Below are 144,179 nucleotides of genomic sequence, written 5' to 3' on the forward strand. Positions count from 1 at the left end.
TAATACAAGGCTCTTGATATATTGTTACAGCAGCAGTTTAAAAATATAAAAATACATAGACACAATATTTTTTATAAGCATTAAAAGTTTGAATTTTGACAAAATTTATCAAATTTAAAATTTAAAAATGTATAAAAAGTTCAACTTTTATAGCTTAGGTTTGAAAATTTAAAACAAGATTCCACGTAAGTAAAGGTTAATGTGAAACCAAAAAATTTAGAAAATATAAAAACACAGTTTTTTTATAGTTATTTTATTCTCAAATTTAGAAAAAATTAGATATTTAAACGAAGGAGAATGATTTTATTTTTGCGTTATACTTTAAAATAATTATTTGTGGGTACTTAAGTATATTATTGTACACGTATATGATAATAATCAAATAATAATAATTCAACTTAACCTGAATAATTAACAATAATTAATAACAATATAAAATACCCTAGGCCTGGCTGCGCATATAAACCGTCTTCGCTCAGAATCGTTTTTCGTATACAATGATATTATATCATTGAATTCAAATTTAACACCATCCAATCACTTGTAACTTGCAACCTACTGTACAGCAGAGTAATATCCGCACTTACTCGATTTTTTTAAATATTATATTACAGTACGCAGTGCCTGATTTACCAATTTATGGGCCCAGAACAATTTACAATTTTGGGCCCCAAATTGTCCATCCCTATTTTCTTCAATGCTAAAATAAAATATATGCATAATTTATATTTAAATTATTGCTGTAGCCTGTAGGTATGTAAGAAGTTGACTATATATATGAATAGTTGGATCATAGAATAAAATTGTATTGTTAAAAATTTGATTATTTAATATACAAGAACACTTAACACTTTCAATGATTAGTCTGATTTTCAAAATTTTAATTGTAGAAGTTAAAATATACATTTGAAGTCTTTCAGATAACAAAAAAATAGAGTATGAATACAATTTAGAGAGCGACCCACACTGGTGTGCGCTACTACGTAGTTACTTTTCTCGGACGGTTAGGTTAAGGTAAAATATACCAATCTTAAATGAGCAATTATAGTTATTACTTATTAGTTATTAGTAATAACTTATTGAATTAGGCGCGTTTGGTTGAATATTTAATCACCTGGTTGTCACCACACAGTTCTTTGACAATTGACAGTACAAAACTCCAAAACAATTATAGGTACTAATTTGGATTTTCCTCTTGTAGTACCTAGGTATGGAGTATGGACGTATGGTTTACAACTTACAAGTACATATATCGTTTTAGTTATAAAGAAATAATTAATAAATATATATATTATATATAAATAAATACTAATTATTTTAAGAAATAATTTCATGCATCCGCCTGGCATGTCCCAATAGTTCGGGTGACCGGGAGCATATCCCGATATCCCGGTGTGCCAGCTGCCAGGCCATCCCTATAGCCTATCTATTGTAGCTATTGTATCTATTGTGGACGGTACCTATAATATTAATGATATTATACCTGTCTAAATAAATGTTAAAATTCTAAATCTTAACTCGTAACTTGAGAGGCATTACTCATCTAGTCATCTCGCATTTCTAATAATAATTGGTAAATTATTTTATCTACGTTTAAGTTTTTTTCTTAAGAAACTTAAAACTATTTTGAATTTGTATTCTATTACCTATACCTGCAGCTGGCTGGATCTAATCGCTATTTTTTGGGCAATGACTGTTATAGTCATTTTATAATAGGTAGGTATAGTTCATATTAATAAATAAAATATAATTTATAATAAAGCATCCATAGCCGCAAATAGCGTTCGGGATTTGGGGGGCTAAAACTTTACTTTGATAATATCGAATAAGTTTAAAACAAAATGTAGGAAATGTTTGGGGGGTTTAGCCTCTCAAGCCCCCCCCCCCTATTTGCGCTTATGAAGCATTCGCTAAACAGCCCACTTAACATTTTCTTAAAATGGGACCAGAACAGTAATAAATGTAATATATGTACCGATTACAATTATATTACATTATAGAGTAATTATATTACCATGTGGCATAAGGTAATCAAATTATATGCATAATTTAATAGTTAATAATTAAGCATCAAATTAGGAAATTCATTAACGCTATTAATCTGTTTTAATTTAGTAAATACATTATTTTTGTTTATCATTATACTCCTGTCTAATTAGACACAATTTATTTTCAATTTCGAAGTCAATAAAATTAAAACTATAATTTAAGCAATTAAATAATTAAATTATGCTATCTTTATGGGGACATTTGTGTTAATAATTATATTAAATAGGTATATAGGTCGTTGGTACTTGGTAGTTGGTAGATACTAGATTTAGTAGATACCTATACAACAAACAACATACATTATTATAATATACTCTATTAAATATTTAAATGAATTAAACAATAATACAACAGGGAGACAAGTAGGAAAACAAAAATTGGAAATAAAATAACTACATAGGTATCTAACTTTCCAGAATACCAGCTATTAACGAACGTTGGATACCTTTAATACCGTGTCTGGATATTCAGCCACGGCTGCAGTCAGTGTACAAACTACATAAAGTACAAACCGGCTCGGCCCACACATCCGAATCGGTGCGCGCGCCGGTCACACTGTGCCCGGCTACGTTGTCGTCGGGGAATTTTTTTCTTTCACCGCCGTAACGTAATACACCATTATAATACACATATACTATGTTGTTATTTATTTATTATTATTTTTTCATTATCACCTTATCATGACCTGTTGATCGGGGTACCATACGCAAAACTTCGGGCCGTTTTATCGTTGTTATTATTGTTTATTATTGCCATTGTAAATTGTAATGTTATTGTCGGCGACCGTCTCGAATACAAATTCCGGCGGTTGTCGGTTATATTTAAAAACGAAAAAAAAAGAAATCGTAGGTAGGCAAATATCATTTTTTTCGGTATAAAAATCTTACGTCGCGATATCGTTTTGCGATCCGTCCCGTTTTCCGTTCAATCCGTTTACCAGCAAGAACAAAATACAACTGTGACGTGTTTTCGCGTCGGCTGTACACGTCCCATAGACATATTCATGTGAACTCTATGGTCAAAGTATGGTGAGTGCATATTTGTCGTACGATTCGAATGCAATACTCTTCTTTTGCGTCTCGTACATCCTATTATTGTCATTTATCACAATGGTATGGTATATTGATGGCTTATTCGGTATTTAGCTCGCGGATGATAATATGGCCGATGACTGTGCGGATAATGAAGAACAGAGACCGGTTGCCGCAGCCGGCTCATCTTATATGCTGGTGAGTACCTACTTGCAATTATTTTTCATTGTGTAAACAGCAAAATCCACTATTAGAAATGTGTTGTTACTCGTTATGTTTATGGTTTAGATGATTTATATTAGTCTATTTTACATATTTATCATATAAAATATAATATTTGAAATTTGTGTTACAATGATAATATGTTTTCCGTAGTTTAAATTTATTTCTTTCACGTACCTAAATCTAAAAAAAACCCATCAATATAATTGTAATTGATATTGATAGTAATTGTATTACTTGTGCTCTGGTTTTACCTTGCTATTTTCATATTATACTATACATATTCCACAGCAACATAAAACTACACTTACACATATTATGTATTATTTGTTAGGTAGCTATTACTTTGTTGGTAAGTAATTAACTATTTTGATAAACTTGAATTTAATGATAGAGTTATTACTTAGTATACTTCTGAAGACTTGCTACATACAAAATTATAACTATTATTGATAAAGAAATGATTATTGATTTGTTTGTCCAATGTATAATGAGTAATGACATATTATTATTCATATGTAATAACTATAATGTTAATGAAATAAAGTTTAGTAGTACAATTTAAATGTTAATGAATAATGATTTATGTCATATAATATTTTGTTTAATTAGGTACCTATATTATCTTTAACAGCCACCTTTAGGTACCTACTTATTTTATTTAATACATTTCTGAAGTATTTAAAATTGAAATTTTTATTTGTACACTTAATTTTTTCTATTTTGTTAATTATATTGCTTCTTTGTCAATGTAAATTGATTTTTTAATGAAAAAAAAAATAATCATACTTATATAAATACTTACATTGAGTGCAAGGAGCGCAAAGCTTATCGTAGGGAAAAGCAAAAAAGCACTGAATAGTTACATATTTACAACTGTTGGTTAATAATATAGGTATTTAAATTCTTAGATTACATTTTTATTATAATTTTTTTTTATGTACAGTATTGTTAAAGAAAAGGACATACAATCTAAATATTGTGAAAGTATGTTCTAATAAGCATACAACTTAAATATTAAAAATATACTAAATAAAATTTGGGATTCTTTTTTTGAATTCTTATATCTATTTATTTAGGCAGGGGTTCCCATAGGGCACAGGATATATTACATAATACACACCGCATACTCTCAAGATATTTTTACAAAATTATGGCTGTATATACGATACTATACGGTAGTATTTTGGTACTTAACGGCTGTGTAATTTAGTATACTCTTAAAAAAAAATAATGGGATTACATCTGTATATAGGTGTTGTTTATTTTACTTTGCTATTTATTTAACTATCTAAGAAAAACATACTAATTCTAAAATTCCCTAACCTGAATAATGAACAATATTCAAGTATATTATGTAGATTATGTCATTAGGTACTTCCATTTTTTCAATAATAATTAAATTTAGGTTTTAAAATTATTATTTTCATTTTGTTATTTGAACACTTATTTTAAAACAAATCTTCACCATTTTTGGATAATTAAATGCAGTAACTACCTATGTCAAAAAGAAATAAGTGCTAAACATTTGTATTCTGTTGTATTTATTTTTAAATTTATAAGTGTACAATAAAAATACATTTTATTACTCAACAATGATATAGGTATTGTTTTATAATTCTTATTAAATTACCTATTTGTTATAAAAATGGTCTAAAAGTCTAAAAAAGCATGTTTTAATTTAAAAGATTAATTAAGTAGGTGGATACTTACAAGTTACAACCTAAGTAAATAAAAAAGTTGCGAGTTGAATAATATCATATAAAGCTAAAATGGTGTAAGTATAGTATTTACATTTTATCAAAGAAAATATGTTAAAACGATTGAATAAATTCATTTTTCCTATAGTTGAATCATAACATGTTAGGTATATTTAATATTTATGTTAATAGTTTAGTTAAAATTAAAACATTTGTTGAGATTTATTAGAGGTATATTATACAATTTGTAAAATTGCAGATAGTATAAAATATAGCATGTATTAGGTAGGCATAATATTATTATTTCAACTCACGTTATCATTAATATTTATATTAGTTTTTAACATTAATTAAAACATTAAATATTATTCATGATCACAATTCAGAATTCTCAGATAAATTCAAGATTAATTTCAAGAACTATGATTCAATTTTGTTAAAATTAAAAAGATGACGAATTCCGTTTATAACTCATGACGTTTTCATTTTAGTTAGTACGTGTTGATACTTTGGTCTTTGATAGTATGCCAGTATTTCTAGAAGTATATTTCTAAAACTATATAAATCCAGTTACGTTTATAGCAGTTGTACTTGTCCCCCCTTATTTAATTAATTCGAAATTGAGGTTTTTAAATCATTTTAATGATAAGTTTTTCATCGTAAATTTGGACGAAATTCAAGAATTTATTTAACACGTGACATACTGTAAACTTCCTTGATATTTATATAGCTACATAAGTTATGTAAAATATAAATGTTTTCGTACAAAATATTTTTAAAGTATAGTTGTTTTTAAGAAACCCGAATCGCTAATCAAGGCGTTTTTGTTTTGAGTACCAATGTAAACAAAACTAATATTTAAATAAAAACAATATTTTTTTTGATATAGGTAACTTGAGTAAAATTTAACATTAAATACACAATTATATTATACTGTATGCACATCTTAATTTTTTTCATTTGTCCTTCACAAAATTATAAATAATTTAGTATTGTATTTTATGACTTGACAATACATTATATTTTCCACGTACGATTTTTATGCAATTATATACATTTGATAAAAGCCAAAAGGCAAAATGTATAATATGGAAAAAAATGTATATTTATCAATTTATATATTATCAGCTGTTTGATTACTGTACGACGCACGTGAGTAATTTGTTTGATTGCATGGTAAATGTTAACCACAGTCCACAACGGTTATTAATATTCCAAAAAGGGTAGGCTTTTTTTCTCATTTACTTACAATTCATTTAAGGTTGACCGGACAGCTTGCCGTAATCGATGTTTAAACGCCATTTCTATGTAAATTAACATCTGTGTATAATCCGACATCTGATCCAGGCCGTTACGCATATTTATTTTTTATTATCAATTTAGGTACTTAGCCTTTACTCGAATACTAAAATAATTAATATGCTACTGATGTATAATAATTATGTTTTACTAATTTTGTTTTTAAAACATTTTAACCGAAAAAATTGATGAAAAGAATTGAATCCAGTTTTTGTAATACCTATTACCTACCTAAATATTATACTCGAGTTGTTTAGTAAGTAAGAATTGTTGTTGTTCTTTGAGGTTGTTTAAACTCGATAAATTTTTAATTGTTCCGGTCGTTCAATACCAATAATGATTCTAGAATAGATTTTTTTAATAACGTTGCCTATTGCACACACTATTCGTCTATGTATATAATATGTCTAATGTCTATACGTCACTATAAATATATCATGTAGTGTGGTACAGGCGTTATAAGTACTTATAACTAAGACTGTGTATAAATCGTGCGACGTACGTACATCGGCTGCTGGTAAGAATGTAAGATAAGTAATTCTGTTTAATAAGTAATTTTGTACCCATAATATTATTGGTCTTTAGGTTGTTTTTATCTACAAAGAAAAATTGTTTAGTTCGCTCACATGATAATTTTATTTATATTTTTAGATAAAATTAAAAATGTATTGTTGGTTTTTGAATTTAAGTTTTATGAAAAATTATTTTTTAAATGATAAAAGAAGAGTTCACAATTTTTAATTAACTATGGTAAGGCCAAGTGTGAGAGTACTTAGTTGTAAAACAAGTAAGGGACTGAAGAGTTCTTTTATTCTTTTAAAAACAATTTTTAAATTGTATCCATTGTTCGATGAATTAAAATTAAAACATGATTCATATAATTATTTAAAGAACAGTTATCAGGTTCAGTAATATTATATTATACTTTGAAGTTCGAAAAAAAATTAAATCCAAGAATATTATTTTACTATCAATTAGGCAATGAAGTACAATATATAATTTATTTAGTGAAAAACAATAATTTGTTATTTTTTTTAAATTTACGTGTAGCTTTACATTTTCTAAAAAAGGATATAATTCGAATTTCTATTGTAAGCTATAATATAAAAATACCTATAATGGTTTTAAATAAAACTGTGTTACTTTCGTAGAGAAAATCATTGTTTAATATTATACTAATATTTAAATACATTAGGTATACCTACCACAAAGTTTTTAATAATTATGTTTAATTAATTTTCGGGGTTATAAAGTAACTGTTTTTATTTAATATTATAGTTAGGTAATTCAATTATATTCTTTAATTACTTTAAGTAGGGTTCGGAAGTTATATCACTAAAAAGTATACTTTTTCGTGCTTTAATTTGCACTTAAAAACGTCAAAATATGCGCTATAAATAGCATTAAAAATTGGGACATGGAAAATTACATTTTAAAAACCACATTAAATTTTTTTTCATTTTTATTCTTTAAAATACTTTTTATATCATACCATTTATGTAAGTATAGTAATATAGTAGTATAATGGTATAATATATTATGTACCAATGGTACATATAAGATGACCAGGAATTAGGTACTGGTTGTTATTAAAAAAAATGATTCACTTCAATATACAAGCGTTTTCGATAAATTTCCAATAATTTGAATTCCCATTTTAGACTTAATCTATGAGCAGATATCAAAATAATTCAACAAAATGTGTATGATTCCATTAATTTATAAGAATATACCTAAAAGTAGCAAAAATTGGAAATTTGCAAAAATTAGCAAATTGAAATTTCTTTTCAGAAAAGCGTGTAACAATTAATGTTATCTTACTTTGGATGTTCTAAGATTTATGTATGTATTTGCTAGACATTTTGAGCCCTGCTTAAAAACATTAATTTCAAATACAATTATCTTGTACAACTTTTATATCCATGTATCAATATTCGTTGAAGAACTAGTTATGCTTAAATAATAGTTGCATATACGATATACAAATCTAAAAATGTTTGTTTTTATACTTAAAGCGAATAAGTTACGAGATAAATGCCTCATTACGCCGCATTAAGGCGCACATATTTTCATCTATACATTCTTCGAAAGTTTCTTGTATAGGTATATATAGTTAGAAAATAATCTAGAATTATAATAAGATTTATAATACAAATTTGATTATACAATATAATTATAATTGTTATAATGCAGTTAGGTGTGTTCATATAAAAGACGACCATCCTACAAAAGTGACGTCTGGGGCGATAGCTCAAGATTGCTTACTCTCATAACCCCCTAAATTTTCCTATGCGTTTAATTTTAGTCTCCGGACACAGTTATAAGTATTTTTAAAAATTTAAAAAAAATTTGTTTAAATATTGTTAAAATGTATAGGCTTTTTTTTCAAAATGTCTTTGTAGAAATTATGTACCTATAATGTTATATTATCTTCAAACGTTGGATAACGTATTATAACGTCATATAGGTAAATACATTTTTCAAAATCATCTACTGTACATTTGAATAATCTTAATTATAGACTTATATTGCATTTATAAAACCTGGTATACATTTTTAAATTTATACGTCTCTATAGGTAGGTAAAAAATTATTGTATAAACTAAAATTAGTTACACACATCGGTTAAACCTATAGTATACCTAGGTATTATAGGCATCAGGTTGTATTGCTTTATTGTTAGATCATTTGATATAGAGGTAATGTACTAATAATGTATAAAGTTATACATCTAAAACTTATACATCTAAAACTTATGTTCACCGAAAATAATATGTTTTGATTTTGAGACTTTTAAGACCCTAATAATTAATTATATTTTCTTGGAATTTTTTTTAATTGTTTAAGTAATTTAAAAATAAGTATGAAGTATGAATACTTAATATCTACATTCTATTTTCTACATGAAAATAATTTGTCTATAGCATTTATAGTCGTTTGCGCTTAGTGAAAAAAATAATACAATTATAATTATTGAATTGAGCATGTATATATACAATTTACACGACTCGACATTTATAGGGTCATGAAGTGGTGCTCATATATTTGTAACACAATATGTTAGAAACATTTTGCAGCGTCTGAAGATAAATCCATCGGTTTTTTGAATTTGATTTACCCCTTTGGGAAGACTGAAAGTGTGGGCAATTTCGATGTGAAATATTGTTGAATTTCTTCATATAAAAGGGGAAACGGTGTGTGAAGACAAATTGGGCTTACCTTCGAACTGGAAAGGAGCAATACGTTTTGTCCAGGTTTCGCTAATATTGCCTCTTTCCACTCTGATCACTCCCTTCGTCGTCAGTTGGTTCATAATATACAAAACGACCTGCGTTTGCTAATAGCGATTTATAAAGTTCCAGTTGTACGAATTTATCCCTTGAATTCAGACGGAATCCATTTCGAGTGCATACCGTTAGGTCATCGGTCTTTTGCTACGTGTTTTTCCCCCTTTTTTCGTCTGTGAAAATATACAGTCACCAAGCGAGTGGTACTCGAGAATAACGACCTTTTTGAGAGCACACAAAAGCATCTTATGGTGGTTTAGTTTATAGAGTGTTGACTGAAGAGTCATAATTAAATTAAACATTTAGTTTAAAATAATGTTAAATAGGTACAACAATTTTATAAAGAAAAATATGTACAAGAATATTTTAATAATATAGTAACTATACATATAGTAGGCCATCGTAGAAAACATTATATTTGTGATAAATAGCGATGTCAATGTATTAATTAGTTTATACAATTTAGAATGTTTTATTTTTGAATTATACTAAAATACTTAATAAGTCTATGTACACATAATAGTTTACAGTCTATATAGTTATGTATACGATCACATGTAAGTACTACAAAATGCACGCGCATTTATGGCAATTTTTTAAATTATGATAATTTAAATACTATCAATCAACGTAAATATATATTTAAAATGTGCCGATATAATATTTTGTATTCTATATAATAAATTAAATATGGAATATGTTTTCTTTAATTCTATAATACTAAAATCATATTTTAAGTTCATTTGTACAAATTTTACAACATTATTACATTAAAATGTCTGGTATTGTTTTCTGTAGTTTTTTTTCATTTAAATAAGTATATTTCAATTTATACACAATTACCTTGTTTCATTTTTCATTAATCTAGCAAATGTGGTTATTATAATACATTAAATGTATTGTTATTTTAAATATATAGTTTAAAGCTTATGTAATTGTTAAATAATACCTATACTTATGTATTAATTAATTAATAATACAAATAAAAATAATTAATTTTAATTGACAATCCATCAATTTTAAGACCGCATATATTGCGCACATTTTAGACTATTAGGGGTAAAAATATTAATACAATAAATAAAATACAATTGTATGACATGTATCAGGCGCATACTGTTTATTATTTCATACACTGTAATCACATTATGTATTATAGTACTTACAAAGCTTAATAATTATTATTACAGGCTTAATGTTTTATTCTTTTAATAATGGAGGAGAGAGGGATGAACTATTGTTGTAATATTTCTATAATGATGAGTCGACTTACGAGGGGAAAAACCAAATCATTATTTGTATCTTATTTAAAAAGGGAGGCGAAGGACTATCGTTTTCAAAATATTCGTACAAACATTATACTCTACCGTCTACATAGCCTGAAGGTCCAAATACATCGACCTACCCTCGAAGACATTAAAAAAAATAAATACTAAAATATATTTTCCCATTTTGTAGAAGTATTTTCAAGTAATGTTTGATGTATTGTTATTATTTGTCATTTATTCTTCTAGATTGGAGTCAGAATCTCCGTTAAAGTACATTGTTTATTCTTTTGTCAGATGTTCGTTCAAACAATATCCAGGTTCATTTATAGAAAAAAATCCTAGTATAATAATGCTTTGTTTAATTTTGATAACTAACACCTATTCACTATTGATTATTGTTATTTAAAGAAAGTGACATACTTATTTATTAATCAAAGAAACAAAATAATGTATATGTATTTAGTAATAAAGTTCAAATTGTTCTTAAACAGCAATTAATATAGGTGAAACTTTCATATAACGAACAGCAATATACCAAAATTTTCTGTATAACGAAATATTTTCGAGAACCAAACTAAATTTGAATCAAATATATTTAATTATATTTAACGAATCTTTTGTAGTTGCGCACGAGACTTTGTAGTATGAAAGTTTTTCTGTAAGTTTTTAGAAAATATAATATGGTCATAATTTTTTTTTATAAGCGTTTGAAGATCAATTTTTGACAAAATATTCCAAAACGACCACAATTTTTCCAAGTTAAAAATTCGTAAAATTTGAATTTTAATACTTATAGGCTTGTAAATTAATAACAAGATTCCACAAAAGTGGTTCTTACTGGAATTAAAACAAAAACTTTGCGTCAAGCCACATCTAAAAAAACATTAAAATCTCTCTAATCATTAAAATAACATAAATTATATTTCATAATAGATTTTTTTTACTCGGGTGTTATGCAATATATATGATTTTCACGTATTTAATATTAATATAAAAATAAATCTTGGTCGTGATGTATGATTTATGTGCTGTGGCTGTTATGCCGTTATATTGTATATATGTATATATATAATGTTTATGTATGTATAAATATATATAAGTGTGTGTGTCAGTTTTTTTGCAGGTGCAATATCACGTAGTATATGCGAAAGTATTCCGTTTATTCAATTCTCTTTTGGTCCGCCTTAAGATAACTTCCGTGATCTTAGCATATTTTTCGCGTTTAACCCCGAAACGAGGTATCATAACCGTCGCCCTTGCTTCTCTCCGATATTTACATATTTTCCTACCCCCTATGTACTTATACATATATATAAAATAATGTGTAGGTAACTGCAGTGGTGGTGGTATTCTTTATGATTTCTCTCACACCAAAACAAATCTCTTCCGCACATCCACGGTTATTGTAATATTCCATCAACAACAGCCCGGGTTAGGTACTGCCGAGAAAGGATTTCGTTGATTTTGTTTCGCATTTACATAAACGACTCTCCGCTCCGTATCCCTCGTTAAAACAAAAATTCTGAAAATAATTTTGCTAACAAACTTTGTTTATGGAAATAAAATTATTTTCCCCGTTAACGGACGAGTATTTTTTTAGTTTTTTTTTACTACACTGTTAATAATAAACAAACAATTTATTCAACTGTGAATGTATTGATCAAACTTATAAAATAATAAAATAGGACAAGATAAAAAGGTATTGGTCACTTATCTCTCTTCGCTTGCCGCACATGCTAGATTGTATATTATACATTTGAAAGAAAATGATAATTTATCATAATGCAAAAAAAATTCCTAGTGGAGCTCTGTAAAAACCGTACTTAGGTATTGATATTTATTTATTATTTTTCACAATGTAATTAAAGTCTTTCTTACAGTACAAAAAAAAACAATGATCCTAAAAATAGATAAAATTTCAATCCAATGGATAGAGATAATTTAAACTTTTAGAACTTTTTATTAAAAATGGGACCAACAAAAAAACCCGAAGGTTATAAATAATTTAATAAGGCTTAATTACAAATGAGGTATATAATGGTATATATATCTATATGAATTGTTGCGAAATGAAACTAAATGTTATTGGCTTTATAATGATTATAATTTTTTTGCGTTGTAAATAATATACATTTGTTCATAGTAGCTTAATATAGCTATATTATTATATTTTCTTCCTTAAAAGTTTCGATTATTGTCTTGTTCAGTTTTCAGTGAAGTTAATTTTTTTTTATTAAATTACCTATTTTATTATAATCGTGTCTTAGGTTTAGATATATGAAATTCACAACATTAATCATAATATTATATTATTTTATTTATTATTATATTCATACATTTTTTTCAAAAAATTAGTAAAATGTTTACCTATTAAAAGAACTATTTTTAATATCTGGATAGGTGTAATGGACGAATGTATTGTTAAACTGAATTCCAAAGTTTATAGAAAAACCACTATTTGGACAAATTGTATTTACAATGTCGTCAATTAAACTGTCTAGTTCATTTCAAAACTGCAGCAGAAAACTACTGACATTAATGAAAACTGCAATCTTGACAATGCACATGGAACACGTAATTGAATCGTATATTGTGTACCTATATTCTTTCCCCCAATAATAGTGTTTTTTTTGCACATCACGTGAATTACGTTTTTGTGACGTACTGTAGCAAAAGCCTTTTTCTCCCTGTCTCTCCCAAGAGTCGGTCATGTGTAGCTTTCACATTCTGTTTTTTATTTTTATATTCAGGACTCGTGTAAAGTTACACCGGGGGCTTGAAAGCCGAATGACACGCGATCCGGTTTGAACGTTTTTTTTTCTTAGACAAGCAGCTTAAACCGTCGGTGACAATTTCTCTTTGCGTGACACCCGGCATTTCCAAGAAAAATCGATCGAGTAGTCTTGTCCTACATGTAAATAAATAATTGTATTCCACTGATTGGATTATCTGACATTTTTACTGTCATACACATCTGTACAGCAAAATATGAAATCAACGAAGTTTTAAAATTTTTGATTTATGTGTTTTTTGTATTTTGTATTAATAGTGATAATGGTTTATTGATGCACAAAAAGAGCACTGAAAATAAATATTTATATAATGCTTATTTAAGATAAACAATCTGAAATTTAAATATAGTTAATTATTGATATATTATTTTTATTTTATCCTTACCTATTCTATAAAAAAAAACTGCTTGATTTCTAATAATTAGAAACCAATTATTGGTGGTTAGTAAACTTTATTTGACCAACCAATTTATTATAAAATATTCTTAAGTTAGGAAAATTGCAAATATTTCTTGTTGGTTTTAATTATACAATTATTATTGCAAATTAATCTGACCTAATAATCATATATAGCGCCGTTTAATATTAAGACTTAAATTATCAATATTCAATAGTCCTGTTTTATATTATGAATGCAAAAGAAAATAACGTTATCCTATTAGGAGAAGTTATAAAAAGATAAAATCGTTTAGAATTGTTTTATATATCGAAAAACTAATATTATTCCTTAATAAATAACTTTTCCAATTTAGTAAAGTTGCTATATGAATAATTTTTTTTATATATATATATCATTATTAGGTATATATATATATATATTATATGGTATTAAAGTATTCTCTGTAGATAGTACGAATAACAATAATATATGTGTATAATTAAAGTTCAAATAAGTATTAGTTATATGTATGAAGATACAATCAGTAAATAGTTGATATTTAGTTTAGAAAACTATAATTAATTTAATTAAACAAAAATGTGAAAATACCATTATCTATGTACTATAACACACAAAAAAAAAATTAAATTCTAATTATTAAGAAAGTTCATTTTATAATTTAAACAATGTAGGTATAATATAGTGGATATACGTCATACGTCATAAATGATAAATTATAGAAATATCATTTTTAATTTATAATATTTATGTATTATATGAATCTGAGGAATTCATTCAATATTTTAATGTAAGTTATTTTGTAATTTAGTTACCATTGTGTCATATATTAGCTAAAAAATAAATTATTGCGGATAAATTTTGATTAGAAATTTTAAAATATTTACATTAGTTAATATTGAAATATCTGAGAAGCATGTTATAAAAGTTTCTAATTCTAAAGTTATAAATGATTAAATTACGAAGTGTCAGAATAATTAGAAAATAAATATATCTATATTCTATGATCTATCAATGTATATTTTTATTCTATGAATAGTTTTATTAGTATTTTTACTTCCATTTTTTGTTTGATATTTTAAATAATATTTTTGTCATGTTTTTTGATAGTCGGAAAACACCACTGCATAAAATGTTATTAGTTATTACAAATTATTGTTACGGTGTATTTTGATGTGTTTAATTAATTCAACAAACATAAATCGTTGATCATGTGTTTTTACAGTTATAGACTATAGTTTAGATTTAAGAGTATTTAATTTTTATGTAACTCACAAAGTCTGTACTGTTAAGTTTCAAGTGGAATATTCGAAGAATATATTATTTAGTAAGTTCAGTGAAATTTAAGTATTGTGTTTAGTTTTATTATTATAATCACCGTGGTTATAATCAATAGTCGTTGGAATTTTATAATTGAAAACCATGAAACGTTTCATTAGAATTGAATAGAATCAACATTAGTTGTACATAATAATGATGACAAACAAAATGTATGTTTAGGACCATATTATATTTGTTTGTAAAAGCTGTAATTTTTTTTTACAATATAGAAAAAACAAAAGGGTACTTATATAAAAAGTAATTCATACACAATATCATCAGTATTATATTATACCGTATGCAGTATTTTCCCAGTTACCATGACTACTCTTTGCTGTAAACATTAGAGCACTTAATTCTTGATGTTTTTCTTATACGTTTTCGCTTTACATTTATGTTACAGTTGTTGAGTGCCGTTGCCAATGACCTGGACTACATGCTTACGGACCTTTACGATTCGCCACCCACCACGTTAAACAGGTAAGATAATATTATATTTGAGGGATAGAAGGTATCTATAAATAAATTATTTTGCTTATCAAAAAATAAATCATCTCTGTGGTAAATTGTTTAATCTCTAATACTCGACGAAGTATGAAAATATGAATATATTGCGTTCGGTTCGATCCGTGTTATTGAAATAATATTGTATACATGTACGTACTGTGTATTTAACTCACGTTCGATAGATATTAAATTGTGTTAGCTGTCGTCGTTGTCATTGTGGCCGCAGATGAAACATGTTTGTCGCTGCCGACGGTTGCTATTCCGTTCGTCGTGCACGTACGCTTCTGTGAGTGGTATACTTATCCGAAATAATAATAATTTATCGATAGGTAGGTACGACGACGACAGTGTTAAACTGAGTTTAAGGGTATGGCGGTGGTTTGACGTGTGTAAACAATGTATAAGTGATGGCATTCGTTACGCCTATTTTCTTTGCAAAAATTAAAGTGACGAGAAGCGTGTTTGAAGTTACCATTTTCCCAGACTGGTCTTATTTGATTAAAAAAAATCAACACATTTTTGCTCTATTTGAGTTACTTGTCCAAATTGTATCACTTGTTGCAAGTCATATCGCGTACAGTTACGTACATAATATTATTTTACCTACCTACTGTAGCAATGATTTTATTTTACAAACAATTGATGTACCTATATGTTTCGACTTTTTATTTATGTGTACATATCAATGGCATTCGATAAATTGTTAACCTATAGGTTTTAAACATTATTCCTACCGACTTCGCTGAAGGGACATTCCAAATGTTTTCTTTATTCATGCTCATTTATACAGTTTGTTTGTTCCGGAAAACCGATTTATCGTTTTATTCTGATTCAAATATACCTCCCTAACATCTAGCGCCTTAGTACCAGAAACGAATTATTCCCAGCACACGGGATATAGTGTCCGTCCGGTTCGAATGCTGTTATTTAGGGTGTATAAGATCTATATTTTTCGGACCCTCCATAAATATTGTTGAGCTTTCAACAAAAGCTTTTTTCCGTTTTATTTTCCGGAGTAGATTTATGTAATAAATAAAATAAACACATTTACATTTAGATCTAAATATTTAAATTATTTTTTTTAAGGTTTACCATTATATTGCTAATATTTTTTTATAAAAATGTTATTGTACCTAATGTGGTAGTTACATCAAAATGTTCAAAATTCAATATTTTCCAATCTAATCTTCAAACTTAGCTTCACTTTGTTAAAACTATTATAACGGAAAGTTACTTATTTTATTTTCAAAATACATTAGAGATAAATTTAGTTCTTGGATTTTACATCTACATTTATAAGATTTTAATGTCTTTTATATGCCAACAAATTTAATTGGATTAACAATTGTTCATCCTTAAATCGTACTTAACAAGAAAAATTTAATTTATATACTATATAGTATATACTTTAATACTTAACATACATTCTATGCGTGTATACTATATTGAACATTCTATAGTATAAACATAAATATAATTAAAACAGTTAATCGAAGCAGACTCATTTATGATATGACAATATGTTTGGAGCAGTTAAATTATTTATTTGGCAAAAGTTGTTTGCATTTATTTAATTGTAAGATACCGTCCATTTTTATTTATTTTGATATGGGTTACATTTTACATTTAATTCTCAATTGGAGCTTTAAAAACTGTGCAAATAATGGCAACATTTTTGTTGGAAAACTATATATATAGAGGGGAGCTTGTGTGCTTTTTAGGCCGTTTGTATTCTGAGAACACCACCCTCCAGATGGTGCTTGACCCATGTTATGGAAAAATTATTATTTTGTTCGTGTAATCGTATCATAACTAAAATATCTCAATGCCAACAATATCGACAGCGTATATAGCTGTTTTGCGTTGAAATCTAACAGAAATAGGTATCGACATGATTAAAGATTTTTTTTAAAGTTATATAGTTTGTAGATTTTGATGCTATTTCTAATATTATGACTAAAGCCAAAAATATTATATATTTATTACTATTATACTATAAGTAATTTTAGGATGTTATATTAACGCATACTTCTATTGGTATTCTTTAATAGAGAAAACTTGGCTATTTGTAAAAATGTGTGGTATACTGATATATGTCTTATGTGCATATTATAACGTATTAAACGTATTATAATACAATCATCCAATGTCCAATATTATCATAGAAGTAAAGTTTTGAGTGATGTTTGTGTTCTGTTATTTTAATATTAGCTTTTAGAAGTTCTTTACTAGTTGTATTATTTTACACATAGTGTACAATTTATTATTTCGGTCTTAATGTTTATTCATGTGATGTTTAATTTTAAAATTGTTAAAAAACAAACAGTTTAACACATTATTTGTGGGCACCAAAGTTGTACTTACGCGTATACTGTAAAATGCAGTATATAGAAAAAATACTCGTTTTAAATTATTTTTCCCATATGCACGTTAATGGTCCATATTTTTGAAAATTCAACTTCCCCTCTAGTTCAAAACCTAAACCCTTGTTTTATGTACCGTAAGAGATAAGCATTCCGTTGTTGTATGTCCTCCTCAGTGATTTATGCTGTTAAAATAATTGTTGTTTTTGGTTATGATTCCGCCGTGGTCTGCATTCCGTGATCACATTCCTGGGGCATCCCTTTTGTTAATCCGAAACTAATAACGACAGTGGCCAGCCGAGGGCGGTTACAACTAAAGCTTTTAGGTTGGCCACAACACTATCATTGCGAAATGTAAAAGGGAGAGAGTGAAACAGGATGATTTTTCCCCTTTTCACTGCAGAAAGTATGAAAAAAACTCGCACCGTTCCTTGAGTGTCTGGACCATAATATACCCTTGAAGCCGCAAATTCATGTTACTCTTCGGTTTATGTCACACGTACCTACTGTTTTGAAATGAGATACCATAACTATAAGGTTATTTCTACAATTGGATTTCCGTCTTTAGTCTCCCAATTTGCCGTTAAACAATGATTACATTGTAAAAATTGTCCAACACGAACTCGTCGAAGTCTTTTACAAATATAACGGTTATTATTTTAGTATAGTGTTAGTACATGGTATAACCTTCTGATAAAGCTTTTGTAAAATCCAACCAACCACATTTGACAATAATAATAATTTACAATACAATATGCTGTTGCGTGTATGTTTTCTGAGGGTTTGATTTTTCATTTGTTATTTAATTTGAGTATGATATAATCATGTGATATAAGATACAGTTAGTTTTTTTTGGTATATACTACATATATTTTTAAAAAGTTATCTAACAATACTAAAAATACGAATTCTATAAAACAAATGTAGACTGTAAGTATATTATATGTTTTTTTTAAATAAAAGTCAAATTGCCTTACGTTATTAATATAAGCTTAGTAGTAGAGTATACCTATACCTAAGGTTTTATTTTTAAATTCAATATATGTATATTTATTTGTATTATTATAATACATACATATTATATTGTTTTGACGTTAATTTGTATTGTATTTTATAAAAGTTTTAACATAATGAATTAATATAGATTTACGACCAATGAAATAACTTTGCGATACATAAAAGCGTTATCTATCTTCAATATTATAAATTATTTTATTAATTTTATTTATGCGCATCCTTGATATTTTTGTTTCTTGCTAACCTACATAATATCCTACTCTGTTCATAAGTGAAGTGTTATTGCCTACCTAAAACGCCGTCTTTATATATCATATTCTATAGTCCAATCTGATTTGTAGAATTTTCTAAATGTCCAAAACTATTAAAGAAACCCGTTTTTCTTATAAGTTAAAAATAAATTACTGGACAAAAAGTTCCAACTTTCCTTGCAGTCAAGTATAATTTCAGATTTCATAAAAGCCGATCTGTCCAATAACTCTGACAACTTTATATTTTATTACATTTGTTCAGGTCATTTATCATTGCACAGGATATAAGAAGTATTCCATCACAAGTGACATATTACCCAGAACCATTAGTTAGTATTAATTTTGATTCCACGTCACTACTTTGATAAGTTAGGGTTTCTGAAGAAATATATATACTTAAAAATAGCAGATCGATGTAAGAGAAAAATCTTTTTTGAGGTATATTTACGATTTTGAAATGGAGAGTTTTTATTTTTTTACCTAAAGCCAAAGAGGGTTGTTCTCAAAGATTTTCATTCAGACGCACAGCTGTCACATTCCCATATTAACGTTTCATCTGTTTGCCGCAAGCGACTGAAATCAAAAGGCGGAAACGGAAGTAAATAGAAATGGAAAATGCAAAGAAATAGCCGTTTTACATACTCAAATATTCATTTTTTTATGTAAACAAATAGAAAAATTATATCTCAGTGAATATTTCTTAGTTGTCTTATCAATCTGTATATATATATATAGGCTATATAAAAACAATGTTCAGCATAATTACTATACATACCTTGAGTAATATTTCATTAATTTTGTTGTTAAAATGAAAATTTTATACTCATTAATTATATTGTTTTCATTAGTTGCTTATTTTGCTATGAAAATAATAAAAATTGAAAGTATTTTCATTTTTCGTTTTCAGATCACTTTATATTTAATAAACATGTTAGGTTTGTATACACATTTTAAAGTTCATAGTAGGTATTAATTGATTGTAAATACTTGTCCTTTATTTTTTTGTTTTATATCAAAGAAAAAAAATATTAAAATTACAAAGTAGTTTTTTTTGCATACAGCTACAATTGTTTAAAATTGCATAGGTACCTATAAAATAATAAAAATGACTATTTAAATTGTGAACGAGGTCCTCCATTGTTTTTACTATACAGGAAGGTGCTACGCGTCGGGTAGCGCTTCGCGAGTTTTTTTATGTTAGCACGATTTACTGTCCCGAGTGCTTTCGTACATTTTTGCCTAGGCCTTAGACCTTTCCAGCTCCCTAAGGACTGCAGGGATAGTTCCGTGTAAATAACAACCTAGCTGGTCATTCTTATTTGTTTCTATTACGGGGCTTAAACGCGTCCATACGACATTCTTGCGGCTACAATAAAACGCATACCGGACTTGATCATAAATCGCTTTTATGGGAATTCCCATGGCGAATTTGCAGGGGAGAAGACCTATATACTTTTTCACTATTTGGAGCTTCAGAAAACTGAAAAGTTGAACAATTGTTATTGAAAGCACATAAAGTCGAACGTTAAACTAAGAAGAGTAACACTCAAAGAAAGCCTATGCAGTCGTTTCAATGTTATTTTATTTCAAGTTTTTTTTATCATAATTTATGTTTGGACAAATATTATTCATTTTAAAATTAGAACTTATATTATGGATAAATGGTTGAATATAAAATAATGTTTACTATTGTATTGGATGATTTTTTTTTTTTGGTTATTTTTGACCAACAAACTATTATTTGTACACGTTTAGCCTGTAGTGTACTTATCTGTATTTAAATTAATTTAATATATTTTTGGATAAAATATTTTTATTTCTAATAAAGTTGTTCGTGTAAAGTGTATTATATCCTCAAAGATTAAATTAATTCAAAGTTCAAAACTCGTATGGTTCTCATGAATTAAATATATGTTAAAAGAAATATATTCTTTGTTACCTAGTTTAAAATGGTTGTACAAGTTTTAATTTTGAAAGTACTGCAGTATATCTACGCATGTATCCATTAGCTGATTTACCGAGACATAAAATAAAATAAAATAAAAGTTAATCTAATTCAGTGTAATAACTTAAATATTTTTTTTTTAAATAATACAATGTATATTAAAAGCAATTGTTGTGTATCGTCCAAATAAATTCTATTATTATAAATATTTGTAGTTATAAAAATATTAAAAAAAAATCAATTTGAATTCTTCTAGTTTTTCATAATTTTATTTATATTATGGATTAGTGATTACTCATACCAATAGACATTACCGACGTTTAACGAACAGTCATAGGTAAGATATGTATGATATGTATGTGATGAGTTGGTTTAAATTGGTCATAGATGGGCCTAACCGTCACACAGGTACCTATATTTTATAATGTCGATAATTATAAAATAGTATATATATGTAGTAGTATAAGTTGGATAATTATTAAATGTTTATATTTTTAAGTTTGCATAGCTAAGTCTTAAGTAGTTTAAAATAATACTTTTTTAAAATTATATTTTAACATACAATTTTTGAACAACATTTACATTTTTTATATTAGTGTTTTAATACCATCAATAGTTATCAAATATTGAAATAGTTGTTTATATTAATTTAAAATGGATAGGATTATTTTGTTAAGTTTGTGGTCTCCAATCATATTAAACTTAAAAATTTGGTTTATTACATGTTAATATTTTGTTAACTATACACCAACGGTATTTGGAAAATTTTCCAGTTTTCATAATAAAACTCAAAATCTAAGTTTTCATTTAAATATTATAATATATTATGAAATAGTAAAATTTATATTTTTTTTCAAAGATATTATGTTTTGAGTTTTAAAATTATGTAAAATCAAACTTTTTCTGTCTAGTCTCTATAATAGATAACTGAATTTTATTGCATACGCTTTACACAGTAAAATAGAGTTACTGCCGTCTTCGGTGGACGTCCAGAAAAACAGTGATACCCTATAAAAAATAAAAATAAAAATTTGGAAAATTGAGTTACTGCCTTATTCGTTGCGCATGTCGTATTGATTAAATTACTCTGTATATCTCGTTCTTTTAATATTTAATAATATATTATTAAAAAAGATTAAACTTGGACTAGTATGAGTGGATATTATGATTTGAGCTCTAAGTTTGTAGATCTTCAGTATGAAGTATTTATAGAAATTCATACACCCTCACTTTGAACTCATAGTTTGGATATTGGATTTTTTTAAGCCATAAATTATCTTGATAGGTTTTTGTCATGTATGTATGGTATATTTTTTTTATAAAAATGGCAAAAACATAAATAAAAATTATAATACCTATTAATATGTCAAATAATAATTTCTCTTTTTATATATTTATATCCTATATTATATCCTCTAGCACGTCGGAGGAAGTCGATGTATTTTATGTTCGGGTCCAGTTGCAACCGACGTGTTCTCTAAATCTTTATCACTATATACACATGCAAACAATAATGAATTGTTATTGTAATTGCGGTTCATACCTATGCTTTGACGTTGTGAGGGTGGCAGTGGAGGTGCCCCTGTCATCAAGATGTTAATTTATGGCTTCATTACGAACATCCCGTGCCTTCCCCTCTTGTATGTACGATAAATTTTACAATGCGTGTAATATAACATTTTTGAACCATAATCCGACAGACGAGTATGTGGTGGTGGTATAGAGGGGTGACCATTATTATATTTCATTCGAATATTGGAGGGGAGCAACAAAATATCGATGGGATTATTGCCTTAGAATGTTGTTTTAACGGGCGCTCAGTTGGATCATAAAACCGTGCCTGTGGACAATTAGCTACCGCAGCAGCCCCGATTATGACCGGTCATTTCGCATAAATCTACTAATAATTATTATATATTCTATGCCTATTTTACTTCACCCTGATTCCTTGCAGAAGGTCCAACGCTGGGGTTATGTGTCTAGACTCGTAATTGGCTTATTATATCAGTTTAACAGATTTTCCTAAACTACGTCAAAGCCCATTAAGAACAACAACCATAGGATTCCGCAAAAGCTTTTATAGGCAAAATTATACGTCGTTGAGTCGTTCTTTATTTTTCCCAGTTGAACTTTGATAATTAAATGGGTGAAATGAGTGCAGTTCAAACTTGAAAATAGTTTCTCTCAAAATTGAAACTGTTTTTGAATTTACAAATTTATGTTTTCAATTATTTAAAGTTCAAACTGTGTATAGAATATACGCAAATACAATATATATATATATATTACCTGTATTGGCTGTAGGTATTCGTCTTATTAAACATACATCTATTATAACATTATCTATTTGTTTATATGACTATTAATCAAACTATGTAGTTCTGCTACAGTTTGTGTTATCGACAAGAACAATTGAATGATAAAATGGCTGTAAATCTAACAATCTACCGATTAAGTACTGTTGTACTTGACACTTGTAGACGTTTTGAATGTCTTCATACCATTCAACTGTCACTAGGTATGCTAAGTATCAACGGGATACAAGGAAAAGTAATAACATGTTACCACAATTATATCTTAATTTAATGAATTCAATAAGTTATTTCAATGAGCAAGACTTTTAATACTAGACTTAGTGTTTTTCTTAAAATAGCCCATTTACTTTTTTATAATTATTGGCTATTACAATAGTATATAATTTTCCTTTTTACGCATTGTTCCATAATTGTAAAAACAGTGGCAGTGTGTATACTGTATAGTATAAAATATATTATTATGTTTTTGTTTTAAATATCTACATTAAAAGCCTTCCCAGAATGAAATTAAATGTGATGTAAAGAGATTTGTATGTGTATGTGTATTTATAAATATGTGCGTGCGATTTAATTCAAATTAATCGTGAATAATAATGATATAAATTATGTGAATAATATTGTTCGTAATAACTGAGAATTATTTACTTATTTTGTGTAAGTTTCATTTATGATTATTTTTTATCGCGGAAGTTTGATATATTTATGCTATTTAAAGAAACAGTTAGTTGGCAACATAGTTCCAAATTAATCAGTAAATCTGCAAAAATCTCACTTACTCTGAAATATACTTACATTAAAATCCTAGAGAAAGAACGGAAACGGACACAAACTTCATTAACACTTTATTACTAGTGACGAAACCTCAGTTGGACATTTACCAAATAAAAAAAAAAAACTTGATTTATGTGTGCACGACGATTAAACTACAGAAAACGAATGCTTATAGATTTTGGTTCAGTTAATATTGGATCAATGTATGTACCGGAGAGTTTTTTTTATTTATTTATTAGTAGATAAAGTTTACAGCATTATCGTTGGTATACCTGCAGGTGTGGGTATTAATATTTTCATGTTTTTATCAAATGGATGGAGGCACTTAATACTTATATAGGTGTATAAATTAAAACGAATATTATGGATGTAGCTATAAATAATAATAATAAAAAAAGATATTATAATAAAACAAATTAATGTATTAAGGGTACATTTCCACGTGCTATATTTATTATAGCTACTGCATAAGGTAACACGTAAACAACATCTAGTCAAGTGCTTTTGGCTATCATACGTTTAAGTAAACATCGTTATCAATGTCTAGCGGCGCATCTCTCGTACTTACCTTTCGACCATCTTGGACACTTTTTCTGCCGTTATGTCGGCACTTAAATAAATTGAGGTTTCCGAAAAGGTTTCTAACTGAAAACACAGCCATAAAACCTTTTGAATATTTCCGACATCATTTTTTACAGTCACTTAGTATAGCAATTCAAATATAGACATCAAACTACCAGTACATTTTAAACTGTAATAAAAGTGATCGTATACCTATACTCCGTACACACCTGATCCCCGCGATGCTAAAAAAAACTCTTACCCGCTCGTATTTCATTATGCTAAAGTGCGAAGAAATTACCCCCCAACCAGCGTAAATCATACAATATACTACCATTGTTTATTATTACGACAAAGACTTTTTCGGGGTTAGAACTGGTGGCTTATAGGACTTAGCGTTGTAAGATGTGTTTCTTTAAACTTTTGACAACACATAAATAACTAGGTTTTCAATCCAACTTTTATCAACACGCTCGTATACCGCTGGGGCGGTGGAAAGGAGCGTGAGCCGTGAACTTCTCGCATACTGCGGTGTATTACCAGCGCGATGAATTTGATTAATGTACAATCGTGAGTGTGGCGTGTGCGTGAGTATGTCTTAAAAATAGAGATAAAATATAATATATAATAATAACAACAACAAGATCGTGTGATTTTCCCTTTGCACGTTTAACTAGTCATTGGATAGGCTTAACTAAAAGTGTTATTCACTCATATTGAAAATTTCAATTCCTTAACTCCTCGCGTGTATATGTGTCGTTTTGGTATCTACACTATACTTTTATATTTCGTTATTATATTCCAATATAATTTTTTACCAACACAGTATTTAACATTTTTTTTTTCTGTCAAATAAAATGTTTTTACGGTTGTACGCAAACGCATAGTTTGCTTTTTCGTTTAAGTAATTAAAATTAATTATAATAATTACATTTAAAGGTTTAGTTTCCTTAGCGTAAAATTTGCTAAGTGGTTTTATTAATTATATAATTAGATACTGCCAAATAATAAATATACCTCAAATAATATTCCTGTAGGTACCTTAGTTATAAGTCTTAGTTAATACATGAATTCATTTGTTATCCGATTAACTCATGTAAATTAATTTTAAAAAATGTACAAAATAATATATGTAATTCATATTATTAAAATAATGAAATTTCTTTACAATTTGTGTAAAGAATTTTAGAAGTGATTGAATTTCATATTTAAATTTTTTTGAAAAGCTTTTTACAGTATTCCAGAATCATTAAATTACTCACCTTGTGTTCATTTATTTGATACGAATAACTATTATCTGTTAAATTTCATTAGTATTAAACTATTAACAACATTAATTATATTATACTTTCCTAAATTATAAATAATTTAATAACAGATATTAGTTTTTAATCAAGTATTCTGCGAGTATTACAAAAACAAAGGATACACATAACTTCGGGTGAAATCCATTTTTGAATTTTAATCTATCAGAATTAAATTAAACATAATACTGATTGTGATAAAATATTCTACTGTTAAAATAGCTTCTAAATAAAATAATTAATTCGTTGTAATCAAAATGAATACCGTGTGTGGCCCTATTTTATTTATAGTATGAGTGTATGACATTTGAAAGTGTACAAAACATAAAAGCTCAATAAATATATATAAATAAAAATAAATATTTTATTAAAGTTTGAATAAAGTCTTGGGGTTCGTATTTTATATATCATATTAAATTTATTTACTATTTATTTTTGGATGAATTGAAAATAAAATGTTCAACATACATTCTGTACTAAAAATACAGTAAATACCTACTTAAAATATTGTTGAATAAAAAATGAAAAGTTCTTAGTATAGGAGGGATATGGCGTTGAATGAATAAAAACAACGGATATGATTTACGCTTCTATTTAATTCTTATATTTGAATAACGTTTAGGAGAGCGCACAAAGGGCTTTTGGCCAAACTTTGGTTATAAGTTATAACATTGTGTTCTATTAACCACACTGCACATTTTCTCATAAATCTAAAGCCCATTATCACCCAGTGCCATTATGCGGCTAGTTCGTAATTAAAATTTCCTATACGTTCCTAACACAATGTTGTAAATCGCGTTTTATCGGCCTCAGCCCTTTCCGTCGAAATATTCAAAACAAGGAAGATATTCGTGTTACTCGCTCCCCTGCATGCCAGTTTCCTGAAAATTATACACAACACACACACACACACGAGGCGTAATGCAATACCCGCGGTGGGCCATATTATACAAAACCCGTGTATATTCTCCCTTACTCCCACTCGGTTTCTACTTAAGAGTCTATATACCCTGCATGTTAATGGAAATCGCACTATCGAAAGCTTTTTCAACCCACTCACCCACCCCGTTCGGCTGTACATATAAGTGTTAGGTGTTTAAGTATCGAAATCCCTCGAACATTGTACGGTGTTCCCGTTGTGTTTAAACACCCGAGACAGTTTTATGTCGCGACACATATATAGGCCGCAGCCATCCGTTCGCGACGAATACCATATACGACCGTCGTCTTCAATGGTGTTATGATATCTTGATATTAATTTAGTATCAGTATTTAATAGTATCATATACCTACTTGATATTAATTTAGTATCAGTATTTAATAGTATCATATATTAGCATATTATAATATCTACACGTCTTGCTCACGATGACGGCTTAACTCATATATTATAGGTCTGATTTAAAATAGTCACACATTAAACGTCAGTGTGTCGGTTATTTTATGATAGGTTTACTCGTACAATTACTTATCGTTTAAGTGTACGTCACTATATTCCATTCAATTTATAGCTAGCTGAATGGTTATAATATAATATTATACATGCGCACACTTATACTTTTCTTTCAAATTTATAGTTTTAAGATATAATGATAATGCGTAAGTGCGATCGTAAGTTCATGTGAAATAAGTTTAAAGTAGTGCATGTAAATTCAATATTAATATTCGTATATTTTTATCTTAGCATTGCATTGCAAGCATTATACTTTCAATGATTTTATTAAGTAATAATATATACGTATGTTCCGTTTTTATTTTTTGATGATTTTTTACTAGTTAATTTTTAAATAAAAACACTATTTTAATCATTTTATAGCGAGTCTGATTCATTTTTGAGTATAGTTTTAAATGTACGATATCTGCCGCATAAAATATCAACACGATATAACTCTTTATCTTTACTTAAATTATTAATATACAAAACGAATTTTACAAATGTATTTTTTAGGGATGCTAAAAACCACACTTATCTTCTAAAGTACTTTTTGCAAAGTAATTTTATATTTATAGGCGTGGAAAGTTAAAGGGATCCGTATGTGCGTAAATTTTTTTTGGGCAATATTATAGGTAGGTACATTACGTATAGGAAGTGAACGTCTATAACATTGCGCGCCTGCTGTTTTTGAGTTGTAACTACCATTAATCGCGACGGGGGGGGGGGGGGGTAGGGGATGTTGAAAAAGTTGCCAGGGATGCACCTACACCTCTGCCCTCACCTGGATACGACCCAATATCGTTTGAAGTTTTCTCATTTCGCAAAGAGTCCCCTGAAATACCCTAGACCCCACGCAGAGAATCGTTTTATTTATAGGCTTCTACAGTATGGTTTTTAATTTCTTCTGTAGCCCCTTATAGTAGGCAGTGTAATAAAGACCTTGGTGTATTTTATTTAACAATGGCATTTTCGTTTTAATAAAAATAATTATATTTTTCATTTTTTTTTTTTTTTTTACAATAAAAGTATAAAAATAATTGAAAATATTGTATGTTTAACATGTACCTATAATAACATTTTTCATTTATTGAATATTACATAAACGTTTATTAGAAAGTAATTTAATTCGGCCATTTACAAAAATAAAATATAAGTCAACCATGAACGTAAATGATAATAGTTTCAAAATAATTTGCATTTTATCATATTTATATATCTACAATATTCGGTATAGTTAGTGTATGAGTTATAATTTTTAATTGCTATAACATTTTTATGTTATTCTGTTATTGTTGTATAATTGTTTTAAATACAATTTTGTTGTTAGGTACTCTATTATTATAGTTACAAGTATAAGATTTGGAAAAACATATAAAATGGTATCATAGAAAAATTAATTTAAAATTTAAAAGTGCTATTTAGTTTTAAATGAGGAATTTAGTTAGCAATTTAATTCTCACATTATGTGCCATAAATGTTATTTGTAAGTCGTTATAGCTTTTTGAATTACTGCAGCTAACCCATCGTTTTATAAATTCTCTGGAGACGGGAATTTAAGAGTCTTCTTTCCTGTTCGTATATAAAGCCGTTATCGGAAGTAAATAACACACTTTTTTGCTTTCGGAAACCGAGTGGATGGCTAAGTGTCGGATGTCTCGCACATAATGAAACCCCAGAGAGTAATACTCTAAGGATTCAGTCCATTATTATATATTTATGACTATAGCGTGGGCGACTGTCCGAATATATCTGATCAGACACGGTGGAAGGCATTTTGAGATTGCATTTTATTCGTATTTTATATGCTCTACGCCCAGCAGACGTGATGGGCCAGAAACCACCATGCCACATTTTGAAAATAAGTAATTTCCTTCTTGCCAGTACACTATACCCGACTACATGTCCATACATGATAAAGATGTATTTTCAAAATTTAATTCAGTGTTTGATTCTGACTTGTTCAAAATATCGAAGGATTGTAAATCAAAGTTATGACACTGTTTGTTACTATAGTCGTTCAAATGTTCAATAAAACTACTATGGCTTTGATTGCTTTGAAGCCCACGTATTATTCAAAACTTGATATCCTTAATATATTTTTATTATGTTTTAAATTATGCGGTGGACTCATTGACGATAGCAGTTTAATTTATTATTCATGGTTTTTTTTATTCAAGATAATATTTTGATTTAGGCTCGATTTGCAAATATTTTCACATTTTTATCCTACACATTATGCATTTTAAATTCAAACTTAACGTGGATGTGTGTGTGAACACAGAACAGTATTATGATTTCGGTTTGAGTGTCCCCCCAATAGTAAAGCAGTACACGTGTCAGACCGCAGCAACCACACGCGTCGTCAAACGCACATGACACTCCTTAAAAAAAAAAAAAAATAATGAAATACGCTAAACTGTAAATTATAATTCGGTTTTACGACTGCTGTACATTCATTAATGGGAAAAAAATAACTGCCAAGTATCATGACGTGTATTAGGCTCATCTACAATGCTGTAAATATAATTACACAAGTATTGTTGATAAACATATGTCTGCAGGCACACAAATTGCATTCCGAATTATTTACATCAAAACCCCGTTAAAACGTCGTATACCGTTACCACGAATTGATTATCGCTCTCGTAAATTCGATTGATTCAATTGAAATCGTATTTAAAATTGAGAAATTGAACAAAATCAAATGGAATTTTTACGATTATAAAAAAACGCAACTACATACACTGCACGGTGAACATATTTTAACGATAAAAAGAGGGTGTCGGAGAATAGTAGGATCGTAATCGCAAACAAACCGGTTTATTTGGTCTGTTATTACTTCTAACGCAAATCGTTTCTTGTTGTTTAAAAAAATAAAAACACAAATGGTAAACGTATCGACGTTATTACGCATTGCGTGCTAGTAACAGGAGGGCACACGAACGAACTTACATAAATCTGAATTTCAAAAAGGGTGACTCCACCCCATAAGTCGATCCCGATGACCCTTTTGCATACACAATAAGTACGCAGTAAGTACACACTACACATCTAACGCCATGGATTTAGAAGGTTAGATTTTGTATGAATACGTTAAAGTTGGGAGCATATATATTTTATTATTAATTCATTCTTTGCATATATTAAAATAATATATAAATTATTTTATAATAACATTTGCTTTAAAGAACACGCTGGTGTATTTATATTATATTTTTGACTATCGGTTTAAAATAATTATTGTTCAACTGTTGACGGCGTTTTATATCATTATGCACTATGAATTATAGTGTATGATAATTATATATGGATGCATAACATAATATTATTATGTTTATTGTTCACTATAATCCGAATTAAACATCTATTTAACTGAATTAAATAGTACAAGCTTATATATAATGACAGATTAATAATTTAAATTCGTATTTAAATAATTGTCAGGTAAAAATTATTTTGAGATTGGCATTTGGCAATAGATTTACTCATATAGCTGGTTAAACATACCTAAACTTAAACCCACCCAATTTCTCATAATATTTGTATTCATGCCTATATTCTCATTTTTAGGTCATATCCTTATTGAAATAAAAATGTTTGTACCTTCTAAATATCTAAATACGTAAATTAACTACCTGTAGCAGTACATATTATTGTATATTATTGAATTGATATTGCAAAAATGTTGATAATAAGTCTATAAGTACCTAGCAATAAGTGAAATAGGAAAACTCCGTAATTTGTCCATTATAGGTACATATTTGATTAAATTCTCATTTATCTGATGACAGTAAAACGTTTAGATAAATTAAAATTAAAACACGGTCTTTAGTTATGAATTAAAACTATGTATAGCTAGTCATAACTCATAAGCTATGATATTTAAAAAAAATGGTGTAATAACATTTAGTGCATTTGATTATTTAAATAGATATATTTCCATTAATTTGAATGTTGCCCATTTTTCACAATTGTAATAGTTAAATTATACACACATTTAGTTTTTGATTTATTGTCTTAAAACAACCAAATCGTGATAAAGGTTATAACTTAATAAGTTTTACGATTTTTTACAAACCAGCAAACATTTTATTACGGTGTATGGTTGAGACTTAATTAATGCGAAAAAGTTATTTTAGTATGACTAATTTAAATATTTCTGAAATTAATCTGCGAATGTAGTGAATGGTTTTAAATATAGTACCGGGTGGTGTTATAATCCATGATATTAACAATGTCAATATATTATGTAAAACGTTTCGTTTCATCATATATATTAAAATAAATGATTCACTGTGGCCTGAAATTACCAATAAAAGTTACTTACCATATACATAATATACAGGGTGTCCCGTGAGGATATACTCGCCGTTCTGACAAAAACTGTTTTTTTTGCTGTTTTACCTAGAAACTATAAAAAAAATATTAAAAATCATGAGATTTATGAAAATAAAATGTTGAAAAGTCAAAATGTTTCTCAAAAATAAACTCTATACCTAAAATGGTTCTTCAATTGTTTCAAAAATAAAAAATAACTTTTTTAATTTTTTTATAAACAGATGTAATTAAATTAAAAAATAAATTATGTCCAATTTAAATATAAATAGTCCTTTTCTTCGTGAGTCTAATAAAAAAAAACAGATTTATGATATATTTATTATCTCAAGAGATATCACAATGGGTAAATCCTCGCGGGACACTGTATGTATATTGCCTACTTTTAGTACTTGACTGCTGGCAAAACCACCCATCATTATTATAGAAAGTTTTCACTATTTTAGCTACAATCAACAATAAGGTATATAATATTAGAGTTAATTTGTTTCTATGACTTTCTCACTTTTATAGTTTTTGAATTTATTATGCAATAATAATTATTAATTTACGTATAACTAGCGTTAAGAACTATTCACTACTGATTAATTATTAATTGTTCTTCTAATGTTCCAACGACTTGATAGAAGTGCGTTCATATTGCGTTCGTGATCTTCACCAAGTATATCCTCTTCAACTAGCATATTAGTTTCACTGTAATGAACCAGCTCATAAGTTCATAATCAGTTCATATTTATTATTGAATATATTGTTGAAATAATTTATAATCACTGTTAAAATTTTTTAACCCCAGCTAATACCTAATATATAAAACATCAATTATTTATTTTCAATTTAAAATACAGTATATCGCACTGCAAACATCACCATAATAATATACCTATTGTACTACGAAACAGCAGAATGTGTAAAAAGTAGTCGATATTCCCATTCAATGCAAGATATTATTATTATCTTTTTTACCAACAGCATTTTACTATAATAACCTCTATTGTTATTACAATTTCGACGACGGATGTATATATTATACACATTATATAAACACACCAACGTATATAATATAAAACTACAGTAAGTGCTCGGAGCCTTAAACTTTAAGTTCGTCGTATTCCCAACCGTCCCCATCCTCTCCATTGTGGTTCTACAAAACATCCGACTCACGGATGCATTTATTCCCGGTATATATTATTATGTACAGGTGCGTGTGTCGCATTGTTATTAAAATCGTCATTCATTATACCTGCATAGGGCACACGCCTTATTGTCGAGTTCGTTGCGGACATTTCAACGGCAGTGAAAAAAAAAAATAAAAATTATAAACAAAACCAACTAAAAAACCCGCATAACACTGCAGGACCTCTGGGTCGCCGCCGTCGTGCTATAAACGCCGCGATCGCGCGACAGCAACCGCCGCGGCACGACGCACGTGTACACATACTTACAAGACTATATGACACACAGGTGTACATACTTGTATACTTACGGTATTATTATTATTATTATTATTATTCGGGTGATTATCCGGTTATTGTGCCACCTATACGCGAGTGTCGGTCTAACCGCTCGCGGTGTGTTCATCGTCAGCTCCCCCGGGTGATATCGCCATAATATATCGGTATAAGGTATCTGGTATACACCTCTTCGGCTGCAACTGTGGTAGTTATATACACCTATAATATTATTATTATTGTAATAGATTATACGCCGATCTTCGTCATCCGACGTCGAGCACGCATAATGAATATGGTACGCACGGTGGTTATTTATATTAATACTCTTTTGGAAGGGGGTGCGTGCGTTCGAGTTGTCGTGTGTGTACATGTGTGTGTTTGGGGGGGACGGGTGGGCGGGCGGCGCGCGCCTACGTATGCATTATACACTACTAGAAGGGCCTCGCGTGTATCGATCGGTCGGTCAACCGGTTAGTCGGTGCGTGCGTGTGTTCCGCGGCGTATTATATACTTTAATATTATACGCACTCTTGTGTGCCGTGGTGTATAATATACATATTGTTATTATTATTATTATAGTTGGTATTATTATATATTATAAATACGCAGTGTACAGTGTCCGTGTGTCGCGTGTGTGCCCGTCGTATATAGACGCCTCGAAGTGCTCGAGCGCGCGCGGTGTGTGTGTGTTGTTGTCGTGTACCCGTTGTTCGTTTAGTGGTGTTTTGGTCGAATAATTTTTGGTGATTTTTTTTGGTTTTTTTTTGTGTCGTGAGTTTTTGCGGTCCGTCGTCGATCTCGGATAAAAATGGTAATCGATGTCAATTATAGCACATACGGTCGAGTACGAAACGGGTAATACGCAATGAATAAAAAAAAAAAAAAACGTTAAACTTTAAACGCTTCTGGTCGCTATTACTTTCTCTCAATTTTTTTTTTTCATTCTTTTACAGTGGACACTCGATGATTGCGATTTTCCGTATATTGTATATCGATATTGCCAAGATATAAATCATTTTTTTTTTTTAATAATAATTTTTCTCATTACCGGTTTTAATTTTAAGTTCATCATTTATTGCAGCTTTATCAAAATTATAAAGCTCCAATAACTGACAATTATTATTATTATTATCGATGAACATAATTGCCGTTTTCTTTTTCGTCCAATACACATCATTAGATCGGATTTTTTCAAAAAGTTATTGCAACTGGTTTTAAAATTACATTCACTGTATACTGCGTGGTACGTGATTAGAACATTTTACTTGAATCCGCTTTATTCCTACTTAATTTAATGACTATACAAAACACAATGCTATTCGAAATTATTTACACACGTCACTGGTTCATCGCAGGTCGACTAACAACATTTAAAATGCATGTAGGTACTCGGTAAAACGTCGAAGTAAAACGAAGTAAAAACATCGTCGTCGGTATATTTGTATTATCATTTTTCTTCACCAAGTTACTTAGTACAAACTACAAACCAATATTTATCTGTTCTAGTGTTCTAAGTCAAATATGACCGTTCGCTTAGGGTCCGGCGTCGAGACGTGTTAGGTCTTTGTTTTCACGAAAAAATATATGATGTTTATTGTTTATACTGATAAGCCATTATCTCACGTATTGTGTCCCTTCAACCCGCCATAAACTTTAAACCGTTTCGATACCGACCGCAATGCATTAAAACCGTATACACCACCCGTCGTTTGTTGTGTACAAAATCGACGTTTATATTTTATATATATATATATATGCCTTATCTGTGTGTATACTAAATGTGTGTTTGTGTATCCTACGCAGCACCCATGAAGGCGATACTACCATGCTGATAACCCGTTACACTTCTGTGTTAATAAAGAGCGCAGGAAATACTATGGTATCTCCCACGTACGTGCCTCCTCATAGGTGAGTCAACTTTTCGATTTCCATTCGTAGGTATATATTATGACGCCTGATATCTGATATAACTTATATAAGCCTAACAACACCGTACCGAACCGTGTTTCCGTGCAGTTACAAAGAAACTGATTATAATATAGTGGTATCATCCACTCCAATCGAAATAATAACAATTCGACGATTATTGATATATGCACGCCGTTTGAATAATAATTGTTGAAATGTAACATCTGTACAAACAATTATTTTGTAACGAAATGTATAATATTTAAAATGCAGATTTGATTCTCTTTCATATTGAAAAGCGTATATATTTTAATATTGCACTTGTACGGTTTGCAAGGAACTTGCTATATATCACGAACTAAAATCGAGAAAGTTATTATGTATAAAAAGTATAGTATATTTAGAGCTCGTCGTTAATCGTTATAATTTCGAACCAATTATGTATAAAACCATCGGTTTAAACGCGGGTTAGGTATATTACATCCGAAAACAAGACGGTAATCAGGTAATTGTGTTTATTCTGGAGGTAATTGAAAATTAAATTTCAATTTTGACATAATATAAACATATTCTCATCGAAATGCAGCACAGCCCGTGCGGTTTTTTCATTGGCTACTTTTCACGCACCGGTGGCTGTTTGCGGCGGCGCCTCGCTCGGATGAAAAGGCCCACATGTGCATGTATATTATATTATTGTATAATATTTTATACATACATATATATATATATATATATATATATATATATATATATATATATATATATATATAGTAATAATTTATACAGTCTCGTGTCCGTAACAGATGTTCCGTCGCCGTCGTCGGTCAGCGACAGGGCTGGGCAAAATGCGGGAGATTAAGCTGCGCGCCCTATTGTTCGCGTGCTCGCCCTGCACAACACCGAACACCTAATTAATCAACTACACCTCGTACAGGCGGTTCATACATATATGTATACATAGGATATTATTTAATATCGCGTTTGTGGGGAACAGTGTGCTCGGCCAAAATTAATTTTCCAAACTCCCGCGCCCCCTCGCCCTGCACTTGACCACTATATTATACGGATAGTGGATACACTATATACGGTATACGGTGTTGGCGTGTCGAAATTCAACAAAAATAATAATAAATAAGCCGTCGTGTTCGTAAACCACGGACTGCTGCGATGATTGCGTATGTAGGAATTCGGGCTATGCAAGAGACACATTCGAAATTAAACCCAGACATCATCGTTCATCGAGTGTAGAGACCTGCCATGGAATCCCACGAAATCGTTATGGCGATGGTCACGTGCAGTAACGAAGTCGCACATGTTATATTGTGGCAGACTCCTAGCTAGGCCTTGCTGCAGGTTTTGCCTTTTGCGTTCAACGAGAATATCGTCATCTTTGTTTCGGTTATAATGGTGACAAAATCAGCTGTTGAATGCAAACATTTTAATATTATTATTATTATTATTATTTTCTATTATCATAGTTTGCATAATTCCAGTGCAAGAAATCAACATACATCAACATGGGTACATTATTCTGCATGTATAACATTAATGCCCTTTTCAAGGACAATAATCTATTAATATTCATATTTGCATTAAAACATTATTTGGTCACCAAGTTTTGTCGGGAGAATATTGATGGCATTTAAAATGAACTGTTGTTCGTAATGTGAAATTTGATTATTCATTTAAAATTTTACTTCATACGTACTTGACATATATGTATTACAATTTACAACACTTTAAAGACACTAAATATAATAAAGTACATTAATCTACTTGCGTCATTGTTGCTATTGTTAGAACCAAATATAAACTAGTCTATATAGTAACAATAATTAGGCTTCTGTAATCAATGTTTTGAAAGGCGCTGTAGTATAGCAAGGTCGACTCAAGTTGTATACAGAATAATATGCCGTAGGCGAGTTAAGTGTCGACGTAGACGTTTATTTTTCTCTTACCTCTTTATACATCTATTTGCTAAAGTCTGTTAGCCATGTAATTGTTTTGTGTGCTTTGGGATCCAAGCTTCCGGTTTTGTCTCGTAGTTTTTAAAAACAAATTTATTGTACGATTAGAAATAAAAATACGATTTCACTATATTATTATAATGTGCAAAGAGTACAAACGGGGTTTTATTGTTAAAGTGGAAAGTGGATACAACATAATATTATAATATCATTCTGTATTATTATGATATGATGGTTATCATTTCATACCTCCAAACAGTCGAAACCTATATATATATATATATAGGTACTCGCAATCTAATAATTACTATATGTAAATCCCGTAACAATGAATGGGATTATGAACTGTACAGGGTAACAGTTGTAGGAGGAACTTTAGAATAGTTTGACTCTTAGAGATTTTTTTTTTATTTAAGTGCCTCGGTCATTGTCGTCGTGTAAACCGTATGCCGATATGGTGCAACCATCTCGACAATAAACTGCAGCTAGCGTTCTCGCGTTGCTGCCGATCTTGATTGTACGCATTCATTGTTGTGGTGTATAAGCTTCGACGTGCGTAAACCTCATGCATGCAGCGTTCAGGAAATTAGGTCGTTGACAAAGACGTTCTCCCGTGTTGACAATCTCCAGAATTGGCTATTGTTTTTTTTTTCTCCAAGTTACGAATATTATATACTTACTTACTTACGTTACATTGTGTTCTTGAACGGTATCCGGTCCGACGGTGCAGGTTAGGTTATTTTTTTATGTGATGTTATTGGTTGTTCCGACAAAATTCGATATTTGACAGGTACATATTTGTGGTTTAGTGCATGAATCACACTATACCACTAATCGAGGTCGGCTAGTTACATAAATTTGTCATTTCCCACGATATACATATTATTCTCGGCTTATTATTGTAGTTAAGATGCAGCAGACGTATGTGCACATAGATACATACTTATAGGTACCTATTATTTACGTGATGAAAAAAATGAGTTTTTTCCCAAAAGAGAATCATCACTTACGACAGTTAAACTATTTCAGAACGGGCTGACTACAATAGTGTATGGCAATAACATACGTAACAATAAGCAATAACCATGTTCTGTTTTCAACTAACGTTTTTTCGAAAATTTAATACAAATACGCTGCAGTATAAAAATTAAATATTCAGCTATTTGCTATGTCCCATGTGAAACTCCGTTAAATTTATAATGTTGGCTGACATATTATTTTAACTGTGCATATAATATATTATACAATGTGTCGATTTTATTTAAATATTATTTTTATATTTTAACCAGGACGAATGTTTAGTTAAGCAAAATTAATTAGGCGGCGGTGTTCGAGATTTATATTTTCTAAGTCTAATCAAATTAGTTATTTGGTTGTTAAATATATATAATCACACGCCTTATAAATCACTTTAAACCTTAGGTTAAGCCTTAAGGTTATAACCTTAAGATTAATATTAACTTATTTGACTTTTTCTAGACTATCGCTTCTAAATAAAACTATGTAATTATTGCCTTGTAATGAAAATCAAATGAAAATATTGATATGAATATTTACGCGATAACAATTGATTATATTTGTCTATTTAAATTGTATTAATATTACATAAATTATCGATGTAATTGTCCATATTTAATGAACTCTAGTTATTGTGTGTTGTTAATTATTGTATAATGGGTATGCACTGGAACACTGGCCTGTAACAGGTCATTTTATTTAATATTGGATGGGCTATTATCAATAAACTCGATTAATTGTTGTTCTATATTATATTTTAATTTACTAGTGATTTTATAAACAATCCGTTACCTACCTAAACGTATGTAATTTTTTCCTTTGATTATCCATTATATCTATGCATACACAGTACACACATCTAAAATAAAAACAAAAATTAGGATACTGCGTTTTTATCATGTGCACGGTACATGAATTACAAAGCTGCAGGACAATAGCGTTATCAAAAATAATAAACGGCTGTGGCTGTGGTTTCTTAGTCCTTGAAAACGGCGGAAGCAGACGCGCGAAGTCGGTTTTTGCCATCGTGCGATGTCTTATAATAATATGCGTCTATACTGATGATCTCATATTTAATAGGATAGGACGTAATATAATTTATTTTCTCACTCTCTCTCCATCTCCGTCTCTGTCCACACAATGACAATCTCTCAATCACGTTCGTTGGTCTTTTGACTTAGTCATTATCTCAATGTAATAAGATGTATACGATTTTTTATTTTGTTGTGTTCATTTTTTTTTTTTTTATTTGTAACACGAGTTTGCATAATATTCCATCAGTTCGACTCATAGGTAATGTTACGTTACGCACGCGGTTCGTGAGCTGATTTTATAATAATCGAAGCGCATTTCCCAGTAGTAGTGGTAGTATAGTCATTATATCCGATCGCCGTCGAGTATGTAAATCATCATCGTATAGGTACCTCTCCTCCAGACATCCTCTCGACACAGAAAACCTGTTTTGTATGGTTTTGTATTTTTTTGTGCGATTCGAAAGTAATGTAATACAAAATTGAACCATTTAAAACAATACTTGCAGACTTCGACGATTCGGCAACTCACTGTTATATAAATGTATTATCATATCATGATGCATTGTGCTGCAGAACTATACGAATTGAGCCCTATTTGAAATCTAACACATTTTTAGAGAAATAATTCTTGATTGTACTTGTAAAATAAAACTACACGTATAAACTTTATTTCACATGTCTACTTAAGTTGTTAAGTAATACTTAATGCTTGGAGTAGCCAGCCGTAGCCATCAACGGCGTTAACTATCGTCCGGTTCGAAATAATTGCTTATTATTGTAATATTGTGTCACTATTTAGTGTCATCGTAACGAAATACCAATTAAATGACTGAAACCTAAACGACTAAAAGCTCAGTTCACTGTTGAATAAATATGTTTGTAGCTATATAAACAATAACAAAATCTCGTCCTGCATGTAATATTTATACTTTATTAATTGATGATGCACAGTTTCTATTAGTCCAAAAATATAGAATTATTAGGCAGATGCATCTTCCTATACATATGTATCGAATAGACTCATCAGTTGTCATGTTATGATTCAATACGTTCTATCCAATATAAATTCGGGATAGTACAGGTAAAACAGATTTCCTAAACAAAAACTTTGTTACCCAAAGTTTTACAGACCATTACCTTTTTTTAATTGCTTCTATTTTATTAGATTTATGTCTGAATACGTCTATATATAAACTTTACCTTACAAGTTTTCCATATTGTTATTATCGTGGAACTATCAGATAAATTAAAATTATAACGTACAATTATTGAATTAATATTGTAATGTTATAAAAAATTATTAAACTTGTTTAATAAATAATTTTTAAAATACAAGTCCATAATTTATGAGTTGGTAGTTATTATTATTAAGTCCGCGGTGAATTGGACAGTAACACGTATGTACGTGATCACAGGTCACGTAATTTGTTATTTTAATTAATGCGCAATAAAACTTTAAATAATTTAAATAATTTATTATATTCAGTATTCACTATTCATTGACCCGTTGAACTTGGTCCGTTAAATTTCGATTCCTCAAACAATTTTCGTATACTTGGTTCGTTTAACGTTTGTTTTTTCGACAAAAGAAATTACTACTAACCAAACGAATTGTAACACATTTCCGTTTTTTTAGTTAGATGTTGTATTTTTACACTCTGCCACCACTAACCGACGTGCGTGGGTCGTTGCGAGTATTTTTTTTCTCTCCTTATTTGTTGGTCCCCTAAGAGACCATCTGTAACCGAGATGGGCCCGTGCCCGGAGTACTCAAATATTCAGGCGATTTTTTCCCCGTTTAAAAGCAATCACTAGCAACCGGCAGGTCAACCGAACCAGACTTGAATACCTAAACAGACGCATCAACATGTGCCCAGGGGGAATAAATGGTATTGGATGTGTTATTCGTGCGCCCCGTGTAAACGACGGATGATTTAAAATGTCACTGTGCCGATTGGTTCTGTCAATGTGTGTGCTTGCAGCCTCACCTTTCACGGTTGGATTTTTTTATTTATTTATTATTATTTTTTATTTTACTCACTACGTTGAATATTTCATCAATCAAAAGTCGAGATTAAAAGGTCAGGTAAACCGCCTGACGCCGGTAACCCGTAGGTCGCGTGTGTGATTGAAAAGTGTGTCTAAGAATATTCAAATCGTAAACGAAGAAAAAAAGTAACTGTAGTTCCAGTTATTTATTCTTCAACAACGTCACGCACTGCAGCAGTGATTAATATTTGACTTGAAACGATTTTAAAGCTTTAAATGTGTTTAACGTTTTCATCGAATATGTATTTATTTATTTTTTTTAACTTTTGCTCTGATTTCGTAACGTTTGCTAATTGTCTATAATTAGCACCTTTGCGTGTACGTATATTATTCATCAATATGCAGTAGCGTCAATTACTGGTTAATGATAATAATAATCCTACGAGGATTTATCAAAACGTGATATTTCATCTCTGATTGTACATTCTACGTAAACCGGTGACGTGTAATGTATTAAATTTGTAATTCAAACATTTACATACCCGTAAATCAAGATGCGTACATAATATATATATATATGCATATATGTTATGAAATAACAAATGTATAAATTATAATACAATGGTTCTCGCTTTAAAATGCATTATTTCGTTTATATGAGTGTTACGATATTGAGAACATAATTAGTTACGCGTTCGTCTTATTCAAAATAATGTTAAGTCGACATGAGTGATGGACTATAGCTACATATGAATAAATCGGTTTTTGCCGTAAAATTGCAGAACTTTATATATAGTATAATTTATGAGTACCTACAATCTACATGTATATGCATGTGCATACGCTGTTGACGGTTAGTAATTTTTCATTAACGACTTACAATTTTTTTTTATTATTACCGTTATCATTTTATATTTTTTATTACACCGAACCGAAGACCGAATTTTACCGAAACTTTTTTTATTTCACTCTGTTTGGACTCGGAATTTTGAAATCTGTTCCAGTCTCGGCGTTGATCTATATAGGTACGTTTCAAATACGGAAAATAAAAAACGATTTATTCCTACCGTATTATAATTTCATATATTACTCTGTTACACATATGGTTGTCATATTTGTGCATATGCCATTAACCGATCACATCATATTGTGTTGTGGACACATAAATAACCTTGGTTACGGCACAAAAATATTGCGGACGAGAATGTGATATTGTTGTCTATATTAATAACGGGCACCTGTACTTTGCAATCCTAATCGGCGTCGATTAATATTATTTTACTGCAGCACCGACGACCTTTACAGCCATATCGTTCACGCGCGCATAATATCGCCGTACAACACAACATTATATTATATAGTGCACGACGCGTTCGCTGAGTTTGGCGTAATATATTTTTGTGGTCGAGGGACTTAGTGCGTTTTGATGTCGGCGAAAGTTTGTTCCGACCACTATTTTGGCGTATCCGCCGCCCTTTGGCTTCAGTTCCAATTCGTATAATGTCTTCGAGCGTATATATCTTCGTCCGATCTCGAATACCATCCTCCTTTCCCGGACTCGGGAAACGGAGCTGCGGGCGGCCATAATTAATATTATAAACTACGATACGTACGATTCCTTTGTTATAATTTGTATATTATCATTCTGAATTGAATTATACGTACGATAAATTACGGTTGGAAACTTTACAAGACATATTACGAGTGCAAAACGTTAATCATGTCATTAAATATGTGTTTTGCAGTTTTACTAAAGAAGAAGTTACACCTTTATATTATATTGTTAAGAGTTCGTTGGTCTTATACACAAACGCGTGCGCGCGCGCACACACACACACACACACACACACGGCGTATACCACAAAAAAGTGTTATTATCCCATTAGATTTGATTATCATAATAGTCTGTTACCTATATATATATAGATTAGGACATTAGGTACATAAAGATTTCGGTTTGTTAAACATTAAATATGGAATTATTGACCTGTAAACAGATTGATGTAATAATATTAGGCTTTGAAATTCAAATAATAGGTACGCTTTTTTTTTTATGTTATGTGTATGTATATGTTGTAGTAGCGATCCATTTAATGTAATCGAAGACGAATATTTGTGTTATACTTTCGAGCATATTTTGTGGTTAAAACGTCTAAAATATTTGTGGTTTTTGCATTGAGGAAAATAAAAAAACTAAAACGTATTTTCTCATACGTTCCTATCTCATTTGACTTCGATTTGAATTTATTAAAAGAAATATAATATATTATACCTACGCATAACGTGTAGATATTCATAATTTAACTATTTTCAAGCGTTCCACACAACACCAATATAATTTCGTCTGCTCTATAATAGTGGTTCCGTGTCTTTTTTTATTTTTGTTATTATACAGGTACGTTGGAATTTCATTGTAATGAGATGAAAAAATGTATTTGACATTTTTTTTTTACCTATAATATAGGTACACTAATTTCCGTAACAACTATAACATTCTCGAATGACCTTACACCGATAATAATAATCCGTGAAAATATTTTGTTTTCTACATGCCATAAAGCTTGGCATCCGTGGTATATTCTATAAAACTATATGTATTGTTGTTCAAAAGCAAAATTATATATATATAAACCTAGATTTGAATAAAATAATATTTTTAAATAAAAAAGTCTATATAATAATATGTTTGTTCAAATGATTTCTAGGGCGTTTTTTTTCTCTCTGTATTAGGTACACCTTACGGTTTATATCCTATAAAACGTACATTTTAAAACGATTTTCATTATATAACTTATGAGTTATGATAATTTCAAGGTTTCAAAGTTGGAGAAATATGTATGGTATGTGTTATTGCGAGAATCAATTTATTCGTAATACGTTGGGAGAAAATGGTGAATGAATCAAACACTTGGACAAACTAAATTTGTTGAATTATTTTAAATACGATATTTGAAATAGTTTTGATGGTTTCTCTCAAATCTTTGTATACTTCTTGTATGCCTGCCTATTCACCTATTAATAGCATTGTACTAATTTTACACAGATTATTAATAGCTGTTGTTCAAAAAAAATTATATTAAATTACCATTTTCAAGTGGTTTGTAAATAAATTCTATTATACTGCTGTGAATTGTCAAAATATGATTTAGCTAAATATATTTTTAATATTTTTGATAAACCTTGAACGTTTTTTCAATTTTACAAAACTGATTGTCGCATAGAAAGTTTTGAATGTACCTTCGGTTTATCCTGTTTTTTTTGTAAAAATGTAAAATAAAAGATTCTCTGCCCCGGGAACAGCATCACTGCTACCTACTGTACATTTCTAATTCAGCTGTCACTAATTACTCAGTTTCACCGTAACTATTACGTCTTTTGTGAACAGTAGGTACGACGTTGAAATGTATTTCGTTTGAAACAAAAACTCATATTATATATGTATATAATATATATAATATATATATATTATATTATGTATCATAATGCCCTATGGAAATGGAAAACAATGTAGGTACCTCTATTCCGTTTCACCATCATTTCCTGTCGTCGTACTCGAGGCAGTTTCGGGAAAACTGTGTTTATATGCACTATGGTGATTTTGTCCTTGGGAAAATATATAGCAAACAATGTAATTCGAATAGAATGTCAACGGTTTTTTTTTTTACGGTATCGAATCTTCATCATAGTTTATAACAATAGTAATTCACTAATGTTCTTAAAATATAAATGCGTGTTTAGAAGAATAAATACATTTGTATGTATTTTGCTTTGGAATAAGGGTTACAAATGTATATTGTCATAAAAAAAATTAGAAAAATGATAACGATAACAAAAATAGTAAAATGATATATATTTTTGTTTGAAAAACGTTGATTTAACGACTTAAAATACGTCAATAGTTGTTCTTTAAATAATGTGTGTCTTACGAATCACCCGGTATATTAGTAGCTGCCTATTTAAAATGGAATTACGTACCTACAATCTACATAGTTTTAAATCATAAAATTGTTTATGACTTTATGTTCTCAAAATGTTTGTAGGTACTACCACGTTAATTATTATACGTGGTCTGATTTTGTCAAAAGAAATCTGAATGTTTACGTTAAGTGCAAACGCCGTAAAATTATTCTTTAACGATTGCGGGGCCTCTGGAACTGGAAATGCTATTCAAGACAAATGTGCATATAATTTAGTAATTTCACGGAGTACGGTTTCCGTCAAAGCCCACCCACAATAATGACTGTGTATTATGTTCAAATATCACTGTTGGAACGCAACTATAGCAAATATGAGTTGACAATATCGCGTGTATTTGTTTGGCCATTTGGGCGTCAGTTTTCGATCCGGTTCCAGTTTTGGGTATACCGTCTGTATAGCGTTTTCAGAGTAATTTTAAAAAAGCAATTCCTCTATTTTCTGCTAAATTAGGGTATTTGTGGAAATGGTTTCATCGTCTGCGTTACTACCTTGTTCGTCTATTATTTGTGTGTAATACATTTTACTTGCTATATTATTATACTACTAAAATAATTGTTTCCGTTTTTCGTTTATGAAGTTTGACAAACTTACTTGATTTGTTCCGTGTGCAAACACTATACTATAATAGTCTTACACGTATAATACATATTTTATCGATCGCTACCTACATTGAAACTATATTCTTATTTCGTGCACACATAAATATTTAACCAAAAAATTGAAAATACATACTATAATATTATTTAAATGAACCATTATTATTTATTTGTATTATTATTTATTACTATTGAACAAAATAAACTAATATACTCATAATATAATATTATAATCTATATTGGCTGGGGCTTGATTCGTTGATCCATAAACTGTATTTATTTTTATAGCTAGTATCAACTATGTTCCGCATTTCACATCTATACTACATTTTTATATTAGATGTATAACAGTTTTGAAGAAAAAAAAATATGTAAATTTATTAAGTCTATAAACTATATATTATAGTGCAGTAATTTTAAAAACGAACCAGTGAGAAAATATGAAAACGACCTACGTGTGTGCATAATGTATGTTCGTATTCGTAGATTTAGCCTGTCGGGCAACGAGTAATATCGCACGTGTAACGTATAAAGGCTTCTACAAAACAAAATTAAAAGTAAATATTTACGGTACAAACAGAAATTCATTATTTAAGTAAACGGCGGGAGAATGGGTTGTGCCTGCTCGACGAGCGCGACAAGCACGTACAGGTGGAAACTGCAGCGGGCTATAATAATATGCCCCCTTATTTGCCCATAATAAAATAAAACAAAAATCCACGGATATTTTAAAATCGAATTGAATCTCTCTTATGGTATAGCTTATACCTACCGCGGGTATGCATTAACGGATTGTAAATGACAAAACCGTGTCTCGTTCGAATTGAATAATATTAATAAACGTCCTGTGAAGTGTGTCGATAACAAAATATACATAATATTATAATAATATGTCCGTGGTGATGTTTTCATTTCGATACACGTGATATATTATTATCGCCGTATCGGTTTAAATGTAAAACAGAACGACGTGGCTTTGGCGAAACCCTTTCGGCCCGTTGAACGTTTAGCGGGTGTGTACTTGTCACGGTGCGGATGATTTGTGCGTATTTCGAAAATCATTAACGGCCCCGCTACCGGAAATTCGATTTCGGATTGGAAATCCAAAACCACCGACTCGGGGCGGGCTGGAGAGGAGGAGGATCGCACGCGCGGGCGATTTCAATTTTCACACTCACAAATAACACACACACACTCGCGCAGTGATAGAACATGGTCTACGGATTTAAACAAGTCTTAATGGTTTTCCGACGTGTATATACATAAGGCGTCGGCGATAAATCTCGCGTTTTCAATCATATTTTTTCAGTGTCGAGAAGACGAGACGCGCATAACTCTCGACTGGCGGCGGGTGGCGGCGGATATCACAATGGGACGCGCTCTTATAATATATTATAATGTTTCTTAATCTCGTTACGATGACGCGGCGGCGGCGGCGGTGGTGCCGGCCGTTCCAAGCACAATCGCGCTTCGGTTGCCCGGAGACGCCCGGTATATAAATGGATTTCGATGTCGTTGAATTAATAATCGGATTCCATAAATCACCGTTTTTTTTTCTTCTCAACGCCGACGGTGGGATGTCGGTGTCTTGTATTGTTGTTGCGACGCGATGTTCGGCTTCTTACGCGCACCGAATACATATGACCGTTCAGCGCGTCCGTCCGAAACGTTAACTTTATATTTATGTTTCTTTCTGGTTGGTGCGGGAGGGAAGGGGTAGGGTCGAACTGCACACGCTCACCTATAGCGGACACTATTGTCACTGTACAAGTGCATGATAATAAACACCGAATTTTAACAATACAAAAAATAAAATCCCATATGTATCGTATACGGAGACTGAGCGAAAACAATATTGTTGAAACGTCGTCTCCCTGATCACACTCGTCTCCTCGGACAAGCCATGTATATAATATTATGTAGCTTATATTATATCCGCTGTCGGCGTTTGAATCGAAAAGTTTCGTCCTACCCTTCTCCGTATTGTCGTTAAGTTCTTATTTGCCCTGCGGCTATTTTCAATACGACTCAATACGATAATAATGCGTATTTATCTTATATCTATACCATGTTGCAGCAGTGGACCGTTAAATCTCCCCCTGATATCTTCAACAAAATATTATATCTTTTATTTCGACCGTATTTACCTACAAACTCTAATGCCACATTTCATCATAAATTATTGTTTGATGCAAATAATGATCCAATGATCTTTAATAATTTAACATTGGATTCGTGAAACTTAAATTAATACATTGAATTCGAAATTTATATAGTTCAGTACCTATACCAGCTATACTGTCCATCACATAATATTATATTCTGCCGGATAGGCACTGAAAGATAATGGGTTTCATAATTCAACAAAATATGTCTGAAAATTAGCCTAACAACAGGATTATAAAATCAATCCATCAAATAATTAGTATAAAGTAATTAAATATATTTTTAGTTAACATTTTTAACTAATATAATTTATTATAATAAACATGTATTATACAACTGTAATTATTTCATTCCTTTGTTTTTTGATTTAGCTAGTACTATCATAGATTGTATAAAATAATAATAATCTATAATATTATATTACATATTATATAATCTGTGGTACTATGTCACGAACATTAGGTACCTAGGTATATTGTTTCTAATGCTTATTCAATGGTACATTATATACATATACACATAATACATTATTTATATACATTATATACAACACGATTGTTTTACATTTATTTTCATATTTGATCTATATTAAGAATTTTCTTATATTTACTATTGTGTTTTTATTAACATTTTTTTACATACTATTATACAGAGATTTTTAGATTTATATTGTACCCATTAGTTGTGATCGAATGCTGTTTAGTAATTGGCATATTTAAAAATGCATTAATAATTATAATAAAAGATTTAATGAGATGGTTATTGGTATTGGTATTCCCAACGGGGAAATCTTTTAAAACAATTTGTAAGTTTATAAGTTAACTCCCCAAAACTTTAAATAAGACATCATTAAAATTAAAATACAAATTACTTTTAGCATTAGGTTTTTACACAGATTTAAATAATCTAAAAAAAAACTTATATAAATAATTCTATTAGTGTAAATGTGTAATACTATAATACTATGGCTATGTTTTCCTTTGTCTTAAATTAATTTTATCATATTATTTTTTTTTTTACATTAAGTGAAACTTTTTCATACAATCAGATATAGAAACAATAAATAATGATTATCGACTACCTATTCCACGAAAAAAATATTATTGGGTATATTTCACAAGAACATTTTTGTCAAATGTACCTATTTAGTGAATACCGCATTATGATATTTTTCGTAACGTAATGTCGTTATAAGGTGACACATCGTGTCAAAAATAATTACATTTGCTGGTTTCGGTTGTAATAATAAACCAACAAACTGGTGACGAAAGTTTAATATTACCATCATTTCGTGGAAACTAACGAGATCCTAATGTTTGCGAGCTTTCATAAAACAATAGATTTCTCAAAGGACCTGCAGAAGATTTAAGACGGAGACTCATTTTCACGGTCGGGATTTATGGGAGCGGGGATCACGTGAGCCCACTTAAGTCGTCTTTTTTTAATTGTCGGCTGTTCCTTACAATATACGTTCTGCGTTTCCCCCGGGATCAGCTATGTAAACGGTCTTTATTTTAATTCTGCGTAAAATATTTCATTTTTGCCGTATTGCAGTTGCAAACAAAAACTCCGATCCCCTCTATCGTATCCATAGCAGCAGGGACAATAACAAATTTGACCCGGCTTTTTGTGTGTGTTGCACGTAAAACTAATGAAATTATATTTTAAGCAAAAGGTATTATTAATATTTTTTTATTGTTATAATTTTTTAAACAATGTAAATATTCGGTTATTTTGGTGTTTTATATGTCAACAATATGTTACTATATTAATATATTGCTATTAGTTATGATGACCTACCTACGATACGGATACGCTGTCGCTGTCGTCACTGTGTACTATATGTTATAAATTATAATCCATTGATTCGTTTTCATACAAACTATACAATGTATTATACAGTTCTAATTTTTTTTTGTGATCATGACAAGTGTTGTTTATCTACAAATAATGTTTTAATGTTAGTGAAAATATTATTTTTTTGTTGCTATACCTACATAACTTTTCAATATTATTACTGTTTTTTTTCTTTTGGAAAAATATTTAATATCCGTACAATTTATTTGACCTCACCTAAATGTTACATTAAGCTTTGTGAGTTATTGGTATCATACTCTCCCTAAAACATTTCTTTATGGTTTTCTCGTAGATATTGTATTACACTAACTATGGCGATCTCCTAGGAGTTTCTTTAGAGAGTCCAATAAGTATTATTGGCCTATGGCCAGGTCTCGATAGTCATTCAAAGATTACGCGTGTGGACTTGTATCGCATCACGCACACTTAACTTTTCCCGTATTATTATTCTCGACAACCACTTTAGAGAACGGATATTATTCTCTCAATTTTCAATTTTTACTATAGTTTTTTTTTCCACAAGAAAATCAAATCACGGGTCCGACAAATCGTTTTTAAACATATATAACTTTTTTGTCCCATGATGAAGGAAAAATAAATCAAACAGTATTCAATAGATTTTTTATGGACAATTTATTCTATTGTGTAACTAACATTAAAATCGACCTTTTTTCTTGCTATATGAACGTATTTTGGGCCGCAAATTGATTTCACAGGAACAATAAAACCTCTTGAACGTTGCTCGCCGACTAAAATTGCCTTACCGTCCAATCATTTCCCTAGTGACCGGCAAGCAATTATATGGCATTCCCAGATGATTATTTAGCAGCTCGCCTCTATAAAAATCTAGTGTGGTTATATCATATATACCGCCCAGATTTTTATCTGAAATAATAATTTTCCACGTGGAAAGTTTGTTCGCGAGGGTTTTATTTTTATGTATGTTTCCCTGCCACCACACAGTACACGCGTTCCCCCAACCGTATTCACTACCACAGCATCGCTTTGTTCAGAACATTGTCTGCTTTTGTTAAGTTTTCCGTGTATGTGCCTTATTTATTCGCACTGCTGTCTATATCGATGCAACGTAAAACTTTGTAAACTCTGCTTATAACATATTACTAACATATTATCATGGTTTTTATATGTAACTTATTTGTCTCGATCCACGGTGGCTTGTAAAAATTGTTTGAGCGCGCATTTTCAACCATAAATCGTATGAAAAATAATATAAAACGTACACCTTTGTGTATCACGATTTATGATTACAGTGAACGTTTTTAATATCATATCAGCGCGTTTTATTAAATTGTCGAATCGTTTCAAATATATTATACTACTATAATAAATGTTTCAGAATGTTTACGCCACATGTTGTGAAAAATCAAGTCACATATTAATTTCGCGTTTATGAATAATATTAGCTGACACAGCACAGTAATCAATGTATACAATACAGTTGTTGTGTACATGATAATACCTATAATTGTTTCATCGCGCTAAGAAATAAATTAAAATATGAAATATGTGATTAATAGTTATAATATTATAACAATAGAGAAATTATTTTTTATTTTTTTCCTTTAACTTTAAATCTACTACGTATCTGCGTCGTAGATACAATATTATTAATTTAAACTCGCCGGGTTCTTATAGTTCACAATTTTCATATTTAACCGAAGTTATATTTTAATGCGGTCCGGAATTTTTTTTTGTCAAAACTCATTCTCGCCTCTGTCGAAGACAGTAAAACAAATTAGAATTCAAGTCGATTAATCTATATATTATATACTTATATATAATAAATTGAATAGCGTTCATACTGTATTGATGTTTATTAATTTGCATATAGTCGATGATAACAAAAATAGCACTCATAGATTAAACGCCAACGAGGCGTATACCAGCATTGAGAGAAAAGCACGTAGGCCGTCGTCAATTATTATGATTAATTTTGGTATTTTTTTTTTTTTTTTAATCTTTACCGTCATTCGGTATATTACTGTACCATAAAATATCTATACCATACCATACATTATGACCTTAATCCACGGTCGCTTATTGCGCGCGTGTTTCGCACGGTCAAATGGATAATATGATTTCGAACAAAACTGTTTTAAGCCGTCGGACATTTTTCGTCGGATTAAAAGCTTCGGCACGGGCTCGGGATCATATTGTGGCGCGCGCGATGCCGTTGAATCGTTGAAAGGCTTGGACGGGGGCGGGAAAAAAAAATATATTAATGACTCGCGTGTTTCAACACATCGTGTGTGCGTTGGTACACGCGGGTTGTCCGTATGTATATATAGAGAGAGATTATTTACCGTGGACCGAGTGAGCAGGGAGTGATAGGGATAGTGCCGTATTTATATGTGCAACGTAATCCGACAAACAGAGGGCTTTCGACCGTCTGTGTATAGTTGTAGCCGGCTGTTTAGTTGTAGTGTACACGTTATAATACACACGCTCCTCAGTTATTGTTGTAGACAAAACGCTCGTCCGATAGTGAATAATCGCGCAAAATGTTCGTTTCGGCTGCGGCGCCCCCGTTTCGCGATGGCCGCGATGGCGCTGCCAAAAGGCGATACGCGCGTTTTCCGAGATAAAACGACGTTTTGCTAATCATTTTCGCTTTGATAAAGTTTCTCTTTGATATATTATATGGCATTCAGAACGATGGAGTACGCACGCATATAAAGGCATATTATATACGTCGGCGAGACGGTGTTGTGCATCTGTTGTGCGTTCGTGCACCCACAGATAACTATTTTCCCCGAAAGCCTTAAAAGCTTTTCGTCCCCGGCTTTTGCGTCCCGTCTTGTTGTCGTTGGCGGCGTGGAAGTCCGACGATGGGCGAAGTGACGGCCGGTAAGAAATAGAATATAGCGTCGCAGGGAGCGAATGTTATTTTAATAGACCCCACGTTTGACTAATGCCACTTGACTTTAATTGCGTTTATATATAAAAGTACAACGACCGACGTTGTCGTGTACGGTTTTAGTGTTTGTTAGGAAAACAAAAAAAAAAAAACAAGAATAGTCGTTGCCCATCGACCTGCCGTATGGTATAATATATTATAATTTATTGTATATCTTACACGATGGGGGGAGAGGGGATATAGGTATATAAAGATATCGATTGACCGCGAGTGTGAAATCGAAGACCCGACACCTGCAAATTGTAAACAAAACGGTTGCAATAATTACAATATCATAAGACAGTGCACAATTTACACGAACAACAAACAGCATAATATTGATAACAATATCGCGTACCAACGCGTACGATTATATGTGCGATTCATTGTATTACACGTTATAGCTGTTGTATATATACGTTATTACGGACTTGTGGTGCGTACATTATTATGCATTATGCGAAATTATTATTAACACACATTTCGTTAATGGTTCAGTGGTTTTCGGCGTGGTTATATACTTCACCCCTCGCGTTTTGCCGGTGACATGCATTACTTTTATCTGATGAAATTCAATATATATATATATATGTGTGTATGCATTATACAGCGCGGTGCATACGTATATTATACACGTATGTAGGTATAATACTTTCCCCCAAGTCGTCGTCCGGAAATGTTTATCAATAGCTGCCGTCTGCGTGACCACAGTCGATTTAGATGGTGCGACGACGATATAATAATACGAGCACATAAAGACGTGTCGTCGTCGTCGTCGGCACACCCCTTCACCGTCATCACCGATGCATCAAGGGTGTATGTTCATCGGACTACCGACTACAACTGCTGCACGCGGGGAAAAGCTCCGACTGCAGTTTAATAGCGCCGTTGATAGACGACTCGGCTTCCGCGGTGTAAATCAATTGCTATATATATATATATTATGTACACATCACCCGCGTCGTCCTCGTTTATTGTTTCGTAGTGCGATTTTCGGCAGACTATTATTGTCGGGTATTTTACTATAATTGTAGTGTTTTACGCGCGCTAACCGATTCCTACTGCGGGAGGGCGTAAAACATAATAATAATAATAATATATAATTTAATCGCGAGATTAGCGATGATGGCGGTATTCAACGATTGTGTGTCGGTCGGTCGCGGGGTTGACATTGGGTCTCCTGAAACACACTACGATATTATTATGTCGATAGATTAATCGACTTGCGTGCGTGCAGGAATGTACTCCAGACGACAACAACAATAATAATAATTAAACATCACCGAAGTCCGTGTGTATATAGCAGACCGTATTTCACAAAACCTACACGCACTGCATCGAGCAAATGTTTTGTTTTTATCCAATTGGTCTTGAGCCAATACGTCGGATATTATAATATTATCAAAATAATTCGTGTGACACATGACGAATATCGAATAATGTATATTACAACCGAAGTGAATGTGTCACTGTCCCCTATATGTGGGTCCAATTGTGGTTAATTAGACGACCGTTCTGGGACTTAATATCGTGTCCCCTCCGAGAAGACGTCCAAAACCCGATGACGATGGTTTTATCGTCTAAGTGCCTTTTTATGTATTTTTCGTCACGAAGTTAGTACGGTCAAGTTTTCGATGTGTCGATGAAACTTGTTCCCAATTGACCAACTTTGAATTTTGTTCAGTGTTTTATTCATGCATGATATAAAATTCTCGAAAAACCTAATAAAAAGTTTAAAGAGGTCTAATTAATTTACAAACATAATAATAGTTATAAACTAATAACTTATAAGTAAAAATAATAATATTTATATTTAAATAATAGACGGATGTATCATCAAACTTCTTGGATAAATTATTAATTTATTCAACCTGTAGACTGTAGTTACTAATTATACTGTATACTGTTTACTATTATATCTATTTAGTACCTATCATTAATGGTGTAACTTGAATAATTAGCTCTTCATTGAATTTCGTAATTTATTAATTAAACATAATATGTGCTTATTTAATAATTTATCTAATATCAAAATAAATACAAGTACCTAGGTAAATAATAAATTATGTTCTTCTATTATTTTAGTCCAAACATGCAATAAATGTGTGTTTAATATTTTTTGTACATTTATTTGAAAATCTTTTGGTTCGTTAAACTAATTTCGTATAGTGAAAAATCGTAACAATCATATGGAACCGGAACCAGAGTTACTTTGTTGATTCGTTTCCTCCTGTCCGGCTGATATGTTCTATTTGCACGATTTTGTTAAATCCCACGTGGGACGTGTCTGCCCTAGCGTTTCGTACCGATCTCTTTGGCAATAAAAGTCAATTTAGAACGAACCCTTAGAAATTATCGAAAAATCCCCTACAATTTGATAAAATTCGAACTGAGGGATCCTTAATGACTCCACAAGGCCTCGACTGGCTCACGAAATATGACATTAACCCCGCCATGTTTAAAATAGTTATAACTACGATGTTACGAGAGTCGTGTGTTCAAATACTACTATAAACTATATTACGATAGTTATTTGCTCATAAAAAAATAAAATAACGTCATGATTTATTCGTATTATTTCCCTCTCATTGCCGAAGTTTTTCGGAAAGTGGTTTTTATATCATTGCTATAGGTACCAAGATCCACCCATATTTTTTGATATCTTATCTAATCAAATATCATTGAAATTAATTTTATAGTGTTCATTATATATTATATATATATATTATCATTTATCAATATAAAATATAATGTATGATTTAGTAATATGCTGTGTTTCGTATTCATATTTTATATGTATTATATAATATACCAATAATAATTTATTTATAATCGGATGATAGTAAATATAAATGATTTGTGTTAAATGTTAAAGCACCGAAACTAATTTTGTTCAAGCATAGTTGAGATTTTACTCAACTTTATTGAATTCCAGCTTGATAAATTAATGAATTAGTTCACATGTGCATTGTGCGTGTAGGTACAATAATTTTGTAAAGTGGCATTTATATCAAGCTTAAAAACATTTCTTTAAAACGCAACGATGCGGTGTCTTTCTATGTACCCATATTTATGCGATAATAATAATATAATAATTTGCTGAATAATATTATATAATCATAATAATGAGCCAACGGGGTTATTTTATTTATATATTATAATATATCAATGCCATTACTGCAGTCGTTTGGACGATAACAAGGTAATTAACCGATTCGTTTACCCGGGTCATCGAGGACTAAGGACCTAACATAACATAAGCTAAGGAGAGTATAATATTATAGTAAAATTGATACTATAAATATCGGCGGCATAATTTGTGGAGGCGGCGCTACAGTGAAATATATTATATACGTCTACGTATGTGTTTAGCATCATCTATGTCTGCAATTCGAAATTTTGCATAATTTGTATACAGCGTGACGTACTTACAGATGAAGAAGCTCTCTGGTATACCTATACAATACAGCTCTCAGCTGCTACTTACTCAAGTTTGTTCGATAAACAGTTCGGTGTTAAGGATGAAAAAGGTCAGACGAAATGCACCGGTTATCGTCGTTCAGTGAAACGATTGATTCGGTGCACTTTGGAGCGTAGGAAAAAAAAAAGGGTTGTAGGCGGAAGAGAGGCGGCGCTGCTGCCGTTCTCGCTGATTTTTCTCGCACGACGACGGCGGTCCGTTCGACGCGCGTCAGTCGCGCTCGTACGTCTCTGGTCGACGGTCGTGCTCCTCGCACACTCTCGTAGCTCTCGCGTCGTCCCGCTATCGTGTGTGTTTCTGTGAGAGTGTTTACGTCATCTGTCTGTCTGTGTGTGTGTGTGTGTGATTCCGCTGTAATTGGGATTTCAAATTATGGTAAATAAATGTATTTACGATTATTATAATTCGTATCCCGTAATGCCTATCGAAATTTCCTAAACTACCATCGTCACCGCGACACATTGACCACTGAATAAAAAAAATTCACTCATTAAACATCGGTTTTATTCCATCACTTCCAAAAAAAGTCATCTGTATCGTTGTTGTACAAGCCATTAACTCAGCCCACACACGGGGCACACTTAAACACACGCTCACGTGTATATTATAATATATAATATTATGTGTGTGCTGCAATAATGCCCGCCGACGGCGACTACTCGATTTAGCATTCCTTGACCCTAATGTGGTATTTCTGCCGTTCGCCTCGTGTGTCACGTCTTTCGGAATTATTTGCCCGTATCCTTTTTCCACGCAGGATCCACGGTTCACCGGATCCGACGATGGTAAAAACTGTAACACAAAAAAAAAAAAAAAACACGAAACAATCGATTTGTTCTGTGCCCGGTCAGTGTTGTCGTGGTCGTTTTTTCGTCATTATTTTAATATTCTATTCTTGTGTTTTGTCCCCGTCACAATATAAATTTCGGACTCCTGATCAATCTGTTTTTAAACACCGCGGTTTTCCAGCTTGCTCTGTAGACCATCGGTATGCCGTCGCCAAGCATCGAACACCTGTGCAACGGCGCGTCCACGTTTCTGTCGCCGACGTCCGACCGCGGTCTATTGACATCTCTGAATCACAGTTTGAGTTTTGTGAAACTCAATCGCCGGTCCGTGTCGCCGACTTCGCTTAAGCCGTTAAACTGCAGCCGTCGATATGCAGAAATCGGCAAGAAAAGATTGTTTTTTAGGTGAGGAAAAATTGTTTTGTATTTTTCAAAAAAAAAAAACATTTAGTCGATTGAAACATATTATATATTATGAATAAAAACAACGTGTAGGTTTATATTGAGGATTTAAACAACAATTACCTCACATAGGAATTGTTTAATCACACGCATTTATACGTTTTGAAGACGTACTAGCTGTTTGGTGTAATGTTTGGTATGTTATATAATTGTTTGTTGGTATAAATGTATAATGTTCTCCACTATACGGTTGCCATCAGGTATACTTTAAAATGTAACGTTTTATTATAAGTGCGCCTAGAGAATGTTAAACCATTTCTAAAAAAAAATATACACTTTCATATTCCACAAGTCACAACACCCATTAAAAGTATATACATAAAAAAATAACAAATACACATGGTTTGTAGTGGTTATATTATATGTTGAAGTTTGTATATAATATTATGACATATTATATTTATTTTATATAATGCATATTACATTTTCATGGAGTAGCTAAACATTTTTAAAAAAATACAACATAATATAGAATCCGAAAAGCTATATATATATATATATTTATATATTTAAGTATACTTATATATATTTTTCTTTTAAATTGGTTGTCAAATTTATCAATTACATTTTTCTCTTATAATCCCGATTTCCAAACATTTTACTTAACTATGCTGTATGAAGTTTTCCCAATTCGAGATGTATAAAATATTTTTAATCTCCTTGGAACTCTATCATAATATTGAATACAAGTATAGATACAACTTATACAATTTTCTGGAAAGTTTATTGAAAAATTACTCTTTATTTATAAGAAAAAGTGAATCGAAAAATTGCTCTTTCTTTAAAAGAAAAAGTTTTCTCAAATATAGAACGTTTTATAAACTTTTATTAAACTTTAATTACCATTCAATTTATCTTATAAAATAAAAGTATTTTATAAGATAACCGAACAAAAACAATTTGCTATTATATATTTAAATAAATTTAAATTGCATCAAATATATAGTTACATCTATGTATATACAATATACATTATACCTACCTATAGTTTATATTATACAGTATACATGTATATATTTTATAAATTGACTACGAGTAACCATGAAATTGAATGATATGCCGATAGTAATAACTATCACTGAATACTTTTAAATTGGTGACAAAATTATTAAAATAACTTTATAAGTACTGATTTATGAAAAACCGGGGATTTTGAAGAAAAATAGTATCAATAAATTGCAGTTATAAACTTCATTAATAATTTTCCAGGAAAGTTATTCACAGTATAATTGAACACAATTATTGGACATTTTTTAATAGATTTCAAACTTTCACATAATTGGATTTTAAGTCTGAATCGACAGACCGTCGCCTTATCAACATACAATATATATTTTTTGTTGTTAAGTACTCTGCATTGTTCATTCAAAAGTTTCCGTTCGTTTCAGTCGATTAATCCGATTACCAGATTCTCTGTCCTTTCATTTTTACGCCAACATAAAGGGCATTTTCATATTCTTTAAAGAAAAAATATTATATTTTCTTTTTTGTTCTCCCTCTTTTGATGAACACACAAATGTTTAGTCCTTTCGATGTAGATTTGAAGCTGAAACACTCAGTCGAGATTTGAATCGAAAAAAAAAATAAGGGACCGACAAATCGGTTATCGTTAAAAGCATGCTGAAACAATGGTGCCCTAACGATTGAAATTATTTCCTCCCCTTTTCGGGAAGAAGTTTTATCACGAAACGAACTGTCCCACATACCGTTATGCTTAATTAAATCCAATTCCCGCTCGTCTTTGAAAGGATGTCCGCCTGTCCATTAAAACCCGCTTGTAAGACACTTATAAAGTCAAATTTGAGTGTTCACTGTACGCAGCCTGTTAGACAGAGGTTTCTCTGCCGAATTTTTAGTTTAATCTACAAAAGAAGGACCCTTGATTTAAATTATTCTCTTAAATCGACCAAAAAAATTTTCTTTTTTTATAAATCCTACGATTTATTATTATTATTGTTATTAATAAAAGTACTTACTTTAATCGGGATTAATAAAAAAAATAATGCGATTTGGTCGAATAAGGAAATGTTTAGTTATCAGTAAACAACAAAATAAAATTTATAATTAAATATTATTATCATATAATAATATAACATGATTATTTTACTTTCATTGAGGAAATAATTTATAATAATGGTTAGGTAGTTTATAATAATACACTGCGTGGAATTCTAATTAAATATAAATATCTGTAGGTATTTGTGTATTGTTTATTATGTAGATATTTTAAAACAATTGTTATGATAATAAATATTTAGAAGAATTTTAGAAAAGTCTATATGTTACCACTAAATTATACGTATACGTACTTGGCATTATAAAGGAAAATATAAACCAAACTTTTCAATGAAATCAACTAGGTAATAAAATGTAATATAGCGTTTATCCGAATCATAAAGTTTATTTTATATTTAATGAATGTGAAAAACATTTTTTAAAGTACCTAATAGTTAAAGATTATTATTAGATAAATTAAATAAATACATTCACATTGTATTGACAACTGTTTTGTGTGAACTGTGAATTATGGTAACTGTCCACATTATTCACTGCTACTATTTACAGGTCTTGCCGTCTTGGATTAAAACTTAATTTGTTTTTGATATATTTAGGTTTAGAATTATTTTTGTTTAATGTCTAAACGATGAAAATTTGTTTTTTCCGATCAGTTTCTTATAAATATATTTCTATGCGAGTATGTTTTAATGGGCTAACGCGAATATCTTGATGCGTTTCCTCGTATTTGCGTCTAGATGCTCCCTTTGGGTCTGTGAATATTTCATGAATTTCCTCTCCGGTTGATTAGACCGCGTACTCGGCTTCCTCGACATGCATAATACATGTCCAGACCTGCTCGTGTTTGGCCCAGTTGATCGTCAAAAAAAAAAAATAATAATAATAAATAAAATAAAATACACAGTAAGCCGCAAAGGTCTCGGACGTCAATTGTGTAGTAGGGTCTGTATGTACACGAGGGTTACACAAAATGTCACCTGATCCCAGGGGCTGAGGTAAATTTGTGTAGAAACCAACCGATATATTATTATAATATATACTCACGTGGTACGGCTATAGAACTCGCTTGTATTCCCATCTTACATGTTATAATAATATTATTGTGATATTGGTCAAATTTATGGATCGACAACCTGTTTTTGCGTAATATATAATCTATATGCACTATGCTGTGTATAAAACTTGTTTAAATATTTGTTTGGCTGACCGTGAATTCGTTTTGTGAAGGATGATGAAAATGATTACAAGACGTTGACCCACACATTGTAATATTCTATTAATTTTGATCAATATAAAATTATACATTTGTACCAGTTATATTTTATAATCAAAACACCCTATTTTTTTTTGTTCTACCCATTCATCATAATATTATCTTAAAGTTTAAAAATGATGAATGCGTTCGTACATTATATTGACGGATTATACGTCTTAACGTCCACGAAGTTAGATTTGATTCTACTCAGTTCTATATACCTATATACTCTAGCTAACAACTGTTTGAATTGGTTTTGATTAAAGTTCTAAGCAGATTTAAAATGTTGTGAATTTACGTATTATTTTGGAAAATATATTAGTGAAGTACCATAATATTATAATGTATTCGCTAACAAAGTAAAGCATTCATGCTTTTAATTAAAGTATTCATTTTGAATCAAATTTTGACAGTTTATAGATTTTAACCGACAATCTGTTCAGAATCATTTTTTTAGATTCACAACTTGTTTGTCACTTTAAAAATTAAAATGATGTATTTGCCATTGCGTATTTATTAATTGAACATAGCCATTAATAATGATAATATTATTGAGCAACTTAAATTATGCTCATTCCGTGATTAGTTTATTATACCTTACATTATATTATTTGGTGTCTACATGAATTATTATAGTTTAAAAGTGTTTTTTTATAGGCATTTGATTTTTTTTTCTGTTGGTATAATCCTCTAATGTTCCTTTGTTTTATCATTTGTAAATTTGTTTCATATTACCTATAGCAGACTATTATAGTATATATACAAAAACTATTTTTTTGATTTTTAGTGGATTTTAATATTTTTATTTACCAAATGTTTACCATATAGGTAGTATATAATATATATATGATATTTTATACTCATGTCTTTTTTATGATTTCTTATATATATATTTTTTAATTTTCACGTGTAAGTTACGTGAACATTTTATAATTAAGAATTTTTAATTAACAACTATGACCTATAATAGACAATAGTTATTTATGTTCGGTAGATGTTAGTATTATATATTAATCTAAAGAATAAAACAAAATAAGTAGGTACGTCAATAATTTGTTTTTAAAAATTATTTTTAGGGTTTTTTTTAGAGCTTAAATATCAGAAGTCTTATTATCTGCAGGTTTTCTATCAAAAGCTTTTATATACTGAAAATATTTATTATTACACAAAATCCTACTTAGTTCAAGTGGCTTTATTTTGGTTAGTATAATTAGATAAGGCATGTCTCCTTTGATAGTCTTACCCGATGTTTTACCTCAAAAGAACGAACGAATGAAATGAATAAAATTAATTTATACGGTATATACTTGGCGATGAAATTCTATGTTATGCAATCATAAGGTTTTTCTGAACGCATATAAAAATCATCGTATTCAAATTGGAGAGATTCTAAAAAGGGTGTTACGAACTCGTGGTGTAACTGAAATGACTCATTCGGTACAAAGGGTGATTGCAAGAAGTGTAATTTTTTTTTTGTCCACGTACATACAGTGTGTATAAACTAAAACACATACTAGGGTAGTAGGGATTCGCAGACAGTTTCCATGGCGACCACGCGTCTGTCTGTGACATTCTAGTATTAAAACTGCAAGGGAACCGACAATGGGGCCACCCGGCTGTCCTTTTATCAGATATAATAATCCTTTATTACCTTATGACTTCATAATACTGGGCAAGCAACAACCAATAAATTGGCTTCCGTTCGGTAGAACACACTGTAAAAATATAACGTATACCCTTTTCTCGGGTATACGTGTTTTTTTTGAAAGAGGATTCCTTGGCAAATTCAGTGGCCCGGATTATTGGATTTGACATGGAAACATGCCCCGCAGGGATTTCATCTTTACCTCTGCTGAATTTAAAAAGTAATAACAGTTTAAAACTTTAGACACGTTTATTTTTTTTTTTTAAAAAAACAATGAAAATTCTCTCGGGAAGAGTAGGCAATTAACACAATTATTTGTTTTCAGACGTATTTGTTTCTTTTATTAAAAAATAAATGATAACTCTGTAAGCTGTCTTAATGAAAATAAATGTTTTTGTTTATCATGTATAAATTACCCATAAACAATGTCATATTGCTGCAAAATTAAAATTTTTTATGAAAAAAACCTATATAAATAAACAAAATTGTATATAAATGTATGTACCAATGCCTGTATCCATATATTTATATTATACGCAACGTTTACTCTAAAATTTGAAACAAACTAGCTATTGCGAAAATATCAGTTGAAACAATATTGTGTCTAAAAATGTGTCTGGTTTTAATCAATGTCTAACTCAGTTATAATTAATATTTATTTTTTTGTTTCTTATAACCCTATAGCTATATACATTCCTGTCAATGAATTTCCCTTTAAAACGGACAGTTCAGAGAGGGGTTACAAAACTAATTATTTGCCTTTCGGGATGAAATTAATTGATATCTCTCTGAACCAGGTTTAATGCGCATCGGGTGCCGTTGGAATGATGATAATGTTAATATACTGACGCCCTCCATGAAAATAGCATTTCCGTCAATTATACGTGATGGTGATGCTTTTCACGCCGTAGGTGTACTGGTTTACGTATATATATGTATGATTATTATTTTAACCGTCGCCCTTTAGCCGATCATTTTGGTATTATGTCTATTCATTTCTATAGGCGTTTAAAATACCATTACATTATTCATAAAATCTAAAATAGTCGATTTTATGATAATATATTAATGTGTTTACAATATTTGAAACATATGATTTATTGACTATTGTACGTAAACTGTAGATGCTGCAGTAGAGCGTTGAATACATATCTGAAATACCACTCTGAATTTGTAACATAAATCATTGAACACTGTTTTCGAATATTACATCTAAATTACAGACCATTGTTTATGGTGAAAATTGTCGTATACACAATTATTATAATTTAAGTTGTTGACACACATAGATAGAATTGATCGAAACTAAATTAGAATACACATTTTGAGTTCCGAAGAAGTATTACGATAGTTATATACTTACACCTATTGATTCTTTGTGATTTCTTCATTTGCTATAGATTTTTATTTGTTCTATAAAATATACATTATTGGAAATTCTTATTCTTTTTTTTTTTTTATTGTGACAAATGCCTCGGCAACTATGGGCCATTGGCTAAATTCTTATTCTTATTTTGAATCCGAATGATGTATTTGTTACTATTATCGGAAATCGGACGTGCGTAAGTAATAACAATAAAATGTAAGTAACGTTAATGGCCAAGTCGTCGAACCGAAATAAAGATCGATTAAACATAATAATAACACAATATATATTTTGGCTATACACCGATGTCACATTAACAATAATAATATAAGTGAAAATTCACTACTGAAGTAAACGCACTCTTATATCGGTGAAACTGGAGTACTATTATGAATTATTTTTTATTTTTTTTAAATGGTAATTATGTTAAATTTACTTAATACTATAGCTGCATACTTCAACTAATTAATGAACTTGGATATATAACAAAATTAAAGGACCACTAGATATAAATATTGTTTTGTATATTTTTATAATATAAATTATTATTAAAATTGAAAATATTTTATTTTTTGTCATCTTTTGTGAGTCAATAAATAATTACTTTCTTAAGTACATCGGTTTGTTTCGTCCTAAAGGCATCTGTGTAACGTGTAATCCGATTATTTTGTCTCTGCTATAACATCTGAAGTCTAAATCACCATTGTTGGCTAAATATCATCCTCTATACCTACCCTCTTTGAAAGCCACCGAACGCCCATGTCGGTCGATAAGAAGCTTTTTAAAGGGCTCTAATCCATTCCATAATGCGAATCCAGTCGTTTATCTTCAGTGTATAAGCCCCATCAGCCTTCGGATAGTCCCGGAATATTCAAAATATATTTCCTACTTCGTTCGGACTAAATATATTTTATAACCGTAGGTCCATAGGTACCTATACAAGAGACACTTTTTTTTTTTTTCACACACATCACTTAACTCGTTTAATAATAAATACGTGAACACACTGTTTTCTTTTGGTCCGCAGAGTTTTTCATTCTGCGTATATAGATAATTGAAAAGTTGTTTGGTTTGATGTGGCTTCCCACCATTCCCACTCGTGTTGTCGCTCAAGTGCCATTATTACAAAACATAGGAGACCCGAAGCGACTTGTGAGCGGCGATAAACAAAGAACGTTGTTTCTATCCGGGTTACCATTTCGTCCGTTGTCATACACACAGTTACGCACACACGCACACGCTAATTGTGCCTTCAGTTGAAAGGGTTGTCTGGTAATAAACCCCCGCCAAAAAGGGCGGTCGAGGTTGCTTAATCCCTGCTTATCAAAACAGCACACTGCAACGTTATTAATTGTGTCTTGCTCCATTATGATCGCGGCTCTTATTTATTATAATAATTCATTAAATTTTCTTAGTTTAATGATCAAAGCGCATACAAAATCTCTATATTTGTTTAATAACAGAGATTTAGTAAAAAAAAAAAAATCATATTTTATATGAGTTCTGATTTTAATGTTATACATGAGATAACCAACCATAAAAAGTCAGGCGTCTAATAATGTTGACGCCTGGCCTATGTAAAACGATAAAATCTAAATGGTTATTTGAGCAATTATATCCAGATACAAGTCCCCTCCCTTGGGATATAATAATATATATAAATTATATGTGTCTGTGTTTGATATTTTTATATTTTAGGGGAATAATATTGCCCTATGCCGAAATTGGGTAAACTTGTCAAAACTTTATTATATTATATTTTGTTAGCGAAACAATAACTAGAACTTTGATAAAATTAGATTACTATGTCACTATATATTGTTGTTTTTATAGTTTTTATATTTATTACACATGCAATTAATGTAAATCAATCCGCAGTTTGGTAGGAGTTATGACTTGAAAGATTTATGTAAAACTATATAAATAGTCTGTATTCCTCAAGGTGAAAATGTATAACAAACGTAGGTATATTAATATAAGATATTCATTTTCATTCCCAATGTATAGTGAAAGGAAGTTGGACCACAATTTTGAAATAAATAAATTGTATTATAGACACATACCTACTTCTATTTTAAATGTACACGTTTGTAGCATAACCTTACGTCATATTATACAATATTATATACATAATACTTATTTCAATTCTTCAAACTGTTTTATTAATCTTGATATTTTGTTCATTTTTTTTTTTTTGCAGAGGTGATGCGTTTCTCGAGTCTTACATCGACGGCCTGGCAAGATCTCAGGGCCCCGTGGTCAGCGGGACCGAGGACGAGGATCAAGATGGCAACCTGATCCGCGCTGAAGACAAGCAGTTTCAGGGCGGCGAAGAATTTCCGGACGGTCGAGAATTCAAGTTCAACAATTTGTCACAAGTGAGTTTTTTTATATACGTGCGAAATAAACATTATATCTACATAACCGGGATCAAACCGATAATAATGAATATTCGTATGTACAAATATGACGGCGGGAAACCGTTAGTGTCGAGGAGTGAATGATAAGAGGGTTATTTTATGTGTGGTTGTAAATCGTATGATGTGCCCGCGCCAAAACAATTCGAAGACCGTAAAGTAATTTCGTGTCCGTTTTTGCTTATCCGTGAAAGCTATTAATGAAAAAGCTCGAGTCATAAATCGTTGGTCGTTTGTTATTAAGCTCTATAACCAAATGTATTGCCCGACGGTCGCAAACGTTGAACAGGATAAATACTAAAAGCCAATTGAACGCGTCATTAACCGTACAGCAATAAAATGACGGCAATATAATATAAAATACTATAAGGGTTGTTAACTGTCGTCAACTCACACATTTTGTTTGCTTTGAGTAATCTCGCACTGGTTTTAATAAACCTAATTGTTTTAATAGCTATTAAAACAAAATATTACATAAACAATATATAATAATGTATCATACATATCATGTATATTGTATACATTGTACGTGGTATATCAAATTATACTGTCGACGATGAACACATTTACTTGTTTTTCGAATTGTTACAATAAAAATATAAAATATTATACATAGCGCTACGCTTTTCCAATCATAAAATTACTCAAAAATATAAACTGTATTATCTTTCTAGTCTACCGCCTGTAAGAATGGATTTTTTATTTTTTATGTAATTTTTATTTTGCTATACATTATGCAATATATAATTGAAACGGCGAGTTTACGAAACGTCGAAACCTGCGCATAAATTACCTCCGTATAATATAAAACATAATATGTTTCAATAAATTTAAGTATAATGTCGTAATCATACCGACAGTTTTAGCTATTATAATAATAGACACTTTTATATACCCACTTAAATTATATTGAGTATATTTTCATTATTGTATATTTCTGAAAGCGCGCATTTGTTATTATGCGAATCATTATAGTGGAGCTTTTTAAGGAAATATATTATTACGATTACAATAATCGGAATAACTTACCATAGTACACATAATAGTACAGCATGTAGGCACTACCTATAGTGACTTCTACGAGGGTGTTGTCTTGAAAAATTAGGCGGGTACCGTATTTTGTCGTTTACCCAAAACCAGCATAGTGCAATTAAACTTTCTCCGAAGTTCTCCTCGGCCCTGCCGTACATAACCGCACGGGCAAAGCGGCACAGAAATGGATTTAATAATTTCATTATCTCTCGTTGTGTATAATAATATATACGAATTGGAGGGACCGCGCTCGCCCACCAGCATTTCATTTTCAAAAGCAATGCCTGCAGTGTTTAAAACGAACCCTCGAGGTTTAATATATTTTTTTTTTTTGTTTTGGTTTCGATAGATGAGAATTTCTTCGGGCCCAAAAAACTTGGGTGGCTCATTCGAAAAAAAAAACAAACCAAAACCCACGAACGAATTAATGCATTATTATTGTCTTGTCTCCTCCCCCCCCCCCCACCGCCGTTTGCGGTCCTATTGTTCTACACACGTCATTATATAGTATTATGCGTGTTCGTATATTATATAAATGTTCGTCGCTCTATCGTGCTCGACAAACGCATAGTGACTGAACAACACCTGCTGAATACCAATGAGACGCCGTGTTCGCGTTACTTGGTAATTTATCGATTTTGGTGGATATTTGATTCGCTCTCGGCTTATATATATATATTATCACGCATATATTCTTCTTTTTCCTCCTCGTCTTCTTCTCATTTTTTTTCTTTTCTTTTGAACGCCGCTCCTTTTCTTTCTCCCCCTGCACGTCCCGCGACGATATATAATTCGGAATTCCTATTATTATTATTCGGATTCCCGGCAGTCAGTCGCGCGCGGTGTCATGATATTATACCAGCTATTATATATTATAATATTATTAGTTATTACGTATAATATCCTGTAAATCGAAATATAAATGAAACGGTTTCTAAAACGCGGGTCGTCGATTACAGCCGCCGCTCGCTCGTTTACTGCATAGCGGCCGTGCAATGGCCTAACCTATAATACCCGCGTAATGGTCGATAATAATAATATAATATTATTATTTTAGCCACATCGGTGTTTTTATGCCCAGCGGGTGGTCCGATGACGATTGTTGGTGTATATTAAACCGCATCCATATGTCGTTGACGGCGAATGTGTCGTCCGTATCCGAAGGTTACCATATTTGATTTTCACCGCACTATTCGCCCGTCGCTTATCATATTATTGTTTCAAACGTCCGTAAACACCAGCTGATGTGACGCCGTAACGATATAATATGATGGTATAGTTTTGTAAAGCTGTTAAGACTTCCGGTTGATTTATTCAAATGAGTTAATATTAAGATAAATTACCTACTTGCTCTGCACGCTGTAGGTAATATGTATATGGCAAATACGAATAACTTTGGACTTTTATATTTAACATTTTTTTGACTCGTCGGGTAAATCGATAGGTACCGAAACTAATTATATAAAAAAGAAATGTTTGCATCTAGTTTTAATCTAAATTTATCAAAATACCTACTATCGCATAATACGAATACATGTTTCATCCATACGTTATAATGATTTGATTTATTTCATTTCATCATAAAAGTACAAGTTTACGTGGTCTGGACATTAATTATCGATTATGTTGCGATGCATAAAATATGCATGTTATGTTAAACAAGTTAATAATATATAAATATTGTATTGTTGACCTTGATTTATAATTAGATAAACCACTCGCGCCTGCCTTCCAGGTTTAGTAAATATTATTATTTTTAAATGAGGTGAAAAAGTTTAAAAGCTTATATTTTAAAGAGGTGTGTTTCGAAAAGTTTCTCTAATAAATAAATTAAATAGATTTAGTATTTCGAATTCCACTTTAATTTGATTTCATTTACTTTGACGAACAACAATAAAAATCAACGTAGCGGAATTTCACACAAAATGTCCCTCATAGGTATAAGGCAAAATGTGTATAATTAAATCATATCTTCACCGAATCGAAAATGGATAGGTAGGGAGCCTGGGGGCTATTACAGAAGGGGCATGTTGAGCAACAAATGTTTACCGAGTTCAGCGCTTTAATGCGGAGAAGGAAATTATTGACTCGTCTTACGCGCACTGTCGCTTCTATCCAAGATTTAATAAATCAGCATTTTTTTTTTCTGATATTCTCTATATAAATAAGATAATACCTTTTATAAAACGATTTTAATTGTTAAATATTTTTATCATTCATCTGTTCATTTGTTTATTCGATAACAACACAATTTTATAACAATCGATTTATTATTTCCTAGTTATGGTTCATTCTATTTGAATTATACTATAATATTATATTATACTATATGCGGCGATAATGTAATCATCGCAGAGACCCGATGAAGATTTGATACTTCGATTTTTGTTGTTTAGTCGACTATTATAGACGAAACACGTCAACAAAACTGATAATTGATTTTGTATTTTGATTGATATTGGACGCAACGTCTTTTCGTGTCCCGTTCGGTTGTTTGTCTCGAGGGGACATTATCGAACTATAAGCGCCAGCACGAGACTCTTCGTCGGGGATGAAAATGTACGATTCGTCGTTATCTTTATTGCACCAGACTTCGTGTCACGGCGTCAGTTATGATTGCGAAAATAAATGTTAAAAACTCATCACGTCGTAAAAAAATACCTAGTATTTACTTTTCTATGTATTTATTATTTAAAAATAATATTTTTATGATTTCGCCGTCGTCAGCAATTTCACTCTCAGAATTCACTCCAACCGTAAACTGCAACTATATATAATATTATAGTATATTATACTATTCGTATACCGTCGGAACGACGACGACGTCGTTGACTTCACTTCCCGCGCGGTTTTTTCTTTTTTTTGCCTCCTTGTTCTTGTTCTTGTTTATCTCATTCATTTGGTTGCAATAACACACTGTATTACCTATGGAAAAAATCACTTTGGACCAGAACTCCGTGGACGATGAATTCTCATCAATTCTCGCTTTAGTCTTATACGGTCAAAATATTATATGCGAACACGACGTGTGCCGTTAAATATGCGATGGCCAATAATATATAATATTTTATTTTTTCAAAGAACAAAACAGTCGGCCCCCGCTGAACGTGTTCGTGTAATATATGTGTTTATGTGTTATATATTTATACTGACGATGGTTGCACGACGGCCCGCGGTCTCCGACACAGCCATCCGGCCCTCTGCTGCCCCAGAGTCGGACAATGATCGATATAACTACGCTGTATACATATTTTTTAAAAATATCAAATATGTATATTATAATATTTGGCGAGCGACCGAACTCTATTCGTCAAAATTATAGTGCCGAACACTGTGCGGTTCGACGATTTTTCTGACATTTGTGCATTAAAAAAACGCGCGTTTTGTGTCACTAAAACAACGGTGACTATATAGTATTTTATCAGGTATGTTTCAGCCATTTGTCGAGCTCCTCACAATAAGTGGCGTGGCGTGTAGTCAGTACCGAAAAACCACTATGAAAACTGTGACATTCTCTGTCCGGGGAAAAAAATTGTGGTTTTTAGACGTACCTAACTAGTTTTTTTTTCGATTTTATTTTGTTATTTGTTTTTAATAACAATTAAGTAGGTATAAACATTATTGTTTTATTTTTTTTTCGTTACAAACGTGTTTCTTATTTTAAGAAAATATGCATCAAAGTACGAACTTCATAGTTATTACATAGATTTTTGAGAAAATATTTTTTATTTGTATGAAAACTATAGCACTTTGCTTTTATTGTGTTGTATATATTTAGAAGAAAATATGATTACGATTTACGTGGAAAGGTTGGCCGGAACGTTAATAACAAATTATTATTTAAAACACTGGCACTCGCGTCCAGGTAATAATAAGGTTATAATTATTAATTGGACTAGGTCAACTGTAAATAATGTTATTTTACGTTGAGATGCTTAAGATGAATAATACATAATAATGTAATACACTGCATCTACCTTGAAAGTTGAAAGCATAACAATATTGTTATCTATATAGTGGTGTTATTATATTATATACGTATATGTTTTATTATGTGGACTAAGAATATTTAAATTTGAACAAGTGATAACATAGTATAATTTATTAGTAGATAATTACCTGCGTCGACGACATTATCATTTTTATTCGAAAAACAATATCTACATTATACATAACACACAAAATGAGTAGGTAACTATCATAATATGATGTACTATATTATTATAGTACATTAGTGCCCTAATCATTTATTGTGTTTGGAAATTAATATGATAAAAAAAATCATACTTTTTACTCATTAACCGAATAATATTTATTATCATTATATGTGTGATAAAATTACACACATTAACTTATATTTTTAATTGCGAAACTGTTTTAAAATAATTTTACACGTACCTATCGCGTTTTCACAATTTTCCACCAGATGAATTGAAGAAGTATAAGCTCGTTAACCGCATAATATATATATAGCTATATAATATAATACAATATAATAATAGTAACGTAGTTGCCCGGATAACGTTTGTTGGTCTGTCAATAACTATTGTAATGCCTCGTTCGTATAAAATAATTAATACGCATCACTTCCTCGTGTCGTTTCTCAATATTTTAACTGTGCAGTGTTTTTAGCAGAATCGAATACGTTTTTTCCCCTTTAAATTTTTGAGTGGCCATTCAAAATTAAATTAAGTATTAATTCATTAACCGCTGCAGGGTACGATAATGATTAATGCGTCGTTCTAATTTTACGGATTCGGTACATTTTAGATTATTCGACGAAACTATATTGTTGAGATTGTTTTAATCCGGACAAGCAGTAACAAACTTTATAGGTATAGGCACTGTACATCAGCTCGGCCGTATAAATCGATCAGTATACGTACAGCTCTTAATCCGTAAACGGTAAAGAAGTGAGCGTGCACGTCCACTGACCCTCTTACGTCTGTTCTCTGATTATATGATTTAATGTGCTACTTTACCGACACGCACACAGTCTCGACTTAAAAGTTTATACTCATTAATTATTAGTATTTATATATTATTTCAACTGCAGTACCGTTGTAACATTCTTATCGTCTTCCGACAAAATTGTCTACTATCATTACATATTATTTTACTACATACCTATATCGGGTTATTATTTTCGTAACTATAATGTTATATTGTGTTATTGAGTCGATGTCCGACGGTAGCTGGTAACGTAAATCATCATGACTAAGGTTTTGGTTATTTATTAAAAATGTATTAACTATAAAACTTTGATAAACCTAAACATAGTATTGTTTTCCTACCAACGAGTATTGTTGCGTCGTATATTTCAAAAGTTTTTAAAAAATGATTAAAGTAATAATAATTTATAGGCTAAAAAAAGCATAATAATATTTTATATTATTGTTTTTAAGTCCACTCACAATAGCTATATACTATTGTAAATTGAACAGCAAAATTGTCAACCTACATATAGCTTCTTTTTATAATATTATAATCTTAATTTTGTTCAGTTTTATTTTATAATTTTGAAATGTATGACCGAAAGTTTTTCAATTCCGCGTTTTTGGATTGATAAACTTTTCAGTAGCAACGCTTATAAAATGTGTTTTAGAAACAGAAAATATATAAAGTGTATATATAAAAAAAATAGAAAGTCGTTAAAAAAAAAACCAATAGCTTGCAGCTCGCCACTCTCAGAATCTCGAACATCGGTATAAATCGACTACAGCCGTGAAACGTATATTATATTATATCGTGTTTCAGAGTCTACGGAAAATCTGGTCGGATTTTTTTTTCTCTCTTGTCCATTAACAATAATTACACTTTACGCCGCCGTCCGTTCGTTTAACTTGGATGTACCCGCGCACCAGTACATCATATTATGCTTCTGCGCATATTATACACGCAGGTGTATAATAATATAATATACCGCATTATATTATTCTTCTTCTGTGCAGTTATTATACGCATTCCGGCAACAATATGTCTAACGAGCCGGTACGCAAGTCAGTCGGGATTTACTCGTTTATTTTTTATCCGCTTCTCTTACTTTGGCAAAGATTTCAATTAGAAAAAAAAACCTCGGCCCACGGTCGGGTACTCCGGGTGAATGGACTCGGTAGGGTTACACACACACACACACACACATAAATAATGTGCCTCCGTGGCGTGCAGTGCAATACTGCAGCCGTTGTACGACTGTGCGTGGACGATATTCGCTTTTGGTGTATATAGGTAGCACCGCACAAAAGCCAAATACTGGATGCGTGCATTAAAATAATAATACCCGCGTGCGTATAAAATATTTTAGCCCGAGGAAAGTTTGCCGACGTCCGCCGCGTCTTTGGGGAAGGGCCCCCACATAACACAGTGTATTGCGTACTTAGCCTTCCCCGCGTGGTGTGTACCTATTGTCGGACGGATGCTGCTGCTGCCGGGTCGGCTGCAAATAAAAGCCACCGCGGTCTCTCCCCTAGCAGCGATGTGTAAGAGCACGGGAAACCTTGAATTATCCCGCGATTGTGCTGTAGACCGTGTGTACGACACATCGCCGGCGGTCGGGTTACTCTGTACACATATATAATAGTACGATATTATGACGTAAAGGTACCCCCCCAAACGTTAGCGAATATTGTCGCGTTCGGCAGAATTTATCGGACGATAACGAATCGATTTCGAGAATGTATGAAACGGCCGAGCGTCTAATTAAACGACGACCACTGCAACGATCATCAATATATTATAATATTATGTACGCTTCATCGCGTGATGCAATAGTCTTAAATCATATTATAGTCATCGTCTCCGCCCTGCCGAAATCGAAAACGCTGCAGTTTTATTCGCGCATGTTATATTATACGTTATATAATATATTGCTCGCACAGTAGTATATATTATAATATATCGCATAGCAAATCTCGGTTTTCTCAACTTTTCGCGGGAGGAATAGAGAACGTGTTTTGTCGCCAGAAATTTTGAAAGTTTGTATCGTTCTGAACAATTACTGAACTCCGAGAACGTGTGCCTACTGCATGTTTCTGAAAAGTTTTTTTACCAAAAATTTGATTAGCCTCGATAGTGTAATATTTGAACTTTAGATTGCCCGTGATATTTTTACCAAAGGTTCATATTGACCTCGATGGTGCGTAATACTTAAACTGTAGATAGGCAGCAATGACATTTTGATTTTTCACAGTGAGAATGTCGTGCTAACCTCAAAACCAATTACACGGCCCCACGCTTGTCTCAAAAACACGAATCAGTAGATATACGCGAATTCAAATTTGATTAAATTGGCCATGATGGTTCTCAAGCGAAGAGAGATTATATTATTATGTACCGACGATTTATGGTTTGAAACCGTATCGAAGTCGCAACGCAATAATGTCACACGTTACGTTATGAATATTGTAATTATTTCATTCGGTCAACCGTCGAATATAAACGTTTTGTTGCCATTCGTCAGTATAATTGTCGGTACCTGTAATAATAATAATTGTTGTAACGAAAACGAATTACGCCGATTTATCTTTGAAGTATTATAGGTGGTATATACACAATAAGTGCGTTTTTTTCTCTCACTTAAACTTTTGTATTCGACGTTATTAATGTCATTGTACTTTCCCTCCAAAGTACTCGCTAACTACACTCAAAGTCGTGAAAATGTAATAATTATTTCCCTGAATGTTGTATTTAATTGTATGCCATTGAAATATTATTATTTTATTTTTATTGTGCACATTTTTTTCTTTGTATATTTAATCACCCTTTTAAAAAGAAACTTGGACTTTTTACACTCTTATTATCAAAACTCATAATATTTCATGTTTTTATTTATTTATTTCTATGGCTTTCTTCATATTGTTGTATTAATTTTAATTAAAATGACGCATGGATAATACCATTTTTTATTAAACTTATATAATAATATACCTATCATGTACATATACCTTCTCCAAGCGTATGTAATATCTATCAAAGTTCTTGTCCGTTTACGGCTTGACAAACAATATCTCGAGGACTTATTACAAAATCATAGAATAGTATGTCCATTGTGATTGATACGTGAATCCGGATCGAAATCGAAATATTTTTTATTTTTTATTTTGTCTCTGCTCCATCGATCTCGAGTTTTCATTTATTAAAGTTCGTGTCTAGTAGAATTCTTATTAAATTTTTTTCCACAAATACGAGCGAATTTAAGGCGCAGTGCCAATGTTGCAGCAGCAGCAGCCAGCAGTTGTTTACGTGTGTTGAAAAATCAATTTTTTCTCAGTCGGTTGTGTGCGTGCTAAGACAATAATTGGAACGTGCTGTCTTAAACGCCGCCGTTCACTTTTTTATTCACTATACACTATAATTCCCAATTTTAAAAATATATTTATTTTGTCCATTTATGCGGCCATACATATTAATTTATTGATGTCTACGAGGGATCTCACGTACAGCACATAATTATTTTCATAATATTATATAATAAACAATACAATATAATATGGCGTGGTAAATATAACAATAATACTATTTATTATGATATAGAGATAATATTGGTTATCCACAACAAATTACGAATACTGCAAATAAAACAAGACCCACTTATAAACACTAATTAAAAACGTAAGTTATGAATTTGAAAAACATACACTCGAGAGATACAAAACTTTTGTATCAAATAAATCAAAATTATTTAGCGAATTGCATTCTCAGGAGATACGATCAATGGAATTATTATAATTTACAGCCGTAAGAAATACAGTGGATTGAAATTGAGAATGCAGGACAAGAGACCGCGTAATATAGGTATTGAGGGATATGAAAATTTAATGATTACAGAAAACAGTAACTTTGAAAGTTACAAGTTTAGACATACACCAATATATAAACCTGCGTCTGGAGGCAAGGGATTTTAAATTATAAGTGCGGCCCGGGTGGTTGTTAGAGGCGTACTCAAGCAAGGGTCGTTAGCTTCAACATTTTGCTGTCTTTTATAGCCAATGAGGCGTACAAATCGTCTCTGGACACGCGTTCGAGTGATTCAATGAGACCAATCTGTGAAGGATTCCATAGAACTGAACATAACTCTAAAATGCGTCCAATTAGTGAGACGTACAACATTTTGAGACACAACAAGTTTTTGAATTCCTTAGAATTTCTGATTAAAAAACAATATGGCTTCTTGGAGCTTTTAAGCAACTTTGTTAAGTATGAGTGAAAAACAAAAAGGCTTAATTGGAATACAACTTCGCGAGATCACGAACAATATATATTAACTTCTTCGAGGCGATCATTAATGACACATTTTGTTTTAATTAAGTCGGTAAATCGCCAAAAACACGATTTAACGTTTTGTCAATAATCCTCTCTGAAAACAAAAAACCCAAAAAAATTAATACGCATTTGCAGGTTCTTACGAAAAAAAACAAAATATACACCAACCAACCTTCTCTATATCGCCCGTCTGTAAACCGCTGGAAGTTATATACTACTGTATAATATTATATACCAATGTATATAGGGCCCGCCGCCACTGCCGCTACAGACCAAGTATTTTTACTGTATCGCCAATAAAAGGCACCAAACACCTAAAAACACGATTTCACGTTTTGTCAACGATTATCCTCTCTGAAACCGAAAAAAAAAACCCAAAAAAATTAATACGCATTTGCGGGTTCTTACGAAAAAAAACAAAATATACACCAACCAACATTCTCTATATCGCCTGTCTGTAAACCGCTGGAAGTTATATACTACTGTATAATATTATATACCAATGTAGTGTCGCCACCGCCGCTACAGACCAAGTATTTTTACTGTATCGCCAATAAAAGGCATCAAACACCTAAAAACACGATTTCACGTTTTGTCAACGATAGTCCTCTCTGAAAACGAAAACAAAAGCAAAAAAACATTAATACGCATTTGCGGGTTCTTACGAAAAAAAACAAAATATACACCAACCAACATTCTCTATATCGCCCGTCTGTAAACCGCTGGAAGTTATATACTACTGTATAATATTATATACCAATGTATATAGGGCCCGCCGCCACTGCCGCTACAGACCAAGCATTTTTACTGTATCGCCAATAAAAGGCACCAAAAACATGATTTCACGTTTTGTCAACGATTATCCTCTCTGAAACCGAAAAAAAAACCCCAAAAAAATTAATACGCATTTGCGGGTTCACGAAAAAACAAAATATACACCAACCAACCTTCTCTATATCGCCTGTCTGTAAACCGCTGGAAGTTATATACTACTGTATAATATTATATACCAATGTAGTGTCGCCACCGCCGCTACAGACCAAGTATTTTTACTGTATCGCCAATAAAAGGCATCAAACACCTAAAAACACGATTTCACGTTTTGTCAACGATAGTCCTCTCTGAAAACGAAAACAAAAGCAAAAAAACATTAATACGCATTTGCGGGTTCTTACGAAAAAAAACAAAATATACACCAACCAACATTCTCTATATCGCCCGTCTGTAAACCGCTGGAAGTTATATACTACTGTATAATATTATATACCAATGTATATAGGGCCCGCCGCCACTGCCGCTACAGACCAAGCATTTTTACTGTATCGCCAATAAAAGGCACCAAAAACATGATTTCACGTTTTGTCAACGATTATCCTCTCTGAAACCGAAAAAAAAACCCCAAAAAAATTAATACGCATTTGCGGGTTCACGAAAAAACAAAATATACACCAACCAACCTTCTCTATATCGCCTGTCTGTAAACCGCTGGAAGTTATATACTACTGTATAATATTATATACCAATGTAGTGTCGCCACCGCCGCTACAGACCAAGTATTTTTACTGTATCGCCAATAAAAGGCATCAAACACCTAAAAACACGTTTTCACGTTTTGTCAACGATAGTCCTCTCTGAAAACGAAAACAAAAGCAAAAAAACATTAATACGCATTTGCCGGTTCTTACGAAAAAAAACAAAATATACACCAACCAACCTTCTCTATATCGCCCGTCTGTAAACCGCTGGAAGTTATATACTACTGTATAATATTATATACCAATGTATATAGGGCCCGCCGCCACTGCCGCTACAGACCAAGTATTTTTACTGTATCGCCAATAAAAGGCATCAAAAACATTATTTCACGTTTTGTCAACGATTATCCTCTCTGAAACCGAAAAAAAAAACCCCAAAAAAATTAATACGCATTTGCGGGTTCACGAAAAAACAAAATATACACCAACCAACCTTCTCTATATCGCCCGTCTGTAAACCGCTGGAAGTTATATACTACTGTATAATATTATATACCAATGTATATAGGGCCCGCCGCCACTGCCGCTACAGACCAAGCATTTTTACTGTATCGCCAATAAAAGGCATCAAAAACATTATTTCACGTTTTGTCAACGATTATCCTCTCTGAAACCGAAAAAAAAACCCCAAAAAAATTAATACGCATTTGCGGGTTCACGAAAAAACAAAATATACACCAACCAACCTTCTCTATATCGCCCGTCTGTAAACCGCTGGAAGTTATATACTACTGTATAATATTATATACCAATGTATATAGGGCCCGCCGCCACCGCCGCTACAGACCAAGTATTTTTACTGTATCGCCAATAAAAGGCATCAAACACCTAAAAACACGTTTTCACGTTTTGTCAACGATAGTCCTCTCTGAAAACGAAAACAAAAGCAAAAAAACATTAATACGCATTTGCCGGTTCTTACGAAAAAAAACAAAATATACACCAACCAACCTTCTCTATATCGCCCGTCTGTAAACCGCTGGAAGTTATATACTACTGTATAATATTATATACCAATGTATATAGGGCCCGCCGCCACTGCCGCTACAGACCAAGTATTTTTACTGTATCGCCAATAAAAGGCATCAAAAACATTATTTCACGTTTTGTCAACGATTATCCTCTCTGAAACCGAAAAAAAAAACCCCAAAAAAATTAATACGCATTTGCGGGTTCACGGAAAAACAAAATATACACCAACCAACCTTCTCTATATCGCCCGTCTGTAAACCGCTGGAAGTTATATACTACTGTATAATATTATATACCAATGTATATAGGGCCCGCCGCCACTGCCGCTACAGACCAAGTATTTTTACTGTATCGCGTTTCACTATCGCTGTACATCGTTCCGTTTGTGTCGTGCGTAATACGCGGCTACCACTGACGCCGCGCCTCGCATTTCGTTATACGAGACGATTTTGTTATTCAGACATCTATATACATAATTATTACAAACAAAGTGCAATTAGAATTAATGTATTTGAACTCGACTCGAACGATGTCCCGGTCGCGGACGCGGAGTGGCGGCTAATAATAATTGCTCTGTGCGTGCAGTGCGGTATAGAGCTATAAAGTCTCTATATATATTATGGAAATCGATATGGGCCGTCAGCAGTGTCACCTAATACGCGTGCAGTGTACCATTTTGCGTGTATATAACCTACCTATTTAATATTGTTATTATAGCCCATCACACTATATATCCGTATCGAATGCCTACGTCGTCCTTATATAGTTTGCAGACCCCACCCACTTACTATACGCTTGATTCCGAGCTTTGGGACCGTAAACAAATTCGGACCCTCGTCTCGTAAAAATTGGTTGGTCGCATCGTGTTTGAAATAGAATATTCATTATTCATAAACGGATCGCCGAGCAATTTGTGTTTATAGTACTTCACACATTCGAAGTATGTTTTATAAATAATATACTGTTGTATGCTTGTGCACAGAAAATCATTTTATTGGTTGGGTTAAAAATTAACGTTCAATAAGTATAATAATTATTACGAAACGTTTACGAACAACTGTATAATATATATGTTAAAACGCTACAGAGTGGCGATTCTCATAAAGGCGTTATTCATTTTCTCGAAAGTATTAACCATTAGCGGTTTTGGAAATATGTTTGTAGCACCTGATTTGATGCAGGTAATTAAAAAAACATTTAAAAGATGATTTAATTTTTAAGTAATTATATTTTCAAGTTTTTATTTATTGAATGAAATGAATTGTTATTGAATGCAAACAGCATTTTTATTTTCATATTCAGGTTTTCTGAGAATTTCAATGTATAAAAATGAAATTTCATACGATGGGAGTTAATGAGTCATAAAATATTATATTCAATGTTAGAATTTTAGATAAGCAGGGTTGTAGACCAACATATTGCGGAGAACCCATGTACCACTCAACTCCGGTTACCTATCTAAAATTTAAGTACTATTACTTATCGCTGATTAACTACTTGTTCGAAATTTGATTTTTATGTACCTATGTATTTGAATTCTCAGAAAAACCTGCTTTGGAATATGAAGTTAAAATGTATCCTGTCATAAAAAAAAAGTAAAACAATAAAATTATTAAAAGTGTAATATTTGTTTGTAATGACTTAAAATGAATTATGTAAAAAAAATATTTGTAAAAAACCTCTATACTTTTAAATATAATTAAGTTCATTGTTAAAAGAATCACCTTTTATACCTAATATATATAGGTATAATATATTATTATATTGTTAATACAAAAATATATTACTTGATTTCAACTCAAAAATTTCGGGACTTCACACAATTAATATTTTAGAAAAATTATTCACAGAATATATTTTATTCAAATATACATTTAGATCATGTTAATAATCGTGGAGTCTATAGTAATTTTTATGACTTTTATTGAGATTTTTATTTTTTCGTCAGTTATTTTTTTTTTTTTTTTGATCCCATTTTTTTAACTTTTGATTGAATAGAATTGGTATATATATAACAAACGTGTATACACCAATGGTGTAGTAGCCGTCAGACATAGTATTTTTTTCACATCATGAAGTGCAAATTAACACCAATATAATAACCATTAAAATCGGTGACCGGTTTTAAGAAGTCAGTGTTTTCGTACATTATATTAATATGATGGTTTGTTATTACAAATTGAGTTCACGTGTTTGTGTTTACGCATATAATTATGATTAGCTGTTTAGCAGTCATAATATATTATTATTGTAACGTGCTTGACGACGATCCCGGCCCAGTGTGGTATTTAATATAATTAATAATAAACAATATCAGAATGTCTATGTCATATTATATTTAATATATTATAGTGACAGCTGTCACACGCATTAGCTATGTTAATATAATGGATAAAACGTTATTATTTTTATTATTTAAAAAAAAAAAATACGATTACCTGTAGCTGCTTCAGTGCAGCAAGACATATAGTGAGACGTAATTATATGGTCACCTATGCAACTCACGTGTAGAGGTTCGTTTAGGCGTACTACCTATACTTAGGTATAGAAAATATATCATATAAGAAATGGTTTTAAAAATTATACCGTTCAACTATATAAGTAATATACATTACGCACAAACAACCGTAACAAGTTGCGTGAGTGATCTTTTCGGCAATGTAAAATATAATGTTAGGACCATGATGGTAGCTCGTGTGATATTCGGTCAATTGCCACCCGCTGGCCGGCGGAAGGACATTTTAAATTTGAACAACGCACTTGTGGATGGATTCGAAACTGACTGTTTTTCAACGTAGGCACTGAATATTGATCGATTTAATGATGCTATGGGGATTTGAAAAATAAGTCTGGACTCTTTATTTTCTTGTCTTATTTAGACCCTCTTAAAAACTTTTTAGAAACACTCACTTATAAAAATTTGACTTTAAAATGTAAAAATATTATATACGTTTTCGTTGTTTTCGACGAATAATTATTTACTTATATGTTTTTCAGGTGTATAAGTAGAAAAAGTTGTTCTTAGGACCCAAAGTAAACATAATATTATATTATCATGACGTTTAAACAATCGGTTTTCAATATCAAAATTCATAAAATGTTTAATTTTTGTACTTGTAAGGCTGGAAAAATTAAAAAAGAATTAATTTAAATTGATCTTACTGGAATTAAAAAAAATACAATATCATCAAATTATCATAGTAAATTATGTGTGAAAACTGTCCGCATACAGGTGGCAATTTTAGCTATCCCTAAAAACCATCGGGCGGTAAATGGTCGGGCGGCAATTGACCTAGATTCAGCGCATATTTTTGTGCATATTACAATATATTATATTTTTCATAATATGATGGTATACTGCAGCGTATGCGCCCGGGTCATTTATTAATGATAAATTGCCGAATATATCAGGAACCGAACGCGCTTTTATGGATGGATAAAAATCTAGTAATCGACCGGCCACTGTGTGATGTCCGTCTTCATATTTTCGATGCGTTTTAGTCATATTAACGTGACTGCACGTTTCGAGTGTGCAGTCGTCGGAGCTCCGTGTAATAAAAACGTTCATCGATGGTAATATATATTATGTTAGTCATCGTAATCTGGAATACCGCCCATCATCGTTGACAAACACATTTTCATTCTCATTACGGTATATTGTTATCGGTCGAAAACCGTCTCACGGCGGATTATCCGCAATATTATTTCGTAACTTGTAATTGAATTTTTTATTTCGGCGCCCTCTGATATTGCAGCAAACGGCTCGCAAGACGTCCCCAAAAACCGTTATTTTCGTAACCTACATGTTATATTGAGCTATACCGTCATCGCAACAGCTTTAAAATAAGACAAAAAGAAAAAATCCCATAAAGAGTTGGCAAAAGTTCTGTGTACGCGCTAATTGAAAACCCGTGTACGGCGGACGAACCGAAGAAAGTTACCGCGTTATGACCGGAATTGCCCACTCGTCCCCCCCCCCCCCCCCCCCCATACGGTCCCTCCCTGTCGCCCGGCCCATTCTATCGCCCTCGTACACATATATATATTATACACTGTATATACAGTATACCTTATATACCGGAGTGGACTATATAGAGTCTCGAGAGTCTTCGTGCAGGCGTGTATGATGTGCACCTGTATAACAGTGCGGACACATCGGTCTTCGGGGAGGGTGCAGGGGGATGGAAGACGTCTTTAATCAAGTGCATCCCCGACCCAATGCCAAATCCAATCGTCGGAAAACCCTGCAGTTGTACCGCGTATGTACGCGTGCGTTTGTTTGCCAAGCGCAATTAAGCTGATCGCTGTATCGTTCCAACGGAATTGCATCACCAAACCGATTTTATAGTTTTTAATTGAATCTGCGTGGTTACAATATGTACTAGGCTATACGTATTATAATACATATATAGCCGTATAGGCTCGACCGTATCGGCAAATTTTACCCGCACTTAGCCACACAGCATCGATCTATAGCATAGGGCGTACCGAGTGTAGGTGTGTTATTGTCTAAAAAAGAGTGTATTGATTTCAAATTTTGTATAAATTGTCTGCGTATTGTGCGGAACGAATTATGTTGACGCATACTTTATAATGCATGGACAATTGCAAGACACTGCATTCGTTTTATCGGGTAAATATCTAATGGCTTATAATAGTGATTCTTTTTTTTTTTTTTTAATAATAATTTATAGGCTTATATAATCATTTAAATAATTTATTATTATTACTATTACAAACTGTACTTCTGTTATAATTGTATTGTTTGTGCAAAGTTTGAATACACTTTTCAAAATCGTAAACAATAAAATATTGTTTTATTATCTTGACTATATTATTTTGGACTATCCACCACAAACTGTTGGTCTAGTGAACCACTCATCTAATATATAATAATATATCTAAAATAGGTACCTATTACAATTAATATAAATAAAACAAATTCAAATATAATATTATGTCGTTTATGAAATCAAGAAATAAGATACAGTCAGATATCTAGAACAATAGTTAGAATGATATTAATTTGTGAATCCCATTATACATCGCACGTGAAAATTAATTGCAATGTATAATATTTTTTATTTATAATGCTATTCGAATGGTTCTAACTACTTTTTCTGAAACTATTGTATAGGTAGCTTACAAATGTTTTACGAAGTTCTGACTTATGTGCGATGTGTTCAGTGTTGACGCGTTATTAAACTATCCATAATATTAACTATTTTTTTATAAATACAAAATGATATTGAAATTAAATTATGTAAAATAGATTGAAATAATATGCAATAATTTACAATAATCAACGCGTTCAATATTTATTCACCTCGAATTTCAAAACGTTATTGATGGTCAAAATGCATAAACGATGATATTGGACAATGAAAACATACGCAGAGAATATGTAATGAACCGATTTTATCTTACTAGAATTTCCTTTTGTATTTTTCGAGCGTACCGATTTTTTTTACTTCGTTGTAAATATTTATACGTAGAGAGATTGTCCTGTGCGAAATGTTGTTCTTCGACATCCATTTGGCCGTACAAACTAACCGGATATACCGCGTACGCGTAAAATTAAAAATAAAATCAAAAGTAATTGGATGGTGATGTCACACGTTTTAGTCCTCAGCTATATATTGACTCGATTCTCTATTATTAGACCACTGCCGACCTTAACTAAACGGTGGAGAGCCTAAACGAACTTGGCGCCAACTTTACTCTGTGTAAGTGTATTGGGTTTCGTTTTTTAAGTGAAATGTTAAATTTTCCTCTGAAAATATATAATCTCTTTAGTGCGCACGTGGTAGTCGCGGTATTCACCAACATTACATCGGTGTACGATGTGCACTACATAGGTGCATGTTTTTTTTGTTATGAAAAAATCTTATTTTGCATTTTATCGCGTTGCAACTAATTTCCGAAGACGGACAAGTTGGTGGCACTCGGTAGTTCTCATAAATCTTATTAGATAACGAACTTCAAGACGGAGTAAGGAATGAATTAAAAACAAAAAAAAAAAAAAAACAATAGACATAATGAATGAGACAGCCTTTATAGTGGCCACGGGAATTCCCCTTTATTTGCATTACTCCTCGGGTACGTGTATAGTTTCATAAAAATATTTATATTTTTTTTTTCCTCACTTGTCTCATTATTATTATTATTATTTTTTTCTTTTAACGAAATCCTTACACGTTTTATGAGCACCGCGGTCCATATTAATTATGCCCGGTTCTTCTTTCAACCGCTTTAATTGTATTGTTAATAATACCGAATTTATTACCCATGTTTACAGGACGAAGACGATTATGAAACCAGCAGTGGATCCGTGAGGTCTGGTTCGGGGGACGCGGCCAGTTGTGATATTGGATTACTCGAACGTCTCATACGCAGTCATCCGATATGGTTTCTGCCGGGAATTCAACGGGCCGGTGCTTTTCACTTGTTGCAAGGCAAAGACGACGGGGTGAGTGCATCAATTAAACATGTCTCGGCATATCATTATTATTATTGCCCGTTGTCGTCGTTGACTGCGTAGTGGTCGTATCGTCTTTTACACGACTGCTGCAGCTTATAAACGAATAGAAATCATAGCTAGGCGGTGTGTGCATTGTTTCAGAATTTCGTCGTGAGACAGTCCAGTCAGACGGGCACTATGGCCATATCCGTTCGTTTGCCCAGCGGCAAAGGTCCGTACATCGAACACTATCTCATACAAGCCACTGCCGACAACCGATTAGCTCTGGAGAGTTCAGACAATAAGTTTGACAGCATCCCTATGTTAATTGCTCATTACGCACAGTGCTGGTAAGATATTAATTGTTTATAAGACCGTTGTTATGATGTAAAAAAATAAAAAAAAACATGTAAGACACATTATAATTTATTTACATACTTTCAGCGATGAACTTCCCGTACAGCTTATGTTACCAAAAGCCATACAGGAAGCCAAAAATCGACAGCAACTCTCTTCGTTAGCGTTACTTGGTCAAGGTCGGTGGATTTTCACTTGCCAATAAATCGTTAGTTCTCATTCGTTATTAATATGCAATACGTGTTTTTCACAGAATTCTGGAGGTACCCTATGGCTAGTTCCAGGAGTTCTCCGACATTGGACATATCGCCAAATGACGAACCTACCAAGAGGACATTAAACACATCTATTTCCAGTAGTGCTGCTCACAGTCAATCGAGTAGCCTTAGTAGTTTTAGTAGTGGTGAGATTTGTATATTTGTATAATGATCTGTCATCTATGTATTTATTATACAGTCTATAGATAAATTTTTGAAAAAAAAAATGTATCGTGTTATACGTAATTTTATTTATATATAATATATATATATATTAATATATTATATATATTTTACTTTTATAAGTCTTACACTTTTTAAATGACAATAAAATTTTGTCAATAATGTGTTATAATGATTTCAAGGCATTATTAAAAAAGTTTTCAAAATCACAAGCATTTACAGATAAAATTACCGATTAGTGATATCAGCCTATACATCTGTTTATTATATATTTATATAATATTATAATATGGTTAGACTGTACTATATACATATCAAATGTATAATATACGTAAATATATAATATTAAATTTTATTTATAGGCAATAATAATCAAGAATCTGGTTTTACAGACAGTCACCTGTCTATTGAAGAATTATCAACTAGTCCAGTGGAAAGTATTCAACAAGCTAATGGGATTCTAACTACTTTCAAAAGTTCTTCGAAAGAAGGTAATCACTAATCAATTTAGACATTAGACATAATTCTCAAAAACGATCGTTTATTAATGCTGTATACATTTTTAGGTACACCGTCCTCTTCCGATAACTTATCACCACCGATGAGTCTTGTGAGTGGTCGAACAAGACCCACACCACCCAATACGTTAAACCTGAAATCTTCTAATAGTCCAATAGTAACTTCGGATGTTGTAAGCTCAACTCATATGGCTAAGACACCACCACCACCTCCTCCTCGTTGGGCCAAACCTGTAGCAGGACAACAAAATTTTACTGTTACTACTACTGTTACATTTAGTCTTCACAAAGAAACAACTCCTTCACCACTCATTCAAGTATCTTGTGGACAGTTATCAAAGTCAACAGATGACAGTGAAATTATGCCAGTGATCAAAAGTCCATTAGGTTCAGAAATAACATCTCCTATCTCAGACACAGGAGGCGGATTACGTTCCGGTCGCCGTACCAAAAGAAATAGAATAAAACAATCTAGACACTACAGAGAGAGTGATATATTAGAAACTCCTAATATTTATCATAGAAGTACTTTTGCGGATAAAGTTAGCGACTATGAAGACGTTTGGGGTCCTGACTCGTCTTTGTCTACATTTAAAACTCCTTCTCAAAGCAATAGTGGTACTTATAAAAAAAATACTTCAGAAGTTCCTCCAGAGATGCCACCCGATATTTTGGAACAAACCACCAGTATTCCAACCATTCCTAAAAATACACTAGGTCTTGTTTTACCACTAAACCCAATTAACGATCTCCCATCTATCACCGACAGTACAACCAGTTTATTGTCACCTGGGTCACCAGAGACAAAATCACCCGTCCCTGAAGATGATACGGCTGAAGCTAAACAAAGCAGCCCTTTTTATGCCGAACCTGCGGATGCCATAAGACAAGTAAACTATTTTAACCATTTATATTAAAAACTAAAATTAATACAACACTAATTCAATTAAAAATAATATATAGGCAGCTTTCCTACGTCGCAAGTCGAAACCTTCAACAAATAATTTCCGCAACCGCCATTCAGAGCCGAGTTTTCTTCACCAATGGCCAGCATTAGTTGGCTGTAGCCAATTAACTCGTATTGATTCTAAAGAAGAACTGCTATCTCCTAATGGTAATTACTCTACCAACCAAGCATTCTCGTCATCCGTCGACAATATACCATTGTTGAAAAACTCCAGAAGGGAACCGCTAAAAACTGGTAAGCCTGTAGAAACTCCACGTATTGGTCCACCAAAGCGTGGTCAAGATGGTTCATGGGCAGTAGATTCTAGTTGGGAGTTTATTGGCAACGAAAACGAAAATGCCAACTCATTAGATAACACAGAGCAAACAACAACTAGCCAACCCAATTGTCTAAGAGAATCTCCCGGACGCAAAGGACCTACAATACAAGAGATTATTTTGCAAAGGTAAATTAAATAAAGTCAATTTCCAGACCTTTTTTACGCTGTTCAAAAACATTATATTTATGATATTAAACGATTATTGTTATAAATATTCTCAGGTTGCCACATTTGAGCTTGTACATCAAAGAACCCAGTTCAACGTCCCGAAACAATGATAATACTGAACTACCTGATCACCAATCTACCGATAGCGTCAACAACAATACTTTGAACTTAAGTGGCTTCAGCAATCTGTCTCTTTTATCTCAGAATAGCGATGACGATACTAAAGTAAATTAAATGCTAATTTTAAATGTGTATAGTTATCTATAATATATTTGTTATTTGATTATATTTGTTTTTACATTACAGACGGAATTTTCTGAGCCATGGGATAGTTCAAGGTGGGAACATTTGTTGCCTGTTGCCAATAAAGAACAAAATCAAGCACATTTAAAGCCAGTTAACCGGAACAAAAGTTTCTCTGAACGTTTGGATCCACTTTTAGGTAAGATGGATGAACATTTTACTAATATAATAATTGTATTAAGTTTAACTTAAAATATGTTACTTTGAGTAATATATTTCATTCCGATCCTACTATTTTTAGTTAGGTATATTACAAAATTAGATTTGTATGACAAATACAAAATATATTCTAATGGTAATACATTATTTACCATTTTATTACTAATAATATAAATTATCATTCAGTATGCCACTTTGTACTTCAGACTGAATGTTGTAATATTACAATTAATGTTTTTTTTGCATCAAATTTAAGAATTTTATTTAAGATTTTAAGTTTATATCATAATTGGGTTTAAACATTTTAGAAAATAAAAATGACTGTTTCAAAACTATATTTTAATGCAAGTTTAGTGGTGAGATGTTCAAACAATGCCCATAAGTTGTTATGCATAATAAGACAATAAGTTTGCCTAATTTACATGTTTTTCTACACATTTTTATTCAAAACGTGTAGTGCACACAACAAAAAAAAAGAATAATTCGAAAATTCTTTCTCTCTCTGTCTATCTATCTATCTATCTATCTGTCATCACTATTTGAGATCCGTTATGTTTCGGTATTGAATACAAAAACGGCTTCACATTTTCGACCGATAATCGCATAATAATTACATAGGTAATAATTAATAAATAAATTTGTATTCTTTCCATGTTGTAAGTGGGAGGGGGGTGGGGTTTGAATGAGTCTACCGGCCTGGAATTAATCGTCTAGTAATTAGTAAAAATACGAGCATGGTACATATTATCAGGTACATTATAATGTAATAAGACGAAGTCGCCAGGGGAATGGCTAATATCTGACCAATATACATTTGGTACATAGGTACATTTTTAGGTGATTATACATTTAATTGTTCGGAAAAATCGCCCAACGCTATTTTGTACCTTGTTCGACGAATAAAACGCATAAGTCCTACAATATTCCAAATAATGATATGATTTGTTTCCTTGTTTTTCCCACGATGAACTGGTTAAACGTTTTCATACACGCGCATGACGTGTCCATCACTATTGTAACACTCCACATACTTCTCACTATGTCATAATTTCCAAAATGTTGACTATAGCTGTTAGACGTAGGTATATGATGATAATATTACGTGTTGTATGACCTGTAGGCAGGGTTTGCAACATGCATTTAACCAAACAAATTATTTCTCATTCACATTAATTAAGTCAAGTATTAAAAAGCATGCATTCGCGTTACTAAACGTGTTGTGGTCATAGATACTTCATATTTACTCATGTCTTATCAATTCAATACATTTACCTACAAATATGATAATATATTGTTTTTATTTTTTTCCAATGTATAAATAAAAAATGTAAAACATCCATCTAATATTTTTAGTCAGAGAATGAACTATTATTATAGCGTTAAATTTGCATTCATATTCGTTAGTAAGACTAATAAATTTCCAATCATAATTCGTTGTGTACAATTTTGAGTGTACCACAATATATTCCTAACCCTGCCTTTAGGTATAATCGTTGATTCCACAACAAATCGATGTAGGTACCATGTACCTAGTATATAAATGCATATAGTACATTTTTTACGAGATATCTTTGACTATCCACCCCCCGAACCTTTGTTCTTATATAGGTAATATTATATACCATGTCGTCTTCACCAACTAGACGAACAATTTTAAATAAATAAAAAAATATAGATTTAAAAAGCGTTGGTTGTTCGTATTGCAGACGGGTTTTGGTTACACCGAGCGTAGAGTATATAAATCGTTCGTGATCTCGCGAGATGATGATTAAACACCCGACAGTCATTAAAATCCCGATAAAACGAGTGTACACTGCCGACAGCCGACCGTATTCGTCTGCGATGTATACAATTAATAATAATTAAATATTCAAACGACAAGTTATACAGTCGAGTCGAGTGCGCAATATAATATGTCTCCAAAATAACGGCTCGTAAAAGTCAAGATCATTTTTTTCAACGCACCTATATTTATAACGACTATGAAGAAAACGGACGTTTATATAATTTTTTTCGCCGCGTAAGATTATTGGTAATTACTCGTTTTTCGAGAAACAAGGTTGTACGTGGGTGGTTTATAATATTGTAATATTTGTAGCAGAAGTACCTAACCCGCAGAAGTATAATATTATATAATATTTAATATACTTTTACGAAGGTCTTGTATAGAATGTACAGGTGTTGTATTAGAAACCCGCAACGGAGGTAGTCCACATGTTTATTTCTATCTTGTCACTGAAAGAAAAAAACGACGAAAGAATTATTTGTGCGCCCCACGCCTCAACCGTGACATCGATTTTAAAAATGAAAAGCATTTTTAATCGACGGCATAATTGTATACCAATAAAAATCAATCTTAATTTATATTTTGTCATAAAAATACTCGAATAGTATACAACCTATTTTCGTCATTTAGATGTATTGTGCAACAGGTCGACTCGTGGTTCCTACGTTGAATGTAGTAGCCCATATGCGCCACGAGTGTTACTGACATGTGAGCCCAAAATAAAATATTAACATTTCATGCTGATTTATAGCCCATGACAACGTTGCCGTCAGTTATCGTTAAAGAAAAATTCGAAAAAAGTTAATAATTTCCGAAAAACAATCGTCTAGTGTTGATAGAATCGTTCTGTAGGACTTTATTATTACATATTTGCATAGGCTTATATATTATTAATACACTATAGTTCATTATACAAGTTCGTTAGTGAGTTTTGTTACGTTTGTACCAATATAATTACTAAATAATAGAAATATCTATAAATAAGATCCTATAATATTCCCAACTTGTAATAAAAAAAATACTCAATGCATATAGATACACATTATTTATTTTATAACTTATACCTATACAGATTACAACTATTAATGTACCTATAGGTAGGTACATATAAATATATAATTCTATATATCGTCCAATAAGTTAACATTTCAGTTTCTTCAGTTTCCGACTCATGGTTATGCTTGTGATTTATGAATGTCTTGAACTTCGTTTTTAAATTATCGGTTTTGACCTACGCATTAGTTTTTTTTTTTAACAAACCGAGAAACCAGATTTCTACTTATGTAATATTTAAAATAACAAAAACTAATCAAGATTGTTTTTTACTTAAATTACCTAGGTAGTTATATTAAATTCCATTTTTATTTAGTACCTATATAGACCATAGTACCCACTCGTGCGTTGATGCAACTGATACAAAAATTACATACCTGTATAGTTCATAATCTATATCTACAAGTACCTATATCAGAAATCATAACATTATATTTATCGATTAAGATTTTACAATTTCGATTGGCTCGAGAAAACATGAAATAATATTTTAGATTTTATAGTTGCCCAATAAATTGTGACGTTGCACGATCGTTCAATTGTTTTTTATCGGGTGCGCAAATGTGTTGTTGCTATAAATTGATTCAGAGAAAAATTGTTTGCACCGCCTACGTTGGACTATAATATATAGGCTGGTGATTGGTATTTTTTTAATATCTCTCATTCTCATACCTACTTGGAGAGTTACGTGTTACGACGTAATGTATATTATTATTATTATTATTCTGTATACGAATATTCCGTTCGATTTTCCCACTATAAAATCGAACGACCCGACAACTTAGTGTCGTCCAGCTGAGACGAGCAGACCATACCGTATACCAGTGTTTCTCAACCTTTTTACTGTGGCGACCCAAATTTTTGAATTTCAATTTTTTAGCGATCCCCTTACGTATATTTTTTTTCTTATATACTCGCATGGAATATATAGATTTTTATTAATAATCATTAGTTAAAGTACTGTGCATTGCACACAACGTAAACCTATACGGCGTAAAGTATTAACTGTGGTGTTTACGTTATTCTGTAGCAGTCCCACGAATCCAAGCACTGGCACGAAGCCGCTTGATGGCCCAAACCGGCACTGGTTCTTCGACCCGCGAGTACGCTCTACAGCTGGCCGCGGACAAGACCACCGTGTTTGCCCGGTCCATCGACAATTTCGTGTGCTGCACGGTCGAGTCCAAGGAGACCAACCCGTCGGTGGTGATGAGAAACGTGCGGCAGTTCATGTCGGGCATGAAGAACTACCTGTTGAAACACGGCGAAAAGGAATTCCAAAAAGTGGTGGAAAAGGAGCGGAGCCAGGTACTATATTTTACACTTTGTAATTTGATATTCTATAAAATATGTCATGTATGATAAAACTGGCAGGTAGGTGGTATTCACTATTTATTTACTCTTATGTTTGACGGGGGCGGGGGACTTGGAAGCAGTTTAAGCCGTATAACGTAATTATTTCGTTAATTTGGGCTGTGTATCTTATCTACATGAATAAAACAACCATAGTTAACCGAACGTAGTGTTCTTAAATTGGTCATTGAAATAAAGAAATCGCACTCACGTGTCCTACGTGTTTATAAAAACACGCACTATAACGTTCGACTACCTTTTTTTTTTTTATTGTTATTATTATTATCATAAATTATTTTTTAATTACCTCATGCCGTCCACAGTTGAAACCTACCGAATTCTTGAACCTTGACGTGATCCTGGAAGGCGTGATGAACAGGCTGGTGCTCAGGGAACTCCGGGAACACGTTTACAGCCTTCTGGTCGACGAGTACGTCAATAACGGCTCGATCCCGTCCATGGTCGAAAACATACACTACGCCAAGTCTAAGAGTATTCAAGACTTTGCTGTCCGAGTAAGTATATTTACGAATTAGCCGTTAATTATAATAATTAGGTCATTAAAATATAAAGCCACCTGTTGCATGGCCATGATCGAGGTTTGGGGAAATCGATGCGCACTAAAAATACAATGTGATATGGCATTATGGCACTTATAAAATCAAAGCTAGGTATTACAAATTGAATACCTACATAGTTATTATGATTGTAGACTCTGAACGACGAATGTAATAGATTTCTCATAAAAAGCTCATGCTGTAACCAAAAAATCTAAAAGATATTCTGAATTATTAATAGTAATATAAATTACTTTAATAGCAATATTATCATAAAATATACTTAGTAATATAGGCTGACAGATCTGAGTTTTCATTAAGAATCGTTTTGGTAGAGATACAATGCTTTTATATCATTAAATTTCAATTCAACACATCCGTTATAGTGACCCACTCGACACCTACTATAGTAGCAGGGCGATGATCGCTTTTTTTACTATAACTGTATACTAAGATTAATGAAAAACAGTAGTAATACTTATGAATTTTTGGGTTGTTACTTTCTTACTTTTTGAAAAAAAAAATAATATATTATTGAATTGGATTCTATTATTATTTCTATAGATTGAACATACTTTTCAATCAAATATCTACTCAAAATTATAGGTCTAACACAACATATAATCATTAGATATAATTACAAAAAAATAATTTCAACAGTTATGTACTTACTTTATGTATACTGTATCAAAATAAGTCAGCTAAACTGTAAAATGTGTTAATAATTTTTATGTTATTATAGGAAAGTTTAATACCACCCAATGAGAACGATTTGAAGAAAATATCGGAATGTTTCAAACGTCTCCAAGATGCATTTCTGCCATTGGAAAAACTGGAACATCTGTTATCAGCCATTGCTTTAATATTTAATGCTGTAAGATAATTTATAAACCTTTGTATCTACCATTTTAATCCAATCAAATTAAATTGTTCAGGTTAAAATGCAAAACCGAAATGCAGATGCATGTCTAGGCGCTGATGACTTCCTACCACTGCTTGTATGGGTGCTTGTTCAATGCAACGTCCTTACAGCTGAACTGGAGGCAGAATACATGTGGGGACTGTTGCACCCGTCATTGATCCCTGGCGAGGGAGGATACTATCTGACTGCACTGTGCGGGGCTGTGCATGTTTTGAAGAGCTACAAGTCGTCCATGGAAGCAAATACTATTAATGGCGTGAAGACATTGGGCTCCGACAATACAGTATGTAACACCAAAATTGTCCGCTTTTTACAAAAACATTTACTCATTTATATTTCTCTAGTTGAGTTATGACCCACTGAATGAACTCAAATCTGTTCTCAAAGTTGTTGTACCCGATGAAACCAATGGATCGCTGTTGACTAAGACATTACCTGTTAGACCACACATGACTACACGTGACGTCTGCAAAATCATTGCACATAAACTGCGCATAACCAATCCACAAGATTATTCTCTGTTCAAATTAATTGATGGTCAAGGTAACAATAATTAAGAATAAAAGTTGTTTAGTTACTATTATTTTGTTAGTCATCTTGATAATATATAATAATATTTTGTTTACAGAATTTTTGTTATCTGAAACCGATTGTCCACAAGACATTAAAAGTTCTACAACAGCCTGTGGCAATCATTGTCTATTTGCGTATAAACGAATTGATGCAAAAATAGCTTGGCCCCATTCACCTTCTCCCTAAGCCATAAAACTAGATTTAAAAAAAAAAAAATTGATTATTATTGTTTATTTATTTTTGTGTTTGTTTTCTTTATATATTTTTTGAGAATATTTTATACTATTGTATAACATTTTTCTTTGTGATTAGACTTTTAACCTGTGAACAATATCTTGCGCCGACCATTATCCTAAATGCTAGTCATAAAATTTGTGTGTAAGTCTGCGTAAACTTAAACATGTAAATAATGTAGTGAACACAGAATAACACACATTATTATAATAATCATAAGTATATTATTATTTAGACATTATGTTCTTTTTTGATCATGTCTAAAACGTTTTTTTTAAATTATTTTAATATTTATAAAACCTTTTTTTTCAAAGATATTTTATTATTTGTATGTTTTTTAAACTTACTTAGTTTATAAAAAAAAAATATTTCGGCTCAATGACTGATAAGCTTGATACTTTGTATTTATGCTAAAAAAAATAATTTTTTTATTGTATGTGTACAATCTACTAAAAATGACATAAGATCTGAAAATTTATTATTTTTTTTTTTTGGTTTTTATACTTCAACTAACTGCATCTAAAATATATTTTTTACTTTAAATATTTTAAAAATTATTTGTATTTTAATATGTAAACTAATCCCATTCATTTGATATTATATAATGTTAAAATATTAACAACATTAATGTAAAAATTAGTTAACGGTTGCGTTGTCATCTCGTTTTTATGTTGTAAAATATTTAATCATATAATATTCTTATGTAGTTAACAAATAATTGGTATTAATGACTTCTCAAAGTGAAGCAATTGGTTTTTATTTTTTGCATACAATGCTATTATTATAATTTTTCATTTAATCATGTGGTGATTTTTATTGCGTTCTTAGCGTAATGTAAAACCATATAAAGGAACATAAATTTTTCTTATTTCTAACCAACAAAAATGTTTTCATTCATGACAAAACACTATGGATCTGGATAATATAACGACAACCTTAAAATACAATACACAAAATAATAAATATACAACAATCAACAATGATACAGCCATTCTGACAATGAATGGTTTAGTCATATTTATTATTTATCCCTGGAAATGAAATTATATTAAGTATATTAAGTATCGTAATTATTCATTTATTAAAGTGATATTACACAATATTAAATATTTAAACTTTAAAGTCATTCAGTATGTTGATACTTACTTCAGTGTTTGATATGAATAGTATTAGTAAATATCGGGTACTTTGTTGAAAATGAGGAAATGATATTTAGAAGCAAAATTCAAGTGATAACACTGGTTGTATCGGTGGAAAAAAGGACACAGTGCGTTCGATATTAAAAGCTATGATAACAACAAATATTTAATTTTAAATTTTGAGCGATTACCAGAATCATAATTCTGGGGTAACAAATAATAGTTATCTATAAATAATTTGCATTAGGTTTATTTTGCTAATATCCGTAATTCCATACTTTTGAATACAGCTAATTTTATGTACCTACCTCTACAATTTCAGTATTGTTAATATTTAAAGTTTAAACACAAATTATTATTTTTAAATTAAAATTAAAATATAGAACTGCACTTGTTAGGGCAAGTACTGGTTTAAAATACATTTTTTATTTTTCATACTTTTTGCACTCTTGTGAAAAAATAATTCAAAGTGTTAAACTAGTTATCAAGTAAACCGACCTTCTTATTCATAATTTAGCTAAACTCATCTAAATTTAATTTAATTAGTTTACTAATATAGTACCTACTTTTTGGGAATGGCCAAAGTACTACACATAGCCTTTAGTATACGCCTATGATTTCACTATCATTTACGGTCGACGGTCCTATGCCCTATGGTATGTTCTAGAATCTAGATATTTATAAAGGTATATAACAATAATGTATTATGAAAAACATATTATACAGTTTTATTTTTAGATTCTGAGCGGAATGCGATGAATGTATTGATTTTACAACAATGTGTGTTTTTTAATAATTTTTTTTTATATTTGTATCTCTCATCAGCTTTTTGAATAGTAAAAATGCTTGGATTTTGTTCAACAGCATCTTTTCTGATAGGAAAGTGAATCTAAGTAATTCTCAGTGGTTTTCAAAAGCATAGGGAAAAACAAATTAGTGTAACTCTGAAACAAATGACCGTAGATACATGACATTTTGACTGAATGTTTATATTAGCATTTTATAAACACCATAACATTTTCAAAATATTTTAACTTGTTTTGAGCTGTTAATGGACATTTTCATTTTTCAATTTTAGATTCTGAGCGGAGTGAGGAAGCTAGTGGTTTTACTATGGTGTTTTTTTTTTTTTTTTTATCTCGGGTAAAAAATTTCTACCAGAAGGAGTGCTTCGATTTCAAACATATAGTACCTTATCTTTTAGCGAATTGGATCAAGATGGTACTTTAGAGAGGTCATTTTCGACTTTCTCAATAGTTATTTAATGTTACGGGAAAAACTACCGACAAATTACGAAAAACCGCTAAAAATGGGGTTTTAATTTCTAACGCGTTGTTTATCACTGTAGCAATGAATAAAAAATAAATGCTTTTAAAAAATTAATTGTGCCTATGTATTTTTAATATTTTTCAACTGCTATTTTAACAATATATCAGGAGCCTTGCATTAAATTTTCACGCTTTTTTACCCAACAAATACAATTTTATTGATATTTATTGAAAAAAAAAACTAAAAAAATTGAAAACTGACAATGCCTGTAAACAGCTCAAAAAGAGTCAACATATTTTCAAAATTTGATGGTGTGTAGAAAATGAAAATAAAAACATTCAGTAAAATGTTCATGTATCCACAGTTATTCGTTTTTGAATAACAATAAAATAACGTAACCGCTACATAAGAAATCGAGTGAATATCAAATGTTGTAAAAATATGAATTTCAAACACTCATAAAAATGTAATTTCATTTCATTGTAGACATTTTTTTTTGATGAAGGTAGATAAAATTCTGAATAATCTTGTATTACTTCAAATTTTAGATTTAAAAAGAAAAATGTTTAATTTGCTTATTTTTGTGATTTTTCCGTATTTTGTCAAGATTTGAACTTTAAATGCTTATAAATAAAAATCGTAACTAAGAATTTTTAATATTTTTCAAATGTCATTGTAACAATATAGTAGGAGCCTTGAATTAAATTTTCAAGCTTTACAAACAAATAAAGTTTTATTGACATTCATAGAAAAAAAGACCAACAAAATTGGAAACACAAAATGTTCCTTAACAGTTCAAAACAAATCAAAATATTTTGAAACATTTAACGTGTATAGAAAATGCAAATATAAACAACCAGTGAAAATTTCATGTATATACGTTCATTTGTTGTAGAGCTCCACCAAAACCCAAAATCGATTTTCTTGAAAACAGATTTTGCGTAAAAATTCCCGTTTTTCCTTAATTTTTATATTTTATGTAGTTTTCCAAGCGCTTTTGAAAACTATTGGGAATTTTAAAATTTGACCTCCTGTATGCACCAACAATATTCACTTTCCCGTCTAACAAGATTCTGAAGTATCTACTTAAAAATCGAAACATTATTTCGACTACTTGTTATGACAGACAAGGCCGTAACTGGCAAAAAATTTCGGGGGGGGGTCCAACATTTTTTTAAATATAGATACTAAACACTTCATTTTTACGTTAAAAATATAAAATTGTATTATTATCATTATTAAAAACATATTAGGTCATTATTATAATATTCAATTTACATAAACATGATAGTTGATTGTTTATATACATATATAGACTATTTAACTATTATTCACATTACAAAAGCACAAATCAAAAAAAAGATAAAATATAAAATAGGTACAATTTTTTCAATATTAAATTTACAAAATAATTATTAATTTATAGTCTATAAGCATGCAATATGTCGACTATTTTATTATAAAATAAACTATTTTACTAATATACAATTTTTATATTAGTAAAATAGCTCTATCTTTTTGAAGTGCAAATTTATTCAGGACGTCTTCGGGATCCACTTTAATATTTCTATGAACACTTAATAATGCTAAGCCATTTAAACGGTTTTGTCCAATAGCGTTTCGCAAAAATGTTTCCGTCCGTTTCAGCGTTGAGAACGTTCTCTCGGGTGTTGCAGTTGAAACTGGTAATGCAGCTAAAACTTTTAATAAAAAGTATATACACGGAAACAAATCAGAATTACAATTGTTTAATGCTTCAACGGCTGTACTAGGACGATCGTCCTGAGAATGTGAGATCCATTTCCTATTCCATAGTTTAATTTCTGTTTGCAATAAATCCATATCTATATAGTCAGAATATAAATTAAAATCTGAGGCTGATATTGCAGCTTTATAACACATTTTTGGTATTAATAAATATAAAGAAGACAAAACTGTTTTGTGTTTTGAAAATCTATCTTTTAGTTGTTGAATAAAATCGTCATAAAAAGGAATAGCAATAGCTATACGGAAATATTCTTCTGTAGAGTTAACATTAACGTTATTTCTATTTTTTTGACGTCCAACTAGTCTTGGCATTTTTATCTGATCCTCTCCGTCTATCAACTTTAACATATTTGTTGCCTTTTCAAATATTTCTTTAAATGTTTGGTTTATTATTGATTCACATGTCTTCAACTTCATTCAAAACAGTTTCGACAAATGTCACTGCTTCACTTAAATCACATGTTACTGATTGTAATGATTTACATAAAGGTAATGTTAATGAAAATAGTGTGTTAGCTGTCACTAAACTAATAACAAATTCACTAGTTGTTATGCTATGATATAGATTTAGTGCTTTTGATGACAGACAGACTGACAGACAGACAGACTTCTAAGACAGACAAAATATATTAAAAAAACCAAAACCTAAAATGCAGATTGACAAACCGTCTACGCTTAGAATCGTTTTTCTTATACAATGAAATTTTATTGAATTCGAGTTTAATACAATCCATTATAGGTACATTGACCCACTTGTAACCTACTGTATAGCAGAGCGACATCCACTTTACCCGCTTTGTTTTTTAAAGTTAATTTTACTTCTGATTGCACTAGATAAAATGAATGCAGTTTAAAAACGAAAAAAAATGAAAATAATAAGTACTTTTAAAACAATTAAGGATGCCTATGAATAACTTAAAATGCAAAAACAAAGTAAGTGAAATACTGATTTCAATGTTAAAAACAAAGAATTCGAAAAACTAATTGTCCACAACATTTCGATTTCTTTCTAACGCTATGTCCTAGCTGGTGCGTGCACGCACCGCAAATCGCAGTGCGGCGAACGCATGCGATTTCTAATAATAACAAACATTCAGAAATAGATCGGTCTGTCCTAATTGCCGACGCATGCGTTGAATTCACGATATCGCAACGCAGTCGCAGGTTTGAAATACAAAATAGTTTGTTTTTCGCCGCATACGATATGCGTCGTCGCAACCAATAGTATATTTGTTTTGATTACTTAATTTGTTTTTTATTAATTAATCACATTTCTTATGGCTATGTCGTACACAGATATTGAAAAAACAGAAATGTTGATTTCTGAAATCCAAAAACACACTGTTTTGTGGAATAAAAAAAATAAGAAATATAGAGATAGGCTCATAACAGGCAAGGCATGGGCAGAAGTGTCAAAAGTCACAGGAATAACTGGTAAGTATATAATTTAACTTTTTTCAAACTTAATTTAATACAATGAACCTATAAAATATATATTATGTATACATTTTTTATAATATAATTTTGTCAATGAAATAAAAAATGAATAATAATCAGTGTTGGTCTTGTCTTTGTTATAAAATAAAAATAGTTTGAAATTATATTTTGTTATGCTTAAAATATTGTACAAATGTATTTCTTATCTCTACAACGGATTGAGATGTTCTATTAGTAAATCTGCCGCCTCGAATACTATCCAAATAATTTGTACTTGATATTTCATTTTCAGTTTCTATAGTTTTTAAATCCACCTGATTTTTTTCAAGATCAATAATCACATTATGCAAAATACAAATAGCTTTGACGATATGGTCAGCATTTTCGATTTTCGTTTCAATTGATTTTTGCAGAATACGAAATTTTGATGCCGCTATGCCAAATGCGCATTCAACTGTCATTCTAGCTCTGGATAATCTATAATTATAATACGATTTGTCCTCGTCACCTAATTGTTTTTTCGGAAATGGTCTTAACAAATGTTCTCGCAAAGGAAAAGCTTCATCACCTATAAATACAAACGGTGCCATATTTGTTGTATTCGGAAGTAATTTCGTGTTAGGCACTTTTAATGTTCCTTTTTCAATATGATGGTATATTTTTGAATTATGTAAAACACCACCATCACTATCCTTACCATATGCTCCAATATCAATCATCATAAATCGGTAGTTGGCATCAACAATAGCCAATAGAACGATTGAAAAAAATTGTTTGTAGTTATAATACATACTGCCAGAGTTATTTTGACATTTTACTCGTATATGCTTTCCATCAATGCTACCTATACAGTTCGGAAAGTTCCACTTATTGTAAAATGCATCTGCAGTATTTTCAAAATCTGTAATAGATGGTCTTCGCATGTGTACGTGACGTAGTATAGTCCAAATTGCCTGACAAACTTCAATAACAATATAACTAACACTGGTTTTTGAAACTCTGAAACTCATAGCAATTTGTCTGAACGCAATTCCAGTGGCTAGATATCTATGAAATAAAATATTTAACTATGATTACAGTTTATTACGATTATATTTTCGTAATATATACATAAATGTGGTTATAAAAATTAATAATAAATATAATAATAATAATATTATGTTCAACGACAACACGAAATATTTCAATAGCATGAATTTGCATTTAATTTGAGTTTTTTTCCTGCTTATTACACGTATTTAAAAAAAAAATTTAATTGTAACTCTTTTTAGTTATTATAAAGTTATTTAGTATACTATATGTTAATTTATATAGGCAATGAAGCAAAAAAAAGGTGGAGAAACTTAAGAGATCAGTTCAAAAAAGAACTTAAAAAAGTAAAAAAACCGAAATCAGGATCGTCACAAGATGGCCTAGAAAAATATCACGGGAAATGGTCGTATTTTGTGTCTATGCAATTTTTGAAAGAAGTCGAGACTCCTAGAAATACGTCGGGTACATTTTCCGATGATTGTGACGAGGATACTGAGTTAGGACATTTAGACGAACAAAAATCAGATTCAAACGAAGATCAAGAAAATGAGGACGATCTCGACAAGGAAATGACACATAGTTTTGAAGTTATGGATCCATTATTACCTCAAACTGAAGCACAGACTAACTTCACACAATCTGGAAGAAATTCGCCTATTTCTGAGTTAAACATCTCAACAATTAAATCGAGTGGACAAAAAAAAATGAAAAAACAACAGGATGAAATGTGTTTTGAACAACAATTACTACAACTTGAAAAAACAAAAATTGAAGCTTTTATAGACTCATCAAAGAATGCAGTAAAAGATGACGAGCACATGTATTTTTTAAAATCCATTCATCCTTATTTCGGTAACATGACTCCACTACAAAAATTGAGAGTAAGGATACAAATCCAAGAAGTGATTATGAGAGAATTATCTACACCATCATCTCAACCTATGAATAACAATTTAACTTATCCTTATCAAACATTTCCAATACATGTGCAACCTATACAATAATCACAACCTATGCCATTCCAACCTATTAATCATCCTATGCAGTCTTTAGCGACAGAACAGACTTTATCATTACAATCAGATCATCCACCAAATTATAATTAATTAGTTTTTAATAATATGGTAATATTATTAATATGTTTTAAATACTTTTTATTTACATACCTAAATTATTACTTAATGTTCATGAGTTTCACAAACAGTATTATTCTTTTTTTTTATATTATTTATTAGATACCTACCTACAGTAATAATTATTTTTGATTTTTAAATACATAGGTGAGCTACCTATATCTGTCGAGGTATTAAACTATTTAAAGTAACATATTTTTTATTTTATATTATCAAATGATATTATATTTAATAACTACCAAGGTAGGTAGATTTTTTATTTTGACTTTTATAAAAGCAGATTATTAATATGATTTTAATGTTTTCAATAAAATAACCATTTTTAAGATACCATTCAATGATATGTGTATATTTATGAAGGTAATTTTTTTTTCTGTCATCACCTTTTAGGACAGTAAAAATCATTAGATTTTCTGCAACAGTATCTTTTCTGGAAGGAAATTGAATTTAATTGGTACTTTAGGGGTCAAAAGTAGAGATGGAGAATTTACGTAAAAAAAAATATCGGTAAATTTACCAATAATGTGGTAAAAATGGTAAAATAGCTAAATCTTAGAGCCATTGTTATTTTTTACTATTAGACATTAGTAAATACGATTTGTATTAGGTACTAATGTTGTATACCTACTTGTTAAATCTAGTTCTTTCTAATAATAACAATAATTAACAAAAAATTTATCTGAAATTATATATAATTTATATATAATAAATTGTTCTGTATTAGACATTAGTAATTAGTACATTTTATGAAATATGAATACTTAATTATTCATATTACAATTAATAAATAATTTAAATTAAACTTAGCTATCAAAATTTACATAACCTTTATTTCTTTTTAAGTCAAAACATTTATATTTAAACTTAACTTTTGTATTAATAATAGTATATTATCAATATCACATTATCTGCCTTCTTGGTATCTGAGATCTGCCTATATAAAATGTTTCCTAATTACCTACTGATATTTAATGTTCTAGTATATAGTAGGGGTGACAGAATATTGATACTATAGTCTATAAAAAACTATATAAACAATAACAAGTATATCAATATTACAAATGATTATATCACAGTATCAGTTGATAAAAAAGATATCTCTTTACGATTCAGGCTAGGCGTTTTTGATTTCATTTGATTAGAGGGGCCACACAACATTTTTTTTGGTAAAAAATAATTTTCCGGTAAAAAAAATTGGTAAAATTTACGGTAAATTTTTTTACCAGTAAAAATTTACTTGGTAAATTTACAGCACTTACATCTCTAGTCAAAAGGGTCATTTCCCAGTAGTTTTCAAAAGCGCAGTGAAAAACAAAAGAAAAATTAAGAAAAAACGGAATTATTTTGTAGTTAAAAATTTATAAAATGTTCAAATTTTATAGCTAAGAATTTAAAATTTAAAACAATGTTCCACGTAAATAGGTTATAATATATAAATTACTTTATACACAATAATATCATCAAATATACTTTGTAATATCATAGGTAGACTGCAGACTGACCGTCTTCGCTCAGAATCGTTTTTCTTATACAATACAATTATCATTGAATTCAAATTTAACAATAACCATTACAGTAACCCACTATTGTAACCTACTGTACAGCAGAGCGACAACCATTTGCCCATCTTTTTTTTTATTAGAGTTACACCAAAAACTAAAATCGACTAAAATTAATCTTCTATAGAAGTACTTAATTTGATTACCATAATCATGAGAATGTCAATAATTTGACATCAGCTGTTGCCTATGTAATATTTACCTAATAGTAATCAACAGTCGTTCTTCAACAGAGATTGGATCTTGAAAATTTGTGTACTCTCTTTGACAAAGTGGTGTTATATGTTGAGCAATGTAGTCAAATGTGTCTGTAGTCATTCTAGTGTATGCACGAAACATTATTTTATCTCTTCGTAATTGTGGATACAGTTGATGGAATTCTCCAAATATAAATCGATCTTTATAAATCACATTTGGAGAAGATCTCTTGGACTTTTTCCTCATTTTAAGTAATTTATACTTCAGATAAATATTTTCTATTAAGAGTAAGCTTCGTTGATCTTGAATTAACGACATAATAGTAAATTACAGTTATATTCACAAACAGAAATCTGAGTATTAATTAACTTGACACGTTGATAACACTATACGTCTTCTCAGCACGATATTTCAGTTGTAACTAAGTATAAATCGTAAGCGTTTTCTCGCGTATTTGAATGCGTTAATTTTGCTATGCTCGCGGGAACTAGAATCAGGTGCGGCGCGGTCAAATATCGCACCGTCTACTCGCATTGCGTGCACGCACCAGCTAGGACATAGAGTGTGTAAAAAGTGTGCGTCCGGGTTACGTTGCGAGCTCCGTGTACCAGGGTCTCACACGCTACTCGCTGCCGTTCTTCGATTTCGGTGCCAGTGATTGCGACCGACGGCGGCGGCATTATAGAGGCTCTCTAGTGTTGTAGCCACTCGTTCGGCGGCCATCACGACTACAGCATACGCTCCTGGTACATGTGCTCCGAACGGCCTCCGTCATGATTTCTATAACGTCCCCGCGACGTTCCTACAACGTCCCAGCAACGTTCCTACAACGTCCCAGCAACGTTCCTACAACGTCAACTAATGAAACAACCGAGTAAAATACAAACCATCACGCCGTGACTCACGCGTCGTTTTCAGCAAATTTCTATCGTCCAAATTACGCTCATTACGATAACTGACAAGTCAACTATAGATAAATTTCAAATAAAATTTAAAAGTGGGTAAAGCGTAGGAGGGGACGTGTTAAATTTGACATTATGATGAATATTGTCAAAATACTTTAAAAAAATCGTGCCTAAGTATTTTTTTATTACTTTCTTAATTTTTAATCAAGTAAGTATGGTGATATTGAAATGAAAAAAGTCTGAATTTTGAAAATTTCAAGAATTTGTGTTAAAGAGGAAAATAATATAATGATAAGACGGAGGTGGGTAATTTAGTTAGCTATAATATAAAATATTAATGAGAGGGATTTGATACCACTTGAATTCATAAAAACAACGGCGTGAACAGTCCCAAAATCAGTGTTCGGATTAGATAAGTACTTTTTTATCTTTTTTTTTTTTTTCTGTTTATAACCGACGGCGCCGCGGGAACTTGCCGCCATCGTTTATTATACTTAAAATGATGTACAATTTATGTATAATGTTTTACACCTGTTTTTATTGGGTCCTCTGAGGGCGCACATTTAAATTAGTTTTACATGTTATCAGATAAGATACATTTTGGCTGAAGGCCTGCTGTTTGCATTGTGGGTTCTCGACCCGGCTTCGCTGCCCGCCGGTCTTGTCTTCTCGTTCTGGTGATTCTCGGCCCGGATTGATAGTCGGCCGGCTTCTACTCGCTCGTCGCTCTGAGTGGTGCACACAGCACTAGTACACAGTGGTGCTGCTCGGAACAGTTCTGTAAAAACTACATTTCAAATAAAACCATATTTGAATATGTTCAAGACTCAAGTTCAAATTTTGACAAAATGTATCCAATTAAAAATTCAAAAATTATTTTGTAGTTAAAATGTATAAAATGTTCAACTATTATAGCTAAGGATTGAAAATTTAAAAGAAGTTTCCATACGTAAGTAGTTAATTCTGTAATTCTGTAAAATCCAGACTGATGAACCATCCCCGCTCAGAATCGTTTTTCTTATTCAATGATATTATTATATCATTGAATTCAAATTTAATACAATCCATTATACATTGTCCCGCTTGTAACCTACTGTACACCAGAGCGACATCCACTTACCCGCTTTTTTAAATATTTATAAAATATTTATAGTTCAAATTTGGACAAAATCACATATTAAATAACCAAGAATAACGATTTTAGTTATTTTTTTGTAATTTTACAATATTAATTCAACTTACTGGCTACCGTATTAATAATAAAAGTAATAAATAATAACAAAATACACATAATATAAAATATCCTAGACTGACAAACTGTTTCCGCACAGAATCGTTTTTCGTAAACAATGATATTATTTCATTGAATTCAAATTTAATCCCATCCATTAGATTTCATAAATATGCCCTCTAACCAGTGAATGAACACCAATTATATTTTAAAAAGTGGTTATATTTCTGAAGGAGCTGTGAAGTACAGTGAATCTGCCTTTGTCAGGAGTCAACAATGATTCACACATATAGCTGATTCTCAATTTCGCATTTTTATTTAATAGTTTATGACAATGTGGCTTATATGACAAAATATAATTCAATATGATATGATTATTATGATATCCTATCATAAGAACTATAATATTATCTGCAACCAATAATGACAAACCTTATAATACAAATAAAAATATATTTTGTATTAAAGTTTCGTGAGTAGAATCTATATAAATGTGTGAACTGAGGTGAGTCACCCTATGGCGACCTGTATGGGTCGAAAAACAAAGCTACAAATCCTCCCCAAGTCTCAGGAATCTATTGGTATAACTTTTATTCAAAACGTTCCAGTAGTTTATGAGTCTGTAGGAAGAAACATTAATTCTTGTTGTATATATAGACATGTTTACCTGTGCGTGATATTATATTATCTACTCCTGGACCGTGATTTTCAATTGCAGCACCCGTACTTCCTTTGACTTTCAAAATATCCGCTATTTTAAGGATGATATCATTTGGTGTAGTCATACCTTTCAATTTTCAGGCATATACGGAATAAAGTAGCTATAAAACAAATATAGCAATAATATCTATTAATAATCTACAGGTATGTAGGTAATTATAATATAATGAGTCTTTTTATATTAAAACAAGATTCAACTTAACTATATTGTCTCTAATATTTCAAGAGTTAAATTTCAAAATTAAAATAATAAATCACCTATATGGCTAATTAAATTCATAATATTATTAAAATTGTTAATTTATCTATTCAGCACATTGTAAATATTGAGTGCTATATTTTTAGTATTTTGTCATGGTTGGGGGATGAGGCGTTATTTATTTATCAGTAGGGCCTCGGACCTCGGGGTAGGAACAATATTTTTACCAATTACCAGTACACCCAGAGGGTCAGTCGATAACTACGATTACCCGTACAATTTAAATCGATAACATTTCTCTTTTTGTTCTCTAAAACTATCTTGGTAGGTCTGTAAAACCGTATAAATGACAAACTTCAAACGGTTGTAAATTATATCATTAAAACAAAAAAGTTTCCTTTATTTTACATTCGTTTTCTTCAGTATGCAAAAATATATATTTTGATCACAGAAAGAAAATTAAAAAAAAAAAATTGCCTAGTAGAGTACCTTGTTTTAATCTCTTTATCTAGTCATCTAAACCACGGACAGTGGTGTCATTCATAGGAGGCAAAGTGAGCACAGTTTCCACTGTATTATTGTAAAACTAGCTACTTTTTTGGGCTGGTTGTTGATAAGAAAACATAACTAAGTATAATATTTCTAATTTTAAGGAAAAATAATATTGTTCTAGAAAATTATTTTCACAATAATTATAATTAATATTTTTTTAGTTCAAATATATTATAGACACGTAAGTCTTCTAATACAATGGAAATTCTAAAAACAAAATGATAACTCTTAAATTTATCCATGATTTTGAAAAAACCTCCATAATAATAGAAGATATTTGAAATGCTTCGATTTTTTTTAATTACGTTTTAGCTGTCATGTATAATATTGTAATTTAATTATTTGTTCCACCCCTCTAGGTTCTATAGTCCAGAAAAATATATAATAACGCCATTGTAGTAGGTAGATTCCATAATTATTTAGCTCCCTTGCGTCTTTTTTGCTGTAAAATGTAAGGCTACTTTTGCCTCAGGTACATATTATAATGTTATTCAAGATTATAAATATATCGAGATAAAAAATATAAGTGGAAATTAGCTTGCGTGAAAAACTATCTGATTTTTTTATTCAATTATAACATGAGCTGGTCAATACTTTTACCTCCACCTTTTAAAAACTGAAATGACACCACTGAGCACGCACTAAGTTGGAATACATCTCACAGGGTCATATTATCGCTTATATAGGCACTGTACCTAGTGCCCGCAAACAAATTGGGACCAAGACATTTTTAATAATAGTTGTAATTTAATTGAAAAAATTATTTGTGCTCCATATTTTGGAGAAAGCGCTTATCCCCCCCTCCAAATAACTTAATCCGAGCCTGCATCTAGTACGTGGTCCATAGAGATATTAGGTATAATTATGTGATCAAAAAGAGATAGGAGTAATTTAATTTATAATTAAAAAATAATATATAGCTACACGTACTTATCTTTCACAATTGTTATGTTTGACTTCAACTTTTTGTGGTGCAAAATGTTCTTTTTAAATATGCTCATCGTTGGTACTTTTCTGATTGAGCTTAGCACAGCTTGAGATTTGTTGAACATCGAATTCCAGAACGTCATATTCAATCGATTGAAAAATGTAAAGATTTCACTCTTTTTATAAACAAACAAAATATATTGATTCACAGCGGACTATATAGATATCAATACAATAATGATGTAACCAAATAAACTGTAAATTATTTACTTTTAAATTGTATTATAATTTCATGAAAACAAAATTGTTCTCTTGGTTCATATGTTCTGGCTGCTGGTATCATTACATATTTGCGAAGTAAAAAATGATGGTGGTGACGAAGAGGCCGAATGGACTAAGGCGTCAATTGTGACTCGCACCGACGCTGGTTATGTAATATTAGTTGTAAAAGTTAAATTGACGGATTAACAGAAAGCATTAAAAACCATAACACGGATGTGTTTGGAGTACTTAAAATTAAAAACATATAATTCAAGCAAAACGGGCATATTCATACGTAAATTATAATACTACGATGCGTACAATCTCAGAATTACGGTACAAAAATCATACAAACCGGCAGTCGCTGGCACTAATGAATCAATTATTGTGCCGAGGTTCCCAAAATCTTATGGCCCACCTCAACCGAATCCGTTTAAAGGTCCTGAACGTGATCTGGTGAACTTTCCAAGAATGGTGAGGTTAGAAGATCCACCGAAAACTAGATATTTGTTCGTGCCCGAAAAATGGTTTGAAGTCTTTTACGAAAAGACTGGAGTCACAGGTAATGATACAAAACGTTACCCCATTACCTAGATGGTGTACATTTTTTCCTATAGTATTTTTGCATACTCATAACTTCCCAGACATCATTTTGTAATGATAATAACGTTATACTTTATAGGTCCATATATTTTTGCTGCTGGTATCACAACATAATATGTACCTACCTATTAAGTAAAGAAATACGGGTGGTTGAACATGAGTTCCCCTATGTATTAGCTACAATATTAGTTTGTTTTATGTTGGATGGAAAAAATTCGAAGCATCTTTAGCTGATTTCCTTGATAAAGAAATTGATTGTAATTATTTTTATTAAATTCTTGAATGTTAATAACTAACCCACTGTGCAATAATGTGTACTATAAACATACAAGGTATGTTTCCATATAACATGCAACATGAATTTGCATGTTGAATTTGCGTTTATGTGGTGTCCCTGATACTGCTAATGTCCGGTGTTTGCAACCTAATCATCAACGTTTTAAATCTGTTACTTTCTAACATACCTGCAACTGCAATATAGTGTTTATAACAAAAAGTTATATTTGGGTTACATTGTTACTACCTATCGGCTATCCTAATCTTATTAACAACAAGTGAATAATGAACGATATTTAAAGCAAATGGAAATCGGTGATTTTCTGTCTTTACTATCACACGAGTACATTATGTATCATGTATGACTTGTATGAGTATGACTAAATAAGTAGGTAACTGATTTTTTAACTAAGTTAAGTTACTTTTATTTTCTAACCAACATAATACATGTTGTCTAAAACTGTCTTATGACGTAACACATCAAATAGTATGCATACGGACATTACTCTTATAAATAATTTATTTGATACCCCTTATATATTTAAATACTTATATAGGTAAGTAGGTAGGTAGGTGAGCATATAAAAACGTAAATATTTTAAACGATAAAAAAGGTTTTATTTTATCTGATTAAAATAAAATACAATAATTAATAATTTTACAACTCAAGATTGATAAAATATAAGAAGTATATTACATATTTTTATTAAAGACTTAAAGTAATGAAAAAAATACAAATTTATGCTTTAAAATTAGTTATGTATTATTAGTATAATAGATATACACACCACGACTACATAAATAATTAATACAACTTAAAGATTAATTTCAAACTGTATGACATAAACTAATAATAACTGCAGAATAATTTGATAATTTTGCAATTAAACATTTATATTTTATATCAACTATATTGACACAATACATATCAGAAATGTTGTTTGTATTTACAATGTACATACCAACTATAATCGATGAAATTGGTTTATTAATTGGTTAGTTCTTTAGGTTCTAAATATTTTTTCACAATTAAAAATGCATCATGGTTCAATGGTTGTACTATTTGTTCTACAAAAACAAGAGAGTTATCTAACAATATAATGCATTTATCTTTTTCATTTGAAGTATTAATGGTTATATTTGAGTAATTTAAAATTAATTTTTGATAAAGTTGGGCGGTTATATCATAGAAAGGATTAGGAATATTGTGTTTTATTTCTTTATTAAAAACATAAGGGACTTCATTATGGCAATGGTCAGTATGTTGGTTGTATATATTTTGTTTTTATTTTATTCTATTGGATATTTCTTGCAAAGGATATCTTGCACATTTTACAGTTTTTTTAATTTCTTGCAAATAATTTTCATATTGAAAGGAACTAAAATTATCAAGGGGACCATGCATTTTTGTAAACATAGGTAGATGTATAAGACTATGAACATTATATGATATATAAATATATAATGTTGACCATACAAATCACCATAATCTATTACAAATTTCCTTAGAAATTTAAGAGCAATCGCATTGTATTCATAACATGTATTTAAACATAGTAAAATTCTTATTGCAAAAACCAGTAATAAAAAGTGTGAGTATAATTTTGTTTTAATTTTTCCTTTAAGTACAATTACTAATTTCAACTTTTAATTTAGTTCCTTTAATTAATAAACCCTGAGATAATACAACCGTTAAGTCTGATATAAAAGGCTTGAGGAATTCTTCAATAGACAGAGGTTTTTTGAATCCGTGATAAATCCCTATAGGAAAAACTTTGTTAGGCAGTTCTTTAAAATTTAATATTGACAGAAGTATAGGCCAAACTTTAGATTTAGAACTTTTAGCTATTGGAAGTCCATCAATATTTATACCAATTTTTAAAATATGGTCAGATATATTTATTTGAGCATTATGTTTTTCAAGAATTGGCAATAACATGTTTTCTACTCCAAAGTGAATATAAGAACCATTAGATATATTTTGTATTTCATGTACTTTAGGGGTTTTCATTAATGTTCTTACATCAGTTGGAACACACAACCCTTCAGTTTTTAGAATAAGCAATAAACTATTAACACATCTATGTGAAACATTATGCTTGACTACCCACGATCTTAATTTGTCCAAAATACTTATAGTTTCCATAATAACTTCATTATTGTCATCAGTATCCAAGCCAGACAAAGAATTAAGTAGATTTGGGTGATTTGGTAGATGAATCGATGAATGGGTGTTGGTATTATTATCAACATTATCAAAGTGTATACTATTAACAATATTTGAAGAACATGTATTACTCTCAACATTTGAGGAACTTGACTTTTCATTTAAAGTGTTGTTTTTAGATGTAATTTCATTATTTTGTTTAGTTGTAGTATGCGTCGGCGGGTGGTGACAAATATTAACTTATGGGTAAAACGAATAGAGTGTATTTTTATAGAAATCAAAACTATTTATAACTATTAATATTTTAAAATAGTATATATTAATAGTTTCGTGAAAAACTGAAACATCGATATTATGTTGCTGGTACGTATTACAAATCACAATAATGTAACAACCCTGTGACATATAATTTATAACATTGTAGGTCCGTACTATCATATAGTACCAGTTATATCGCCGGGATGAGTGTTAAATGTTTGTTTTATTTAAACAGAACAGATACATTGTATACATATTAAAAAGTTACGTTGATTGTACTACGTAAAATGTTTGTTTCTGGGATGTGTTGAAACACATCCAGTGCACACTAGTTAACTAATACGTCTTATTTGATTTAGGAATACGAAGCATCTTGTAATGATAGTCATAAAGATGAAATTGACAGTTTAACAGAAAGCATAGAAAAACAAAAAAAAAAACAGAAAAATGGAGAACTGAAGCTCAAAAATATGTAATTCAAGTAAAACGGGAGAATGTAGGTATATATATTCAGTTTGAAGCTATTTATCGTGAACGAGCTATTCAAGCGTATAACCAGGTATTACCTATATTTAATTGTAAAAAAGTATTACATTAGTATCTATAATATTTTATTTATGTAAAGGTAAAAAGACGATTGGATTCTCAATTGGATTTGGCTAACCTGACATGTACGGTAAAACACAGAATGATATGGTAAAATGGATCGTACCTAGACAATGTTCTAATGTCTATAACAAATGAACAAATAAACAAGAAATTAAAACTTTTAAAAAATGCATGATAGGACTGCAAGCATTATAGCTGCATAAGCATAAATAATGATTGCAAATCTACCATGCGTCTTTTAAAGTTTTCTTTTCTTGTGCATTTGTCATAGACATTATAACATCGTCTACGATCCAGTTTGCGTAATTCCGGACACTAGTATAGTTCAGTGTGGTATAAGCGGACTAAACCGAAATTACGAATTTTACGCCAGTTCAGCGCTCCGCTTTATATATAAGGTTTGTAATGGATATAATTTTTTAAAACATTTAATACAATGTACTTATTTATTTTATCAATTTATTGTAAATATTACCCATTCATCAAATAAATCATATATTAATAATATGTGTTAATATATAATTACAATATACCAAGGCCGTGTCTAGGTTGGAACTTTATAAAAGTGATACTTCATCCAAGTATATAGGTTTGACTATAGGTAATTTTTATTGTACTTAGAAGTATATACAATTGTTATAATATGTGTGGGGGTCGTGATGACATGGCTATTGTAAGGAGTGTGAGATAGGGGTAAGGTATATAGGAGGTGTTGTAGAATATAGTTACTACCAATATGGTTTGGAGGCGGTATGGTCTACCATGTATAAGATATAGGTATGAATGATATAATAAACACTTGGAAATAATAATAAATACTATAAATATTTAAAGACGGTGTGATAATTATATGGATGTGTGCTAGAGTATAAGACTGGAGACGTTCTGACAGACTAGTGACACTTGTAGCACTAGGCAGCTATCGATTTGTAATATTATATTTTAGTGGTGGTAACATTTTGACCCATAGATTACTAAAATATTATTTAGTAATTTATTATGTTAAAATATGATTGTTTCACATAATATTTTCAATTATTTTTTAAACATTAGATATTTATTTGGTATGGATATATTTTATTATTTAATATTTATATTAGGTATTTGGATTATTAGATTAGTTTATATTTCTAGACTTAATTTTAAAAATAATTATTTAAATTATTTAAATTTATTAATATTTATTTTTGTGATTATTTTTTATTTTTGTTTTTTTAAAAATAGTTTTTTTTTATTTTATATTTTTTATGAAATTAATTTAATGCCTTTAATTATTTTAATTTATGGTTGAGGGTATCAATATGAGCATTTTAAAGCTGGATTTTATTTATTTATTTATATAATTTTTTTTTTCTTTACCTTTTTTTTCATGTTTATTAAGTTTAAATAATTTTAATTTTATATTTATGTATTATCTTGATTATTTAAATAATTTAAATTTTTATTTTTATATATTTTTAATAATAATTTTTTTAGTTAAAATACCTTTATTTATATTTAATATTTGATTACCTAAAGCTCATGTAGAAGCTCCTATTTGTGGTTCAATAATTTTGGCTGTTATTATATTAAAATTAGATGGTTTTGCTATTTATCATATTTTAATATTAATTTTTAAGATTAATCTTAAATTTAATTATTTATTAATTTCTTTATGTTTATTATTTAAAAATTAAATGTAAAAAAAATTTTAATTTTGGTAATAATTTTTTTTAAAGATTAATTTTTGATTTAATTTTTTATAAATTTTTGTGTAAGGTAGGTAAGGTAGGTAAGGTAGGTAAGGTGTGTAAGGTGTGTAAGGTACCTTTGCATATTTTTTTTTAGTATATTTGTTAGTTTTTTTAGTTAAATTATTTTTATATTGAAAATATAATGTTTTAGTTAAACTAATAAATAAAATAAAGATTAAACATTTAAAATGCTTTAAAAGATAGTTTTTTTCAATATTTTTATTTACAGTAATAAACCTCTTTTTGGTTTCAATTAATAAATAAGTATTTTAATTATCTATTATGAAGACGAAATTAATATGTAAAATTTTACTTCGTATTTAAGATAAATTATATAATAATTTTTAAAAGCAAATTAAATGTTATAAATTTTAACTAATTATCCTTTAAATTTTTCAATAGTAATAATTATAAATATAAAGAATATTATAAATATAATATTGAAATATATTATATTAGAGATTTTGAAATTTATAATCATTGGTAAAATAATTGAGATTTCAATAATTGCAATTAAATAAAAATTTAAGGAAAATGGAATTCGTGATTTATTAAATGGGTCAAATCCACATTCAAATGGTGCTGATTTATTGTAATTAAATTTTATTTTTATATTGATTAAAATTATAATTGAGAATAAAATTAATATAATAATAAATATTGTTAATATGGAAATTAAATTAAATATAATTATTTTATTTAAAAATTAAACTTTTTGATTGGAAATCAAATATACTATTTATATATTAATAAAATTAATTATTTTATCAGTAAAAAGTTATATCTACAAATAATCAAATAATATCAATGAAATGTCAATATCATGCAGCTAACTCAAATCTGATGTGGTGAATATATGAAAAATGTATTTTTATTGTACGTAGTAAATTGATTATTAGGAAAATTGTTCCAATAATTACATGTAATTATATCCTGTTGCTATATAGAATGATGATCCAAAAATTGAATCTGAAAATGTGAATGTTGCTTGTTTGTATTCTAATATTTGAAGTATTAAAAAACAAATACTTAAAATAATTGTTATATTTATAAAAATAATTGTTTTTTTTTTTTGAATTGTTTAGTAAGTAAAGATGAGTAATGTTACAGTGAATCTTGATGTTAATAAAATAATTGTATTTAATAATGGTTTTAATAATGGATTGAAAAAATTAATGTTTTTAGGAGGTCAATTTAATCCTAATTCAAATGGTGCTAAAGAATTATGTAAAAAATTTCAGAAAAATGAAATAAATAAAAATATTTCAGAAATAATAAATAAGATTATTCTAAATATAATTAGATTTATACTATAAAAATTATGATTATCTTGAAATGTTCTTTCTCGAATTACATCTCGTCATCATAAAATTGAAATAGTTATAATTAGAATTAAATTTATTAATGATATTAAATTAAATTTAAAATTTATAATTATAATATTTGAAATTATTAAATTAAAAGTATTTAAAGCTATTAAAATTGGTCATGGACTTAAATTTAAAATAAAATAAGGTTGATTAATTTTTATCATTATTCTCTAGAATATAAAGATGAAAGAATTGAGAATACATATCTTTGAATTAAGGCTACACATAGTTCAAAAATTATTATAAATATTTGAATTAAAATAATAATAATTATTATTGAATTAAAATGTAATTATTTTATAAGTAAATGTCCTGCAATTAAATTTGCAGTTAGTCTAATAGATAAAGAAAAGGGTCAAATAATGATTCTTATTGTTTCAATGATTGTTATTAATGAAGCTAGATAAATTGGTGTGTTAAGTGGAATTAAATGTGCAATTATATTTTTTGTATTTTTACATGTTGAAAAAATAGTATAAAATAATCAGAATGGTTAAGCTAAAGTAATTGAAAAAATTATATGACTTGATGATGAAAAAATATAAGGAAATAATCTAAAAAACTTATTAAGTAAAATAAATATAAATAGTGCAATAAATATAAATGCAGGTGATTAAGTTTCTTTTTATTTTATATAATATTAATATTTCATTATTTAATGTATTAAATATTTTGAATAAAATTCAATTTATTCGATTTGGTATGATTCATAAAAAATTTGGTATTGTTAAAATAATTAATAAAGTTCTAAGTCAATTTAATTCTAAATAAAAAATTTTTGTTTAAGGGTCAAAAAAATTAAATTAATTTATTATAATTTTTTATGTTACTTTTAAATGAAATTTTAATTTTTATGGTTTTAATAAAATTAAAATATAATAAATTTATAATTAAATAAAATATAGAAAAAAAAATATAAATAGAATTAATCAATTAATTGGTGCTATTTGAGGGATTAAGTGATATAAATAAATAATTTTAATTTGACAAATTAATGTTATAATTTTAACTAATCTCTTTCATTAGAAGTAATTGCTAATTTACTATAATTTGATTTAAGAGATCATTACATTGCATTTCAGTCATCTAATGAGTTAAAAGTTTTTAATTCAATAGATAAATTTATTTAAATTAATTGATTCATTCTATGATTAATTCCGCAAATTTCTGAACATTGTCCAAAGTATATTCCAGGACGATTCATAAAAAGATTAATTTGATTTATTCTTCCTGGGATTGCAACAATTTTAATTGCTAAACATAGGATAGTTCAAGAATGAATAACATCAACTGATGTCATCTGAATCAACCTAATTAACCTGAATTAACCAAATTATTAAAATTTGTATAATTATATATTTTAAATTTAGCAAAATTAAAATTCTTTATTCGATTTTTTATCATTATTTGTTAACTAAAATATTTTTGTAAGACATTTTCTGGTATAATTACATAATTGTGTAGGATTTTCGTCTTTAAATGTGGAAAATTTATTTTTATTTATTCGATTTTTGTTGTTTAATTTAAAATTTTAGCTGATTACGTTAAATATTTTTTTTCATTTAAATTTTAACTTAGAAATTTATCAGTATAAGAATATTTAAATGTATATAAATAGTTGAATCAATTAACTTTTAAAAGTATCCTTTTTTTCTATAAAATTAAATTTAATTTGTTAGAAATGTCGATTATTAAAATAAAATATGTTGAAAAATTACGATTTGGTTTTTTTTATTTAAAAAAGTAGAGTTAAATTATTAAAATTTGTATAGTTTTATATTTTAAATTTTGCAAAAATAAAAATTCTTTATTCGAATTTTTACCATTATTTGTTAACTAAAATATTTTTGTAAGAAATTTTCTGGTATAATTACATAATTAAGTATGAATTTCGTCTTTAAATGTGGAAAATTTATTTTTATTTATTCGATTTTTGTTGTTTAATTTAAAATTTTAGCTGATTACGTTAAATATTTTTTTTCATTTAAATTTTAACTTAGAAATTTATCAGTATAAGAATATTTAAATGTATATAAATAGTTGAATCAATTAACTTTTAAAAAAATCCTTTTTTTCTATAAAATTAATTTTAATTTGTTAGAAATGTCAATTCTTAAAATAAAATATGTTGAAAAATTACAATTTGGTTTTTTTTATTTAAAAAAGTAGAGTTAAATTATTAAAATTTGTAGTTTTACATTTTAAATTTTGCAAAAATAAAAATTCTTTATTCGAATTTTTACCATTATTTGTTAACTAAAATATTTTTGTAAGAAATTTTCTGGTATAATTACATAATTGTGTATGATTTTCGTCTTTAAATGTGGAAAATTTATTTTAATTTTTTCGAGTTTTGTTGTTTTATTTAAAATTTTAGCTGATTAGCTAACCTAACCTAACTTTTAAAAGTATCCTTTTTTTCTATAAAATTAATTTAAATCCGTTAGAAATGTCCATTATTAAAAAAAAATACGTTGAAAAATTACAATTTGGTTTTTTTTATTTAAAAAAGTAGGGTTAAATTATTAAAATTTTTATGGTTTTATATTTTTAATTTTGCAAAAATTAAAATTCTTTATTCGAATTTTTATCATTATTTGTTAACTAAAATATTTTTGTGAGAAATGTTTGTGTATAATTACATAATTGTGTATGTTTTTCGTCTTTAAATTTGGAAAATTTAGTTTTATTTATTCGATTTTTGTTGTTTAATTTAAAATTTTAGCTGATTAAATGTATAAACCTGATTACGTTAAATATTTTTTTTCATTTAAATTTTAATTTAGAATTTTACCAGTATAAGAAAATTTAAATGTGTATAAATAGTTGAATCAATTAAGTTTTAAAAGTATCCTTTTTTTCTATAAAATTAATTTTAATTTGTTAGAAATGTCCATTATTAAAATAAAATATGTTGAAAAATTACAATTTGGTTTTTTTTATTTAAAAAAGTAGAGTTAAATTATTAAAATTTGTATAATTTGATATCTTAAATTTTGCAAATATAAAAATTCTTTATTCGAATTTTTACCATTATTTGTTAACTAAAATATTTTTGTAAGAAATTTTCTGGTATAATTACATAATTGTGTATGATTTTCGTCTTTAAATGTGGAAAATTTATTTTTATTTTTTCGAGTTTTGTTGTTTTATTTAAAATTTTAGCTGATTACGTTAAATATTTTTTTTCATTTAAATTTTAACTTAGAAATTTATTAGTATAAGAATATTTAAATGTATATAAATAGTTGAATCAATTAACTTTTAAAAGAATCCTTTTTTTCTATAAAATTAATTTTAATTTGTTAGAAATGTCAATTCTTAAAATAAAATATGTTGAAAAATTACAATTTGGTTTTTTTTATTTAAAAAAGTAGAGTTAAATTATTAAAATTTGTAGTTTTACATTTTAAATTTTGCAAAAATAAAAATTCTTTATTCGAATTTTTACCATTATTTGTTAACTAAAATATTTTTGTAAGAAATTTTCTGGTATAATTACATAATTGTGTATGATTTTCGTCTTTAAATCATTTATGTTGAAAAATTACAATTTAGTTTTTTTTATTTAAAAAAGTAGAGTTAAATTATTAAAATTTGTATAGTTTTATATTTTAAATTTTGCAAAAATTAAATATTCTTCATTCGATTTTTTATCGTTATTTGTTAACTAAAATATTTTTGTGAGAAATGTTTGGGTATAATTACATAATTGTGTATGTTTTTCGTCTTTAAATTTGGAAAATTTAGTTTTATTTATTCGATTTTTGTTGTTTAATTTAAAATTTTAGCTGATTAAATGTATAAACCTGATTACGTTAAATATTTTTTTTCATTTAAATTTTAACTTAGAAATTTATCAGTATAAGAATATTTAAATGTAAATAAGTAGTTGAAGCAATTAACTTTTAAAAGTATACTTTTTTTTGCTATAAAATTAATTTTAATCCGTTAGAAATGTCTATTATTAAAATAAAATATGTTGAAAAATTACAATTTGGTTTTTTTTATTTAAAAAAGTAGAGTTAAATTATTAAAATTTGTAGTTTTATATTTTAAATTTTGCAAAAATAAAAATTCTTTATTCGAAATTTACCATTATATTTGTTAACTAAAATATTTTTGTGAGAAATTTTTGTGTATAATTACATAATTGTGTATGATTTTCGTCTTTAAATCATTTATGTTGAAAAATTACAATTTAGTTTTTATTATTTAAAAAAGTAGAGTTAAATTATTAAAATTTGTATAGTTTTATATTTTAAATTTTGCAAAAATTAAATATTCTTCATTCGATTTTTTATCATTATTTGTTAACTAAAATATTTTTGTGAGAAATGTTTGGGTATAATTACATAATTGTGTATGTTTTTCGTCTTTAAATTTGGAAAATTTAGTTTTATTTATTCGATTTTTGTTGTTTAATTTAAAATTTTAGCTGATTAAATGTATAAACCTGATAACGTTAAATATTTTTTTTCATTTAAATTTTAACTTAGAAATTTATCAGTATAAGAATATTTCAATGTATATAAATAGTTGAATCAATTAACTTTTAAAAGTATACTTTTTTTTGCTATAAAATTAATTTTAATCCGTTAGAAATGTCCATTATTAAAATAAAATATGTTGAAAAATAACAATTTGGTTTTTTTTATTTAAAAAAGTAGAGTTAAATTATTAAAATTTGTAGTTTTACATTTTAAATTTTGCAAAAATAAAAATTCTTTATTCGAATTTTTACCATTATTTGTTAACTAAAATATTTTTGTAAGAAATTTTCTGGTATAATTACATAATTGTGTATGATTTTCGTCTTTAAATGTGGAAAATTTATTTTTATTTTTTCGAGTTTTGTTGTTTTATTTAAAATTTTAGCTGATTACGTTAAATATTTTTTTTCATTTAAATTTTAACTTAGAAATTTATAAGTATAAGAATATTTAAATGTATATAAATAGTTGAATCAATTAACTTTTAAAAGAATCCTTTTTTTCTATAAAATTAATTTTAATTTGTTAGAAATGCCAATTCTTAAAATAAAATATGTTGAAAAATTACAATTTGGTTTTTTTTATTTAAAAAAGTAGAGTTAAATTATTAAAATTTGTAGTTTTACATTTTAAATTTTGCAAAAATAAAAATTCTTTATTCGAATTTTTACCATTATTTGTCAACTAAAATATTTTTGTAAGAAATTTTCTGGTATAATTACATAATTGTGTATGATTTTCGTCTTTGAATGTGGAAAATTTATTTTTATTTTTTCGAGTTTTGTTGTTTTATTTAAAAATTTAGCTGATTACGTTAAATATATTTTTTCATTTAAATTTTAACTTAGAAATTTACCAGTATAAGAATAATGAAATGTATATAAATAGTTGAATCAAATAACTTTTATAAGTATACTTTTTTTTGCTATAAAATTAATTTTAATCCGTTAGAAATGTCCATTATTTAAATAAAATATGTTGAAAAATAACAATTTGGTTTTTTTTATTTAAAAAAGTAGAGTTAAATTATTAAAATTTGTATAATTTGATATCTTAAATTTTGCAAATATAAAAATTCTTTATTCGAATTTTTATCATTAGTTGTTAACTAAAATATTTTTGTGAGAAATGTTTGGGTATAATTACATAATTGTGTATGTTTTTCGTCTTTAAATTTGGAAAATTTAGTTTTATTTATTCGATTTTTGTTGTTTAATTTAAAATTTTAGCTGATTAAATGTATAAACCTGATAACGTTAAATATTTTTTTTCATTTCAATTTTAATTTAGAATTTTACCAGTATAAGAAAATTTAAATGTGTATAAATAGTTGAATCAATTAAGTTTTAAAAGTATCCTTTTTTTTCTATAAAATTAATTTTAATTTGTTAGAAATGTCCATTATTAAAATAAAATATGTTGAAAAATTACAATTTGGTTTTTTTTATTTAAAAAAGTAGAGTTAAATTATTAAAATTTGTATAATTTGATATCTTAAATTTTGCAAATATAAAAATTCTTTATTCGAATTTTTACCATTATTTGTTAACTAAAATATTTTTGTAAGAAATTTTCTGGTATAATTACATAATTGTGTATGATTTTCGTCTTTAAATGTGGAAAATTTATTTTTATTTTTTCGAGTTTTGTTGTTTTATTTAAAATTTTAGCTGATTACGTTAAATATTTTTTTTCATTTAAATTTTAACTTAGAAATTTATTAGTATAAGAATATTTAAATGTATATAAATAGTTGAATCAATTAACTTTTAAAAGAATCCTTTTTTTCTATAAAATTAATTTTAATTTGTTAGAAATGTCAATTCTTAAAATAAAATATGTTGAAAAATTACAATTTGGTTTTTTTTATTTAAAAAAGTAGAGTTAAATTATTAAAATTTGTATGGTTTTATATTTTTAATTTTGCAAAAATTAAAATTCTTTATTCGAATTTTTATCATTAGTTGTTAACTAAAATATTTTTGTGAGAAATGTTTGGGTATAATTACATAATTGTGTATGTTTTCCGTCTTTAAATTTGGAAAATTTAGTTTTATTTATTCGATTTTTGTTGTTTAATTTAAAATTTAAGCTGATTAAATGTATAAACCTGATAACGTTAAATATTTTTTTTCATTTCAATTTTAATTTAGAATTTTACCAGTATAAGAAAATTTAAATGTGTATAAATAGTTGAATCAAATAACTTTTAAAAGTATCCTTTTTTTCTATAAAATTAATTTAAATCCGTTAGAAATGTCCATTATTAAAAAAAAATACGTTGAAAAATTACAATTTGGTTTTTTTTATTTAAAAAAGTAGGGTTAAATTATTAAAATTTGTATGGTTTTATATTTTTAATTTTGCAAAAATTAAAATTCTTTATTCGAATTTTTACCATTATTTGTTAACTAAAATATTTTTGTAAGAAATTTTCTGGTATAATTACATAATTGTGTATGATTTTCGTCTTTAAATGTGGAAAATTTATTTTTATTTTTTCGAGTTTTGTTGTTTTATTTAAAATTTTAGCTGATTACGTTAAATATTTTTTTTCATTTAAATTTTAACTTAGAAATTTACCAGTATAAGAATAATGAAATGTATATAAATAGTTGAATCAAATAACTTTTAAAAGTATACTTTTTTTTGCTATAAAATTAATTTTAATCCGTTAGAAATGTCCATTATTTAAATAAAATATGTTGAAAAATAACAATTTGGTTTTTTTTTATTTAAAAAAGTAGAGTTAAATTATTAAAATTTGTAGTTTTACATTTTAAATTTTGCAAAAATAAAAATTCTTTATTCGAATTTTTACCATTATTTGTTAACTAAAGTATTTTTGTGAGAAATGTTTGGGTATAATTACATAATTGTGTATGTTTTTCGTCTTTAAATTTGGAAAATTTAGTTTTATTTATTCGATTTTTGTTGTTTAATTTAAAATTTTAGCTGATTAAATGTATAAACCTGATAACGTTAAATATTTTTTTTCATTTCAATTTTAATTTAGAATTTTACCAGTATAAGAAAATTTAAATGTGTATAAATAGTTGAATCAATTAAGTTTTAAAAGTATCCTTTTTTTCTATAAAATTAATTTTAATTTGTTAGAAATGTCCATTATTAAAATAAAATATGTTGAAAAATTACAATTTGGTTTTTTTTATTTAAAAAAGTAGAGTTAAATTATTAAAATTTGTATAATTTGATATCTTAAATTTTGCAAATATAAAAATTCTTTATTCGAATTTTTACCATTATTTGTTAACTAAAATATTTTTGTAAGAAATTTTCTGGTATAATTACATAATTGTGTATGATTTTCGTCTTTAAATGTGGAAAATTTATTTTTATTTTTTCGAGTTTTGTTGTTTTATTTAAAATTTTAGCTGATTACGTTAAATATTTTTTTTCATTTAAATTTTAACTTAGAAATTTACCAGTATAAGAATAATGAAATGTATATAAATAGTTGAATCAAATAACTTTTAAAAGTATACTTTTTTTTGCTATAAAATTAATTTTAATCCGTTAGAAATGTCCATTATTTAAATAAAATATGTTGAAAAATAACAATTTGGTTTTTTTTTATTTAAAAAAGTAGAGTTAAATTATTAAAATTTGTAGTTTTACATTTTAAATTTTGCAAAAATAAAAATTCTTTATTCAAATTTTTACCATTATTTGTCAACTAAAATATTTTTGTAAGAAATTTTCTGGTATAATTACATAATTGTGTATGATTTTCGTCTTTAAATGTGGAAAATTTATTTTTATTTTTTTGAGTTTTGTTGTTTTATTTAAAATTTTAGCTGATTACGTTAAATATTTTTTTTCATTTAAATTTTAACTTAGAAATTTACCAGTATAAGAATAATGAAATGTATATAAATAGTTGAATCAAATAACTTTTAAAAGTATACTTTTTTTTGCTATAAAATTAATTTTAATCCGTTAGAAATGTCCATTATTTAAATAAAATATGTTGAAAAATAACAATTTGGTTTTTTTTTATTTAAAAAAGTAGAGTTAAATTATTAAAATTTGTAGTTTTACATTTTAAATTTTGCAAAAATAAAAATTCTTTATTCGAATTTTTATCATTAGTTGTTAACTAAAATATTTTTGTGAGAAATGTTTGGGTATAATTACATAATTGTGTATGTTTTTCGTCTTTAAATTTGGAAAATTTAGTTTTATTTCTTCGATTTTTGTTGTTTAATTTAAAATTTTAGCTGATTAAATGTATAAACCTGATAACGTTAAATATTTTTTTTCATTTCAATTTTAATTTAGAATTTTACCAGTATAAGAAAATTTAAATGTGTATAAATAGTGAATCAATTAAGTTTTAAAAGTATCCTTTTTTTCTATAAAATTAATTTTAATTTGTTAGAAATGTCCATTATTAAAATAAAATATGTTGAAAAATTACAATTTGGTTTTTTTTATTTAAAAAAGTAGAGTTAAATTATTAAAATTTGTAGTTTTACATTTTAAATTTTGCAAAAATAAAAATTCTTTATTCAAATTTTTACCATTATTTGTCAACTAAAATATTTTTGTAAGAAATTTTCTGGTATAATTACATAATTGTGTATGATTTTCGTCTTTAAATGTGGAAAATTTATTTTTATTTTTTCGAGTTTTGTTGTATAATTTAAAATGTTAGCTGATAAAATGTATAAACCTGATAACATTAAATATTTTTTTTCATTTAAATTTTAACTTAGAAATTTATTAGTATAAGAATATTTAAATGTATATAAATAGTTGAATCAATTAACTTTTAAAAGAATCCTTTTTTTCTATAAAATTTATTTTAATTTGTTAGAAATGTCAATTCTTAAAATAAAATATGTTGAAATATTACAATTTGGTTTTTTTTATTTAAAAAAGTAGAGTTAAATTATTAAAATTTGTAGTTTTACATTTTAAATTTTGCAAAAATAAAAATTCTTTATTCAAATTTTTACCATTATTTGTCAACTAAAATATTTTTGTAAGAAATTTTCTGGTATAATTACATAATTGTGTATGATTTTCGTCTTTAAATGTGGAAAATTTATTTTTATTTTTTCGAGTTTTGTTGTTTTATTTAAAATTTTAGCTGATTACGTTAAATATTTTTTTCATTTAAATTTTAACTTAGAAATTTACCAGTATAAGAATAATGAAATGTATATAAATAGTTGAATCAAATAACTTTTAAAAGTATCCTTTTTTTCTATAAAATTAATTTAAATCCGTTAGAAATGTCCATTATTAAAAAAAAATACGTTGAAAAATTACAATTGGTTTTTTTTATTTAAAAAAGTAGGGTTAAATTATTAAAATTTGTATGGTTTTATATTTTTAATTTTGCAAAAATTAAAATTCTTTATTCGAATTTTTATCATTAGTTGTTAACTAAAATATTTTTGTGAGAAATGTTTGGGTATAATTACATAATTGTGTATGTTTTTCGTCTTTAAATTTGGAAAATTTAGTTTTATTTATTCGATTTTTGTTGTTTAATTTAAAATTTTAGCTGATTAAATGTATAAACCTGATAACGTTAAATATTTTTTTTCATTTCAATTTTAATTTAGAATTTTACCAGTATAAGAAAATTTAAATGTGTATAAATAGTTGAATCAATTAAGTTTTAAAAGTATCCTTTTTTTCTATAAAATTAATTTTAATTTGTTAGAAATGTCCATTATTAAAATAAAATATGTTGAAAAATTACAATTTGGTTTTTTTTATTTAAAAAAGTAGAGTTAAATTATTAAAATTTGTATAATTTTATTTCTTAAATTTTGCAAATATAAAAATTCTTTATTCGAATTTTTATCATTAGTTGTTAACTAAAATATTTTTGTGAGAAATGTTTGGGTATAATTACATAATTGTGTATGTTTTTCGTCTTTAAATTTGGAAAATTTAGTTTTATTTATTCGATTTTTGTTGTTTAATTTAAAATTTTAGCTGATTAAATGTATAAACCTGATAACGTTAAATATTTTTTTTCATTTCAATTTTAATTTAGAATTTTACCAGTATAAGAAAATTTAAATGTGTATAAATAGTTGAATCAATTAAGTTTTAAAAGTATCCTTTTTTTCTATAAAATTAATTTTAATTTGTTAGAAATGTCCATTATTAAAACAAAATATGTTGAAAAATTACAATTTGGTTTTTTTTATTTAAAAAAGTAGAGTTAAATTATTAAAATTTGTATAATTTGATATCTTAAATTTTGCAAATATAAAAATTCTTTATTCGAATTTTTACCATTATTTGTTAACTAAAATATTTTTGTAAGAAATTTTCTGGTATAATTACATAATTGTGTATGATTTTCGTCTTTAAATGTGGAAAATTTATTTTTATTTTTTCGAGTTTTGTTGTTTTATTTAAAATTTTAGCTGATTACGTTAAATATTTTTTTTCATTTAAATTTTAACTTAGAAATTTATAAGTATAAGAATATTTAAATGTATATAAATAGTTGAATCAATTAACTTTTAAAAGAATCCTTTTTTTCTATAAAATTAATTTTAATTTGTTAGAAATGCCAATTCTTAAAATAAAATATGTTGAAAAATTACAATTTGGTTTTTTTTATTTAAAAAAGTAGAGTTAAATTATTAAAATTTGTAGTTTTACATTTTAAATTTTGCAAAAATAAAAATTCTTTATTCGAATTTTTACCATTATTTGTCAACTAAAATATTTTTGTAAGAAATTTTCTGGTATAATTACATAATTGTGTATGATTTTCGTCTTTGAATGTGGAAAATTTATTTTTATTTTTTCGAGTTTTGTTGTTTTATTTAAAAATTTAGCTGATTACGTTAAATATATTTTTTCATTTAAATTTTAACTTAGAAATTTACCAGTATAAGAATAATGAAATGTATATAAATAGTTGAATCAAATAACTTTTATAAGTATACTTTTTTTTGCTATAAAATTAATTTTAATCCGTTAGAAATGTCCATTATTTAAATAAAATATGTTGAAAAATAACAATTTGGTTTTTTTTATTTAAAAAAGTAGAGTTAAATTATTAAAATTTGTATAATTTGATATCTTAAATTTTGCAAATATAAAAATTCTTTATTCGAATTTTTATCATTAGTTGTTAACTAAAATATTTTTGTGAGAAATGTTTGGGTATAATTACATAATTGTGTATGTTTTTCGTCTTTAAATTTGGAAAATTTAGTTTTATTTATTCGATTTTTGTTGTTTAATTTAAAATTTTAGCTGATTAAATGTATAAACCTGATAACGTTAAATATTTTTTTTCATTTCAATTTTAATTTAGAATTTTACCAGTATAAGAAAATTTAAATGTGTATAAATAGTTGAATCAATTAAGTTTTAAAAGTATCCTTTTTTTCTATAAAATTAATTTTAATTTGTTAGAAATGTCCATTATTAAAATAAAATATGTTGAAAAATTACAATTTGGTTTTTTTTATTTAAAAAAGTAGAGTTAAATTATTAAAATTTGTATAATTTGATATCTTAAATTTTGCAAATATAAAAATTCTTTATTCGAATTTTTACCATTATTTGTTAACTAAAATATTTTTGTAAGAAATTTTCTGGTATAATTACATAATTGTGTATGATTTTCGTCTTTAAATGTGGAAAATTTATTTTTATTTTTTCGAGTTTTGTTGTTTTATTTAAAATTTTAGCTGATTACGTTAAATATTTTTTTTCATTTAAATTTTAACTTAGAAATTTATTAGTATAAGAATATTTAAATGTATATAAATAGTTGAATCAATTAACTTTTAAAAGAATCCTTTTTTTCTATAAAATTAATTTTAATTTGTTAGAAATGTCAATTCTTAAAATAAAATATGTTGAAAAATTACAATTTGGTTTTTTTTATTTAAAAAAGTAGAGTTAAATTATTAAAATTTGTAGTTTTACATTTTAAATTTTGCAAAAATAAAAATTCTTTATTCAAATTTTTACCATTATTTGTCAACTAAAATATTTTTGTAAGAAATTTTCTGGTATAATTACATAATTGTGTATGATTTTCGTCTTTAAATGTGGAAAATTTATTTTTTATTTTTTCGAGTTTTGTTGTTTTATTTAAAATTTTAGCTGATTACGTTAAATATTTTTTTCATTTAAATTTTAACTTAGAAATTTACCAGTATAAGAATAATGAAATGTATATAAATAGTTGAATCAAATAACTTTTAAAAGTATCCTTTTTTTCTATAAAATTAATTTAAATCCGTTAGAAATGTCCATTATTAAAAAAAAATACGTTGAAAAATTACAATTTGGTTTTTTTTATTTAAAAAAGTAGGGTTAAATTATTAAAATTTGTATGGTTTTATATTTTTAATTTTGCAAAAATTAAAATTCTTTATTCGAATTTTTATCATTAGTTGTTAACTAAAATATTTTTGTGAGAAATGTTTGGGTATAATTACATAATTGTGTACGTTTTTCGTCTTTAAATTTGGAAAATTTAGTTTTATTTATTCGATTTTTGTTGTTTGATTTAAAATTTTAGCTGATTAAATGTATAAACCTGATAACGTTAAATATTTTTTTTCATTTCAATTTTAATTTAGAATTTTACCAGTATAAGAAAATTTAAATGTGTATAAATAGTTGAATCAATTAAGTTTTAAAAGTATCCTTTTTTTCTATAAAATTAATTTTAATTTGTTAGAAATGTCCATTATTAAAATAAAATATGTTGAAAAATTACAATTTGGTTTTTTTTATTTAAAAAAGTAGAGTTAAATTATTAAAATTTGTATAATTTGATATCTTAAATTTTGCAAATATAAAAATTCTTTATTCGAATTTTTATCATTAGTTGTTAACTAAAATATTTTTGTAAGAAATTTTCTGGTATAATTACATAATTGTGTATGATTTTCGTCTTTAAATGTGGAAAATTTAGTTTTATTTTTTCGAGTTTTGTTGTTTTATTTAAAATTTTAGCTGATTACGTTAAATATTTTTTGTCATTTAAATTTTAACTTAGAAATTTATTAGTATAAGAATATTTAAATGTATATAAATAGTTGAATCAATTAACTTTTAAAAGAATCCTTTTTTTCTATAAAATTAATTTTAATTTGTTAGAAATGTCAATTCTTAAAATAAAATATGTTGAAAAATTACAATTTGGTTTTTTTTATTTAAAAAAGTAGAGTTAAATTATTAAAATTTGTAGTTTTACATTTTAAATTTTGCAAAAATAAAAATTCTTTATTCGAATTTTTACCATTATTTGTTAACTAAAATATTTTTGTAAGAAATTTTCTGGTACAATTACATAATTGTGTATGATTTTCGTCTTTAAATGTGGAAAATTTAAATTTATTTTTTCGAGTTTTGTTGTTTTATTTAAAATTTTAGCTGATTACGTTAAATATTTTTTTCATTTAAATTTTAACTTAGAAATTTACCAGTATAAGAATAATGAAATGTATATAAATAGTTGAATCAAATAACTTTTAAAAGTATCCTTTTTTTCTATAAAATTAATTTAAATCCGTTAGAAATGTCCATTATTAAAAAAAAATACGTTGAAAAATTACAATTTGGTTTTTTTTATTTAAAAAAGTAGGGTTAAATTATTAAAATTTGTATGGTTTTATATTTTTAATTTTGCAAAAATTAAAATTCTTTATTCGAATTTTTATCATTAGTTGTTAACTAAAATATTTTTGTGAGAAATGTTTGGGTATAATTACATAATTGTGTATGATTTTCGTCTTTAAATGTGGAAAATTTATTTTTATTTTTTCGAGTTTTGTTGTTTTATTTAAAATTTTAGCTGATTACGTTAAATATTTTTTTTCATTTAAATTTTAACTTAGAAATTTATAAGTATAAGAATATTTAAATGTATATAAATAGTTGAATCAATTAACTTTTAAAAGAATCCTTTTTTTCTATAAAATTAATTTTAATTTGTTAGAAATGCCAATTCTTAAAATAAAATATGTTGAAAAATTACAATTTGGTTTTTTTTATTTAAAAAAGTAGAGTTAAATTATTAAAATTTGTAGTTTTACATTTTAAATTTTGCAAAAATAAAAATTCTTTATTCGAATTTTTACCATTATTTGTCAACTAAAATATTTTTGTAAGAAATTTTCTGGTATAATTACATAATTGTGTATGATTTTCGTCTTTGAATGTGGAAAATTTATTTTTATTTTTTCGAGTTTTGTTGTTTTATTTAAAAATTTAGCTGATTACGTTAAATATATTTTTTCATTTAAATTTTAACTTAGAAATTTACCAGTATAAGAATAATGAAATGTATATAAATAGTTGAATCAAATAACTTTTATAAGTATACTTTTTTTTGCTATAAAATTAATTTTAATCCGTTAGAAATGTCCATTATTTAAATAAAATATGTTGAAAAATAACAATTTGGTTTTTTTTATTTAAAAAAGTAGAGTTAAATTATTAAAATTTGTATAATTTGATATCTTAAATTTTGCAAATATAAAAATTCTTTATTCGAATTTTTATCATTAGTTGTTAACTAAAATATTTTTGTGAGAAATGTTTGGGTATAATTACATAATTGTGTATGTTTTTCGTCTTTAAATTTGGAAAATTTAGTTTTATTTATTCGATTTTTGTTGTTTAATTTAAAATTTTAGCTGATTAAATGTATAAACCTGATAACGTTAAATATTTTTTTTCATTTCAATTTTAATTTAGAATTTTACCAGTATAAGAAAATTTAAATGTGTATAAATAGTTGAATCAATTAAGTTTTAAAAGTATCCTTTTTTTCTATAAAATTAATTTTAATTTGTTAGAAATGTCCATTATTAAAATAAAATATGTTGAAAAATTACAATTTGGTTTTTTTTATTTAAAAAAGTAGAGTTAAATTATTAAAATTTGTATAATTTGATATCTTAAATTTTGCAAATATAAAAATTCTTTATTCGAATTTTTACCATTATTTGTTAACTAAAATATTTTTGTAAGAAATTTTCTGGTATAATTACATAATTGTGTATGATTTTCGTCTTTAAATGTGGAAAATTTATTTTTATTTTTTCGAGTTTTGTTGTTTTATTTAAAATTTTAGCTGATTACGTTAAATATTTTTTTTCATTTAAATTTTAACTTAGAAATTTATTAGTATAAGAATATTTAAATGTATATAAATAGTTGAATCAATTAACTTTTAAAAGAATCCTTTTTTTCTATAAAATTAATTTTAATTTGTTAGAAATGTCAATTCTTAAAATAAAATATGTTGAAAAATTACAATTTGGTTTTTTTTATTTAAAAAAGTAGAGTTAAATTATTAAAATTTGTAGTTTTACATTTTAAATTTTGCAAAAATAAAAATTCTTTATTCAAATTTTTACCATTATTTGTCAACTAAAATATTTTTGTAAGAAATTTTCTGGTATAATTACATAATTGTGTATGATTTTCGTCTTTAAATGTGGAAAATTTATTTTTTATTTTTTCGAGTTTTGTTGTTTTATTTAAAATTTTAGCTGATTACGTTAAATATTTTTTTCATTTAAATTTTAACTTAGAAATTTACCAGTATAAGAATAATGAAATGTATATAAATAGTTGAATCAAATAACTTTTAAAAGTATCCTTTTTTTCTATAAAATTAATTTAAATCCGTTAGAAATGTCCATTATTAAAAAAAAATACGTTGAAAAATTACAATTTGGTTTTTTTTATTTAAAAAAGTAGGGTTAAATTATTAAAATTTGTATGGTTTTATATTTTTAATTTTGCAAAAATTAAAATTCTTTATTCGAATTTTTATCATTAGTTGTTAACTAAAATATTTTTGTGAGAAATGTTTGGGTATAATTACATAATTGTGTACGTTTTTCGTCTTTAAATTTGGAAAATTTAGTTTTATTTATTCGATTTTTGTTGTTTGATTTAAAATTTTAGCTGATTAAATGTATAAACCTGATAACGTTAAATATTTTTTTTCATTTCAATTTTAATTTAGAATTTTACCAGTATAAGAAAATTTAAATGTGTATAAATAGTTGAATCAATTAAGTTTTAAAAGTATCCTTTTTTTCTATAAAATTAATTTTAATTTGTTAGAAATGTCCATTATTAAAATAAAATATGTTGAAAAATTACAATTTGGTTTTTTTTATTTAAAAAAGTAGAGTTAAATTATTAAAATTTGTATAATTTGATATCTTAAATTTTGCAAATATAAAAATTCTTTATTCGAATTTTTATCATTAGTTGTTAACTAAAATATTTTTGTAAGAAATTTTCTGGTATAATTACATAATTGTGTATGATTTTCGTCTTTAAATGTGGAAAATTTATTTTTATTTTTTCGAGTTTTGTTGTTTTATTTAAAATTTTAGCTGATTACGTTAAATATTTTTTTCATTTAAATTTTAACTTAGAAATTTACCAGTATAAGAATAATGAAATGTATATAAATAGTTGAATCAAATAACTTTTAAAAGTATCCTTTTTTTCTATAAAATTAATTTAAATCCGTTAGAAATGTCCATTATTAAAAAAAAATACGTTGAAAAATTACAATTGGTTTTTTTTATTTAAAAAAGTAGGGTTAAATTATTAAAATTTGTATGGTTTTATATTTTTAATTTTGCAAAAATTAAAATTCTTTATTCGAATTTTTATCATTAGTTGTTAACTAAAATATTTTTGTGAGAAATGTTTGGGTATAATTACATAATTGTGTATGTTTTTCGTCTTTAAATTTGGAAAATTTAGTTTTATTTATTCGATTTTTGTTGTTTAATTTAAAATTTTAGCTGATTAAATGTATAAACCTGATAACGTTAAATATTTTTTTTCATTTCAATTTTAATTTAGAATTTTACCAGTATAAGAAAATTTAAATGTGTATAAATAGTTGAATCAATTAAGTTTTAAAAGTATCCTTTTTTTCTATAAAATTAATTTTAATTTGTTAGAAATGTCCATTATTAAAATAAAATATGTTGAAAAATTACAATTTGGTTTTTTTTATTTAAAAAAGTAGAGTTAAATTATTAAAATTTGTATAATTTTATTTCTTAAATTTTGCAAATATAAAAATTCTTTATTCGAATTTTTATCATTAGTTGTTAACTAAAATATTTTTGTGAGAAATGTTTGGGTATAATTACATAATTGTGTATGTTTTTCGTCTTTAAATTTGGAAAATTTAGTTTTATTTATTCGATTTTTGTTGTTTAATTTAAAATTTTAGCTGATTAAATGTATAAACCTGATAACGTTAAATATTTTTTTTCATTTCAATTTTAATTTAGAATTTTACCAGTATAAGAAAATTTAAATGTGTATAAATAGTTGAATCAATTAAGTTTTAAAAGTATCCTTTTTTTCTATAAAATTAATTTTAATTTGTTAGAAATGTCCATTATTAAAACAAAATATGTTGAAAAATTACAATTTGGTTTTTTTTATTTAAAAAAGTAGAGTTAAATTATTAAAATTTGTATAATTTGATATCTTAAATTTTGCAAATATAAAAATTCTTTATTCGAATTTTTACCATTATTTGTTAACTAAAATATTTTTGTAAGAAATTTTCTGGTATAATTACATAATTGTGTATGATTTTCGTCTTTAAATGTGGAAAATTTATTTTTATTTTTTCGAGTTTTGTTGTTTTATTTAAAATTTTAGCTGATTACGTTAAATATTTTTTTTCATTTAAATTTTAACTTAGAAATTTATAAGTATAAGAATATTTAAATGTATATAAATAGTTGAATCAATTAACTTTTAAAAGAATCCTTTTTTTCTATAAAATTAATTTTAATTTGTTAGAAATGCCAATTCTTAAAATAAAATATGTTGAAAAATTACAATTTGGTTTTTTTTATTTAAAAAAGTAGAGTTAAATTATTAAAATTTGTAGTTTTACATTTTAAATTTTGCAAAAATAAAAATTCTTTATTCGAATTTTTACCATTATTTGTCAACTAAAATATTTTTGTAAGAAATTTTCTGGTATAATTACATAATTGTGTATGATTTTCGTCTTTGAATGTGGAAAATTTATTTTTATTTTTTCGAGTTTTGTTGTTTTATTTAAAAATTTAGCTGATTACGTTAAATATATTTTTTCATTTAAATTTTAACTTAGAAATTTACCAGTATAAGAATAATGAAATGTATATAAATAGTTGAATCAAATAACTTTTATAAGTATACTTTTTTTTGCTATAAAATTAATTTTAATCCGTTAGAAATGTCCATTATTTAAATAAAATATGTTGAAAAATAACAATTTGGTTTTTTTTATTTAAAAAAGTAGAGTTAAATTATTAAAATTTGTATAATTTGATATCTTAAATTTTGCAAATATAAAAATTCTTTATTCGAATTTTTATCATTAGTTGTTAACTAAAATATTTTTGTGAGAAATGTTTGGGTATAATTACATAATTGTGTATGTTTTTCGTCTTTAAATTTGGAAAATTTAGTTTTATTTATTCGATTTTTGTTGTTTAATTTAAAATTTTAGCTGATTAAATGTATAAACCTGATAACGTTAAATATTTTTTTTCATTTCAATTTTAATTTAGAATTTTACCAGTATAAGAAAATTTAAATGTGTATAAATAGTTGAATCAATTAAGTTTTAAAAGTATCCTTTTTTTCTATAAAATTAATTTTAATTTGTTAGAAATGTCCATTATTAAAATAAAATATGTTGAAAAATTACAATTTGGTTTTTTTTATTTAAAAAAGTAGAGTTAAATTATTAAAATTTGTATAATTTGATATCTTAAATTTTGCAAATATAAAAATTCTTTATTCGAATTTTTACCATTATTTGTTAACTAAAATATTTTTGTAAGAAATTTTCTGGTATAATTACATAATTGTGTATGATTTTCGTCTTTAAATGTGGAAAATTTATTTTTATTTTTTCGAGTTTTGTTGTTTTATTTAAAATTTTAGCTGATTACGTTAAATATTTTTTTTCATTTAAATTTTAACTTAGAAATTTATTAGTATAAGAATATTTAAATGTATATAAATAGTTGAATCAATTAACTTTTAAAAGAATCCTTTTTTTCTATAAAATTAATTTTAATTTGTTAGAAATGTCAATTCTTAAAATAAAATATGTTGAAAAATTACAATTTGGTTTTTTTTATTTAAAAAAGTAGAGTTAAATTATTAAAATTTGTAGTTTTACATTTTAAATTTTGCAAAAATAAAAATTCTTTATTCAAATTTTTACCATTATTTGTCAACTAAAATATTTTTGTAAGAAATTTTCTGGTATAATTACATAATTGTGTATGATTTTCGTCTTTAAATGTGGAAAATTTATTTTTTATTTTTTCGAGTTTTGTTGTTTTATTTAAAATTTTAGCTGATTACGTTAAATATTTTTTTCATTTAAATTTTAACTTAGAAATTTACCAGTATAAGAATAATGAAATGTATATAAATAGTTGAATCAAATAACTTTTAAAAGTATCCTTTTTTTCTATAAAATTAATTTAAATCCGTTAGAAATGTCCATTATTAAAAAAAAATACGTTGAAAAATTACAATTTGGTTTTTTTTTATTTAAAAAAGTAGGGTTAAATTATTAAAATTTGTATGGTTTTATATTTTTAATTTTGCAAAAATTAAAATTCTTTATTCGAATTTTTATCATTAGTTGTTAACTAAAATATTTTTGTGAGAAATGTTTGGGTATAATTACATAATTGTGTACGTTTTTCGTCTTTAAATTTGGAAAATTTAGTTTTATTTATTCGATTTTTGTTGTTTGATTTAAAATTTTAGCTGATTAAATGTATAAACCTGATAACGTTAAATATTTTTTTTCATTTCAATTTTAATTTAGAATTTTACCAGTATAAGAAAATTTAAATGTGTATAAATAGTTGAATCAATTAAGTTTTAAAAGTATCCTTTTTTTCTATAAAATTAATTTTAATTTGTTAGAAATGTCCATTATTAAAATAAAATATGTTGAAAAATTACAATTTGGTTTTTTTTATTTAAAAAAGTAGAGTTAAATTATTAAAATTTGTATAATTTGATATCTTAAATTTTGCAAATATAAAAATTCTTTATTCGAATTTTTATCATTAGTTGTTAACTAAAATATTTTTGTAAGAAATTTTCTGGTATAATTACATAATTGTGTATGATTTTCGTCTTTAAATGTGGAAAATTTAGTTTTATTTTTTCGAGTTTTGTTGTTTTATTTAAAATTTTAGCTGATTACGTTAAATATTTTTTGTCATTTAAATTTTAACTTAGAAATTTATTAGTATAAGAATATTTAAATGTATATAAATAGTTGAATCAATTAACTTTTAAAAGAATCCTTTTTTTCTATAAAATTAATTTTAATTTGTTAGAAATGTCAATTCTTAAAATAAAATATGTTGAAAAATTACAATTTGGTTTTTTTTATTTAAAAAAGTAGAGTTAAATTATTAAAATTTGTAGTTTTACATTTTAAATTTTGCAAAAATAAAAATTCTTTATTCGAATTTTTACCATTATTTGTTAACTAAAATATTTTTGTAAGAAATTTTCTGGTACAATTACATAATTGTGTATGATTTTCGTCTTTAAATGTGGAAAATTTAAATTTATTTTTTCGAGTTTTGTTGTTTTATTTAAAATTTTAGCTGATTACGTTAAATATTTTTTTCATTTAAATTTTAACTTAGAAATTTACCAGTATAAGAATAATGAAATGTATATAAATAGTTGAATCAAATAACTTTTAAAAGTATCCTTTTTTTCTATAAAATTAATTTAAATCCGTTAGAAATGTCCATTATTAAAAAAAAATACGTTGAAAAATTACAATTTGGTTTTTTTTATTTAAAAAAGTAGGGTTAAATTATTAAAATTTGTATGGTTTTATATTTTTAATTTTGCAAAAATTAAAATTCTTTATTCGAATTTTTATCATTAGTTGTTAACTAAAATATTTTTGTGAGAAATGTTTGGGTATAATTACATAATTGTGTATGATTTTCGTCTTTAAATGTGGAAAATTTATTTTTATTTTTTCGAGTTTTGTTGTTTTATTTAAAATTTTAGCTGATTACGTTAAATATTTTTTTTCATTTAAATTTTAACTTAGAAATTTATAAGTATAAGAATATTTAAATGTATATAAATAGTTGAATCAATTAACTTTTAAAAGAATCCTTTTTTTCTATAAAATTAATTTTAATTTGTTAGAAATGCCAATTCTTAAAATAAAATATGTTGAAAAATTACAATTTGGTTTTTTTTATTTAAAAAAGTAGAGTTAAATTATTAAAATTTGTAGTTTTACATTTTAAATTTTGCAAAAATAAAAATTCTTTATTCGAATTTTTACCATTATTTGTCAACTAAAATATTTTTGTAAGAAATTTTCTGGTATAATTACATAATTGTGTATGATTTTCGTCTTTGAATGTGGAAAATTTATTTTTATTTTTTCGAGTTTTGTTGTTTTATTTAAAAATTTAGCTGATTACGTTAAATATATTTTTTCATTTAAATTTTAACTTAGAAATTTACCAGTATAAGAATAATGAAATGTATATAAATAGTTGAATCAAATAACTTTTATAAGTATACTTTTTTTTGCTATAAAATTAATTTTAATCCGTTAGAAATGTCCATTATTTAAATAAAATATGTTGAAAAATAACAATTTGGTTTTTTTTATTTAAAAAAGTAGAGTTAAATTATTAAAATTTGTATAATTTGATATCTTAAATTTTGCAAATATAAAAATTCTTTATTCGAATTTTTATCATTAGTTGTTAACTAAAATATTTTTGTGAGAAATGTTTGGGTATAATTACATAATTGTGTATGTTTTTCGTCTTTAAATTTGGAAAATTTAGTTTTATTTATTCGATTTTTGTTGTTTAATTTAAAATTTTAGCTGATTAAATGTATAAACCTGATAACGTTAAATATTTTTTTTCATTTCAATTTTAATTTAGAATTTTACCAGTATAAGAAAATTTAAATGTGTATAAATAGTTGAATCAATTAAGTTTTAAAAGTATCCTTTTTTTCTATAAAATTAATTTTAATTTGTTAGAAATGTCCATTATTAAAATAAAATATGTTGAAAAATTACAATTTGGTTTTTTTTATTTAAAAAAGTAGAGTTAAATTATTAAAATTTGTATAATTTGATATCTTAAATTTTGCAAATATAAAAATTCTTTATTCGAATTTTTACCATTATTTGTTAACTAAAATATTTTTGTAAGAAATTTTCTGGTATAATTACATAATTGTGTATGATTTTCGTCTTTAAATGTGGAAAATTTATTTTTATTTTTTCGAGTTTTGTTGTTTTATTTAAAATTTTAGCTGATTACGTTAAATATTTTTTTTCATTTAAATTTTAACTTAGAAATTTATTAGTATAAGAATATTTAAATGTATATAAATAGTTGAATCAATTAACTTTTAAAAGAATCCTTTTTTTCTATAAAATTAATTTTAATTTGTTAGAAATGTCAATTCTTAAAATAAAATATGTTGAAAAATTACAATTTGGTTTTTTTTATTTAAAAAAGTAGAGTTAAATTATTAAAATTTGTAGTTTTACATTTTAAATTTTGCAAAAATAAAAATTCTTTATTCAAATTTTTACCATTATTTGTCAACTAAAATATTTTTGTAAGAAATTTTCTGGTATAATTACATAATTGTGTATGATTTTCGTCTTTAAATGTGGAAAATTTATTTTTTATTTTTTCGAGTTTTGTTGTTTTATTTAAAATTTTAGCTGATTACGTTAAATATTTTTTTCATTTAAATTTTAACTTAGAAATTTACCAGTATAAGAATAATGAAATGTATATAAATAGTTGAATCAAATAACTTTTAAAAGTATCCTTTTTTTCTATAAAATTAATTTAAATCCGTTAGAAATGTCCATTATTAAAAAAAAATACGTTGAAAAATTACAATTTGGTTTTTTTTATTTAAAAAAGTAGGGTTAAATTATTAAAATTTGTATGGTTTTATATTTTTAATTTTGCAAAAATTAAAATTCTTTATTCGAATTTTTATCATTAGTTGTTAACTAAAATATTTTTGTGAGAAATGTTTGGGTATAATTACATAATTGTGTACGTTTTTCGTCTTTAAATTTGGAAAATTTAGTTTTATTTATTCGATTTTTGTTGTTTGATTTAAAATTTTAGCTGATTAAATGTATAAACCTGATAACGTTAAATATTTTTTTTCATTTCAATTTTAATTTAGAATTTTACCAGTATAAGAAAATTTAAATGTGTATAAATAGTTGAATCAATTAAGTTTTAAAAGTATCCTTTTTTTCTATAAAATTAATTTTAATTTGTTAGAAATGTCCATTATTAAAATAAAATATGTTGAAAAATTACAATTTGGTTTTTTTTATTTAAAAAAGTAGAGTTAAATTATTAAAATTTGTATAATTTGATATCTTAAATTTTGCAAATATAAAAATTCTTTATTCGAATTTTTATCATTAGTTGTTAACTAAAATATTTTTGTAAGAAATTTTCTGGTATAATTACATAATTGTGTATGATTTTCGTCTTTAAATGTGGAAAATTTAGTTTTATTTTTTCGAGTTTTGTTGTTTTATTTAAAATTTTAGCTGATTACGTTAAATATTTTTTGTCATTTAAATTTTAACTTAGAAATTTATTAGTATAAGAATATTTAAATGTATATAAATAGTTGAATCAATTAACTTTTAAAAGAATCCTTTTTTTCTATAAAATTAATTTTAATTTGTTAGAAATGTCAATTCTTAAAATAAAATATGTTGAAAAATTACAATTTGGTTTTTTTTATTTAAAAAAGTAGAGTTAAATTATTAAAATTTGTAGTTTTACATTTTAAATTTTGCAAAAATAAAAATTCTTTATTCGAATTTTTACCATTATTTGTTAACTAAAATATTTTTGTAAGAAATTTTCTGGTACAATTACATAATTGTGTATGATTTTCGTCTTTAAATGTGGAAAATTTAAATTTATTTTTTCGAGTTTTGTTGTTTTATTTAAAATTTTAGCTGATTACGTTAAATATTTTTTTCATTTAAATTTTAACTTAGAAATTTACCAGTATAAGAATAATGAAATGTATATAAATAGTTGAATCAAATAACTTTTAAAAGTATCCTTTTTTTCTATAAAATTAATTTAAATCCGTTAGAAATGTCCATTATTAAAAAAAAATACGTTGAAAAATTACAATTTGGTTTTTTTTATTTAAAAAAGTAGGGTTAAATTATTAAAATTTGTATGGTTTTATATTTTTAATTTTGCAAAAATTAAAATTCTTTATTCGAATTTTTATCATTAGTTGTTAACTAAAATATTTTTGTGAGAAATGTTTGGGTATAATTACATAATTGTGTATGATTTTCGTCTTTAAATGTGGAAAATTTATTTTTATTTTTTCGAGTTTTGTTGTTTTATTTAAAATTTTAGCTGATAACGTTAAATATTTTTTGTCATTTAAATTTTAACTTAGAAATTTATTAGTATAAGAATATTTAAATGTATATAAATAGTTGAATCAATTAACTTTTAAAAGAATCCTTTTTTTCTATAAAATTAATTTTAATTTGTTAGAAATGTCAATTCTTAAAATAAAATATGTTGAAAAATTACAATTTGGTTTTTTTTATTTAAAAAAGTAGAGTTAAATTATTAAAATTTGTAGTTTTACATTTTAAATTTTGCAAAAATAAAAATTCTTTATTCGAATTTTTACCATTATTTGTTAACTAAAATATTTTTGTAAGAAATTTTCTGGTACAATTACATAATTGTGTATGATTTTCGTCTTTAAATGTGGAAAATTTAAATTTATTTTTTCGAGTTTTGTTGTTTTATTTAAAATTTTAGCTGATTACGTTAAATATTTTTTTCATTTAAATTTTAACTTAGAAATTTACCAGTATAAGAATAATGAAATGTATATAAATAGTTGAATCAAATAACTTTTAAAAGTATCCTTTTTTTCTATAAAATTAATTTAAATCCGTTAGAAATGTCCATTATTAAAAAAAAATACGTTGAAAAATTACAATTTGGTTTTTTTTATTTAAAAAAGTAGGGTTAAATTATTAAAATTTGTATGGTTTTATATTTTTAATTTTGCAAAAATTAAAATTCTTTATTCGAATTTTTATCATTAGTTGTTAACTAAAATATTTTTGTGAGAAATGTTTGGGTATAATTACATAATTGTGTATGTTTTTCGTCTTTAAATTTGGAAAATTTAGTTTTATTTATTCGATTTTTGTTGTTTGATTTAAAATTTTAGCTGATTAAATGTATAAACCTGATAACGTTAAATATTTTTTTTCATTTCAATTTTAATTTAGAATTTTACCAGTATAAGAAAATTTAAATGTGTATAAATAGTTGAATCAATTAAGTTTTAAAAGTATCCTTTTTTTCTATAAAATTAATTTTAATTTGTTAGAAATGTCCATAATTAAAATAAAATATGTTGAAAAATTACAATTTGGTTTTTTTTATTTAAAAAAGTAGAGTTAAATTATTAAAATTTGTATAATTTGATATCTTAAATTTTGCAAATATAAAAATTCTTTATTCGAATTTTTACCATTATTTGTTAACTAAAATATTTTTGTAAGAAATTTTCTGGTATAATTAAATAATTGTGTATGATTTTCGTCTTTAAATGTGGAAAATTTATTTTTATTTTTTCGAGTTTTGTTGTTTTATTTAAAATTTTAGCTGATTACGTTAAATATTTTTTTTCATTTAAATTTTAACTTAGAAATTTATTAGTATAAGAATATTTAAATGTATATAAATAGTTGAATCAATTAACTTTTAAAAGAATCCTTTTTTTCTATAAAATTAATTTTAATTTGTTAGAAATGTCAATTCTTAAAATAAAATATGTTGAAAAATTACAATTTGGTTTTTTTTATTTAAAAAAGTAGAGTTAAATTATTAAAATTTGTAGTTTTACATTTTAAATTTTGCAAAAATAAAAATTCTTTATTCGAATTTTTACCATTATTTGTTAACTAAAATATTTTTGTAAGAAATTTTCTGGTATAATTACATAATTGTGTATGATTTTCGTCTTTAAATGTGGAAAATTTATTTTTATTTTTTCGAGTTTTGTTGTTTTATTTAAAATTTTAGCTGATTACGTTAAATATTTTTTTCATTTAAATTTTATCTTAGAAATTTACCAGTATAAGAATAATGAAATGTATATAAATAGTTGAATCAAATAACTTTTAAAAGTATCCTTTTTTTCTATAAAATTAATTTAAATCCGTTAGAAATGTCCATTATTAAAAAAAAATACGTTGAAAAATTACAATTGGTTTTTTTTATTTAAAAAAGTAGGGTTAAATTATTAAAATTTGTATGGTTTTATATTTTTAATTTTGCAAAAATTAAAATTCTGTATTCGAATTTTTATCATTAGTTGTTAACTAAAATATTTTTGTGAGAAATGTTTGGGTATAATTACATAATTGTGTATGTTTTTCGTCTTTAAATTTGGAAAATTTAGTTTTATTTATTCGATTTTTGTTGTTTAATTTAAAATTTTAGCTGATTAAATGTATAAACCTGATAACGTTAAATATTTTTTTTCATTTCAATTTTAATTTAGAATTTTACCAGTATAAGAAAATTTAAATGTGTATAAATAGTTGAATCAATTAAGTTTTAAAAGTATCCTTTTTTTCTATAAAATTAATTTTAATTTGTTAGAAATGTCCATTATTAAAATAAAATATGTTGAAAAATTACAATTTGGTTTTTTTTATTTAAAAAAGTAGAGTTAAATTATTAAAATTTGTATAATTTGATTTCTTAA

General features: G+C 28.0%; 4 protein-coding genes and 1 pseudogene across 11 annotated transcripts; 3 read left to right on the top strand and 2 right to left on the bottom strand.

Moving 5' to 3' along the window:
- The first annotated feature begins 2,693 nt into the window (after positions 1 to 2,693).
- On the top strand, positions 2,694 to 96,248 carry LOC132940287 (protein sprint). 8 transcript variants are annotated; one of them, XM_061007788.1, is made up of 20 exons: positions 2,694 to 3,077; positions 3,195 to 3,278; positions 15,769 to 15,845; positions 35,424 to 35,528; positions 66,263 to 66,440; positions 85,578 to 85,748; positions 85,902 to 86,089; positions 86,184 to 86,275; positions 86,350 to 86,499; positions 86,929 to 87,027; positions 87,103 to 87,944; positions 88,018 to 88,466; positions 88,562 to 88,733; positions 88,815 to 88,950; positions 92,840 to 93,117; positions 93,486 to 93,677; positions 94,462 to 94,593; positions 94,655 to 94,924; positions 94,986 to 95,184; positions 95,270 to 96,248. In XM_061007788.1, the coding sequence occupies exons 1-20, from the start codon at positions 3,075 to 3,077 to the stop codon at positions 95,398 to 95,400; spliced, it is 3,948 nt and encodes a 1,315-aa protein (XP_060863771.1). In that variant the 5' UTR covers positions 2,694 to 3,074; the 3' UTR covers positions 95,401 to 96,248. The 8 variants fall into 8 exon arrangements, with proteins under 8 accessions (XP_060863771.1, XP_060863770.1, XP_060863773.1 ...); XM_061007787.1 differs by having other exon boundaries at positions 2,695 to 3,077; positions 86,899 to 87,027; XM_061007790.1 differs by lacking the exon at positions 35,424 to 35,528 and having other exon boundaries at positions 2,698 to 3,077; positions 86,899 to 87,027.
- Positions 96,249 to 99,347: 3,099 nt separating this feature from the next.
- Positions 99,348 to 100,040, bottom strand: LOC132940075 (52 kDa repressor of the inhibitor of the protein kinase-like). Its single transcript, XM_061007488.1, has one exon. It carries the CDS (start codon positions 100,038 to 100,040, stop codon positions 99,348 to 99,350), a length of 693 nt encoding a protein of 230 aa, XP_060863471.1.
- Positions 100,041 to 100,822: 782 nt separating this feature from the next.
- LOC132941181 (uncharacterized) lies at positions 100,823 to 103,546 on the top strand. Its single transcript, XM_061009120.1, has 2 exons — positions 100,823 to 101,057; positions 102,375 to 103,546. Exons 1-2 carry the CDS (start codon positions 100,901 to 100,903, stop codon positions 103,094 to 103,096), a joined length of 879 nt encoding a protein of 292 aa, XP_060865103.1. The 5' UTR covers positions 100,823 to 100,900; the 3' UTR covers positions 103,097 to 103,546.
- LOC132941180 (uncharacterized) lies at positions 101,016 to 105,304 on the bottom strand. Its single transcript, XM_061009119.1, has 2 exons — positions 104,987 to 105,304; positions 101,016 to 102,107 (listed from the first exon to the last, which is right to left on the bottom strand). Exons 1-2 carry the CDS (start codon positions 105,298 to 105,300, stop codon positions 101,222 to 101,224), a joined length of 1,200 nt encoding a protein of 399 aa, XP_060865102.1. The 5' UTR covers positions 105,301 to 105,304; the 3' UTR covers positions 101,016 to 101,221.
- Positions 105,305 to 109,837: 4,533 nt separating this feature from the next.
- Positions 109,838 to 114,084, top strand: LOC132940076 (ATP synthase subunit b, mitochondrial-like; annotated as a pseudogene).
- Positions 114,085 to 144,179: the final 30,095 nt, after the last annotated feature.

Source organism: Metopolophium dirhodum, chromosome 3 (genome assembly GCF_019925205.1).
Source record: "Metopolophium dirhodum isolate CAU chromosome 3, ASM1992520v1, whole genome shotgun sequence".
Taxonomy (NCBI): domain Eukaryota; kingdom Metazoa; phylum Arthropoda; class Insecta; order Hemiptera; family Aphididae; genus Metopolophium; species Metopolophium dirhodum.

Excerpts from the sequence above, each read along its gene's own strand:
- LOC132940287 (XM_061007787.1), top strand. Across the intron at positions 66,441-85,577 it reads AGTTCAACAATTTGTCACAA|GACGAAGACGATTATGAAAC; the intron begins GTGAGTTTTTTT and ends CCATGTTTACAG. Across the intron at positions 93,678-94,461 it reads TTCAAGACTTTGCTGTCCGA|GAAAGTTTAATACCACCCAA; the intron begins GTAAGTATATTT and ends ATGTTATTATAG.
- LOC132940075 (XM_061007488.1), bottom strand. The coding sequence starts at position 100,040 with ATGAAGTTGAAGACATGTGAATCAATAATAAACCAAACATTTAAAGAA.
- LOC132941181 (XM_061009120.1), top strand. The coding sequence starts at position 100,901 with ATGGCTATGTCGTACACAGATATTGAAAAAACAGAAATGTTGATTTCT. Across the intron at positions 101,058-102,374 it reads AAAAGTCACAGGAATAACTG|GCAATGAAGCAAAAAAAAGG; the intron begins GTAAGTATATAA and ends TAATTTATATAG.
- LOC132941180 (XM_061009119.1), bottom strand. The coding sequence starts at position 105,300 with ATGTCGTTAATTCAAGATCAACGAAGCTTACTCTTAATAGAAAATATT. Across the intron at positions 102,108-104,986 it reads CGACTGTTGATTACTATTAG|ATATCTAGCCACTGGAATTG; the intron begins GTAAATATTACA and ends TTTATTTCATAG.